The 119,088-nt window shown below is 52.2% G+C and overlaps 7 protein-coding genes across 16 annotated transcripts; 2 read left to right on the top strand and 5 right to left on the bottom strand.

Moving 5' to 3' along the window:
• Positions 1 to 3,767: 3,767 nt before the first annotated feature.
• Positions 3,768 to 15,761, top strand: B4GALT3 (beta-1,4-galactosyltransferase 3). The gene is made up of 7 exons (XM_053278279.1): positions 3,768 to 3,923; positions 6,339 to 6,610; positions 7,638 to 7,873; positions 8,805 to 8,995; positions 9,157 to 9,279; positions 12,170 to 12,274; positions 13,492 to 15,761. Exons 2-7 carry the CDS (start codon positions 6,364 to 6,366, stop codon positions 14,066 to 14,068), a joined length of 1,479 nt encoding a protein of 492 aa, XP_053134254.1. The 5' UTR covers positions 3,768 to 3,923; positions 6,339 to 6,363; the 3' UTR covers positions 14,069 to 15,761.
• Positions 15,762 to 15,898: 137 nt separating this feature from the next.
• Positions 15,899 to 31,451, bottom strand: PPOX (protoporphyrinogen oxidase). 4 transcript variants are annotated; one of them, XM_053278280.1, is made up of 13 exons: positions 31,166 to 31,451; positions 29,857 to 29,950; positions 27,843 to 27,977; positions 27,087 to 27,202; positions 26,832 to 26,964; positions 25,719 to 25,863; positions 23,666 to 23,856; positions 22,617 to 22,677; positions 22,180 to 22,298; positions 21,485 to 21,598; positions 19,248 to 19,397; positions 18,019 to 18,061; positions 15,899 to 16,714 (listed from the first exon to the last, which is right to left on the bottom strand). In XM_053278280.1, the coding sequence occupies exons 2-13, from the start codon at positions 29,941 to 29,943 to the stop codon at positions 16,578 to 16,580; spliced, it is 1,431 nt and encodes a 476-aa protein (XP_053134255.1). In that variant the 5' UTR covers positions 29,944 to 29,950; positions 31,166 to 31,451; the 3' UTR covers positions 15,899 to 16,577. The 4 variants fall into 4 exon arrangements, with proteins under 4 accessions (XP_053134255.1, XP_053134256.1, XP_053134257.1 ...); XM_053278281.1 differs by lacking the exon at positions 31,166 to 31,451 and adding an exon at positions 31,039 to 31,165; XM_053278282.1 differs by lacking the exon at positions 18,019 to 18,061.
• A 1,484-nt stretch (positions 31,452 to 32,935) lies between these two features.
• USP21 (ubiquitin specific peptidase 21) lies at positions 32,936 to 55,476 on the bottom strand. Of its 4 annotated transcripts, none has more exons than XM_053278940.1 (14): positions 55,245 to 55,476; positions 52,558 to 52,651; positions 51,602 to 52,397; positions 46,781 to 46,840; positions 44,100 to 44,223; positions 43,204 to 43,315; positions 42,469 to 42,606; positions 40,629 to 40,693; positions 39,906 to 40,009; positions 38,612 to 38,698; positions 38,283 to 38,361; positions 37,156 to 37,263; positions 35,671 to 35,785; positions 32,936 to 33,620 (listed from the first exon to the last, which is right to left on the bottom strand). In XM_053278940.1, the coding sequence occupies exons 1-14, from the start codon at positions 55,435 to 55,437 to the stop codon at positions 33,530 to 33,532; spliced, it is 2,166 nt and encodes a 721-aa protein (XP_053134915.1). In that variant the 5' UTR covers positions 55,438 to 55,476; the 3' UTR covers positions 32,936 to 33,529. The 4 variants fall into 4 exon arrangements, with proteins under 4 accessions (XP_053134915.1, XP_053134919.1, XP_053134918.1 ...); XM_053278944.1 differs by having other exon boundaries at positions 55,202 to 55,287; XM_053278943.1 differs by lacking the exon at positions 55,245 to 55,476 and adding an exon at positions 54,932 to 55,007.
• Positions 55,477 to 58,126: 2,650 nt separating this feature from the next.
• On the bottom strand, positions 58,127 to 62,832 carry UFC1 (ubiquitin-fold modifier conjugating enzyme 1). The gene is made up of 6 exons (XM_053278137.1): positions 62,658 to 62,832; positions 61,666 to 61,733; positions 60,518 to 60,581; positions 59,800 to 59,876; positions 59,590 to 59,680; positions 58,127 to 58,365 (listed from the first exon to the last, which is right to left on the bottom strand). The coding sequence occupies exons 1-6, from the start codon at positions 62,778 to 62,780 to the stop codon at positions 58,294 to 58,296; spliced, it is 495 nt and encodes a 164-aa protein (XP_053134112.1). The 5' UTR covers positions 62,781 to 62,832; the 3' UTR covers positions 58,127 to 58,293.
• On the top strand, positions 60,425 to 90,179 carry TOMM40L (translocase of outer mitochondrial membrane 40 like). Of its 3 annotated transcripts, none has more exons than XM_053278136.1 (9): positions 60,425 to 60,608; positions 79,053 to 79,120; positions 81,119 to 81,211; positions 82,601 to 82,702; positions 84,006 to 84,111; positions 85,865 to 85,987; positions 86,531 to 86,607; positions 87,323 to 87,425; positions 89,419 to 90,179. In XM_053278136.1, exons 2-9 carry the CDS (start codon positions 79,070 to 79,072, stop codon positions 89,556 to 89,558), a joined length of 795 nt encoding a protein of 264 aa, XP_053134111.1. In that variant the 5' UTR covers positions 60,425 to 60,608; positions 79,053 to 79,069; the 3' UTR covers positions 89,559 to 90,179. The 3 variants fall into 3 exon arrangements, with proteins under 3 accessions (XP_053134111.1, XP_053134109.1, XP_053134110.1); XM_053278134.1 differs by lacking the exon at positions 60,425 to 60,608 and adding an exon at positions 76,831 to 77,481; XM_053278135.1 differs by lacking the exons at positions 60,425 to 60,608; positions 79,053 to 79,120 and adding an exon at positions 76,831 to 77,481.
• On the bottom strand, positions 66,249 to 71,924 carry LOC128337315 (apolipoprotein A-II-like). The gene is made up of 4 exons (XM_053278138.1): positions 71,846 to 71,924; positions 69,739 to 69,817; positions 67,168 to 67,321; positions 66,249 to 66,495 (listed from the first exon to the last, which is right to left on the bottom strand). Exons 2-4 carry the CDS (start codon positions 69,788 to 69,790, stop codon positions 66,384 to 66,386), a joined length of 318 nt encoding a protein of 105 aa, XP_053134113.1. The 5' UTR covers positions 69,791 to 69,817; positions 71,846 to 71,924; the 3' UTR covers positions 66,249 to 66,383.
• Positions 90,180 to 93,583: 3,404 nt separating the features above from the next.
• NR1I3 (nuclear receptor subfamily 1 group I member 3) lies at positions 93,584 to 109,323 on the bottom strand. Of its 2 annotated transcripts, none has more exons than XM_053277241.1 (9): positions 109,247 to 109,323; positions 107,290 to 107,556; positions 106,351 to 106,481; positions 100,348 to 100,547; positions 99,491 to 99,669; positions 99,132 to 99,277; positions 97,543 to 97,659; positions 96,362 to 96,467; positions 93,584 to 94,920 (listed from the first exon to the last, which is right to left on the bottom strand). In XM_053277241.1, the coding sequence occupies exons 2-9, from the start codon at positions 107,463 to 107,465 to the stop codon at positions 94,782 to 94,784; spliced, it is 1,194 nt and encodes a 397-aa protein (XP_053133216.1). In that variant the 5' UTR covers positions 107,466 to 107,556; positions 109,247 to 109,323; the 3' UTR covers positions 93,584 to 94,781. The 2 variants fall into 2 exon arrangements, with proteins under 2 accessions (XP_053133216.1, XP_053133215.1); XM_053277240.1 differs by lacking the exon at positions 109,247 to 109,323 and adding an exon at positions 108,632 to 108,760.
• Between the last annotated feature and the right edge of the window lie 9,765 nt (positions 109,324 to 119,088).

A 119,088-nucleotide genomic window follows, 5' to 3' on the forward strand; every position in this document is an offset into this window, starting at 1 on the left:
GCATTAATTAAAGGTAAAGTGTGCTGTCAAGACAATTTCGACTCCTGGCGCCGTTCATCACCGTTATACCATCTTATTCTAATTTTATTTAATTATCATCCATGTAGCTTTCTAACATCTATATTTCAAACTTGCAAATATTTATGGTTTTTGTCCTTTCATCTGCCCTACAATTATTCCTATTTACAATTATTCCATTTAACACACGGGGAGATTGAGATTTTGGCACAACTCCTTATTCTCCCAACCATATTGATCCATACATGTATAAGAAAAACAGCTGGACAAGACCAGATGTACATGCAGGTAACTGGGTTCTGTTAATACATCTCCCCAACAACTTGCTGCATTTTGACATACAACTCTGCTTCTTTTTATCATGAATAAATTGCATTTTAGTCATAGCTGAAAAGAAAGAGAGAGATTGCCCACAGTTGCCCCACAACATGTTTGAAATATATATTAACAATAAAATGACACACTGCATCATACTGATGTGCAGTGTGGACAAGATGCATCCTCGAGGCTTTAATTTCTAGAGACTCTGGGATGGAAATTGCCCTGAAGAAGGCAACTCCAGAGTCTCACTCTAACAACGTTTCCTCCCACCCCGCAAGGGATCCTCCAAAGACAAAAGCAAAGGTTGTGATCTACCAAGGACAGCTCCCTTTTAGTTCCGAACTGTGTCTAGTCAATTGGAGAAGATGCTCAGTATCAACAGAACGTTTAAGATGGATCTGTTACATTTTAACTCTCCTAAAGGAGTAAAAGGGGTGAGAGGGATTTTCCTCATCCTTTCATATGTATTTTTGGGTGAAGCAAGGATGCTAGGGTTGCAGTCCTACGATATTTTTACCTGGGGGTAAGCCCCACTGAACTCAGCTGGTCTGCTGGTAGCAAACATGAGTTGTCCCCATTGCTAAGCAGGGTCTGCCCTGGTTTGTGTCTGAATGGGAGACTACATGTGTGAGCACTGTAAGATATTCTCCTTAGAGGATGGGGCTACTCTGGGAAAAGTATCTGAGGTCTCATGTTCCCTCCCTGGCAGCATCTCCAGATAGGGCTGAGAGAGACGCCTGCCTGAAACCTTGGAGAAGCTGCTGCCAGTCTGTGTAGACAGTACTGAGCTAAATAGACCAAGGGTCTGACTCAGTATAAGGCAGCTTCCTATGTACCGCTGAGTAAACATGCTTAGGCCTGCGCAATCAGAGTGTGGAAATAGTGTTTGACAAGCCAGTCATTCCAGATCAGGGTGTGCTCTTAGCCCCATTCACAAAGTATGTTGAATGCATGCACAATCGGTGCATAGCATATGTACCTACAGTTATTCACACATGACGTTCCATACATAAACAGTAGTATGGTTCCTTGCTACACCATGCATTTGCAGGGAGGGGGCTGTGCCCAGGTTCACTTTCAAAATGAACGCATGTACCCCTGCACACATTCAGTATAATGTCGAAATAGGATTAGGAGCATAAGAACAGCCCTGCTGGATCAGGCTCAAGGAAGCCCATCTAGTCCAGCATCCTGTTCCTGTTTCCCACAGTGGCCCAACAGATGCCTCTGGGGAGCCCACAGGCAAGAGGTACGTGCATGCCCTCTCTCCTGCTGTGGCTCCCCTGCAACTGGGATTGAGAGGCATCGTGCCTCTGAGGCCGGAGGTGGCCCACAGCCACCAGACTAGTAGCCATCGATAGACCTGTCCACCACGAATCTTTCTAAGCCCCTTTTAAAGCCATCCAAGCTGGTGGCCATCACCAGCAAAGGATTCCATCGATTAATTGTGCACTGTGTGAAAAAGTGCTTCCTCTTGTTGGTCCTAAATTTCCCAACAAGAGGGGGGGAAATCTAAATTTCTAGTAACCAGAATGTAGGCATGTCCTAAATACCAGCTTTCTGTCTGTCGTACATAGTGTCTGAAAGGGACTCTGGTTTTCAATAGTGGGGCCCAAGTCTTTCTCTCCACCCCACAAATAATTATTGTTGATAAGGGTACGACCTGCCTTTAGCTCAGGGAAAGGGGAAAGCACATGTCGGAAGAAATAAATAAATACACTTTAATTCTGCGGAACATTCACAGGGGCATTTCAAACGCTGGGACCAAATGCCCTGGCCTTGGCCCGCCCCCCCAGCCAAAGGAAAGCACAGAAACCTAATGCAAACCATGCATGATTATAAGGAGAGCTAAAATGGAGCGCTGCCAATGCAAAAGCTATCCTGATATTGCCTTTTGCCTTGCGAAAACAAATCAAGAACGGAACAAGCCCAGCTTTGCCAGCACAACCCATTGGCGGGAGTGGGGGGGAGACCCGGCAGAGACATCTGCAGACTTGAGCTTATGGGTCTGCAGTGCTGGCAGCCTGGGTCCCTGTGCCAATGGAGTGCTAACGCTACGTCCTGCCAGCCACTAAGAAACCAAAAAAAGAAGAAGAGCTGTACATTCCAGACAAGGCACCACACTGCTACACTGACAGATTCTCCTGCACCACAGCATCAACCCCACCCACCACAGAGGTGCTAACCTCTGCTAACTGAGCAAAGCCACCTTTTAGAAGTGGTGATTCTCTTACATTTAGCAGGGGGAGAGCAACTGGCCCTATCCATCCCCAACACAACATCCCTGCAGTGGCTGTTGCTGGGATCTGTCTCATGTTTTAGATGATGAGCCCTCTGGGGACAGGGGGCCATTTTATTGATGTACGGTTTATTATTCTGTGTAAACCGCTTGGTGAACTTTGGGTTGAAGAGTGGTATGTACATATTTGTAGTAATCATAAATATTCGTAGGAGTTGGGCAAAGATACCTACACCGGCCATGCATGGAAAGCACCAACCAGCGCATGGTGATGGCACAGATACCACAATGTCAACATCGTCACCTACTAACTTATTTATTTATTTAATTGTATTTAACATATTTTTATACCGCCCAAAACGTACGTCTCTGGGTGGTTTACAACAAAACCAGGGGGACTGATGCAGGGGGGTTAGGAACATAGGAAGCTACTATATACTGAGTCAGACCCTTGGTCCATCTAGTTCAATATTGTCTACACAGACTGGCAGCAGCTTCTCCAAAGTTACAGGCAGAAATCTCTCTTTCAGCCCTATCTTGGAGATGCTGCCAGGGAGGGGAACCTTCTGCTTTTCCCAGAGCGGCCCCATCCCCTAAAAGGAGAGAATGTCTTACAGTTTTCACACATCACATCTCCCATTCATATGCAACCAGGGTGGTCCCTGCTTAGTTAAGGGGACAAGTCATGCTTGCTACCACCAGACCAGCTCTCCTCTTGCTGATTGAGGGGCAACCCGATCTACACTCAGTTTTATAACTCCCATTAGTCACATCATACACAACAAGAGTGTAAGGGGCCCATCAACAAAGTTACACTTTAAAGAGAGAGAGAGAGAGAGAGAGGAGTAAATGACACAGTAGAGCTTTCTGAGGAAACCTGCCTAGGACAGAGCTGTTAGTTTCATGGGAGAGAGGCGCTCGCAAGTTACAGTCTGGCAAGACCTGCAAGCTTTCGGGTCCCACAGAACGCTTCAGCAGGCTTGGGCGCTCAGCCAAAGCGCCCCTTTCCCACGGGAGGCAGCCCAGCTTGCTCATCCCAGCGAGGTTACGCGGCCACTCGGGAGGGGACAGAAGTCCACTCTGAGTAAGCTCAGGGCCGCTCTCCTCTTTCAGACCTCAGACAGCACACCAAACCTCACCTCGCCGCCGCCGCCAAGGATGGGTCCCTTTAAGGAGGGGAGAAGCGGCAAGCCCTGCCCCCTGGCTGGGCGTCCCCACCCCACAGGCTCCCCGCCCCTAAATTGCATTTTCACCTTCCGAAGATGGCGGCGGCGGTGGCCCTGAGCCTGGGGTGGGGCTGAGAGAGGCATCCACTCCTGGACGCGGGAGGACTCCGAGCATCCAGGTAGCCGGGAGGGGGGCGCCCCCGGGCAGCAGCCCGGCTGGGCACCCCCTGCAAGAAGGGTGGCTGCCGGAGGCAAAGGGCACCTGGATCCAGGGTGCTGGGAAGGCGGCAAGAAGCGCCCTGGCAGGGGGCAGGATCGATCCCCTCTCCGCCGAGTCGGGCTCCCTTTCTGGATCCTCGCCCACTGCTGCTGGGGGCACAGCCGCCGGCCGGCTGGCATCGCTTCCCAGGGCGTGTGGATTCTTTCGTCTGTGCTGGGGCTTTTAAATATGGACTGGACTGGAGGCGGCTCGGGGAGGGGACCTTTCGAGGGGTGGGCGACCCATGGAGAACAGCCGGGCAGGCAAGGGCAGGGTCCGACGCTGGCTCGGAAACAAGGGTGCCAGCTTTGGAGTTACACAGGACCCTTTTTCTTTCTCCTGTTGCATGTTCAAGGGCGGGTGGGGGGGGGGGGGACGGGACTATGGGCCTTGGCAACGTGGAAAAACCCGATTGCCGCTGGCAAGAGCTAAAGCGCCCGATCTGGCACTTCTGCGGAGAGTCGGTTGTCCTCTCATAAGGGTTTTGGGCTGCAGTTTTATTTTTGGCAACCGAAATTTGTGCAGGCAAGCAAAAGGAAGAGCTCAGTGAAAGGTGGGGGGGGGATCAACTGCTGGGGGGGCTTGTGATTATGGCCCAGCTTTATTTCCTGCATTCATGAAATGAGACATTCTGAAAGCTAGCTTCCTCACTCCTTTCCCCCCTATTTGGGACTCCCTGGCAATTCACCTTCTCAGTGTGAATGAATTTCATGGTATCAAATTTTCGGGAACAGTCTTGTATCACATGTCCGATGTTTTGCTTCCTTGTAACTGGGTTATGGTTTCTTTCGGTACCTTTCATGAATGTCCCCGATTTAAAGGCATGTCTGCCCTGCTTTTCCTGCCAGAACACAGCCCAAGGCAACTTACAGCATAAAATAAAACAATCTGGAAAAAGAAAAGAAAAAATAATATAGGCAAATGGCAACCAAACGACGCCAGCACAGATACCACTGAACTACCAATTCCACGGTCAAGAAAACCGGCTGCCAAATAACTGCAACACAAAGTTACTTCCCAAAGCACAATGGAAAAGCAACTTTGTATTGATTGTGTGTGTGTGTATTATTTATTTCATATTGAGATTATTTTTCCAGCCTGTTTTCCTGGAGCAAAGGGTACTGACTGATGCAGGAGAAATTGGCATCTTTTCTCTTCGTTGCATTATGTATTCCGCAATGCGAATTAATTTTGACATGACTTCTTTCCCTTGCTAGGCATGGGAAAGAGAAACGGATGGTAGGTGGTCTAGCGAAGCCCTGCCCTCGGCCACCCCTCTGGCTACTGAGATGCTCACACCTGCTTTGCCAACAGTGCTTGGCTGCCATGAGGACTAGTAACTTGCTCTCTCTAAAACCAAACGAATGCAGATATTTTGGGGAAACTAAAAGCTGCATCTCACACCATGTTCTGTGCATGTGGTAGAATATTTGAAGCACATGCGCAGGCTAGTATGAAACATCTTAACCTCTGCAAGGGAGAGAGGAGAGGAAAACTTGGTGCAAGTGTGATTTTAGGGCAGGGGCAGACAATTTTGGCTCTCCAGTCATTGTTGAACAACTCCTCCCACCATCCCTTCTACAATTTATTTACCCCACTTACTAACCCTAACTCGGGGCTCTTGGGGACATCAGAGCTATTGGGGGAAAATCTTTCTCTGTGCAGAGCATCAATTCTGCTCTCTGGCAGAGGATTTTTGAGAGCTCTTGGGAAAAGCAGACACATTGTGGGGGTCCGTGCCTGCTTTTTTCAACCCGCCGTGGGATGAAGAGGTACTTTAAGCACTCGATGTTCGTTGGCCATGAGAAATGAAGCCTCTTGCTGCTGTCTGACATTGCCGTTCCAGACCTGAGCGAGAGGAACCCTAATAATTAAGGCTGTGGGCCTGCGCTTAATTTGCATTAATCCTTTTTAACTCTGCCTTGCACACAAGTTCCTAGTCCACAGCGTTCGTATTGCCTTGCGTCAGTGCACTGATGCTGCTGTATAAATAACGGAACAGGCCCCCACTGCAAGGTTTAAACCAGCTTGCGTCTGGTTTAACGGTCTTGGCTTTCCCCTCCAAGACTCCAGCTATCTTTAGTTCGGCAGATTATTCCCTGGTGCCTCTAAATAGTTTTCCCATTGATTTTCCAATTACTGCCACTGGTATGGCTGCCTGGTCCCAGAGACTCCTGGGAAAGATAGTTTTGCGCGATGGCTGGCGGGTGCCGGGCGGGGGAAGCTGTCACAGTTTCTGGCTTGGAGAACCAGTTGTCCTCTTCTCTCGGAGGGGGCCGGTTGTTAGGAATGCCTTGCCCCGTCGTTGACGCAGGTGAATGTTCTCTCTTTGCAGGTGGGCAATCCCGTCCCTCAGCACCATGCTCCGAAGGCTTCTGGACAGGCCCTGCACCTTGGCCCTCCTCATCGGCTTCCAGTTTGCCTTCATGGCTTACTTTTCCTTCGGGGGCTTCCGGAACCTGGCCTCCATCTTTGGGCACGATTCCAACCCGTCTTTTGACTACTCCCGGACCCACGACGTCTACACCAACTTCAGCCTCTTGCCTCAGCAGCATGGCAGCCCCGCCGGAGCCTTTCCCTACTGCCCCGAGCGGTCGCCGTACCTCAGTGAGTCATAGGAACATAGGAAGCTGCCATATACTGAGCCAGACCCTTGGTCTATCTATCTCAGGATTGTCTACCCAGGCTGGCAGCGGCTTCTCCCAGGTTGCAGGCCGGAATCTCTCTCAGCCCGATCTTGGAGATGCTGCCAGGGAGGGAACTTGGAACCTTCTTCTGCTCTTCCCAGAGTGGCTCCATCCCCTGAGGGGAAGATCTTGCAGTGCTCACACTTCTAGTCTCCCTTTCATATGCAACCAGGGCAGACCCTGCTTAGCTATGGGGACAAGTCATGCTGGCTACCACAAGACCAGCTCTCCTCTCCCTGACTTGTGGGTCCCCCGAGGGAGCGTCTGGTTGCGATTTCAGCCACACTGTAAAGCTGAAGTGCGATTGGAGAAGAGAGGAGAGCTGGTCTGGTGGGAGCAAGCAGGACTGGTCCCCTTCGCTAAGCAGGGTCCACCCTGGTTGCATATGAAAGGGAGACTAGAAGTGTGAGCACAGCCAGAATACGAGTGGATTGGGCCCCACTGCCCTGACATGCCACCTAAGAGGGTGTTTCTGCGTGTGTTGGTGGGATTATTCCTTGCTCCCGCTGGCTTGGGCGCTGGGACAGAGCAATATTGGCTCCCAACAGCTTTGTTATCCTTGCGTGAGCGCGCACTGGTCTCATTTTCCTGGAAAGCGGCTCCAAGCTTAAATGTCCGCGGCATTCTTGGCACGCACAGGGTCCCCTTGGGCACGGCAGGAAAATGGTTGATTTATTTTTGTGTGATTGACTGTTAAATTTATACCCCGCCTTTCATTAAGAAAATCCCAAGGCGGCTTTAGCTTCCTCCCCTCTGGCTTTTAAAGCTTTTAGCGGGCAAATGCTTCCTTTTGGGTCTGGTCTTCCTTGCATGGCACATGAGGACTAGAAACATTGAGGGTTTTTAAAAAGCTGTGTGGGCCGGCAAGAGCTGTAGTGCGGTCTTTCTGACTCTTTCCCTCCTCTCTCTCTCCCCCCATTGCTCCCCACCCCGCCAACCAACCCCAGTTGGCCCCCTGACAGTGAGCTTCGGCCACGTGCCAACGCTGGAGCAGATCCAGGAGAAGAACCCGGCAGTGGGTGTCGGGGGCCGGTACCGCCCTTCCGCCTGCGAACCGCACTCCCGCACGGCCGTCATCATCCCGCACCGCAACCGGGAGACTCACCTCCGCCACCTGCTCTACCACCTGCACCCCTTCCTCCAACGCCAGCAAATCCAGTATGGCATTTACGTGGTGCATCAGGTGGGTTTGGCCGGGGGGGGGGGGCTGGCGCCAGGGCTCCCGCGGACGGGGATTCCCAGAGGTCGCGGACTACAACTCCCATAACCCCCAGCCAAAGGCCGCTGCAGCGGGGGATGCTGGGAGTTGTAGTGAACGTCTGGGCATCCCTGTTAGGGGGAACAGCGGCTGGCCCACCCTGAACTGTCTCTGACCTGCGCTTGGTAAACAACATCGGGACCCCGGTTGAGAAGCGGTAGATGCAGCATATGAATAAGCTTTTCAGGCGCCAAGCTGAGCCCGTCCTGTTCACCTGAGTGCCTTTCAACTGCAGCTATTATGCTGCACATGCCGGTTACCTTAACAGCTTAATTGGCATCTCATTCTTAACAGCTTAATTGCCTTGTTGTTGGTACTTAAGATTGGGAACAGGGAGCCATCTTATTTATTTATTATTTCTCTGTGTAAACCGCCCTGAGCCATTTTTGGAAGAAGGGCGGTATAGAAATTGAATGAATGAATGACTAGAAACTGAATGAATGAATGAATGACTAGAAACTGAATGACTAGAAATTGAATGAATGAATGAATAATTAATTAATATGGGAAGGACTCGCTGTCTGGATAAAACAAACCAGTCAATAACACCAGTCTGACTGTGTAAATAAATAATAATAATAATAATAATAATAATAATAATAATAATATGTTACAGTGCTTGCATGTGGCCGCCCATCCAAATACAAACCAAGGTGGACCCTGCTTAGCAAAGGGGGGGCAGTCCATGCTCGCTGCCATGAGGCCCGCTCTCCATCCCACCTACTATTCACCGAGAACTTACCACACCCTTTAATGGCACCTCCGGGAGCACTTGGGGTTCGCTCCGGGATTGGGTTGGGCCGGGTCCCTGACCAATGGCTGATGTGGGCCTGTCGCTCGATGCTCTCTTCCGTAGGCCGGGAACGCCACTTTCAACCGGGCCAAGCTGCTGAACGTGGGCGTGAAGGAGGCCCTGAAGGACGAGGACTGGAACTGCCTCTTCCTCCACGACGTGGACCTCATCCCCGAGAACGACCACAACCTCTACGCCTGCGACCCCTGGAGCCCCAAACACGTGTCCATCGCCATGAATAAGTTCGGCTACAGGTGAGGGGCCTGGGGGTGCCCGAGAAACTCCGGTCCAGGCTGCCTAGGAACTGTAATGTCCCCAGAGCACTGTGCGTTGGCGCTCAATGTTGGATTTCCCTTGTCCCCGGGGAACGCACCTTGACCGAAGCAGGTAACGTTGCCGTTCTCGTTTCTGCCAGCTTGCCGTACTCTCAGTATTTCGGAGGCGTCTCTGCGCTCACCCCCGACCAGTATCTGAAAATCAACGGCTTCCCCAACGAGTATTGGGGCTGGGGAGGAGAGGACGACGACATCGCTACCCGGTGAGTTTCTCCCCCTTGTTTCCGGGGGTCCCCAGACTCCTCCTTGCCCTGCCTTCTCCATCTGATCTGGCTTAAGGGCCTGCAGTATTTTTTTCCAACGAGAGAGAAGCCTGCAGGAGTAAAGGCCCACTAGCTGCTTCCCGGGAACCCCCAAGCAGGAGGTGAAGGCTTGTCCCCTTTCCTGCTCTTGCTGGTATTCAGAGGCACCCTACCTCTTCACCTAGAGGCAACCTATAGCCATTGGGATTAGTGGTTCTCTGATAAGACTCATCCTCCGAATTTCTCGAATCCCTTTTCAAATTCATCTAAACTGATGGCCGTTATCCCATCTGGTGGCAGTGAATTCCACAGATCAGTTCTGCTCCGTGCAAAGAAGTCTTTTTCCTTTTGTCTGACCTAGATGTTCTATTTGGTGGCCCACAAAGTTCTAGTAGTATGAGACGGCGGGGAGAAAAATAAAATCTCCCCCCTTTCTCCACAACATGCATACATTTTTTAAATCCTCTGTCCTGTCCATCTTATCACCTGCTTTCTAAACGAATGAGACCCCAGCATCACAGCTCTTCCTGGTAAAGGTGCTCTGCCGCCCTGATTATTTCGCTCGCCTTTCTTGCAACTTGCTTTGCCGTCTTAGGAGAGGACAGTGTCCCTGGTCTCTAGCCCCAAGTTGCTGGTGGGGCAAGCACTGCCCGTCCGCTTTCAGACCTCTCTCTGCAACCATGAGGACTACAGACTTGCTTTAAAAAAATAAAACGCTCTGATTCCCGGGAAGCCGAATTGTGCCACATATCTTGCTGTTTCCGTCCTTGTGTGGAATTTATATCTATGTAAACCGCTTTGGGAACCCTTGTTGAAAAGCGGTATATAAATATTTGGCATCTTCGGAATAGTCTCCTATGGACCACTTGGTTTTTAGGCCAAAGATGAAGGTGGAAAGGTGCTTGAAATAGCTAGTTTTGGAGTCCTTTAGCGTGGTAGATTCCCTGACCCATTTCCTGTGGTGTCAACAATCTCTTGAGCTAGACTAGAAGCCGTTTGGGACCCTCCTCTTCCTCTCTCTGCCGTAGGCCCGAGTGCAACGCTTATTTCATTCCCCGCTAGCCGCTCTGCCCGTTGCCTTCACTCCCACCTCCATTGTTATCTTTTTCTTTCTCTCTCTTCGCTCCACCTTGTGCTCTCATGGGATTCTTGCATGCTCATTCCCCTCACGTAGGGCGGCAGTTAGGCTGCAGTCTCCAGGTAGGTGGAAAACCTCCAGGTCCCTGCACCGAGGAGCTTACAGTCAGCTCTGCCAGCAGGGGGATGGCCTCCATGGAAGGAGGAGGAAAGGAAGAGGACACGGGTCATGAGGGACAAAGAAAATGGAGGTCTGCTTCTGACAGACTTGCTCAGGGAACTGCCTGGCTCCTAAATTCATTCATCCACCCATCCATTCATTCATTCAAATGGGCCTCATAACTAACTGGGCTGGCCCAGTATCTTCCTGACCAGGGGTCCACACATGTTGGCATCCCATCACAGAGCCAGTGTGGTGTAGTGGTTAGAGTGCTGGACCAGGACCGGGGAGACCCGAGTTCAAATCCCCATTCAGCCATGAGACTAGCTGGGTGACTCTGGGCCAGTCGCTCTCTCAGCCTAGCCTACTTCACAGGGTTGTTGTGAAAGAGAAACTTAAGTATGTAGTACACTGCTCTGGGCTTCTTGGAGGAAGAGCGGGATATAAATAATGTAGTAGTAGTAGTAGTAGTAGTAGTAGTAATAATAACAACAACTTCCAGCCACAACAGCCTTTAGCTCAAGCCTGGCTAAAAGAGAATGGCTTAGTTGTCTCCTGCCACCAGTAACTCATTCAGCAGCACCAGACTGCATGGGGCAGGCTCAGAACAGCCCTCTTCCTCTAGACCAGGGTTTCTCAACGTGTGGGTCCCCAGATGTTATTGGACTTCAACTCCCATAATCCCCAGCCCCAGTGGCCTTTGGTTGGGAATTATGGGAGTTGAAGTCCAATTACATCTGGGGACCCACACGTTGAGAATCCCTGCTCTAGACAACAGCAGGAGGAGGGGGCAATTTTAGGTAGGATCCGGGGCAATTCCAAGGGTCACAGAATCACCAGCTATGTTACCACTTCCTCAACAGCCATAAGGAAATTTTCAAGTTGTTATAATAGGAGACTGGTGTGTGTGTGTATATATAAGTAGGCATGTGCACAAACCGGTTCGGTGGTCCATTCCCGGCCCCTGAACCGGTTCGAAAGACCAGTGTTTGAGCCGGTTCGAAGGTGTGTGTGGTGGGGATAGCTTTAAGGCATGAGGAGGGTGTTCTCTCCCCCACCCTGCTGCGTTTCCCCTGCTGGTGCTGTTTTTAAAATCGCTGGTGTGGCATGTGTACCAGCCACTTCTGGTATGGGGTGTGTGTAAGAGCACGCTCCCCGCACCTTAAAGCTATCCCTCCTTGCCGCTGCCAGTTCCCTGCACATCCCTAATTATAAGGCCATATTTTCCTACACCCATTCATATTATAGTGCCTGAAATGTGCAAAATCAGCAAATCAGAAATGATGTCGAAGACCTCTGATGCCGTGACAGTCTCATCTTGCATGCTTCAGACACTATAAAAAGGACTTTGTAAAAATAAAATAAAATATGGCTTTATAGTGGCGGTTCTTTTGCCAGTGGGTATCTATAGTATTAACCAGAAGACGGGCGTATGGCTTGAGTCTTGGCCAAAGAGGGCGACGCAGCTGATTCCGTTACCCTTGGGGCCGCCCCCAGGCAAAGTGCCTGTGCAGTATCACCTTTCAAGTTTTGGGAAAACAAGGCAGGCTGTAAAAACTTCACATTGAGTCACCTGGTCCTCTCGGATCCCCCGTCTTGCTTCTGCGTCTGCAGGGTGCGTCTGGCTGGGATGAAGATCGTCCGGCCTCCCGTCTCCATCGGCCACTACAAGATGGTGAAGCACAAGGGGGACCAAGGCAACGAGGAGAACCCACACAGGTGGGCTGCTTTTCCCATGGCGGAGGTGGTGGTCGGATTAAAGCCAGGGCAAGGCACACGAAGCACAGGATCTCTAGGGGACGTGCCAGGGAGGAGTCTGGCAACCTGACTTGTTTAACGGAAGCAAGAACTTAGAAAGCCTCTTTTAGTTTCTTCTTCTGAATTAAGGTGCTGAAATGCAGAGAGGGGTTTTGGGGGGGTGGAATCTGGGTGTGCTCAGGACCCAGAACTAGTTCCTGCTCAGAGGTGCCCTGTTCCTTAAGGAATTCACTCGTTTCCGTTACTACTTTGCACCTGGCTCTGGGTGGCCAGCCATGGAGGGGGGCTCTAGTAACAAGGAAATGGATGGTTCCGATCAGGGGTTCTCAAGGTTGGGTCCCCAGCTGTTTTTGGACTTCAGCTCCCATAATCCCCAGCCCCAGTGGCCTTCGGTTGGGGATTATAGGAGTTGAACGACATCTGGGGACCCAACGCTGAGAATCCCTGGTCCAGATTATAGGACGGGGGAAGCTGCTTCCTACTGAGTCAGACCCTTGGCCCCTTTTGCTCAGTTTTGCCTGCACGGACTGGCAGCAGCTCCCCGGGGCTATGGGCAGAATCTTTCTCTGCCCTATCTGGAGATCTGTCAGGGGCTGAAGTTTACCACTGAGCTTATGGGGGCTCCAGATGAACGTAGGAAGTTGCCTTATACCCCCGGTCTATCTACCAGGAAAGCTGGTCTTGTGGTAGCAAGCAGGACTTGTCCCCGTAGCTAAGCAGGGTCCGCCCTGGTTTCATATGAATGGGAGACTTGATGTGTGAGCACTGCGAGATATTCCCCTCAGGGGATGGAGCTGCTCTGTGAAGAGCAGAAAGTTCCCAGTTCCCTCCCTGGCAGCATCTCCAAGATAGGGCTCTGAGAGAGATTCCTGCCTGCAACCTTGGAGAAGCCGCTGCCAGTCTGTGAAGACAATACTGAGCTGGATAGACCAGTGGTCTGACTCAGTATATGGCAGCTTCCTATGCACCGATTCACCACACTGACTGGCAGCAGCTTTCCAGGGTTTGAGGCAGGGATCTGACCTTCGGTGTGCAAAGCAGGTTCTCTACCCCGAGTGCCTATCAAACAAACTAATTTGGCACAGAGTGGGCCACTAGCATTCCTGCCTGAAGAGAGAGTGAACTGGTTGTTCTCAGCTTCAGCCGATATTCTCTCTCTCTCTTTCTCCCTCTGGCAGATTTGACCTGCTGATCAGGACGCACCGGAGCTGGACTCAGGACGGCATGAACTCCCTGAGCTACAAGCTCCTGTCCAAGGAACTGCTGCCTCTCTACACCAACATCACGGCCGACATTGGCACGAATCCCAGAGCCAAGAAAGGCGGCAAAGGGGCCCTCCCTAGCCTCGGGGGGAGGAACTACCCCACCGGCAGCAACCATGACTTCCGGCAAGAGATGCTGCGCAAGACGCCCTTCGCCAAGCTCTCCCGGGCCATGGGTTGGGGGAAGGTGCCTTTTGGGAGCGTCCAGGGCCTGCTGGACTTCGGGAAGGAAGAACAGCCGGCTCGGAAGGCGGAGAAGCCCAAAGCGGCTCCGGCAGCAGGGAAGGAGGGGAACGGGTGGCCGAATCGGACCACCGATAGCGCCAGGCACACGATCCGAAGAACCCCCGGCCCGGAAGCGGCCAAGCACACGGCAGAAGAGGGGGGCAAAGAGAAGGCCGGGCGGCCGGGGCCGGGCCCAGGAGCCACCAGACTGGCCTCGACACCCCAGAAGCCTGTGAGCAACCGCACGGGGCTGGAAACCACTGACTGAGGAGAGCCTGGTGGGAACGCTGCTGGCGCAAGCAACGGCAGCCCCCTCCCGGCCGGGGTTCCGGCACTTTCCACGGGGGTCGAGAACCTGTTGTAGGAGTCGCACTACTGCTGCGGCCCAGAGGCCTTCGGGGTCCCCGCCCCCCGCCCTTGGGGCTGCTAGGGGGGCAGTCTGAGGGGAGGCCTGGCCGCCCCTGCTCGGACCACGGAGAGAGGGGTGGGTGTGGGTGGGAGGAGGCCTTCGCCAAGCTCCCGTCACCACTGGAGGCCGGGGAGCCTCGCCTTCCCAAGGGCAGGAACGCCTCCCGGAGGTCCTGCCCCACTCAGTGCAAGAGCACCCTCCCCCCAATCACTTTCCCCCATTCTGCTTGGGGGGGGGCACAGCCCACGGCCAAGTACTACTGGTGTCTGTATTCACTGTTAAGGATAATCACTTTGACTTGGAGGTGTGTGTGTGTGTGTGTGTACACTGAAACCAGCCAGCCTTGTATTCAGTGGGGCGCAGTGGTGGAAGAGAAGGCTGGCCCCACCACCTTGTGACGGTGGCGGGACCCACACACTCAGGCAGCCTCCACCAGAGCCCGGCCTCTGGCTTTCGCTGACCCGGGTTTGAATCTGCCGCTGCCGCCGTCTCGGACTGCTCCCTGCCCTATGTAAAAGTGGGGTGGGTGTATTCTGTCCTCCACCCTGCAGACCGGTGCTGCTGAGCGAGTTACTGGCTGGCAGGGGAAGAGGAGCCACTTTCTACCCCACTTCTCAGCCCGTGTCCCAGATCCTGCGTAGCAACGGCGCCTTCCTTCATCCCCGCCCCCCCCGTTTCGCTTCGGGCCGGGCCCGCTGGGGACCTTGCAGACAGAGATTCCCACTGTGAGCTCGGAAGAAGCGTCCGGGGAGGGGGGAAGCTTTGCCCCACCCCCACCCCCAAACCTGCAGGAAGAGAAGGCGTCGCGGCAATTCAACACCCGGCTGTGCTGCAACTTAGCCACGAGCCTTAGGATGATGTGGGTGGTGCCCCTCTTGCCGCGCCCCCCCCTCTCCTCGCTTCCACCTGAGCCCGGCGTGGCACGGGGAAGAAGGAATCCTTGCCCAGGAGGGAGCCCATCCTCTGGTTTGCATTGAGCCCCCACGCCTCCTCCTCCAAAGGGGGCCACTTGATGGCTCAGCGTCCCAGTGGCTCTCCCTCTCTCTCCCTCCAGCCCCACGGGCCAGGGACTTCTTCCCACCGAGGGGCGGGAAGCGGACTCCCCAGGCTCACAGAATGTCCGTCGCCACGACCTTTTGTAGCCCCACTTTTGTAGAGCTCCTCTCCCCCCCCCCCAAACTAAGCTGGAAGACGTGTGAACAGAACTTGCAGGCTATTCTGCCCCCCACCCGGACCCTGCACTCTCTCCCCCCTCCCCTCTCTCTCAGGGCTGGTCCCAGCCTACAATCTGCCCCCTCTTCCTACCTCCCCCCCCCGCCCCCAGCTCTCCGCCACTGGCCGAACCTCCTCTTCCTCCTCTCCTCGTGTGTGCGTCTCACAATCTCTCGCTGTCGCCAACCGAGTGTAGTAATTTATTCTATTTATGAAGTCTTCTCTCTGGTTGTAGCTACTGCGGTCGCCTTGTCCTCTTTCCCAACCTGCCCTCTGTTTTTGATAACATTGTGTTTTTTTTAAAAAAAACAACAAAATAAATATTGTCCAATTGACTTGAGAGAGAGAGAAATATGCTGTCTTTTGTGCTAATCTAATTACGACTTGTAACTTTTCCGACTAGGGAGGAAAGACGGACCCCACTCTGGAGAGGGTGAGAAGAGAGGGGGAGTGGTTGAGAAAGTCTGAACAACCCTACAGGAGGGATTTGTTTTAATGTCTTCTAAAGAGTTGCGTTCACCAGTCGGCAACCTTCACTTGCCCCAGTGGCAGTGCCGAAAATGCAAAATCCTCCCAACCAGCCCGAGTTGGGGGTTGAGGTGGTTTTTTAAAAGTGTGTATCTATGCATCCGTGAGTTAGTTGCAAAATTAAAGGCGAGGGGGAGATGGAATGGTTAGGGGCCAGTCCCTCCTGACCCCAGGCAACAGCAGTGCGAGTCTTGTATCTTCACACAAAATAGGAAAACTTAGCATTCCGAAAAGTCAGTGCTGGGAGAGGAGGCAAAGTAACAACCGAGGCCCTCTGAGCAGGACACAGAGTCTTCTGGTTGCTAGCAAAACAGCACCCCCAGGCTCATTTAACAGCCCCGCTGGTGTTTTGGCGCTTGTGAATCAGATGTCGCGAGGTGATCCGTCCCGGTTTCCAGCATTTGCCTTCTGCCCCTCAGGCCCCAGCTGCCCTCCCTAAATGAGAAAGGCCCTTCATTTCCAGCTCACCCAACGGAATCGCCTCTTCTCCTCTGAAACGCGAGCGTCCGGGGCCTAGCAATCAAAGCTTGTCGTCGCCACACTGCTCCGGGACGTTAAGAGTAGGAGCCAAGCCGCCAGCAGACAGGAGCCATCGGGCCCCAGAGTCTTGAGTGGAGGAGAGCCCTCCTCAAACGTTTTGGCCGAGAAGCTTGGCTACTGCGCTCTGGGCCCCGGAGATGCAGTCATTCACAGAGACGCCCTCGTAGGAGGCCCCAACCAAGCTCAGAGGCAGCTGCTTCTGCTCAAGGTAAGCGGTGGCATTCGCTAGAGAAAGGGAGAGGAGAGGCGATTAAAACCGAGTCCTGCAGGTCAGTGGGAGGCAGGTTCACATTAGCGCCACGAGACGTGCCTTTGAACCAGCTAGGCCAGGGGTCGGACCTGGGACCTTCCGAATGCAAAAGCAGGTCCTCCCTGTTCTTACAAACAGTTTGTAGTAGGGATTGGCAGAGTTCGGGTTTCCCCTCACCCACCCCCGAACCCTGGTGGTCTTCACCCACTGGGACCAGCTGCAAAACACCAGCTCAAGGGGGCAGAGCCAATTTCCAGCGGCATCCCATGAGCTGGACCCTGGGACAACCTCCATATCCAAGTACGAACCTACATCTGAATTACCAGGAACAGAGGAAGCTGCCCTATCCTGAGTCAGACCCTTGGTCCATCTAGCTACAGCATACAGACTGGCAGCGGCTTCTCCAAGGATGCAGGCAGGAATCTCTCTCAGCCCTATCTTGGAGATGCTGCCAGGGAGGGAACTTGGAACCTTCTGCATTCAAGAAGAGAGCAGCCCCATCTGGAAGATTCCGAGAGCAGTCCTATCGCCTATGGGGACTATTATTCTATCTATCTATCTATCTATCTATCTAACATTTGTACACTGCCAAAAATGCAAGTCACTCGGCGGTTTACAGCAAAACAATAAAAACAATAAAAAGGTTAACACACAACAATTTAAAAAGGTTAAAACTATTAAAAACCATCAAACTATTGAAACAGTATCTAATTAAAAGCCTGGGTGAACAAATGTGTGCCATGACCACCTTTTTAGAAGTTTTAAGAGATGAGGAGGCTCTTATTTCAGCAGGAAATCTGAATTTCAGCTGCGACTGCATTTCTTCCAGGGCTCACACATGTAGCCTCCCATCCAAATGCAAACCAATGCAGACCCTGCTTAGCAAAAGGGGCAATTCATGCTTGCTATCACAAGGCCAGCTCCTGCGGTAGCAAGCACAAGATTCCAGGGAGTCCAGAGCAGGGATTCCAGCACACAACTCTACGACTGACAAGCACAGCTTCAGAGGGGGTCCAAGGCAACCAACTAATATTCCTGATTTTACAGATGGACTCTGGAGGCGAGTGAAATTGGCACGAGATGGGCAGAACTCACCTCCCCCCACACACTTTTTTTTGGGCAGTTTTACTTGCTACCATTAAACTATCCAGAGCCTGAAAGCCTTGCCTATCTAAGGGTCGCTCAGATCTACCCGTGGTGTCTAGATTTTGCTTGTGTCCACCCCGGTTTAATCTGTGGGAGGCAGAAAGGGCCAAACCCCACCCCCATCAGGACTTACCGATGTGTTTCCAGTGGCCAAGTGTGTACTGAGGGATGCAGGCCTGTAGGGGAAGCAGAGACGGGAGGGGCTGAGGACGGGTATGGCCAAAATTCTCAAATCTTTACAGAAACTGGAGACGGAGGGGTTCTGCTTCATTCGCTCGAGCCCTTTCACCCTAACTGAGCAAAGAGGCACCTTTTTCAAGGGGCTTCTCTTGTCTCTAACACAGGGAGAACAACTGGCCCTATCCAACCCCAGCACAATACCCTTCTACGGGTTGTCGCTGGGGTCTACCAGCATGTTTTTGTTTTTAACCTTGGGAGCCCTTTGGGGACAGGGAACCATTTAATTTATGTGGTTCTCTCTGTGGCAGCCCTTCTTATTTGGAACACTCTCCCTGCACCCCCCGATTCATTCAGCTCCCTCCCTAGCTGCTTTTAAGGCCCTTCTTAAGACCTTACCTGTTTCACCAGGTGTTTGCCCTTTGTTTTTATTATTATTATTATTATTATTATATTTATATCCCGCTGTTCCTCCAAGGAGTCCAGAGCGGTGGACTACATACTTAAGTTTCTCCTCACAACAACCCTGTGAAGTAGGTTAGGCTGAGAGAGAAGTGACTGGCCCAGAGTCACCCAGCTAGTTTCATGGCTGAATGGGGATTTGAACTCGGGTCTCCCCGGTCCTAGTCCAGCACTCTAGCCACTACACCACGCTGGCTCCACTTTGTTTGTGATTGGTATTGTTGCTGTCCACTCCCTGGAGTCTTTGGAGGAGGTGGTATATAAGAACGTTTAAACAAACCAATTTGTTTGTTTTTCTGTGCAAACCGCTTTGAAACTTTGGTTGAAAAGTGGGATCTAAATATATATGTAAAGTAATGTCAAGAGAAGCCCTTTCCCCCCTCTTCTTCCATCCCAGCCTCACCTGACAATTTAATGTCTTTCCTCTTGCTCGTCCCACATCACCACTTTAAAAATAATCCCCCCCGCCAACACTGTGTCCGTTTCTTCCACCGTGATCCCCAGAACAGACCCCTGGGCGCCAGAACACCGCATCCCAATCGGCAAGAAACCCTAACCCTTGCAGGTGCCATGGGCCCCGTTTATTGATCTGACTTCTGTTTGGTTGCTTTTGGGACTTCACACGAGTTGGGTGTGCAGCCCCTAGGGGTGCTGGAGTAGGGCCAGGAGGCAGTCTGCAAAGCTAGCCCGGCTCGCACACTCTCCCAGCTCCGGCTCACGTACCTTGTGCACCTTGACAATGGTGCGAGAAGGCTCGGTGGACACACCAAGGTGCTCCTTCACAGCTGCCTGGGCCCGGCTCAGCAGGGCGGCGTGGGAGACGGTGTCCGGGTCCCCCAGGCCGGGCGTGAACCATGCGCCCCCCAACATCACCTGGAGGAGGAAAGCAGTCACTGAGGAGGGTGGGAGGAACAGGTCTGGCATTCGCCGCTGGATCAATCAAGCTTTAAACAGAGAGGAACATAAGAAACTGCCATAGACTGAGTCAGACCCTTGGTCTATCTAGCTCAGTATTGTCTTCACAGACTAGCAGCGGCTTCTCTAAGGTTGCAGGCAGGAGTCTTTCTCAGCCCTATCTTGGAGATGCTGCCAGGAAGGGAACTGGGAACCTTCTGCTCTTCCCAGAGCGGCTCCATCCCTTGAGAAGAAATATCTTGCAATGCTCACACATCAAGTCTCCCATTCAAATGCAACCAGGGCAGACCCTGCTTAGCTAAGGGGCCCAGTCATGCTTGCTACCACAAGACCAGCTCTCCTCTCCAATGGAGGATGGAGAGATCTCTGCTGATTGTTACCTGAAACCAGATCCTTCCCCCATATGTCCCTAACTGGATCTTCCTGTGAGTGTCCCCACCAATGGAGGTAAGTGCCTTCTAGGAAGAGGGCCTTTTTGGTGGTGGCACCGCATTTATGGAATTGCCTCGCCTGGCGCCCCCACTATCTTCTTTTAGATGTCCCCTGCTAACTGTGCAAAGAGGCATTTTTTAATGAACCTCTTATATTTAGCAGGAGGAGAGCAAGTGGCCCTGTCCACCCCCAGCACGGCATCCCTCCAGTGGCTGTTGCTGGTGTCTACGTTATGCTTCTTTTTTTTAGATTGTGAGTCCTTTGGGGGGCAGGGAGCCATTTTATTTATTTATAGCTACAAAAACCGCTTGCTGAATCAGAACAAGGTCAGCCTCCTTTCCCCCAGAGGCTAGTGCGATTTTCCACGAACACTACTATGATGAATATTTATATTCCGCTTTTCAACAAAAGTCCTCCTTTTGTTGAAAAGCGGAATATAAATATCCATCGTAGTCGTGTTCGTGGAACCATCGCACTAGCCTCTGGGGGGAAAAAGGAGGCTGACCTTGTTCTGTTTCAGCACAGCCCTTCTAGTGTTCTTATAAATAAGGAAGAACCACCCCCCAGAAAGTCTGCAAGCCAGGGGGAAGGCAGTAATTGGGGAGAGGGGTTAATCCTTCTAATCCCCCCCGCCACCTCCCGATCTAAATTGCTCTTCCCAGACTGCTATTAGCCCCACAGCAGGAAAGAACAAGCTATCAGTACCCGGCTTTTTTGCTACCAGCAGAGCCAAGAGCCGCTTCAGGGGTGCAGAGGTCAAGGTTTATTATCTTTATCCATTTATTTAGCTTATTTATAGACTGCTCCAAACTCACCCCTCTAGGCGGTTTACAACAAAACAAAACAGATCAAAAAAATCAACACATTAGAACCGTTTAAGAACGAGAAGTCGCATTAAAAGCCTGGATGAATAAGTTCTCACCTTGACAACCCTTTAAAAAGCTGCCGGAGATGGGGAGGCTCTGATTTCGGCCGGGAGCACATTCCAAAGCCTCGGGGTGGCAATGGAAAAGGTTTGTTCCTGAGCAGCCGCCAGGCACCAGATGAGCTGGTGGCAACTGTGGAAGGACCTCCCTGCATGACCTCAAGAGGTGGCGAGGCAAGAGGCAAGAGGTGGCGAGGCAAGAGGCAAGAGGTGGCGAGGGAAGGCGTTCAGACCCATTCCCACCCCCTAGATTGACAGCAATGCAGAGGGGGTTACATTTCCGGCCCCCACTCCCCCATTACTGCCTCTTCTTTCACAATCTAAGTCGCCCTGTGGCTGCTTTAAAGTCAGATCTCCCACCACACGCAAAACCTAGAAACCCGATCCCAGGGCAAGGAATCCCGATCCGGTTTCTTTCTCTAGAAACGCGGTCCCAGGTCCCTGGCTTCATGTGTGGTTTGTTCCAATTTAACTCCAGGACCGACTGAGCAGCAACAGCCGATGCACCCTCCTCCCATTCTCAGCCACGCAACGGGTGGCTTCAAATTGCAAACGAGGGTGCCTGAATTGTACCTCGGGTTCCTAAGTAAGCATGAAAGCAGCCTTGGGTGTGTCTACTACCCCTACCACAAATGGGGAGGGGGGGAAACACACCACAATCAAACCTCCTCCCCACGCCAGCTCTTACGGTCAAGCGAGTGGTAGGGCCGTCGGACCCGTCCTGCTCGGGAAAGGCGACCGAATCGTAAACGATGCCCAGCAAAGAGCTGTCCTCGGAGGAGGGTACCAAGTGTCCAAAGCCCTGGAGCAAAGGAGTCAGAAATTCATGTCAGGAACATAGGAAGCTGCCATATACTGAGTCCGATCACAGGTCCATCTAGCTCAGAATTGTCGACACAGATTGGCAGAGGCTTCTCCAAGGTTGCAGGCAGGAATCTTTCTCAGAGCCCTATCTTGGAGATGCTGCCAGGGAGGGAACTTGGAACCTTCTGCTCTTCCCAGAGCGGCTCCATCCCCTGAGGGGAATATCTTATGGTGCTCACACATCAAGTCTCCCATTCATATGCAAGCAGGGCAGACCCTGCTTAGTTAAGGGGACAAGTCATGCTTGCTACCACAAGGCCAGCTCTCTTCTGTCAGGCCAGCCACAGATTAATAGCACTTCAAGGGGTGACCCTTTTTCTGCTGCACCCTGAAACCCAATGTGAGACAGAAATTCAACAGGTAAAAGTCTCCCCCTTCGTTACATTCCCTCTCTGTGAGGATTTCTGCCTGCCCAACGACGGAGTCACAGAAGCCCAGTCAGAAGCAGAGAGCAAAACTCTGTCCATTTAAGTTCCTTGTTCTGCGACTCTGAGGAAGCCGTTCTAGGAGGTGTCTCACCGTGACAGGGAGCTGTATGTCTTTATACTGCAGGTTCACCACGCTGACAGAAACGGCGTGAATGGTGAGCAGCTCTCGGGAAAGCGGTTCGGCCCAGCCAGGGAGCGACGCCGCGAGAACTGAAAGTGGGGATGAGAAAACACGAATCGGCTTTCCGAAACGGGATATCGTAGCACTTGAGAAAGGATCGCTTTGCGATCGTATGAACGTAGTAAGCTGCCTTCGACTGAGTCAGATCCTTGGTTCATCTAGCACAGTTCTGTCTGCACTGGCCAGCAATGTCTCTCTGGGGTTTCAGGCAGGGGTCTCTCCCAGCCCTACCCTGGAGATGCTGCCATGGATTGAACCTGGGACCTTCTGCATGAACAGCAGAGGCTCTTCCACTGAGCTGCGGCCCCATCCCATTCTCCATTTCCAGGAGCGAACGTGCCTCCTACCTCGGGCTGGCAAAGCGCTGATCACGTGGTCAGCCTCCACACTGCCTTCCTCCAGGATTATCTGAGTGAGAAAAGCAAAGCCCAGCATTAAACCCTGCTCCTTCAGGGAGAGCGTCCTTGACACACCCAGAGGAGATTCCCACAGAAACTCAACAGGTAGTGCTCTTTGCTTCCCCAGGACGACACAGAATACAACCAACGATTAGACAACAATCAAAAATTTAAAACATTCAGAGATTACCAAAAGCCGGACTTAAAAAGTGGGTCTTAAGAGCTCTTTTCTTGATTAGCAAGGCAGAGGTTGCCGGTTCGAATCCCTGCTGGTATGTTTCCCAGACTATGGGAAACCCCTATATTGGGCAGCAGCGACATAGGAAGGTGTTGAAAAGCATCCTCTCATACTGCGCGGGAGGAGGCAATGGTCAGCCTCTCCTGTATTCTACCAAAAAAAACCACAGGACTCTGTGGTCACCACGAGTCGACACCGACTCGACGGCACACTTTACCTTTAAAGATGTTAAGCCACGGATATCTATCGGGAGTGCAATTCCACAGCCCGGGAGCAACCACAGGGAAGAACTGCTCCCAAGTCACCCCCGGACAAGCTGGTGGCATACAGAGATGGACCTCTCTTGACAATCTCAATGTGTGGTGGGGATCATGCAGAAGGAGGCACTCTCCCAGGTAACCCGGCCCTAAGCCATTTAGGGCTTCAAAGGAAATCAAAAAACTTTGTCTTTTGCCTGGAAACCTATTGGCAGCCAATGCGATTGCTTTCAAACAGGCGTAATATGGTCTCTCCGAGACACCCTGGCTGCTGCATTTTGTACCAACAGAAGTTTCTGGACCACATACAAAGGCAGCCCACCGTATGGCGCGTTGCAGAAGTCAAGCCTAGAAGTTACCAGAGAGTGCGCCACAGTTCTGAGATCACTACCTTCAAGGAAGGGACGTAGCTGTCGTCGAAACCGAAGTTGATAGAAAGACGACACGACTGTATACACATTCTGCCCGAACTGCGCTTCCCCCTCCCCCCGCCACCTTCCTACCCGCCAAGAACCAGACGCCGTTCTCTGCAGTTCCTTCACAGGAGCATCACAATGGATTTCCACCCCACGATGCTTCAGGTAGTCACCCAGGGCTCTGGGCAAGGTCTCCATGCTGTCCCGCAGCGACCACTGGCTCCAGCGTTCTTCCTGCGCCCTGCGGATGAGCGGAGATTCCACGGGGCCACTTTTTCCTAGGGGAAAAGGCAGTTCGCATAGAGAAGGCAGAATGTGTTGGAAGCTGCCTACTGAGTCAGACCCTGGGTCCATCTAGCTTAGCATTGCCTACACTGACTGACAGCGGCTCTCCAAGGTTGCAGGCAGGAGTCTTTCCCAGCCCTACCTGGAGATGCTGCCAGAGAGTGAACCTGGGACCTTCTGCATGCACAGCAGATGGTCCACCACTGAGCTACGGCCCTATCCTGTTCTGCATCCTCCCTTTCTAAGTGCTGTGGCCCATTCTTTAGACTTCCTGCTTGGTTTACAGCCTTTTGAAATGCTTCCTAAGTCAGTGTCAGTTTTCCCACTGGGACTGCTGAGCCAACAACAGCTGCCTGGCAGGCAGAAATTCAACAGGCTGTACTCCTTGCCTCTCCAACATGACTGGCATCATTAAAATGGCGCACATTTTGCTGAATTTGCATCCAATGAGAATTCAGTTTCTCTCAGGTTTGGATGTTTTCTCTTAAAGACAGGGGATAAATATATAAAACCAAACCTTAAGATAAATATTCTCATTCCACAAGTCTGATCTGGGAGAGGAGAGGTACTCAGCTCTGCTTGCGCCTTGCTGGATAATTAGTCTTCAGAGGTGATCAATCTGTATCTGGACAGTACTGCAGGGAGGGGCTTGCAGGATGAAAGGTTCCTCCAAACCAAAAAATACCCCACCCCAAAACTAGGGTGTCATGGAAATGAATTCACCTCCCTGGCCCACTAGTTTGGCATGCAGGAAGTTCCTCTTCCCACCCCCACTTCCCTTGCATTTTATTAAACCTTTCATTTATTTATTACATTTATATCCTGCTCTTCCTCCGAGGAGCTCAGTGCGGTGTACATGCTTATTTTTAGCCTCACAACCACCCTATGAGGTAGGTTAGACTGAGAGACACATGACTAGCCTATAGTCACCCAGTGAGTTTCATGGTTGAATGGGGATTCGAACTCGGGTCTTCCCGGTCCTAGTCCAACACTATACATGACGACAACAACATACAATATATTTAGGCCTCATTGAGGCATTAAAATTACATAGACTCTTCCAGGAAGTCAGAAACCTCAACTAGTGTGCTGTTATAACCCAATAGATTATGTAAACACCATCAGGATGGATAGGTGCATAATCTGTGGGTTGAGCTTCTGCCTTCAGCCGAAAGTGCTACAGTTCAGACACAGGTATTTAGATTGAGTCCCTTTAGGACAGGGAACCAACTTCTCATCTCTTTGCTACGTGGACTGCTTTGACAACTCATTTACACTGAAAAACAATATATAAACAACGAACCACCCCATGAGAACCAAGCCACACTCACCTCTATAGTTCTTCTTTTGAATTCTTTATTTACTACTACTATGAATATTTATATACCGCTCTTCAACCAAAGTCCTCAAAGCGGTTTCCATAGAAAAAGAAATACATAAATAAGATAGTCCCCTGTACCCAAAGGGCTCACCATCTAGAAAAGAAACGTAAGGCAGATACCAGCAACGGCCACTGGAGGGATGCTGTGTTGGGGCTGGCTAAGGCCAGTTGCTCTTTTCCTGCTAAATGTAAGAGAATCACCACTTTAAACAGGTGTCTCTTTGCTCAGCACATAGATAAATGTGTTTAACACATTTATATACCGTCCTATATAAAATCTCAGGGCAGTTTACAATTTAAACCAACAGCAACCTCAAGATCATATAAAACAGACTGAAATTACTGTACATAAAACTCTAAAACATCATAAACTAAAAGCCTGATGAAACAGGTATGATTCCCAAAGTCATTTTAAAAACCACCAGGGATGTTTTTAGCTGGACCAATGCTCACGGCTTTCCTTCCAGGCCTCACCTCCACCAAGGGCCATGCCCAAGATGACCGAACGGTGCGTCTGCTCGGCCTGAAACAGCGCGGGGAAGCAGGAGCGCACGCTCAGCGTCCGACAGTCTCCGGCAAACACGCCTCGGCACAGGCTGTCAATCGCAATATCGGCCAGCTATGGAGATCAAGAACATGGTTACTGTGGGCGCTTTGGGGGTCATTCATTCATTCATTCGATTTCTATACCGCCCTTCCAAAAATGGCTCAGGGCAGTTTAAACAGAGAAATAATAAATAAATAAGAGGGCTCCCTGTCCCCAAAGGGCTCACAATCTAAAAAGAAACATGAGATAGACACCAGCAACAGTCACTGGAAGTACTGTGCTGGGGGTGAAGAGGGCCAGTTACTCTCCCCCTGCTAAATAAAGAGAATCACCACTTTAAAAGGTGCCTCTTTGCCAAGTTAGCAGGGGTCACTGGCCGGGATACATGTTTTGCCATTTTTTAAATGGATAGTAGCCTTGTCCCTTTATGGAGGAGAAGGCATTCAGGAACGACTTATCCTGACCATGCGGGGACATTTTGATGAGAAAGCAGGGTGCGGTGGGAAGGACACCACTGCCCGCCCTTCTTCTGAGCCCTGTGGGGAGCTGATAAGGAAGCCAGCAACGCCCCTGCCCTCAGGTTGCTGCTTCTTCTCTTCTCTACTCCCCAGAAGAACAAAAGGGTAGCAAACCACCACCCCTTCCCCTGCCAATGGGAATTCTTCCTGCCACACTGAGGGCTACCACCCAGAAATTAAGCAGTGGGATTTAGGAAGCTGCCTCCTACTGAGTCAGACCATTCGTCCATCTAGCGCAGGACTGTCTACTCTGACTGGCAGCAGCTCTCCAAGGTTGCAGGCAGGAGTCTCTTCCAGCCCTACCTGGAGATGCTGCCAGGGACTGAACCCATCCCCTCAAGCTGGCAACTTGACTCCCAATTCTCTCTTCTCCCAACCTGCATGCTCTCCATGTTTCCCGGGGAATGAGCCTGGCCAGTATTGGAATAGCTGACTCATCTCCCACCCCCTTGCTTGACAGACCAGGATGCTTCCAGCAGGGCTCCTGGAACCAGCAGGGCATGCAATATATGGGACATGTACCTCTTGGCCAAAACGGCGTCTCACGAAGGAGTGGATGGTCTCGTCCGTCTCCGAACCTCGGGGGGCCATCAGGTCCTTCAGCCCACTCCAGACCAGAGGCCGAGTGAAAGGTGGGACAGTCTGGAGGACACCCCTGGAATCCCCCCAAAACAGAGGAGAGAATGACCTTCATTGCACGTTCCAAAAGTGGGCTTCTCTGACTGCTCTCGAGCCGATTCAAAGTCACCACTGGGGTTCGGGGGGCACTGAACATACCGAATGCTCGAAGGGAGTTTATGCAGAGCGCCACGAACGTAAAGGTAACGATTCTTGGAGGCCGAGTGGTCACCCAATACGGGAAGGATGTCTGCTTCAAGTCCAAGTTCAGAGACCTAGAGAAGAATCGTGTCAGGGACTGTAATAGAGGATGATGATGAAGAATTGAGGCTCTGGCACACAGTGTAATCCCAAAATCTTATTTGAATCTATCCTTATGAGGATAATAGGGTTACTATAGGGGCCACTTTAGATCCTGCAGCAACGCAGCTCCCAAACAATAGACTGCAGAGTTCATGGCACACACAGGGTTTTAATGGGAAGATGAAACACAGCTAAGTAACAGCGTAAAATTACCACCCATTGATCGGAGCAGCCAACGCCAACCCAGGCCGAAGTTTCTAGCAGGGAGTGAAGGGGGTGGGGAGGCACGTTTCTAGGAGCAGGTAGAGATATGAGGTGAGCTCTGTGACTCCAATGTACTCTGCTGGTTTGCTGAAGAGGCAAGCATTTTGATTGCTATAAGCCCTGAGCCACCCAACGTTGCTTCTATAAAGCAAAAAGAGTTGTTTGGGAATTCTCTAGGGCTGGATTAACATGTAGGCGACCAGGCTTAAAATGAGCAGAGACAAATAGTAGTAAAGACGCCATATTCCGCCCCCCGCCCCCAGTAAATATTGCTTGGTGCTTCAACAGTTGTGTATATCTCACTCCTATGCGTTGATTCCCCAACCTCTCTTCCTCACGACCGCTTACCATACGCAGGGTGTTTTTTCCAACAGCCCCAGCAGGACGGATTCCTCTGGGCCCATGCTCAAAAACCGCCCCATCCTCTGTGCGTGTGGAATGGATCCAGCCTCCAAGACGGCTGCTGCCCTCCAACAGGATGACCTGAGTGGAGAAGAAGGAAAAGGCAACCAAAGAGAAGCTGAGAGGCCCCTTCTTGGACAGGAGGCAAGCCTGTCTGTGTCCTAAAACACTGACTTTTAAAGAAACGGAGTGACAATCTATATATTTAATTCTCTAAGGTGTACCTGTGGCTAATCCCGTGTGTGGCAGCTCTCGCGAGAGTTCGCGAGCAGAAGCACCTGACTGGGCAGTGGGGATTCCATATGCAGATAGGGAGGAGGAGCCTGTGAGAGCAGAAGCACCATGGTGATTGGGTAGTGGGGGTTCCATATGCAGATAGGGAGGAGGAGTCTGCGATAGTTAAGGTCAGTTGGAATAAAACTGTTACTGGTCGGAAGATGTTCTTGATTGTAGAGGAGAGGAATCTATCTATCTAAGGATAGTGGGCAGGGGTCTGCAAAGAGAGGGGTCGTGAGGGAGGAAAGAGCCCTCTCAGGAAAAGAAGGCTGTCATTGTGTGAATTAGACGAGGAAACAAGATGAACAAGATCTGTTAACTCAGGAAGGGAGAGAGAAAGAGAGAAAGAAGGAAAGGCGAGGGACGAGACCGAGCCTGTCAGTGGCCTGAGGGTAAGGAGCGGCCATTGCGGTGCCTATTGGCAGCAAGGAAGGGCCCAGTCAACCACTGCTGCTGTTTGGGGCTACCGAGGCCATTGGCGGAGGGAGCCAGGGAAGCAAGGGATGGGCCCGGGTCTGTCAGCAGCCTGAGGGGAACAATGGCGGCGGCGGCAGAGAGGAAGGCCCCAGTCAACCACTGCTGCTCCTTTGGGGAGGAGCAGGAGCGGGGTTTGGGCTAGGGTGGGGAGGTCTCTGGAGATAGGGGGCTGCAGCTTGGCCAATAGGTGCCAGCAACGCTGCAGCCATGACCAAGAGGGATGAGGGGGGTGGAGGAGGAGGAGCAGGAGTGCGGCTCAGGTGAGGGTGGAGAGATCTCTGGGGTGAGGGGGGCTCTGGGGTGAGGGGAGCAATCAAGTCCTAGCGTGCAGATGCTCTGCACAGGTTAAGCTCGTGGCTATTATTTATATTGTCTTACCGATGTGCAACAGGCACCCTCCAACTTAAGAGAATGGAGAGGCCTTTAAGGAATCTAAAGCCTAAAACTTACGATACATAATTTGATACAGAGAAGACAAGAGATGAAGGACAGGAAAAAAGAAAGATATACTTGTTTCCATCACATATACTTAAATCTGCTACTCTGAAGGTTACCGTTAGTTGTAGAAGTTGCTCAGATCAGAGAAGATATTACAGATTTCAACCTCTTCAGTTTCAAGGGTGAGGAATGGGTCAGGTTTGGCACGGGCATACCTATATTGGGCAGCAGCGATATAGGAAGATGCTGAAAGGCATCATCTCATACTACGTGGGAGATGGCAATGGTCAACCCCTCCTGTATTCTACCCAAGACAACCACAGGGCTCTGTGGGCGCCACGGGTCGACGTCGACTCGATGGCACAACTGTACTTTTAAGCCCTTTACTCGGGCGGCTCACAACATTTATAAAACAGAATACAAAAATCAGACTCATAAAATTAACCAAATTAAACAAGCTAAAAATCCAAGCTAAAACCACAATCAAAATTAACTATTAAAATTCCAAATCAAAATCTTAAAGCTGAAAACTAAGCATTACAAGAACTTTAAACTGAAGAACCTACCCGATATACACAACAGGTGAGACATTAAAAAGCCTCTTTAAAACAATGTGTTTTTAGTTGTTCCTTAAAATATTGACTGGATCGTGCTTATAATGTCGCAATGGCTCTAGCAACACACAACAAGACTTGCTCCAGTGACCTAGTTACGGGCAGAGTTTTCTCTTGTTCCAGCAAGCAATGTTGCTCAGGGGGCAGGATCCTACCTTGGGCGCTTGGGAGCTCCTGGTGAGGTAGTAGCAGGCAGCTAGACCACTGACCCCACCGCCAAGAACAGCCACCCTCCGTTGCATTGGGAATCTGGGGAGAAAAACAGGGGGCTGAGACTCTAGATGTTGGAAATGGATCAATCTACAACTCTGCGTTCCTGGAAAAGGCAGCATAGACCCTACCCTGCTGCCATCCCCAAGATACACACATACCACACACACCCAGGAAGAGATTACATCCCAAGCCACTGCATTAGATGTGGTTTAATGGGGTATTTAGTCCTCACTACTCTGAGCCGCAGTGGGGAAATGCTTGACTAACAAGCAGAAGGTTGCCAGTTCGAATCCCCGCTGCTACTATATTGGGCAGCAGTGATCTAGGAAGATGCTGAAAGACATCTTTCTCATATTGCACAGAAGGCGGCAATAGAAAACACCTCCTATATTCTACCAAAGAAAACCACAGGGCTCTGTGGCCGCCAGGGGTCGAAATCGACTTGACAGGCACACTTTACCTTTTTACTCTGAGTCCCTGCTCCTTTGTAGGATCTCCCCACCGCAAACTCCAGACTGTACCAGATCATTCCGAACTAACGAATTCAGAATAAGCACGTGTCTGGCTCTGTGGCTTCAGTTACTAATATCCATCCAGGCTTTTTAAGCCAAACTGTGGTTTTCTCAACTGTTTTGATTCTTGTGTTTGTGCTCGATCACCCAGAGACACGAGTTTGGGGCAGTATATACAATAAACAAACAAATACAATACGATACAGATAATCATGCGTATTTTACCCCACAGCCTAAGAGAACAACAAAGGGGCAGCTTTAAAAGCAAAGACTTTGGCACCCCAATTAAGAGCACGGAGACACCTTTTTGGGCTCCAAGCACTTCACTGACTACTGACTTGATATTGTGAAAAACATGAGTTTGGGGGGAAGATAACCCGGGGGGGGGGAGATCCGGAAAGGGCTCATTCAGGACTGGCAACCCTCCATCCATCCCCACCACCCCGATCCCTTATTTCTGGAACGATCCTGTATTTACGTTGCCCGTGCAATGCACATGCACACACACTCCCCGGTTTCCTAACCCTGCAATTATTCCACCTTGCTCTCTGCCTCTCGCTTGTGCAACCAGACACACCACACATCCTCAGAATAACTCCCAAGAGCGCTCGCCTTGCAATGCCTCCTCCTGCACCCGTCTCCTCTACTCAATCCCAAAGGCTGCATTCACACTGCACACAAGTGCTAAAGCCTGTATTCCACCCGCCCTTGGCCCTGAAGGGGCCCCCCTTTGGCTTACTCCGATCCCTTCAGGCAGATCTAGCAGCTTCCCTCCTCCTGCCTCTTTCCCTGCCGCTGAGCTCAGAGCTCCGCCCCTCTGCCTGGGATTGGCCAAGGGAGACCATCACATAGGGTTCAGGGGGTGACGGCTCACATCCAATCCAAGGCCTCCTGGGCAAGGGGGCGTGGCTTCATGGGCAGCAAAGGCGGGGTGAATGGACTATTGGTTGTCTCACATGTCACACACACACACACACACCCACACACACACACCTCCCATGGGCGGGGTTTGTAGGGAAGTGGGTGGGGCTTTTGAAAGGTGTCATTTACAAACTTTAGAAATTCGAAGCAAATCTGTGAGCTCAGCAGTGACCCCTGCCTCAAGTTAATCAATCTCAATCTGTTAAGTTTTTTTCCGGTAAGCATTCCTAATTGCATTTATTTGCTGACTTTCTTCCAGGAGGGAATTAAAAGGATTTTCAACACCGGAAGCCACGGAGGCAGGGAGGGAGTAATATCCTAGCTTAAGAGTTCTGTGTAACCTGCAAACCTGCATATTCCTTTGCTTTGGAAATGCAGCCTTGGAGCATGTGGGATTTCCAGGCTGTCTCCCATCCAGGCTTAGATTTGTTTTTCTATCAAGAAGATGCTATCTTTGCTTAGAGGAGCTGTTACTCAGTGATAAAAGTGCCTGGGGAAGTCCCCGGGGGGTCCGTCCCTTGCAGTATCTTCAGACACGGGTGGGAAAGGCCTGTCTGAAACCCTGGAGAGTAGCTGCCAGTCAGTGCAGACAAACCTGCCCTAGATTGACTAAGCGCCTGAATCAGACGGCAGCAGCTTCATATGATCCACTGTCTTTAACCCCACCTGTGAACGTGCTCGCTCTCTCTCTCCCACTAAAGACAAGTATATATTTTGGCTCACAAAAGCCTCAAATAAGTCACCTGACACACCCTGGGCCTAAGAGAGGAGTACTTTTTATAAACACACCAGAGAGTTTGCACCTCAGGACTGGTGCCATCTTTCATCCCAAGTGAACTAAGGCACTAATTGGGCCCTGGTGAGATTCCCCCAGCAACCAACACCAACAGCTGATTTCTCTGTGCAGAACTCCCCAGGAATCAGCCAACTTCCATTCTGGTAGCTAACAAGAACCAAAGCTGCATCTTCCAAAGCGAAGAAAGACGCAGGCTTGCAGGTTACACAGAACTCTTAAGCTAGGATATCCCTCCTTCCTTCCCTCGGTGGCTTCCAGTGTTCAAAGACACAGTAAAACCCATGCTGGACTGGTCTGCCTTCTACCTTTAAAAGCCTTTAGAAAAATTACTTTTCTGTAAAGATGTATTTGAAAAAACATCAGTGACCAGCAGGTGGTTACTGAAGTTTGCTACATACCTGAGCAGCCACAGCGTGCATGCGTGGTCAGACTGCCCACTGCAGCGTGTTTGAAGTGGCCATGTGCATAGATGTGCCGACCTGTGCGCTAGAGACGAACGCACTCCATTCCCCACTGAGAAATGCAATTTGTAGGGTCACCCAGGGAGGGAGATAAAACTCTGATGCCTGGCAATGCGAATAACAAACACGAGAACAAGCCGCCTCCCAGAGGCAAATTAGGGAGAGCGATTTGCCAGGGTCACGACAAGAACAGAGTGTCCCTGGTTTAACTGACTGCCCCCGCCTCCGACGACTTACGTGTGAACAACCCGCCACAGAATTACCAAACACTCTTCTTTTGCACACACACCCCCCCCGCGCTTACACAGAAATGAGACAGATACTATACCCATAAGGTGTTTTGGTTTTTTAATAGTAAATTTATTCACAAAAAGAAGTTTCAAGCTCTTCATTTTCCTCTCGGCGTCTATGTACAAACCCATCATTATGTACAAAAGTCACACGTGGTCGCTAAAAATCAGTAGTGGCTCCCACCGTCAGCCTGAGGCGTGAAGCGGGCAGGACCTCCCCAAGGGATGGCGGTAGGAACCGGACGGAGGGACGGACAGACAAAGTCAGCCTTGCAGAGGCCACCCGTGGACAGCTCCTCACAGGCCCCCAAACGCGCGCTCTGGCCGGCCTTTCCCTTGCAACCCAGATCCGTCCACAGGGCAAGCATTTCTTCCCCCCTCCTGCCTTCAGACCTGCTGGCCTTAAGGAAAAGGTAAGCATAATCAAAGAAAACCTGGGTGTGTTCACAGTAGGAGGCGCAGATGACCCGGGTCGCTCTTAGAAACAGACCCCCCACACGGCGGCGTTCGTTTTTGCTTTTGGGGGGGGGGGCTGTCTTTTTTTAATGTTTTATTGGTGTTTTTTTTTAAAAAGGCCCAAGCACCAGTCTCTGAGGTAAGAGCGGCGGCAGGCCAAAGTGCTGGGTTCAATACTATTACTGTTTCTTCCAGTGTACGTCGTCCAGCTCGTAAAAGAGGACGTAACCCTCGCTTGACGGGACTTGGTTCTCGCTGATCGGAGACACCCTGCCAAGAAGAGGGAGAAAGAGTCAATCCAGACGCATTTCAGGCAGAGTAAGGTCACTCTCTAGAGCAGGTCTGCACAACGTAAGGGCCAGGGCCCAGATCCAGCCTGCGGGGACATTTTTGAGGGCCCAGGTAGCCAGCAACAGCAGGAGCCCCAAAAGCTGGCATTTGTGCGGGGCAGGAACGGTCAGGTGCCCACTGACTGAGCAAGGACGGGGCTTATTTTGGGGCCACTGTCCTTGGTTAAAACTGTGGGCCCCTGCGGGGAGGGGAAGGACCCACAACTAACTAGTGACTGCTTTCATATTTATCTTTACCATTAATTTTACTGCTATAATCAATGCACTGAAAATGGACTTCGCCCCCCCCCCCAAAATACATCATCATGGTTGTGTCTGGCCCACTGGGACATTCGAGTGGTGCCCCCCTGCTCTAGGGCTTGCACTGGGACTCAGAACCACGATTACAGCGATGGCCATTTCACCTGTGTGAAAATGTTTTAAAATTGCCTTTTAAAAAGCCTTTTTTAAACCCACAAAACGCACTGAACAGGACAAACAGGAAAAACACGGCATTAATAGCACCACTGAAAGCGGTGAAATGTCCTTTTCATGTCTGGCCTGAATCTGCTCGCTTGTCCTTTCCACCCACGAATATTTTCAACCAATAAAGAACAGTCCTGCCTTTAGGAGCAGAGAGCAAGCCTGCTCTTCCTCCTCCTCGTCCTCCCCCAAGACAGTCCTTCAAGTATCTGAAGAGGGTTATCATCTCCCTTCTCCAAGCTGGACATAGCCAGCTCCTTTAGCCATTCCTCACAGGACTTGGTCTCCAGACCCCTCACCATCTTGACTGCCCTCTTCTGAACTGGTCCTGGGACAGCGAGCATGAATTGTCCTCTCTGCTAAGCTGGGTCTGCCCTGGTTTGCATTTGAATGGGAGACCACCCGTAAGCACTGTGAGAGATCCCCCTGAGGCAACGGGGCCATTCTGGGAAGAGCATCTGCCTACTTGCATGCAGAAGGCCCCAAGTTTCCTCCGTGGCGGCATCTCCAAGGTAGGGCTGTGAGAGACTCCTGCCTGCAACCTTGGAGAAGCTGCTGCCAGTCTGTGTGGGTGACCTTGAGCTGGATGGACCAAGGGCCTGACTCAGCCGACGGCAGCTGCCAACGCTCCTCTGTAACTCAGCTCATCGCTATCCTCGCTGAAACGCGGTGGCCAGACCTCTCGATTCAGGGAAGCGGCAGAATCCAGCTTCTGATGTCTTCGGGTTGGGGAAGCCTTGGTCGAGACCTCCAACACGTTTGGAGTGCGGGGTGCCCTCGGCCCTGAGCAGGGGCAGGCCAGCGGTGTTGTAGTCCGCTGGGCGGCTGGATCAGTGGCCGGGTGCTCTGAGGCCTGGCCTGCTTCCATGCTCGCCCGCCCGCCCAAGAGGGACCGTGTTCTAAATAAGCGGTTAAGCTCCTTAGCCAGGAAGTGCTATTTGTGGCCACCGACTGCCAGCTCCAGGCAGGTCACAGCAGCACTGGGGCAGTGCATCCTGGGGAAGCAGGCCACGGGAGCGGGACGCCTCCGCTGCTCTGCTGAGGACGCGGTCGGAGCCCCTCCTCCTCGCATCGAAGGGCTCCTCACGCAGCCTTGGGATCACAGAACAAAGACACTGCCTTGCTAACGGACAGGGCTGCATACATTCCCGTCTTGGGGGGGGGGGCGGGGGCTGCTCCCCATCCAAATTCCGCAACTAGTACAAATTCTGCAACCTGAGCAACATGTGCCCCTATCCCCCGGCACTGCTAGTCATGGGGAGCAGCACCCAAGACCTGTCCTCGACCACTGGGAAGAGGACTTCACCAGAAATGGCCAACACACTCGTAAGCTGACCCTCATAACGGTGAGGACTAGCAACTTGCTCACCCCACCTCTCCCTGTTGCATTAAATGGCAATGGCAACCCCAAGGAAGCTGGACTTAGCACCCGTCACCACCTTCTTTTCTGTATTTCTGTACCGGTGAGGAATTGCAGAAGACACACACACTCCGCATCCGTTGCTTACCGGGAATCGTTGTAAACCCGCCAACCGGACTGGTCCTTGCAGAAGGCTGTGTAGTGGCCGTAGTGCACACTGCCAGAATGATTGCAGAGGGCATAGAGGTTGTACACTGGAGTGCCTGGAATGCGAGAGAGAGAGAGAGAAAGAGAGAGAGAGAGAATGCACAAAGCTCTGACCTCCCTCATCTGGGCAGCCTCAGGAAGACACAGTAACCATTGCTCCAGTCTTGAAGCACAACTCTTATTCTTATTAAAAGGGGCTTAGACAAATTTATTTATTTATTTATTTATATTTATTTAACACATTTGTATACCGCCCGAAATGCAAGTCTCTGGGCAGTTTACAACAAAGCACAACAACAATGGACAAAAAGATTAAAACATTACAACAATTTAAAATTTCAAATGTTAAAACTATTACACACACAATGAAAACAATATCTAATTAAAAGCCTGGGTGAACAAATGCATCTCGACTGCCTTTTTAAAAGTGGTCAGAGATGGGGAGGCTCTTATCTCAGCAGGGAGCGCGTTCCAAAACCTCGGGGCAGCAACGGAGAAGGCCCGTGTCTGAGTAGCTGCCAGGTGAGCCGGTAGCAAATGCAGACGGACCTCTCCGGATGATCTCAATGGGTGGTGAGGTTCATAGCGAAGATGACGTTCTCTTAAATACCCAGCATAGTTGCCAGACTGGCTTTCTTTAAGCCAAATTTTGGGTTACGGCCCATTTGACCCACAAGTATAAACCTTAGGTTCTGGCAACTATGCCCAGGGCCCAAGCTGTTTAGGGCTTTATAGGTTATAACCAAAACTTCATATTTTGCCCAGAAACTTATCGGCAGCCAGTGTAGATGTTTTAAGATAGGAGTGATATGGTCTCTCCAAGATGACCCAGAGATCAACCTGGTCGCCGCATTCTGGACTAACTACAGTTTCCAGACTATGTATAAAGGCAGCCCCACATAGAGCGCATTGCAGTAGTCAAGTCTAGAGATGACCAGCAGATGTACTACTGTTCTGAGGTCATTTATCTCAAAAAACGGACGCAGCTGGTATATCAGCCGAAGCTGATAAAAGGCACCTCTGGCCACTGCCTCAACCTGGGACACCAGGGAGAGTTTTGTGTCCAGAAGCACCCCCGGACTGCGTACCTGTTCCTTCTGGGGAAGTGTGACCCCATCCAGAACTGGCATATCAAAATCATCTCCTGAGTTCTGACCCTGCACAATCAGTACCTCCGTCTTATCTGGATTCAGACTCTCATCCAGTCTAACAATTCTACTTTTCTGGTGGCTGTGGGCCACCTCCAACCTCAGAGGCACGATGCCTCTCAATCCCAGTTGCAGGGGAGCCACAGCAGGAGAGAGGGCAGGCCCCTTCACCTCTTGCCTGTGGGCTCCGCAGAGGCATCTGGTGGGCCAGTGGGTGAAGCGGGATGCTAGACAGACCTTGGGCCTGATCCAGCAGGGCTGGTCTTCTGTTCACTCACCGCCCTTTTCGCTGGCAAACTCCTTCAGGTTGAGCTGCTGGAGGGGGAAGTCGACAAACACAGAGCACTTCTTGATGGAGTAGCGGGTGGTGGAAAACCGGTTGAGGTCTGGGGCGGCCAGAGTTAAGGAACGACTAACTGGCAGGGAGGCCGCTCGAAAGTCACCCCAGCGATGGCACTCCTGCTAGGAAGTGGAAGCCCGGATCCCAGAGGGGGAGCCCCTGGCCTCCGGAATACTTCGAGGAGCTAATACAGGGACATGGCATAAAAAAGGAGAGATCATGGCAGGTCCCTTCAGCTGCGGCTTCCTCTTGGTTTCGCACGCCGACTGACAGGTGGGCATAAAAGTAAACTGTTCACTGGTGTAGCCGCCGACCTTGCCCTTCCTACTGGCAGGCCTGCCTTTCTCCTTTTTGCCTTGCTTACTGGCCAACTTTGTTTTTTGTTTTTTTTAATAAACAACACTGCTCTAAGGACTGGGCAACTTCTTCGTGACATCACGGGCACCACCACTGCTACACACACACACACACACACACAGAGACAGAGGTTTCTCCTATCCCCACAAAAACAGCTGGCCCTGGAAAAGAAGGGTACGTTTGGACTGAATGCAGTGAGGATCCAGGCCAAATTGACCTTGCTGGTCTAGAAACATCACCTCCGTCTTCACCCGTAAGCCCAGCAAGGCCAGAAAGGCACTGGCCAGTGGGGCACGGCCACCACTCTCACCCCTGGCAACTTCAACATTTCCACCCACACCGGCCAGCATGGCCTTGGCTAAGGAACGCCCAGGAGCCCGCAATGGTCCGAGGCTAACCCAGAACCCTACGGTGCAATCTCATATCTACTCAGAAGTAAATCCCATGAAGTTCAAGAAGTCGGGACTCCCAGGTAAGTGTGTCCGGGACTGCAGGCCCAGAAGAGCAGAGCAGAGTCCTGACCCCCGGTTAGAGATCACTTTCCCGAAACGCTTCCACACTGACCCGCCGTGCCCTCCTGACCCTCGATTCCACAGCTGCGGTCCGAGGACTGCCTCACCACCAAGCTTCCGGCAACAGCCCCCAGACCGGCTCCAACACGCTCCCCATCCCTTGCCCCAACGTTAAAAGAAAAGAAAAGAAGGATACGCAAGACGAGGATGCGGGGGAAGCGCTGGATGGTCAGCTTCTTGGTGCTTCGGGTCCTTTGCCGGCACTTGTCACACACCTGCTCGGAGAGGGGGGAGGAGGAGACGGGCAGCCGGCTGAGCAGGAGTCCCGGCTTTGCAGACCCGCCTACCAAGAACTTGCTCAGCCCCGTCTCTGCAGCCCCGACAGCTTTCCCTGAGACGGCCCCCGGCACGGCTGTGCGTCTCTTTCGGCCTGTGACCCGCCTTCTCGCCCTGCGGCAGGCGGAGGGCACCCCAGCGGGCAAGGAGGACCCCCCGCCCACGTGGCGGGAACGGGCCCCGACTTACCGGGGCGTTCTCGGAATCTAGCTCCTCCTCCTTGGTGAAGAGGCTGAAGCAGTCGAGCAAGGAGACCTTCCCGCCAGCGAAGCCTTTCTGCGGAGCGAGAGGGTGGGGCGTGAGCCAACCGAGCGGAGGCAAGGGCTTCGGCCCGAGAGAGCTTCCCCCCACCTTCCCCCACTGAAGGCCAAGACTGACAAGACTCCCCCCAAAACACCAGGGAGCCCAAATCCCCACCTCTGCCGGTTCCACTCCCACGCCCCACCATTCAGCTGGACACATTTGTGCCAGCCTCCCCCACCCAGCCCAGGGACCCGGCCAATCACCCCTCTGTCTCCACCCGGCCCCCTGGACTACCAGCACCCCTCCAGGGCTCCCTTCCGGCACCTCTCTGCCATTATAGCCCCGCTGGGGGCTCCAATATCGCCACAACATTTTGGGAGCAGGGCAACCGATCCGTGCGGAGCGCATGCTCCTGGGTTCAGTCCCTGGCAACATTCCTAAGCGGGGCCGGGAAAGACCCCAATCAGGCTCCCATTCAGGACGAGGCACCTGCTCATGCTTATTTTGAGGGGGTAAAACCTATGCTTTGCATGTGACGAGTCCCACATTCAACCCCCAGCAGCTATGGTTAAAGGATACCAGGCGGCAGGGCTTGGAAGGGCCCTTCTTTGCCCAAATCCCTGGAGAGCTGCTGCCAGTCAGAGTAGACAGGAGAGGAGAGCTGGTCTTGTGGTAGCAAGCATGACTTGTCCCCATAGCTAAGCAGGGTCTGCCCTGGTTGCATCTGAATGGGAGACTAGAAGTGTGAGCACTGTGAGAGATTCCCCTCAGGGGATGAAGCCGCTCTGGGAAGAGCAGAAGGTTTCAAGTTCCCTCCCTGGCAGCATCTCCAAGGCAGGGCTAAGAGAGAGATTCCTGCCTGCAACCTTGGAGAAGCCGCTGCCAGTCTGTGAAGACAATACTGAGTTAGATAGACCAATGGTCTGACTCAGTATATGGCAGCTTCCTATGTTCCTATGTTCTGAGTGGGCGGGATTTATTTATTTATTTATTTTTAATTTTACATTTATATCCCGCTCTTCCTCCAGGGAGCCCTGAGTGGTGTACTACATACTTAGGTTTCCCTTCACAACAACCCTGTGAAGTAGGTGAGGCTGAGAGAGAAGTGACTGGCCCAGAGTCACCCAGCAGGTCTCATGGCTGAATGGGGATTTGAGAGGCTGGCCTGACTCTCCACAAGACAGCTCCATAAATCACCTCCCATCTTCCATCCCAGAGCCTGCCACTATACTGAGCCTACCTTTGGGATGGGGAGAGAGAGGTCGCAGAAAACTTCAAAGGTCGTGGACCGATAGCCGCACGCTTGACACTTGAGGCAACTTTTTAACTGGCCAACAAAGAGATCTGAGAGAGAGAGAGAGAGAGAGAGAGAGAGAGAGAGAGAGAGAGAGAGAGAGAGAGAGAGAGAAAGAAATTGGTTATTGCTGTGGGAGCTTGCCAATATGCAGAGTGTGACACTTCTGTCTTGGGACTTTTCGGAGGGTGTGTCTGCATGTGCACACGGGAGAGGAAAGCACACTCTTCTGTCACCCAATCCGTTTCTGCTCAAAGGGAAACCCTTCTGGACCTGACTCCAGACTAAAGAGGAGTCCAATACTGGTGTTTCCATCTATATTCAGCTGCCCAATAGGGCCGTAGCTCAGCGGCAGAGCATCTGCTGAGCACGCAGAAGGTCCCAGGTTTAAATCCCGGCATCTCCGGGTAGGGCTGGGGAGAAAAGACTGCCCGGAGAGCGGCTGTCTGCCTGAGTTCACAAGACTGAGCTAGATGGACCAATAGTAGGTGGCACTTTCCTGCCTTCCTAGGCAACTGGCAATCTCAAGTTGGAATGCACCAATGGAGAGAGAGGATACAGAAGGCAGGATGTGGAGGGACAGGAAGAGGGCCCAACAAGCCAGACGGCACAGGCCGCCGAGGTCCCAGCAGGCAGGCCTGGGGTCGCAAAGGACCAAGCACGGCTCACCTACGATCTTGCTGTCTTCTCTTTCCAGATAGCGCTTCCACATCTGGTTGGCTTGTTCGTCATCACTGAGGAGAAGAAAAAGAGCCCAAAGTAAAGAACGCTGGCAATATAGGAACATAGGAAACTGCCATATACTGAGTCAGACCCTTGGTCTATCTAGCTCAGTATTGTCTACCCAGACTGGCAGCAGCTTCTCCAAGGTTGCAGGCAGGAATCTCTCTCAGCCCTCTCTTGGAGACGCTGCCAGGGAGGAGACCTGGAACCTTCTGCTCTTCCCAGAGTGGCTCCATCCCTTAAGGGGAATCTCTGAATGTGCTCACACTTCTAGTCTCCCATTCAAATGCAACCAGGGCAGACCGACTTCTACAGACATCTCCTCAAAACAACTGCTTCTCAATGGAGGCCATTCAAAGAGAGAGAATCAAGCAACGTACATGCACCTATGACGTGTAGGGATGCGCATGAACCTGTTCGGAGGCCCTTTTACGGGCCTTCCAAACAGGTCTGAAAGACCGGTGGTTTGGCTGGTTCGAAGGCTGGGTGGGGTGGGGGGACCTTTAAGGGTGGGGGAGAGTGCTCTTACCCCTCTCGTCGCATTCCCCGCGCTGGCGCTGCACTTTAAAAGGGTCTGGCGGGGTGGCAGCGTCCCTCCCTGCTACCCTGTTGCCTCGTCGGACCGGAAGTGTGCATGCGCATTAGAGACTTCCGGTCACACGAGGCAACGGGGTAGCAGGGAGGGACGCTGCCACCCCGCCAGAACAGCGCCGGCGGGGGGGGGAACGGGACACACAGTGGGAGGAATAAGAGCACCCTCCCCTACCTTTAAAGGGTATCCCCCCCTTGAGCCACCCCCTGCTAGTTCCGTGCACATCCCTAACGACTTGGGCCTGCAGACCAGCCGAGGCTGCAATGCTCAAGGCAAGGACTAGGACTCTGGTCTCCGCTCCGGACATCGTCTCTCTCCGGCTCCACCTCCTCGCCCTCCGGAGATACCAACTGGAGGAGGCCAGGCCGCTGGCGGCAGGGAAAGGACCCGCTGAGCGGTGGCCTCTGCATGTCCAAGTGGCCAAAGGGCCAGCCTCGGTCAGCTCCCGTTCAAGAAGACTGCCGGGCCGGGCCTCTTCATTTCGTGTGTGTCGGGTTGCAATTTGCTTGGCGTGTTTTAGGGGCTTTTATTGGATGTGGTGAGCCACCCGGAGAACAGTTTGCTACGGGGTGGCTAACAAATAAAGTTCATTATTATTATTATGCTGGCCAAGAACGCAGAGAATGGCTGCCAGTCGGAGCAGACGGTGCTAGTATAGGTCTGACTCAGCACGTGGCACTCTACATGTAGTCAGACCCGATTTTATTGGTTTACATTGACATGCCCCTCTTCCTCCAAAGTGGGGGAGAGCTCGTCTTGTAGCAGCCAGCATGAGTTGTCCCCTTTGCTAAGCAGGGTCTGCCCTGGTTTGCATTTGGATGAGAGGCGGCTCCATATCTGAGCACTGTCAGAGATTCCCCCGAGGGGATGGGCCCACTCTGGGAAGAGCATCTGCCTGCCTGAGTGCAGAAGGTCCCAAGTCCCCTCCCTGGCAGCATCTCCAGGACAGGCCTGAGAGAGAGTCTTGCCTGCAACCTTGGAGAAGCCACTGCCAGTCTGTGAAGACAATCCTGAGCTAGATAGACCAAGGGCCTGACTCGGTATAAAGAAGCCTCCTGTGTTCCCAATGAGCCCAGAGATGTGTACCTGCATTTATCCCCCCAGTCACCATGTGAGGTAGGTGATTGGCCCAGAGTCACCCAGAGCGTGTCACGGCTGATTTGAACTCCGGCCTCCCCAGTTCTGCCCACTCACCTCAAACTGTGAGAGTCCTCCAGCACTGGGGGCCGCTTGGTGTCTGAGAGGATGCTGGGAGTCTTGCGTCCCTTCCTGTTGATCTCCACATGCAACCGATCCATGAGGAACTTCAAGAACTCCTGAGCGTCCTGCTGGCTAGAAAGGAAGAAGAGCCTTTGCTTAGGATGGGAGGCAAGACGCACCAGAGGCGTGGCTGGGGAGGACGACGAGGAGGCGGGTTCCATCTTCCCTCTCACAGGGACTCTCAGATGTTGATGACTACGACTCCCAGAATCCCCAGCTGCCATGGCTTTTGCTTGAGGATGCTGGGAGTTGTAGGCAACAACACTTGGGCGTCCATGTTGGATGGAACACTGGGGGAGTGTTGCAGGGCCAGAACTTCTGGGGAACCCAGGTGGGGAACCCCGGCCTGCAGCGACGGCAGCAACTCTCTGGGGTTTTTAGGCAGGAAAAGTTCCCAGCCCTCCCTGGAGAGGCGGCCAGAAACAGAAGCAGAGGCCTTGGACTGAGCTACAGCCCACCCCGCAAAAAAAAAAAAAAGTACTAGTTACTCCACCCCTCTTTGGTAAGTCAGGCTCAACGAGGTTTATGCCTCGTTCTGAACATCGGCGTTGGCGCTTCGGAATCTGGCTGAGGGGCTCCTCTGGGCTTGTGAAGGAGCAGCTGGGCGCGACGGAGAGGGGCGTGGGTAACTGAGGAGTAAGCTAGGAAAGGAACCCAGACTTCCCTCACCTGTATCCCGTGAAGGATGGCACGTATTTCTGAAAGACGGCTTTGAAGCGGCCAGGGTTGGCGGCCTCTGTGGAATCGGGGTGCCATAAGGCGGCAATGACATCTGCAAAGGCTGGGGGGTGGGGGGAGCGAGGGAGGGGAGAAACAAAACAGAACAAAAATAAACCCCATCTCTCGTCGTCCCTCTTCCCTTCTCCTCATTTATAGAACTCTGGGCTTGCAAAGGCACGCCGCTAATTCCACTCTGCGCGGCTCCCACCCCTTGCAGGGTCCACACTTTGCAAACACCAAACCGAGGCTGGGAGGTCAAGTGACTTGGCCAAGGCCACACAAGGAGGGCTGTGGCAGAGGTGAGGTGAATGCGAGCGGCGAATTAATAAGGAGGCTGCCCCTGGATCTGTGGGGGTGGGCAACTTGGTTCCATGAAGAGCTGCAACAGCAGGGGCAGAGCAAAGAACCGGGTCCCACCCACGCAAGTCCTCTTTCTCCCCACTGCAGCTTCCGAGAGTGACCTTAAAGGCCTCCTTCCTCACACCGGATTTCTAGCCCCCAGCCAGGACAGCTCACTCTGCATTTGCAGAACGCAGTCTATAAATACCCCACAGGTGAGAGGCGAACGGGGCAGTGCTGGAATTAGGCCTTCTAATTATATAACTCCCTGTTCGAGGCCAGGTACTTATATAATTGCGGTCAACTGGGCAGGGATTAAGGCCCTCTAGAGACAGATTGAGAAGCCCGGCTTGTGGCGAGGAGGATCCTGTGAGCTGAAGTCCGTTCAGACAGCCATCCGGTGACGTAACCTCTGCTGCACCCAGAGGGCTGGGGAGGGGCGACGAAGAGAGAAAAGCGCAGCCCGGGAGGAGAAAGGCCCCACTTTCGCAAGACACCCTCGCTACCTTCAGTCAGCTCCTGCTGGGCCCGGAGGGCGCCCGGTTGCTCCTGCCGGAATTCCCGACGCAGGCAGTAGTCTCGCAGGGGCCTGGTGCTGCTCAGGCACTGAAGCACAGCATTCATGAAGCACTGTGGGGTGGAAGAGCAACACACACACACACACACACAACAGGGTGTCACTGCGGCCTGTGCCGGCCCAGGCTTCCAAGAGAGGCCTCAAGGCCGCCTGTGCTGACGTCAGGTTCTCTGCGTCGCGTCACTGCCTGGACAAGAGGAGGCCTGCAAACTCCTCTGGTCATTTTTCCTCCACACAGGAAACTGCCACATACCGAGTCAGACCCTTGGCCTATCTAGCTCAGGATTGTCTTCACAGACTGGCAGCGGCTTCTCCAAGGAGGCAGGCAGGAGTCTCTCTCAGCCCCATCTTGGAGATGCTGCCAGGGAGGGAACTTGGAGCCTAGATGCTCTTCCCAGAGCAGCTCCATCCCCGAAGGGGAATCTCTTGCAGTGCTCACACTTCTAGTCTCCCACTCAAATGCAACCGGGGCTGACTCTGCTTAGCTAAGGGGACCAGTCAGCAAACAAAACCAAGTAATGCAAAGCAGCTGCCCAAGCCTAAACCCCTTAGTCTCCTTCCCCCCCCCGCCCCCCCAGAATGAGATCTGCCATCTTGGGATGGAGAAAGGAAGCATGGCATGGTTGCCTAGCAACTGGCACGCCTGCTCCCAAATATCCCTGATCTGACCCATCATGGCTATCCTGTTGCTAGACACCCCCCACTCACTCCCCCCCCAACACCCCCTAAACAAAACAATCACCTGGGTACAGAAGGGGGCTGTTGGGGGTGGGCATTAGAGCTGGCAGCATAAAGCAACCCCTAAAATTCTGGACAGGCACCCCACAAAGTCAATGGGCAGGCCAACCCCTAATTCCAGTCATTTGCCTGAAGAACAGCTGATGAAAATAGCTGTGTGTCTCTTCAACACGTTAGTCAAATTTACGTGTTTTTTTTTTAAGAGCAAGAACGCTACTCTCCTTTCCTCTATTCTTCGATTTCTAGTTCTTCCGTTCCCCATTTTTCTAAGGAAAAGGTAGTCTTAAGTCACTGGAAATGGAAAAAGGAGGAAGAGACTCTCAAAGGTGCTGATAAATTTCAATAGATTTATTCTTGCTTGCTTGCTTATTTGTTTATTTATTTATTTGCACACATTCTCTGGGTTGTTTTGTATTGCTTACACATTTTGAGCCCAGAATGTTCTTCCTCAAAGGCAACTCTTAGGTAAATGAAATTGATCACAATGACTTATGTTCCTCTTCCCCAGAAACAAACCTGGTAAAAGGGTACTAATATTTTGAAAACCATATACTAAATAGATGTAACATTTATCAGCATCAGAGGAGAGCTGGTCTTGTGGTAGCAGGCATGACTTGTCCCCATAGCTAAGCAGGGTCTGCCCTGGTTGCATCTGAATGGGAGACTACCAGTGTGAGCACTGTGAGATCTTTCCCTTAGGGGATGGGGCTGCTCTGGGAAGAGCATCGAGGTTCCAAGTCCCCTCCCTGGCAGCATCTCCAAGAGAGGGCTGAGAGAGACTCCTGCCTGCACCCTTGGAGAAGCTGCTGCCAGTCTGTGAAGACAATACTGAGCTAGATAGACCGATGGTCTAACTCAGTATATGGCAGCTTCCTAGGTTCCTATCTTTGGGAGTCTTTCCCACCTTTCCCCATCTCTGATTGCTGGTGCTGCATCCTTTTTCTCCCCCTGCCCCCTTTTGTTCCCAGTTTTAAGTCCTCCCCAAATCACTGATCCCGTCTCCTCCAAAGACTCTAGGTGGTGAACAACAACAACACCATGAACTAATAATAATAATACTAATACTACTACTACTACTACTACTACTACTACTAATAATAATAATAATGGGGACCTTCTGCATCAGTGTTCCCTCTAAGGTGTGCACATGTGCACGGCACACAAGTTTCTTTACGCCTGCTCAGTTACTTTTAGATCCCACTCACCTTGTATCAGGAAGGCCCCATTCTGAATGCACATGTGCATAAACTGCCTTGATGCTGCTGCCCAGAACAAAACTCATTCTGTGCACAGATGAAAAAAAAAAAAACTAGAGGGAAGACCGTTCTGCATCTAAAGTGACCGCGATTCAGGCACCAGCAGTGGCTGGAAGGAGCCGACGTGCAGAGGACAACCAGCACTCCCTTGTAACAGGGAATCCCCGATGTCGTCGACTACAACTCCCAACATCCCCAGCTTCAAGGGCATTTGGTTGGGGATGCTGGGAGTTGTGGTCAACAACATCTGGGATTCCCCGTTACAAGGAAAACCCTTAGATGCTGAACCGGTAGAAAGTGAAAGATGCGGCATTCTGTGCCACTCTGGACGCAGCATGACCCCAAACACCTGCCCCAGCACACAAAACCCTTGCAATGTGTAAGAGCAGCCCAGGGAGAGACACGAGGCATCCAGCTGCTCCCCGTCTGCAAGGGCGGCGGACACAGCGCCCTCCTATGGGTTCAGCCTTCCCGAGGCGACTGTTTTAAAGCCTCTTTTGAAAACTACACAGAGAATCTCGTCGGGCTTTGAAGACACCTTTGCCGCTGGCCCCTTGCGGGGGGGGGAGTCCTCTCTACCTGGGGAGGGGAGGGAGCTCGAGCGCCCGCCTCTTACCGTGTTGCCGAGGTTGCGGAGACCAATGTGCCCGGAACCCAGCAGGAGTGTGTGATGCGTCTGAAGGAAACACAAACACAAACAGAAGGGAGGGTGAATGCCCGGCAGTGGGACCGTCTCCTCGACGGCTTCAATAGTAACTTCCACTTGTCTCGTGTCTCCGCATGAGGACGGAGAGCTACATTCACAGGCAAGAGTGCGCATGCACACACACCCCCCCCGCAGCAATCCAACCCACCCACCAGCCCAGGTCCCTTTGCCACACTGCGGAAGCATTTCTCCGCACAGACGCCTGGCTGGCCGTCCTGGGGGCGGCTGCATCGTTGCTTCTTGCCCAACTGTGGCGTTTACGCTCTTAACGAACTCCGTCTCCGCTCCAGCCGTCGGAACGCAACCACTCCCTGCTCAGCCATTCTGAGAGGGATCTGGCGCAAACTGCACTTCTCCGAGGCCGGCTGGCTTAAGCAGCAGCCTCAAGGATCTTGTCATAGTGCAGCTCACCTTGGCGGGAACGATACCTAGCCCCAATCGAGAAGGGCCCCCGGTGGGCCAGCTGCCGATGCAGAAGCCCGACAGCCCAAACCCATCTCCCCGTGTCTCCCCGGATTGCTCGATGCCAACCACCCCACCCCTCAGCCCACTGATCTTCAGCTGGAAGCTCAGGACCCCCAAGCCGGCTGCACCCGGATCTACAGTGGGTCACCCCAGCGGTGCCACCCTTGTTTTCTCTCTCGGTTTGGTTCTCTGATGGAGAGGCAGGAAGCCGGAGCGAAAGAGCACCGTAAGACCTGACCCCTCAACTCTGAACCGTGGTGTTGTGCAGCAGAGGGTCCTTCGGCCAGCAGAGTTCCTCTCTGCTGCGCCTGTCTATCCAAGGCTCCTCTTCTAGAGAGCTGTTAAAAGACACAGGAGCCCCAGCCTCTTTTGCGGCTGGCCACCCTAGCGGGGCGAGAGGGGCAGAAACAGCAGCAGGCCCCGTGGTGCTAAAGGGGCGTGTGACTAAGCCAGAGGCCGCTGCCTTAGTCCTCCACGAAGCGGAAGGAGACCTCCCCGGTCCTGGCATTGCGGCCGGCGAGTGCAGCATCCCGGCAAGGGGCTTGCGCCTTCGCTCCCGCCCCGCCAGCAGCAACCCCAAGGCGAGGCCGGGAGTTACCTCACTGGTCATCAGCAGCAGCCCCATGACTGCCGTGTGCACCACGGACTCGGAGATGTCCGCCGCCCGGCCATGAAGCTCCCGCTTGGTGGCCAGGGTGCGGTGCAGCTTCTGCGGCAGCTCCACCAGGGTGGCCCCATAGAGCCCCGGCATGGCTCCGCCGGCCGGGCAGGAAGCGAGGCGGCCCGAGGCGCGGCGCTCTGTCCTCCGCGGCACCCAGTGGAGGAAAGGCTCCGGGGCTCTCCTGCCCGGCCCTATAAGCCATCAGCTCATTAGCTGATCCGATTCCCCCCGGCTATTCCTGGCTCCTCTCGAAGCTGGCTGCAGTGGGATTAATTAGAAGGAAGGGCTGACCCTGGGGACTGGCGGGTGTTGGAAGAGCCATGGAGCCAGAGCGAGAAGAAAACAACACCCCAAACACACACAAGACTGGAACTGCTTGGCGCCCAGGGTCGCCAGGACTGCCGCCTCCCCAGGAGACCGAGGCAACCCAGATGCACACAACGGCCAAGGGTCGCCCCAGGACTCAGCAGCTGCCGGCCGCCTGGACACACAGGACTCCTCGCCAAGCCAACGGGGGGCACTCCGCCCTCCCAGCACAGCTGGCTGCCGCCACAAGCCACACGAAGCTGGGCAGTGGTGGGTGTAGAAGGCGGCCCCTTCCCTGGGGGAAGGAATGAGCCCTTCAACCCCACGCAGGCCCCTGACGGGCCAGCACCTGTGCTGACAGCATCATCAGGGAGACGGCAAGGTGTGGGAAGGAGCTGGGGGGTGGCCCGGGGCACCAGAGAGGGAGGGCATGACCCCCCCCCCAGAAGAGCACAGACAGAGACACAGGCCAGCACTAGGGCCACCAAGGCCCGGTGGACCTGACGTCAACTCTGAGAAAGAAAGAAAGAAAGAAAGAAAAAGGCGTGTGAAGGCAAGGTGGTGCACGTGAGATGCCATTACGGTTCCTCTCTCAAGGCCCCCCCCCCGCAAAATAATGTTCTTTCTTGCAGTATAAGCATGGTGGGGGGAGACATCTGCTAGCTCGGCGTGCATGTCTTCACGCATCTTGTTTCTATAGGAACAAGGCAGGGCAGCCGCTTCCCCCTGCTTGCCATCTGCTTCCACACGGGACACTGACGCAAGAACATTGGGGTCCAGTGAGTCCCGGACCGTCCGCTCCGACTGGGGGTGGCTCTCGGGGGCTGGGGGAGACTCCTGTGTGGAACCCTGGAGAGCTGCTGGCCGTCCGTGTAGACCAGGCCTGCTCCACTTAGGCCCTGCCCCAGCTGCTTTTGGACTACATCTCCCATAATCCCCAGGCACAGGGGCCAAGAGCCAGCTGTAGGCCAACATCTGCAGGAGGGCCGAAGTTGAGCAGACCTGGTCTAGACACGAGGCTGCACCACTCTGGCCTGCCAGCTGCGTTGAGGCTACAGGTCCCATCATCCCTCAGCCACAGTGGCCAATAGTCAGGGGTGATGGGAGTTGTAGTCCAACATCTGCAGGGGGGACAAAGTGGAGGAGCCCTGGTGTAGACCACCCTGAGCTAGATGAAGCAAGGGTCTGCCTTGGGATACAGCAGCTTCCGATGTCCCTCGGTAATGGTGTGTGCATGCGTGTGTGTGTGTGTGTGTGTGTGTGTGTGTGCAATGGACAGGAAGAAGACAAAGGCGGGCTCTGCCGAAGACAACGGGAGAGAGAAAGCAGCCTCCCAGAGAGGATGCACTAGGGAGGAAAGCGGCAGCAGGATATGCAAACATGGATAAGGGATGCTCAGGGTCCCCCAACCAAAGCCCACAACGGTGGACTGGCTGGAAAGGGCTGTAACAGCCAGTCCGGGCCTCAGGTTGTGGCGACTGGACGCAGCGGGGAAATGCTTGACCAACAAGCAGAAGGTTGCTGGTTTGAATCCCCGCTGGTATGTTTCCGAGACTATGAGAAACACCTCTATTGGGCAGCAGTGACAGAGGAAGATGCTGAAACGCATCATCTCAGACTGCGCGGGAGGAGGCAATGGTCAACCCCTCCTGTATTCTACCCAAGACAACCACAGGGCTCTCTGGGCACCAGGAGTCGACACCGACTCAACAGTACACTTGACCTTACCTTTACTGGTAAGGTAAGCCAGTAATTGGGTAATTAAACCCAATGACCTGCTGCAACATAGAGTCATCCCTCACCAACCACAGGTTTCTCAATCGCGGTTTTAAATATCCACGACGGGGAAATTGTGGCACGTCTCGCCCACTGCAACCCGGATATCTGCGGTTTTGCCAGATTTTTTGGTAATCTGGGTTCCCCCCCACACCTACACAATTTCCAGGGCTCAGGGGAGCGATTATTTTTCTGTTTTTTAATTCTATTGTGCGGTCTTTTCACGACCACAGTTCACCTAACCCCATTTGCCACGGATTTCAATGGCTCACCAACCGCGAGGTATTCCCGGAACGGAACTCCAAAGAGCCCTGCAAACTGGGGCTGAGAATTTCCAGAGTGACAGACCGAGAGGGAGCACCACAGCTGACCTGCAGAATTACAATCCTCTAGGTTCCATAGCAGCTAAATCCGTTTCAGTGTGTATAATACAGCTCAGCCGCATAAAACCAGCTTAAATATTATGATGTTCTCTCTGCACTCATCCTAAAGGAATGCTGGGAACTGTAGTCTGGCAAGCACCGGGACCGTCTGCCAGGGAGGCCTAGCCTTCTGGACGCACAAGAATTCCCAAGATCCCTTTCTTCACGGGCACAGGGAGGGAGGCACACGAGGCAAGATAAACCTGCAACATCAGTACTAGACCTTCCACTATTCCATGGTAGAAACTAAGAAAAAACCCTGTGGGGTCAGACAAAAAGTCATAGGAACCTAAGAAGCTGCCTTCAACTGAGTCAGTCCCTCGGTCCATCTAGCTCTGTACTGTCTACACTGACTGGCAGCAGCTCTCTAAGGCTTCAGGCGGGTCTGTCCTAGCCCTACCTGGAGATGCTGCCAGGGATTGAACCTGGGATCTTCTGCATGCAAAGCACACTGCCTCTGAAACTAGAGGATCCCCGGAGCTGTTGTAACCAACAGCCACCAAAAGTTCTCTTCTTCTCCGGGTCAAATCCCTTTATAACACCACCTGGTTCCAAAGCTATCGTCACAGCTCACGGAAGCAACACGTTAAATTATGCACCATGTGAAAAAAAGGGGACCACAAACGCAGGATTAACTCGCCAGCCAGCCCTTCTTTGTGGTCACCACCAACCCCCTCTCTTCCCCCAGACCCTTTTCTGGCACAGGCCTTCTGCCGTTTGCACTGGGAGATGGTAAGCAACAGTGGAAACGGGGGGGGGGGGACCCTCTCCTACTGCTCCAAAGCGATTCCTGCCGTTCCTGACCTCCTCAGAAATGGAAACGAGAGCTCTGGGTTGGAGATCTGTGGAGTGCTGGGTGTCCCGCTTGGCAGAGGGCTGGGGGCACTCGCCGGGGTGAGCTGGCCAGTGAATTTGGGGCTGCCTGGTGAAGGAGGACTCTCATGTGGCTGTCTTGTATCTACCGCCAGTCCGGTTCGCAAGGCGATCCCATGAATTAAAAACCACCTTCTCAGACCACACCCCGTTTACCAACCCCAAGCCCGCCCCTCCCTGCAAAAGGAGGCTTCAGTCCGCGGCCACCCCCCCTGGCTGGGGCCTTACATTGGATGCCTTCTCTTCCAGTCTGCCGGGAGGAGGGGCCTTGCTCGGGGGCGAGCTCGCGGGCACCAGGGCGTCTGGCGAGTGGGCATAGTCCGTGGCCTGCGGATCCCTGGGGCGAGTCCTGGAGCAGCCCTCCGGGCGGACAGACAACGGCGTGGCAGAGAGCCTTCCGTCCAGGCCGGCCGCCACGTTGACTCTGCGGAGGGAAGAGCTCCTCTTCAGGGCCAGGGCCCCCAGGCCCAGCTTGTGGTTGCAGGAGGGGCTGCGGTCCCGGAGGGCCAGGCGGCTCAGGAGGGTGCTCAGCTGCTCCTCCCCGCGGCTGCCGGCCTGGCTCAGGTCGCTGACGCTGATCGACTTGGAGCGCGCCAGGTTGCTCCTGCGGCGCTCGGAGTCCGGCCCGCCGAGGAGGGCCCCGGGGGGCAGGGTGAAGGAGGTGCTGCTGGAGAGGGCGCCGTCCCGCGGGCAGCCGGGCACTTTGAGCGCATGGTCGGCCTTCACGGGGCCCCGCCGGGAGGCCGCGCTGCGCTTGGAGGCCCTGCCTCGTTCCAGCTCCAGCTTCTTGCCCCGGTCATCCAGCGGGCTCGGCCGGGGTGGCAGCGGCCGGAGCTTGGGGGTCACGGAGAGCCCGTTGGAGCCGCTGGAGGAGGTGCTGCGGTGCTCTTGGCTTGGGGCCCGGTGTCCATTGGGGAGCCTGGTGGTGGCTTTCGGCTGAGAAGTGATGACGGCCTGCTCTCTCGCCCGGCTCATGCGGTGCTCAGAGGCTTGGGGCATCGTGGAGAGAAGGGAGAGGAAGGCCCTGAGAACAGAGGAGGAGGAGGGAAAGGGAGAGCAGAGAGGGAAGTGGTCAGACCAGAGAGCCAGAGCCACCAAAGCAGGGGGCGCGGGGTGGGCGGGTTTGCGATCTCAAGAGCTGGCCAAGCTCAGCAAAGCCATCCCTCTCCCAAGTGGGTACGTACCTCTCACAAGCCAAGAGACTTTTGCCCCTGCCAGCCTGTGGCTCACACCTCACAGAGGTGGCTGGCCGCACGAGGGCTCCCTTTTGCTGCTGCCCTGCAAGGTGAAACACAAGAGGAGGAGTCACACAAAGCTCTGCCTTCATTCAGAGACGCTCCTCGCATGGCCTGCAAATACGATGCAGGACACGATCGGGCTGGCTTCCCAAGAACCTCCGCTTTCAGTCTCCCTTTCAGAAAAGCAAGTTTATGGTCCTCATGATTCCAGCAGGGGAGCAGGGAGGAGGCAGTGGTGACAGATGGGACTGATCAGAACAAACTGGAAGTGAACAGACTGGTGCTGAAGAATTCCACAAGAGCCAGGGTTATCTGGGCTGGGAAGAACTGCAGTGAAGGTGGAAGAGATTATCTGGGCTGTCTAGCCTGTTATGTTCAATTCACACACAACTGGGCACACATTTATCCTGCTTTAATTGTGAGAGATGGAGCACCACTTCCATTAATATCTAATCAAGAGTTTTTTTTAAAAAAAGAGTAGGAACATAGGAAGCTGCCTTATACCCCGTCAGACCATTGGTCCATCTAGCTCAGTACTGTCTACACAGACTGGCAGTGGCTTCTCCAGTGTTTCATACAGGAATCTCTCTCAGCCCTATCTTGGAAATACCAGGGAGGGAACTTGGAACCTTCTGCATGCAAGCATGCAGATACTTTTCCCAGAGCGGCTCCATCCCCTGAGGGGAAGATCTTCCAGTGCTCACACTTCTCGTCTCCCATTCAAATGCAACCAGGGTGGACCCTGCTCAGCAAAGGGGACAATTTATGCTTGCTATCACACACACACACACACACACACACACACACACACACACACACACACTCTACATTTGATCTTAGCCAAAAGGCAGAGAAGCGATGCTTGCTACCACAAGATCAGCTCTCCTCCAAGAATGTTGCCTTCCTAGATTAGACATGATTCATCTAGTCCGGCACCCTGAGTCCAACAATGTGCTAAACAGATCTTGTCAGAAGCTCCCAAGCAAGAAGCAACAGCCTTCCCCTGGCTTTAACCACCATCTGATATTCAGAGGTATGCTGCATCTGTACATGGAGGCTCAACATAGTTACCATAGCTGTTGATAGAGCACTCCTCTTCCATGGATTTGTCTAATCACTTTTAGAGGCATCTCAACCAGCAATTATCTACTCAATATTTTAAAAACACCACCATCACTATCTTGGCTAATTACAGGGATGGATCAAAGCTCAGGGGCAGGCCACAAACCTTGCATGCAGAAGGTGTCAGTTTCCACCCCTGATGTCAGTTCTAAGACCCATCTGAGACCAGTCATGCCAGTCAGCGTAGACCAGGGATTCTCAAACTTGGGTCCTCAGGTGTTATTGGACTTCAACTCCCATAATCCCCAGCCTCAGTGGCCTTTGGTTGGGGATTATGGAAGTTGAAGTCCAATAACACCTGAGGACCCAAGTTTGAGAATCACTGGTGTAGACAATATTTGAGCTGGACAGACCAATGGCTTGACTCAATAGGTAGCAAATTCAAAATATGAGAATATGTTTATTGACAGCTGTCGGGAGAGTTCTCCTCCTTCATGAAGGTATCCAATTCTTTGAAAATGCCATACACAGAGAATACTATCCTGACTGGTCAGTGGTGGGCAAGCTTTGGCCTTGTGGGATCCAGTGTTTGTGTGTGTGTCATTGCTAAACAACCAAGAGTCAGAAACTTGGCAATCCACTGAAAGCCATTCACCCAAAGAGATACACCAGTAGATCCCGATCAACCTTCCTCTCCCTGTCATGAGCAACTACATCAGGTCTTCAAAGCCAATCCACGGCTTCTCTGGGCGCAACTTGATCCATATCGACAGAGAGATACAGATCACATAACACATCCGTATACACACACACACTTACGGAGGGAGACGAAAACCGAAACATCCAGACAACATTCGCCCACACAGAAGTTTAGACTTTGCCTGTGTGTGGTCATTTTTATTTACCCGGTCGAAACTGGGAGCATAAGTTTTATGGAAACGGGGGAGGAAAAAAAGAAAGATAGGATTTCTCTTGAGACACACATACACTACTCTCCCCCCACCCCCACCCACAATCTGCCCAATGTCATGTCTACCCCATACTTTTAGAGCCACTTACCCCATAAAAAGGGGTGTCTTCCCCTGTCACCAAGTCTCCCCCCTACAAATTCCTCCGCAGTTTATTCAGATCTCCTCTGTTGGCCTAGAGGTCCCCCCTTACACCCCAAAGCCCCCATTACAAGCCCATTCCCACCCACCCACCCATTTAGGACCCTAGAGAAGAGGGAGAGTCCTCCTCCCATCTAGATAATACTCACCCAGGTATTATTAGGCATAGGGATTACATAACAATGGAAATCTTCACTCCCTCCCATTTTGTAATGATGTTAGGGACCCCCCCCCACCCTGCCGCCCCCGCCTTGGTCCGCAGAGAGGTCTCCCTTCTTCGCCCTAGACCCCCGCCCCGCAGGGAGACCAATGGCGCCCCCTCCCACCCCCAGCATCCTTCACCAAGCCCCGCTACCGGGGCCCCCACCTCCCGAGCCCTTCGCCGTCGCCCGCCCCAGGGGCCCCGCGGGCCCACCCACCTCCAGCCCCGCTCCTGCCCAGGCGACCCGGCGTAGGCCTCACCTCCTGCAGGACGCCATGGCAACAACAACTCCTGCAGCACCGGCCGCCATCTTTGTTCCTCCCCCGCTCGGGCTGCCCGGCCGAGGCCGGCTTCGCGCGGCCCCATAGCGCACGCGCCGGCACCTCCTCCCAGCCCGCGTACGGTGCTGGCGGTCACATACTGCTTGCGCAGGCGCAGCATGGCACTCCCCATGTTTTTCGGTGGCGGTGGTTGCTGGTGACAGCGTCTGACGCTCGGGGCCAGCTCCCCTTTTTCCCGCCCGCCGCGCTCCGCTCGCGTCGCCATGGCAGCGGGGAGGACGCGTCCCCAGGATTTAAAGGGGCAGTCACATCAGAATGAAGATGGCTGCCCTGCCGCCCGCGCGTTTCCTTGGCAATACATCCCAGCTGACTGCATGGGGCTTATTCCCAAGCAAGCCGCGCTTGCAGACGTGCAACCCGCGTGTGTGCACGCTTATTTAGTAGCAAATGCCCCTGAAGTAGGGATTGGGGCCGTAGGAAAGTGGTGGAGCAGCTGCTTTGCATTGCAGAAGGTGCCAGCCTCAAGACCCCTGAGCCTGAAAGCCTGGAGGGTTGCTGCCAGTCCCTGATCTAGAGGGTCTGACTTGTTAGAAAGCAGCTTTCTATGATAAATCCCACCTGATTAGACCTGCATAGGATTGCAAGGATTGATTGATTCAGTGCCAGCAAGTCGGTGTCATAGGCACCTAGGAAGCTGCCATATACTGAGTCAGACCCTTGGTCTACCTAGCTCAGTATTGTCTACCCAGACTGGCAGCAGCCTCTCCCAAGGTTGCAGGCAGGAATCGCTCTCAGCCCTATCTTGGAGATGCTGCCAGGCAGGGAACTTGGAACGTTTGATGCTCTTCCCAGAGTGGCTCCATCCCCTGAGGGGAATCTCTTACAGAGCCCACACTTCTAGCCTCCCATTCATAAGCAACCAGGGCAGACCCTGCTTAGCTAAGTCATGCTTGCTATCCCAAGACCAGCTCTCCTCTCTACATTTGAACCGGCAACCAAAGAAAACCCCAGGGCTCTGTGGTTGTCAGGAGCTGACACTGACCCAATGGCATACTTCACCTAAGGCAGGACGGATGCAGGTGGAATTTGGTTTTCGGTTTTAAAGTTGTTTATTAGTATTACATAGCGACACACAACTTTTCAACAAGAAGTTCTCAAAGTGCTTTACATAGCAAAAGGAAGAAGATGGTTCCCTGCCACCATCTAAAAAAAAAAGCCCGAGGGGAATGACAAGAGCTGCCAGAAGAGATGTTATGCTGAGCTGAGGAGGGATAGTCATTCTCCTCCTCCCAAGAGAGCCACCATTTTAAAAAGATGCCTCGGCTCTTGGCTCAGTTAGCAGTGGTTAAGGGCTAAGCTCTGAGGGAATGTTTCTTCCTCCTCCTCCAACTGCTCCTGCCCATGTTGGACTAGGACCGGGAAGACCCGAGTTCGAATCCCCATTCAACCATGAAGCCCACTGGTTGACTCTGGGCCAGTCATGTATCTCTCAGCCTAACCTACCTCACAGGGTTGTTGTGAGGATTAGAAAAATAACCATGCTCTGAGCTCCTCGGAGGAGGAGCGAGATATAAATGCAAAAGTAAATTAAATAAATAAATCTGAGGGGGCAGCCTAAGGAAGCTGCCCTTTGCCTCAAGGGACAGCTTAACAAAATCACTGCCTAACGAAGTCACCCTTTGTCTGAGGGGGGCAGCCTAAGCAAGCTAATAATTGCCTCAGGGAACAGCTTAACCAAGTCGCCCCCTAATAAAGTCACCCTTTGCCTGAGGGGGCACCCTAAGGAGGTCAAGGTTCACCTGAATTGGCCGCCTCATGAAGTTGCCACCCTTCTCCTGAATGGGCAGCCTAACGAAGCCACCATCGAACAAAGCCAACCTTTGCCTGAGGGGGCTGTTAACGAAGTTGCCCTTTGCTGCCGCCTAAAGGAATTTTGCCAGGGGGATTTTGGGTGGGCTACCTCAAACTACCTCAGTCCCACCTTGAAATATTGAGTGGTCCATATTGAGGGTGAGTGTCAGCCACTTTTTCCTCAGCCGCAATCTCCCTTAAACTGCAATTATGGCCTCTGCTACTATTATCTAGGAATAATGGATTCTGCTGGCACTGGAAGGGCCATTTTTTTCAACCTTTAAAAATAGGTATCTGGACAAAGAAGCTCTGAGCTGAAGCAGAAATTTTTGTCTTTGCTGCTACCTTCTTTGGAGTGGGGAGAAGGAGGACATATTACCTCCAGAGCCTGCATTCACATGTTGCTTAGTCGCCCCCTCAGTTCCTTAACCTATGGAATTCTCTGCCACAGGATGTGGTGATGGCCACTAGCTTGGAAGGCATTAAAAGGGGCTTAGACATATTCATGGAGGACAGGTCTGTCAATGGCTACTACTGTGGTGGCTGTGAGCCACTTCCCGCCTCAGAGGCACGATGCCTCTCAATAGCAGTTGCAGGGGAGCAACAGCAGGAGAGAAGGCATGTCCTCAGCTCTTGCCTGTGGGCTTCTTGGAGGCATCTGTTGGGTCACTGTGTGAAACAAGATGCTGGACTAGATAGGCCTTAATGGGCCTGATCCAGCAGGGCTGTTCTTATCCTTGCAATACATGCATTCATCTGAAAACCTACAGGGAGTCAACACAAGCACTCTTAACTTTGCTCAGCCCAAGCACACACTAAGGCCTTGTTGAACAACAGCTCATGTGAACACAGCTAGCCATGGGTGGTTTCTTTGGCGTCTGCACCGCTCCCCTCCTTAGCATTGGCAGTCAGGACCCCTGCAGCATTCGCTCCACCCTGAAATGTGACCCAAGGCCTTCTCAGTGGAGGCACACAGTGCTGAATGGACTCAGGCACTTTGGAGAGTGAGATAGGAAGGGGCACATTTTATTCTTGGCAAAATACATCCGATATACAGGTTGGCAGCACGCTGTCCAGAAATGATACACGGAGGTGCAAGTCAAGTCGCTGGCCTGGATATAGGCCTGTGGTCATCGACAAAAGAGGCCTGCTCTCCGTGCATAGGCCGTACGTACCCTCATTTCTCCTTGTGCTCGATCAGGCCTTTGGCTATCAGGTCTGGGATCTCCACAGCCAACCAGGGTCCCAGCTGCAAGACAGAAATTATCGCCAGGGTGCCATCAGAGCTGGTACTGTTCCAAAAGACAGCCCACACGGAGCGCCATTTTGAATGGGAAGGGCATCACCACTGCCTACGTTTCAGACCACACGCAGCGGTTTTATTGAGAGTATCCTTATCTCCAGCCAGCTCACTGGTTCTACAGACTGAGCAGCTGCCATCTTAAACCAGGGACGGCCAGCTGGGAGCGTGCAGCTCACATGTGGACCCCACCAAGGTGAGGGTTCCCAAGGGGGAGAAAAGGGCGGCCCTTGAGAATACAGAAGCAGACGATTCCTGTTATGAACAATGTACTACCTATGCATGCCCAAAGCACAGATGTATTTGCTTTCACGAAAAGCGTCTTCCAGAAGGGTAGAAATGAGACAAAGTTGCAGAAAAACACAACAGCAAGTCTGTTGATTTAGCTTAGCTATTTAGTTTAGAAAAAAGACAACTATGGGGAGACACAATAGAGGTCTATAAAATCATGCATGGTGTGGAGAAAGTGGATCGAGAGAAATTCTTCTCTCTCACGCATCACACTAGAACCAGGGGTCATCCCATGAAATTGATGGCCAGGAAATTTAGGACCAATGAACGGAAGGACTTTTTCACACAATGCATAATCAGCTTGTGGAATTCTCTGCCACAAGATGTGGTGACAGCCTACTACCTGGATGGCTTGAAGAGGGGTTTGGATCATTTCATGGAGGAGAGGTCTATCAAGGTCTACTAGTCAGAGGGCTATAGGCCACCTCCAGCCTCAAAGGCAGGATGCCTCTGAGTACCAGTTGCAGGGGAGTAACAGTAGGAGAGAGGGCAGGCCCTTAACGCCTGCCTGTAGGCTTCCAGCGGCATCTGGTGGGCCACTGTGTGAAACAGGATGCTGGATTAGATGGGCCTTCTTGGGCTGTTCTTATGGTGGCACCTTCAAGACTAACACCTTTAGGTTACCATAAGCTTTCACTAGGGCAAGGGGTTCCCAACCTGTGATGCTCCAGATGTTGCTGAACTACAAATCCCATCATCCCCAGCTACAATTTATCGCGGGTGGGGATTATGGAATTCAGCATGATCTGGAGAACCACAGGTTGGGAATCTCTGGATTTTAGGGCCTACCGTATCCCATGCATGGAGTGTTCTCCTCAGGTGGCATCACAGGTAGTGGTGCTCTGCAATCCGAGCTTCCCGCAGGCATGCCCAGAAACTCACCCCCAATGCCATAAGGTGGGCCAGTCCAAATTTGGGTACGTTCCGGGCCCACAAGGGCTTGAAGTGGTCCGTCAGACATATTTTGCCACCTCTGCAAGGAGAAGAGAAGAGAAAGAGGCCAGGCCTAAGACTGGAAGTCATCGGAATATGGGGGAAATGGTGGTCACAACGTACAAGGGAGGTGATAGATGGAGGAGGAGGGTACCCGACCTGTACATCTTTGCTGTCTTCCCATCCAGCTCTGGAATGGCGATTTCTGGAGCAGTGGATGGGTACGTGACTGGAATCTGCAAAAACAGAAACACGAATCTGATCATAGAAAGTTATAGCTGGAAGGGACCTTGGAGGTCTTTAGCCCAACTCCCCGCTCAGAATTTCAGATTTCTAGAAATCTGGCTCACGCCATCAAATCATGCTACCCGTATGGATAAAAATGCTTTACATCCTAGATCACAGATGTGGAGCAAGGAAGGCCTGTTTGTGTCCTGCCCTGCTGTACGTGTTTATCTAGGGATTCCCTCCGAGGGGGTCTTTATTATTGAAAGCCTAACACAGGCATGATTGATATATGTTTTCTGGCATTTTGTTAGGTTAACCAGGGGGTCGGGGAATGGACATACCATGAGCATGCTGCTTGCAGAGAGCAGAACACAACCTCTAACATGGAATAAGTGGAGTCATGCTTAGGTTTTTAAAATGCCCCCATTGTAAGGACAGCTGAAATGGCATTTCTCGTTTCTGCTAGACAGTATAATGCTGTGTTTTTGAAAGCTACTTTAAGTTGCCCTGAGAAGAAAGGTGGGACATAAATGGATTTTAATTATTCTTTTTAAAGGTCGCTTCCCGTCGTCTGCTATGTTCAACAGAGGAGACAGGAACCGAAAACAGACAGAAAAGCCCACTGCAAGCACCAGGCCGAAGGACTCACATCGAACTCAACAGCGAACTCGTACTTCAGCAGGTTGTGGATGTGCCAGCACTTCCCAAACCACCTGCAAGGAAAAAAGAAAGAAAAAGAGGTAAGGCAAGCCATTGTGGCAGGGGATGATGGGAGTTGTAGTCCAACAACATCTAGGGACCCCTGTTTGGGAACCCCTGTTGCACTATTCTATACCAATGCTGTCTCTACATCTGTTTCACACTTTCCCTTTTTATGTTTGCCAACCACTTGGAGTCCCACCCTCCCGCAGATGTTGGCTTACAACTCCCATAATCCCTGATTGTTGGCCACTGTGGCTGGGGATTATGGAAGTTGCAGTCCAAAAACAGCTGGGGGGGGGGCCTAAGCTGAGCAAGTCTGCTCTAGAAAAAGGCTGCTTAACTTTGCCCCTCCTGGTGATTTTTGGACTACACAACTCTCATCATCCCCAGCCACAGTGGCCAACAATCAGGGATTATGGGAACTGAAGTCCAACAGGCGTACTGAAGTTGTACAGCCTTGCTCTAGAACATGATGCAACTAATATTTATATGAATATGAGGGGTAGGATGCACAGAGGCTCCAAATATGAACACTGAAAGTTGGCTTGTATCACTGGTGATTCGTTAGTCGTGGTGGCTATGTGGAACCTCCATGCTCAGATACACTGTACCTCAGAATACCAGTTGTCAGGGGGCAACAGTTGGCTGCCCAGAGCCATGTTCCCTCTCACAGGGATTCCCAGCTGTTGTGGACTACAACTCCCAGAATCCCCAGCTGCAATGGCCTTTGCTTGGGGATTCTGGGAGTTGTAGTCCACAACATCTGGGAATTCCTGTGGAAGGGAACACTGGTCCACAGAGGCACCCTCTTGACCAATGTGGGAAACAGGATGTTTAACTTGATAGGCTTCTGGTCTGATCCAGCAGAATTGTTATGCCTTGGAAAGAGTTGGACCACCGGTCCCTCAAGACCTGATCTGTCTCCTCCAACTTGTGGTGGCTCCCATGATTCCTGGGCAGAGAGAGTCTTGCCTATCACCGCTCCCCACAATCCCTTATCCAGAGAGGCCAAGAATCGAAGCCGATACCTTCTGCACGCAAAGCGTCGTACTCTACCACTGATCTACGGGCCCTCCCAGAAAGGCCCTCCCTTACCTGGTACCCTCCTTGTTAGATTCTAGCCGGAACCAGTCATTATCTGCATTCTTGTTGTTTTCCACATACTGAGGAGGAAGAAGATGATGATCATGAGGAAGCTAAGCACACTTTGCACCAGTATGCTCCTATTTTACAATTAAACAGAAGCTGGGTGTGGCAGGAAGGTCATTTTCTACTGACATGTTAATGCATTAATTTTTTAATTGGCTTTTATGGTTTTGTAAACCGCCCAGAGAACTTGCGCTTTGGGAGGTATAAAAAGGTGATAGATAAATACATACATACATACATACATACATACCTACAGCCACACACCTCCCAACTGGAGAGCTGGTCTGGAGGTAGCAAGCATGACTTGTCCCCTTAGCTAAGCAGAGTCCACCCTGTTTGCATATGAAAGGGAGACTAGAAGTGTGAGCACTGGAAGATCTTCCCTGTAGTCTATCCCCTAAACACTAAGAATGTAGGAAGCTGCTGTCTGCTGAGTCAGACCATGGCTCCATCTAGCTCAGCACTGTCCACACGGCCTGGCAGCAGCTCTCCAAGGTTTCAGGCAGGAGCCTTTCCCGGATGCTGCCAATTGAACCCGGGACCTTCTGCGTGCCAAGCAGGGGCTTGGGCCCCATCCCTGTGGCAGCTTCCTGAGCTACTGGACGCTTCCTCCATGCAGGGAGCGTTCACCCGGGGTCCGTCTGATGCAATCCAACGCAAAATGTCTATCGAGGACAGCAGAATCACAGACTGCACCACCAGGGAGGCTTCCAGATGTCACAGGGCTCTGCGGCTGCTGTTTCAGCAGCAGACTAACGAGAGCGGCTTTTTTGGAGGAGCAGGATCTGAGAAAGCAGCGTTGCTCTGATAACACCCAGAAGCCTGCAGAAGGTTGGACCAGTGGAAAGGAAGGCGAGGGGAAGCAAAGAAGAGGTGACCCTCTCGAGCCACCGTAGGCAGGGCAGCATCCATCGCCTGGCAAGAGGCACAGCACTGACCTTAATGAGGGCTTGGTACTCTTCCTTCAGCCGCTGGACCCACAGCTCCCGCTCCCGCGGCCCCGCGTTGGTCTTCAGCAGCGGCAACTCGGCCACCACCCGCCGGGTTGCCTCGTCCGCCATCACGGTTGAGGGAGAGGGAAAGGAAGCGGAAGTGGCGTCCCCGGGCAGAAAAGCTGAAGGCGGGCGCCATCATGGTCAAGGGCGTTGGCCGCCATGGTGGCTAAGGGCGGAAGTGGTTGGAGAAGGAAAGCGTAGAACTATGGAGCGGCGGCGAGAGCTGCGGCGGCCCTCTGGGTTGCTGGCGGAAGTGAGGCATGGGACGGGTAAGTTGTGCTGCCATGCTTGTTGAGGGCAAGGAGGGAGGACTTGCCCATACGTTTGAGAATTCCTTCAGAACCCTTTCTGCGGCGTGTAATTAACTTATGGAACTCACCGCTACGAGGTATCTTGGGGGCCACACGCTTAAGATGATTTTTAAGGATGAAACAAATCCATGGGGTGAAAGGGGTCAGTCGATGGCCGTTAGACGTGATAATTAAGTGGGACCTCCACAAAGCCTTGATCTGAAAACCAATACCTTCACGCCTCATTTGTAACCAATACCTTCATGCCCCAGAGTCATTTGGCTGCCCGACTGCTGGAAACAGAACGCTGGGCTTGGGAGTATGGACATCTGCAGGGATTTCTCCAGGGTGGGGGCAAAGTATGTGTATACAATTTATATAAATAAAAGCAAATGCTACTCCACATTAATCTGGTTATGAATCTGGAGGGCAAACGCCCCCTTTGCCTCCCCTAGGGACTAGGGTTGCACATGTGTGATGCACGGGAGACGTTTGGTCATCTCTCGCCCTACCCTGCCCACAAAGAGGAACCCACAAGTTACATATTTTTGCTAGGAGACCAGCAATTTCACATCTGAGTTCTTTCAGAATTCTTGGGTGGATGCCATCTGGCCCTGGAGATTTGTTAATTTTTAGTTTTTCAAGACAGTGTAGAACATCCTCTCTCATCACTTCAAACTGGCCCAGTTCTTCAGTCTCCAAGCCTGAGAAGCTCAGTTCCAGATTGGTTATATACCCCCTGGCCATTTGGTCAGTATCGTCCACAGTGAAGACAGATACAAAGAACTCATGCAGCTTCTCTGCATTCTCCTTATCCTCCTTAATAATCCCTTTCACGCCCTCATCATTGAAGTGTCCAACTGCCTCCCTGGCAGGCTTTCTGCTTCTGATATATTTAATAAAGTTTTTGTCATTCCCCTTGACACTCCAGACTCTCTTTTTGCCAGTCCCTGGAAGCATCTCCAGGGCGGGCTGGGAAAGATGCCTGCCTGAAACCATGGAGAGGCTGCTGCCAGTCAATGTATAAAATACTGAACTAGACGGGCTAAGGGTCTGACTCGGTAGACAGCAGCTTACTATAGTCCCTACCCTAAGTCCTCCACTTGAGCTGTCCATGGTCCTGAAATTCTGGTCGGCTTTGCAAACTGGTTCAACTTCATGGATTTTGTGAAAGTGGCGGCCATTGTAGCCAATTTGCTGAAAGGACCAAGATCAGATCCCAGGCACGATTCACATGTTACATGTTAATGCATGAGAATTAGAGGTGTGTTTCTAATCTAAGGACAACCCTATTGGAACAGAACAAAGATGCCATGATCCCCAGCCTGAACAACAGCTCAGAGTCTGACCCTGGTGCGGGAGGATCAGTCAGGTCACAAGGGCCCACCTCAGCCCAGACAGGCCCAAGGACCACATAAGCAGTACCCTCTGAGCCCCTGGAAGAATTGGCCCCTTCCATGCCAAGAACCTTTTGCTGCTCAGGGCCTGCACACCAATGCCAGCAACAGAGCAGAAAGGATGTGATGTGGAGAGGAGAAGGAAGACCCAATTGTGAAATCCACAACAGATTGTGAGGAGCTCCAAAAGGATCTCTCCAAACTGGGTGACAAAATGGCAAAAGTGGTTCAATGTATGCAAGTGTAAAGTGATGCATATTGGGACAAAAAAAACCCTCATCTTCACATATACACTGGTGGGGTCTGAGCTATCAGTGACTGACCAGGAGAGAGATCTTGGGCTTGTGGTGGACAGCTCATTGAAAGTGTCGACTCAGTGTGTGGCAGCTGTGAAAAAGGCAAATTCCATGCTAGGGATCATTAGCAAGTGGGTTGAAGATAAAAATGGTAATATTATAATGCCCTCATACAATTAATGGTGCAGTCACGTTTGGAGTATTGCATACTGTTCTGTGCACTGTATCTTAAGAAGGACATTGTGGAACTGGAAAAGGTGCAGAAGAGGGTAACCAAGATGATCAGGGGCTGGAGCACCTTCCTTATGAGGCAAGGCTACAACACCTGGGGCCCTTTAGTTTGGAAAAGAGGCAACTAAGGGGAGACATGATCGAGGTGTATAAAATTATGCATGAAGTGGAGAGGGTGGACAGAGAGAAGTTTTTCTCCCTCTCTCACAACACGAGAACCAGTGGTAAACCCATTAAAGTGAAGGTCAGGAAATTTAGGACCGACAAAAAGAAGTACTTTTTCACACTTTTTCATAATTAATCTTTGGAATTCTCTGCCACAGGATGTGGTGATGGCTAGTTTGGATGGCTTTAAAAGGGGCTTCAACAAATTCATGGAGGTCAGGTCTATCGACGGCTACTAGTCTGGTGGCTGTGGGCTACCGCCAGCCTCAGAGGCACGATGCCTCTCAATCCCAGTTGCAGGGAAGCAACCACAGGAGAGAGGGCATGCACATACCTCTTGCCTGTGAGCTCCCAGAGGCATCTGATGGACCACTGTGGGAAACAAGATGCTGGGCTAGAGAGGCTTTGGGTTGGGCCTGATCCAGCAGGGCTGTTCGTATGTTCTTAAATGCCCCATGGTCCTCTGCAAGAGGCATGTATCTCCCTCCCATCCTTGTGTTTTTAACCTGAGGAGACCAACAGGCTCCTGATAACATTTGCTCAGGACATTAAACACAATGAGTGGGCCTAACGAAACTGCGTGTGGCTGCTGCCCCCACCTCCGGCTGCCGAAGCATGTAATTTGGGCCAGCTATACAAGTATCTGGGAAATGGGCATGACCTCTGAGTTGCTGGCTTGCCCTCTTTTGAAAGGAATCTTGTGTCTTGTGGTAGCAGGCATGACTTGTCCCCTTAGCTAAGCAGGGTCTGCCCTGGTTGCATATGAAAGGGAGACTAGAAGTGTGAGCACTGTGAGATATTCCCCCCTTAGGGGATAATGGAACCGCTCTGGGAAGAGCAGAAGGTTTCAAGTTCCCTCCCTGGCAGCCTCTCCAAGATGGGGCTGAGAGAGACTCCTGCCTGCAACCTGGGAGAAGCCGCTGCCAGTCTGTGTTGACAATACTGAGCGAGATGGACCAAGAGTCTGACTCAGTATACGGCAGCCGCCTATGAATCATGTAACACTGAGGGGTCCCATTTTAGTTCCTGCCCTATCGCCTAATACTAAGCAGGAAGTGCATCGGCGCTGTTTGGACGTGACTGGATTTGCAAAACCCGGGCCGCGCGGCATGCGTGCCCACAGGACCCCTCTACCAAAAACACCACAGAGACATGTTCGAGGACAAGGCCTGCTGTGCCTTTATTGCGAGGAGAGATCCTGATGGTCTTCATGTCACAAGCAGGGGCTGGGTAGGACTTCCGTGGCTTCGCCTTCATCCGGAGAGCTCTTTGGGGTTCCACCTCCGCTCACTAGATATGCTTCTTAGCGGTTTCGACCAGGCCAGAGAGCATCTGGGTCAGCCCTTCCCTCACCTGTGTGGCCAAAGGATCCACATGCGCCTGCATCTGCTGCATGTAAGTCCTGCAATTTAGAACAGAAACACTCCGGCATTCATTCCCCCGCTCAGCCAGGCCCGAGGCCCACCCAGGTGGGCGTTCCACCTTCCCTCAGAGGCCAGTCAGGTCACTCTGGGCGTGAAACTCTCCGCCACTGGAGAACTACGGTGACGGGAAGGCTGAATTTCTTTCTCCTGCCCTGAGAGCAGAAGTCAGAGCCGCCAACGCCAGAACCTAGGAAGCTGCCTTATACTGAGTCAGACCATTGGTCCGTCTAGCTCTCGGCTGTCTGCTCTGACTGGCAGCGGCTGTCCACGGTTTCCAGGTCGTCTACCTGGGGGACTCTCTGGCAGCAGCTCTCCAAGGTTTCAGGCAGGAGTCCTTCCCAGTGCTGCCTGGAGATGCTGCCAGGGGCATGACTAGGGGAGAGGGGCCCCGTGTTCACCCCTCTCCCTGGCAGCCCCTCGAAGAAAATGAAGAAAATAGGGAGGGTGGAGCTGGGGGCCCCTCAGGAGCTCAGCCCCGGTGGGGCCCAGCTGCCACGGCACCCGGTTTTCTGGGGCCACCATACAACACCAACCCATCCCTAGAAGGAGTCCCCACGATGGCAAGACAAGATGTAGAGGCGCCCTGTTCCCAGGCGGAGGCGGTAACCCCTGGGTCCCACCCGCCCTTTGCTTAGCAAAGCAGCTCTTACTGTGCTTGGGCCTTCAGCTGCTCGATCCTCTCCTGCGGGACCATTTCCCTGGTCACGTATGCGGACACGGTCGCGAAGAACTGTTGGACCGACTGCCCTAATTCAGCCAACTCGTCTCGGGCCGGGGTTTCCGCTTCCCGTTTCACGATAGCCCCTGGGAGGATAGGAACATAGGAACATCGGAAGCTGCCGTATCCTGAGTCCGACCCTTGGTCTATCTAGCTCAGTGTTGTCTTCACAGACTGGCAGCGGCTTCTCCAATATTGCAGGCAGGAGTCTCTCGCAGGCCCTATCTTGGAGATGCTGCCAGGGAGGGAACTTGGGACCTAGATGATCTTCCCAGAGCGGCTCCATCCCCGGAGGGGAATCTCTTGCAGTGCTCACACTTCTAGTCTCCCATTCAAATGCAACCAGGGTGGACCCTGCTTAGCTAAGGGAACAAGTCATGCTGGCTACCACAAGACCAGCTCTTCCTCTACAGGAAGTCATGTGAGGAGGAGGAGAAGGTGCCTCCACCGATGGGACAAATTAACCACTGAATACTGAGTCCAGTATTTTAGTGGATAAATGGTTTGTCTTTGCAGGGGCACAGGAATCCTAAGAGCCACACTGCTAGCTCAGACCAAGTTCAGCCCACCTAACCGGGAAGAGCTTCGTCATGCTCCCTCCCTCAGTGCTTTTAAAAAACATCTGAACACACACCTTCTTAAGGAGGCTTTTTACTGCTCCCTCATTATTTTGTTATATCTGGTAGGTTATTTAGCTTTTTCTAATTTTTAATTTGAATTCAATAATGATTGTGGTTTTTAATCTGACTTTTTAAAAAAGTCAATTTTATTACTTTTATTGTATCTGTGTCTATCTTATTGTTGTGAGCAGTAGGGCACTGGAGGGGTGGGGTATAAATATTTCAAATAGATAGATAGATAGATAGATAGATAAAATAATAAACCCACCATCCTGTTTCTGACAGCCGGTTAGGGCTAGGGGAGCCCACAAGCAGCATGAAAACAACTATCTCCTCCCATTCCTGCTTCCCAGCAACTATTATTCAGAGCTAGACTGCCTCTGTCTATGGAGGCTCTATACATCGAGTTGTAGTCCGACAACATCTCAGGATCCGAGGTTGAGGAAACCTGGGGTTAATAGATATATAGAGCCTCCATAGACGGGGCAGTCTAGGCCTGAATAACCTGCAGGACTGGGCCTTCTCTGTGGTTGCCCCCAGGCTGTGGAATTCCCTCCTGTGGGAGATCCCTCACCTGAGCCTTCCAGAAGCAACAGAAAGACTGTCTTATGCTTTGTTGTTTCCTGTAACTTGGGATGGCGGATTTCATAGATGATGATGATGATTGTTATTATTATTATTATTATTATTATTATTATTTTATTTTACATTTATATCCCGCTCTTCCTCCAAGGAGCCCAGAGCGATGTCCTACATACTTAAGTTTCTCTTTCACAACAACCCTGTGAAGTAGGTTAGGCTGAGAGAGAAGTGACTGGCCCAGAGTCACCCAGCTAGTTTCGTGGCTGAATGGGGATTTGAACTCGAGTCTCCCCGGTCCTGGTCCAGCACTCTAACCACTAGACCACACTGATTAGGGAAGCTTTGTGCAAAGAAATACTTCCTTTGGTCTGTCCCTGCATCTGCCTCCCTCTCTGCAGACAAGGGATGACTGATGGAGTTTGTGCCAGTCAATTGGACTACAAAACGGTCAAGGCAGAAAGTGTTTCAGGACCGTCTTCAGAAAAGCCTCCGGCGTTGACAGTTCTGGACTGGTGCAGGCCCCGGGCTCTGCCGACGGGTGGCGAGGGGTTGTGTCAGCCGCTCCGGGTCCTTTGACTTCATTTTTTTAAATAATTAACCTCAGCTGGTAGAACAATATTGAACCACTGGCACATGTCAGTGTTCAAATAACAGCAGGGTTTTCCTGTGGTTGGCTGGGGCTGGGGTGACGGTGGTGTCTCGTCATCCCAACTGATTGCAAGGTTTCTCCAGGGTGGAGGGCCGAGGTGGGGTCCTCTCTGTACAGGCGCATATGTCATCTAAAATCCTACCCGTGGTGCTTCCCAGGCTTCTAGGTCCTAGAGCAAAATATAGATCTCCCAGAAGCCGCCTTCTGCCAAGCCAGACCGTTGATCCATCTAGCTCAGGGCTGTCTACACTGACTGGCAGCGACTTCTCCAAGGTTGCAGGCAGGAGTCTCTCCCAGCCCTACCTGGAGATGCTGCCAGGGATTTATTTATTTATTATTTATTAGAAATATTTATACCCCGACTCTCCAGTGCAATACTGCTCGAGGCGGCTTACAACAATAACATAGACACCAATGCAAGTAATAAAACAATTTTTTTTTGCTGACTACAACTTCCATCATCCCCTGCCAAAGGCCAATGTGGCTGGGGTGATGCCAGTCCATCGACATCTGGGGACCCAAGACGGGGAACCCCACCGCTAAAGCTACATCTCAGCCGTGCCACAGGGGGCCCTAGTGTGGAAGGGAGCCGAGGACGGTGGCTCTCTGCCCAGGAGCCTCTGTCAGGAAGTGTGTTGGCAACCCACTGTACCTTCCAGGCAGTACACGCTGACCAGCAGGATCATCAGTGCAAAAACCTTCATTTTGGCACGCTCTGGGTTCTCGTGGACCTTGAGGAGAAAAGACAGGAGGAGGAGGAGGACTTGTGAAAAGGAGAGAGAAAACAAGCCTTCTGCAGCCCCTGGAGAGAGCTGGATCCTGGCTATTCCTGGGGACCAAACTGCATATTACTTTGCACACTTAGCTTTGCCTTTGGGGGGTGCTCTCTGTGTTATTTATTTATTTATGTATTTATTTCACATATTTTTATACTGCCCAAAACTTACGTCTCTGGGCAGTTTACAACAAAATAAAAACAGGAAGTAAAACATTAGTTAAAACAAAAACAAAAAAAAAGTTTAAAACGTTATAACAATTTAAAATTTTTAAAACAATATTTAAAAAGAGCATTAAAACCATTAAAACCGTATTCATTAAAAGCCTGGGTGAACAGATGCGTCTTTAAAGACTTTTAAAACTGGAAAATGCCAGTTCCTTGAGGGGGTGGTCAGAACCAGGACCACGACAGGCGAGGAAGGGGTACCTTTCCCCACCCCTTTCCCTTCACACTGCAAAAAACGCCCCCAAGACGGAACGTAGGAAGCTGCCATATGCTGAGTCAGACCATTGGTCCATCTAGCTCAGTATTGTCTAGAGACTGGCTGCTGCTCGCCCTTATGGGAAGGACCATATCTCCGTGGGAAAGATCCCAGGTTCACTCCCTGGCAGCATCTCCGGGTAGGGCTGGGAAAGACCCCTGAGCCTGAAACCTTGGAGAGACGCTGCCAACCAGAGCAGGCAGTACTGAGCTGGGTGGACCAATGCCTTGACTCAGTAGAAGGCAGCTTCCTATGTACCTATGGAAGCGATTTTCCTGGCAGCAGCTTCCCTTCTAGGGCCAATAGCCATTTGGGGGCAGGGGGGGATTTTGGGGTGTGTGTGTGTGAGAGAGAGAGAGAGGAGAAAGGATTCAATGCCCCACACGGCAGTCCTGAGTCGGATTCTGTCCCTCTTCCTGCTGCTGTTGCTAATTAAAATTTCACCAAAACACAAAGGCAGAGGCAAACTCCATGTTTAAAGTAATGCGTGGCGTGGCCCTCGCACTGGCAACATCTTAAGAGAGCATCCACAAAAGGCAAACACAGAGACAAATAAATCGCTGCAGCAACTCAGCAAGACCCTGGAAGCAGGTGACGGAGCCTGTCCCTGTCCCGAAGGACAGCCTTCAGCTTAAAAACCCTTCATTCAAGACCCCAAAGGAACCAAATCCATTCGCCCGTATTCTTGCCCTCATGCCTTTGCCTGGGTTTTTCCTTCCCACTTAATTGCTGCTCCCACTATAGTCACCTCTTTCCTCTAAAATTTAGAAGATTATAAGCTCCTGAGGGTGGAGAAAAGTTTATCTTTTTCACTTGTGTTACATGGTAAAGTGCCGTGCACACCCTCTTTGCGGGTTGATTGGCAGAAGTTTTCCAGGTAAAACCAATATATCCAGGGCACAGCTGAATAACCAACTGGGCAGCTTATCTGTTTCACACTGGCTAGCCCGTTTCTTTTTGACTGTCCTCCGAATCACCTTTCTGTTCTAGCCTTTCTGCCTTCCCCCCAACAGCAACTGATTCGTATCATCGTGAAAAAGAATCACGATGGTTCGTATCATCGTGATAAAGATACGAACCCAGCTGGTTCGTATCGTTGTGATCAAGCGGGACTTAATTTGTGCCAGAGATGAGTTTTGTCATCTGCGGCCGGTGTCAGATCTTCACTCTGGGACTCAGGAAGTAAGGTTAAATGACAGTGCCCCTGAGCAGCTGCAGAGTACATTTCTTTCACCACTGAATAACCATGGAGAGCCCCCATGCATCAAGGACTCAGGAGCGTGGCATAATTTATTTTTTAGACCTTAAATTCTGTGGGGCAGCGATGTGCGAAACGGCATCTGTTGGATTCCTACCTGCCAAAACAGCTAGCAGTCACAGATTTTTTGCCAGGAAAAAAAAAAGGTGGCAATAGTATTTATAGTATATCTAGTATAAAATAGTATAAACACAATAGTATTTCCTCCCCCCATTTTAGAATGTAAGTCGTTTCATTCTTACCTGAGGAATTGATTAAAAGGAGCCGGTCAAGACAGAAATGGGTTTTTGCAGGCGCTGCAGATTCTTATATATCGAACGGCAAAGCCAGCCTGCTTAACCTGGGCTGTTCTGCTTTTCCATTGGTGTGGATGCCATGCCCACCCACCCCTTGCTGCATTAATGTGCTGATTATGTGCTATAAAGCTGCCAACAGAGACAATTCCTGGGTAAACAGATTTGGAGTCTAAGGGTCAGGTACTCCACTGCAGTGATAACACTTAGCATGAGCAGGACAGATCATCACGGCCTCTCTCACAGACCCTGCAAAGTCTGGCAAGAAGGACGTGATAGAGGCTTCTAACAATCACTAGCCTGTGTGAATGAAGAGACAATTTTCTCTCATAGGAACATAGGAAGCTGCCACAAACTGAGTCAGACCCTTGGTCCATCTAGCTCAGTATTGTCTACACAGAGTGGCAGCGGCTTCTCCAAGGTTGCAGGCAGGTAGATATGATGTACAAACAACCACTTTGTATATAATTGTGCTTTGGTAATGTACTGTATGCTTTGGTAGTTTGTTGGTTCAATAAAAAAACTTGTCCTTTAAAAAAAATAAAAAATTCTTGTCCTATCTCGGAGATGCCAGGGAGGGAACTTGGAACTTTTCTGCATGCAAGCAGAAAGGGCAGATCCTCTTCCCAGAGTGGCCCCATCCCCTCAGGGGCGTATCTTCCAGTGCTCACAGATGTAGTCTCCCATTCAAATGCAAACCAGGGCAGACCCTCCTTAGCAAGGGAGATTATAAATATGACAAATATTTATATACCGCTTTTCAAACACAAGTTGCAAAGCAGTTTACACACACGCACACACACATGTTTATAAATAAATAAATAGGCTTCCTGTCCCCAAAGGGCTCTAAGTCTAAAAAAGAAACAAAAGACATACACCAGCAACAGCCACTGGAGGGATGTTGTGCTGGGGATGGGTAGGGCCAGTTGCTCTCTCCCTGCTAAATAAAGAAAGCCACCACTTTAAAAAGGTGCCTCTTTGGTCAGGTAGCAGGGGACAATTCATGTTTGCTCCCATCAGACCCCTTAGGAAGCTGCTTGGCAGCAGTTCAGGCCAGGAACAGAGCAGTGAAAGGATTCCTCATTACCTTGTGGAACTCACTGACACAAGATGTGGTGAGAGCTGCCAGTAAAGGCTTTAAAAAGGGATCTGACAAATTGCTGGAGGAGGAGAGGTCTACCTGGGGCATTTAGCCACGATAAATACAGTGGGTATAGGAAAGAATCACCCCCTTTGATAGACCTTAAATTCTGGTTCCCTTACATCCTGAAATGAAAACACAAAGAAAATTCCCTTCACCAGCTGTACTTATCCAATGCAACCTATAACATCCAACTGAAAAACATCACAATTACAGTCCAGAAAAAGTGTCAGAAATAAAAAACAAGAATTACTGACATTGAAAAAGGATCACACACCCCCCAATGTCAATATTTTGTTGAACCACCTTTTGCTTTAATAACAGCCTTGAGTCTGTTGGGATACTTCTCTATCAACCTTGCACATCTAGATGGAGCAATATTTGCCCGCTCCTCCATACAGAACTGTTCAAGTCTGTCAGTCTGTGAAGACAATCCTGAGCTAGATAGACCAATGGTCTGACTCAGTATATGGCAGCTTCCTGTGTTTCTATGTCAGTTGGCTAGGAATGATTGTTGTTTTCAAGGAATCCTAGAAGAGGGCAGATGGAATCCTCGAATCCTCACGAACTGTCCATTTTCCTGATTTTCCTGCTTCTCTTACAAAACAAAACGTTAGCCCTTTCCCCTGTGAAAAATGTGCAGAGACAATATTCTTCTCCGGCTGCTCTGTAGGATCTACCCAGTGGCTTCTGCCTTCCAGCACTTTGGCCCAAGAGTGTGAAGAAACTGAGTATGCCCGGTAAGTGCTTGGGCGCCTGGCATTCATGTTTGAGACAATCTGGCCTGCCTTGCAGGGTCAGCGTATGGGCATAGTGTAGGTGCAGTAATCGGGATGTTGCCTGCTCTTGTGAGCACTGAGTCATCTCTTGCGCCCTGAATTTCTGTCTCTGCAGAAGTCAGCAGGTGAAACTTGTCAACACAGAGATCCGCTCCGGCAGATCAAGCTGCAGCCAAAGCACAAAAGCAGGGGACATTTTAAAAAGTTGGCCACCTTAGTTCCAGAGTCCCGACCTCCCCTATCGACTTCCTCAAAAGTCCTGCCAGCTCACTGGCTTTATTATCAGTCAGGACAGGTGAAGGACAGTGTCCGCGTTTAATCTTATCACTGGACATTAACCTCCAACATGTCAGGTTGGCGAAGGAAGAAAGGGGCAACTGTGTCAGCAGAAAATCCAAGGAGGAAAGAAAGCCGTATAAGACTCTCCAGATCTGGCCAGTGAGGGAAAACATGTGAGGCAAACAACCTCTGTCCTCCCCCTTTAAAAAAAAATAAAAATCAACTATTTTGGCTTTTTCCCCCAGCACCTGCAAGAAAACCTTAGTTTTGTCTGGAGCTGCCAAGCGAGACTCTTTGCAGAAACAGGATGAGGAATTTGCTACGTTCAAAGCTCAGTTAGGGTGTAGAAATGGCAATTTATTTATTTTTGTGTTAAGGGATGTGTAGCCTATCTTTCAGCCCTCAAAAGGGTCTGACGGGCAGCTTAAAAATCAAACAAAGAAACCTCAACATCTCTATAATACAGTCTGAAATGTGTTTAAACTATTTCAGATAAAGCCTCAAACAAGTCAATAATTCAAACAGTTCAATAATGATTAAAAAAAACCCCAGAAAAACAAACCAAAACACTCCCTGAGAAATGGCAAGGAACTAAATCCTGTAGGGGGCAAATCAAATTCCAACGCTCAGTAAGATGAAAAACATCTTAAATAGAGGTTGAAAGCTCAACAATGAGGAAAGAATAGTGTCAGAAACAATCCACTGATGGTGAACATAGGAAGCTGCTGTCTACAGAGTCAGACCCTTGGTCTATCTAGCTCAGTATTGTCTGCTCTGACTGGCAGCATCCATTCAGGGTTTCTGCTGGGCCTTTTCCAGCCTTACCGGGACACGCCAGGGATGAAACTTGGGACCACCTTCTGCATGCCAAGCAAGTGCTCTGCCAGTGAACTTCCCCGCAATACTTTCAGTTCACGAATACTTGGGAGTGGCATTAATATTGGTTATGCATTTGAGAGGTAAAGCTGCGGTCATGCAACAGCGTAACCTCAGTGCCGCCCGTGCCTGTTTGCAGGATCCAAACACTCTTATCAACATGCACCAGGGGATCTTTCATTTTTGGAGTGTTTGTGGGGTGAGTGGGAGGAAAATCTCCTTTTGTCTCTATCCCGGAGTTCAGAAATTCTAGGAAACTGCCACCTGCAAGCCACTGGGTCAGCAGCCTTTAGAGCATAGTGGACATTCAGCCCATCTCCTCCGTCATCACAACTGCCCATCATGTGCCCCGGTGTTTGGAGAGTCACTAGGTGTTCCAGGTCCAAAGGGTCAGTTCGAGAAATGGACGCCCCCGCGGCCGCTAGACAAAACAGAGCACCCTGTTCTTCCCCTCACTCCTGCCTCCTGCCTGAAATAAAAGGGAAAAAACACACGGCGGTGAAAACTGGACTGCATGGATTCCAGGAAAAGGGGCCTTTTGGGGTCTAGGCTGCCACAAAGAGTCAAAACACGTGAGAGCAGACAGGCTTTCTGCGGTCATAGGCCATCTTTTGCCTAGAGATTTATATATCGGGTGGTATAAAAATATGACAAACAAATAAATGGGGGGGGGGCCTTCTTAGGGGCGGGGAGAGCTGGTCCTGCAGTGCAGGAGCAAGCATGAATCGTTTTCTTTGCTAAGCAGGGCCCACCTTGGTTTCAGTCTGGAGGGGTGACTATATGTAAGCACCGTTCCCTCTAAGGTGTGCGCCCGTGCAGGCACTCACAAGTTTTTGGATGTCCGCTCAACTGATTTTAGATCCCACTGCCGGATCTAAAGTCGATCCCGCTGCCGAATCTAGTCGATTTCTCTCCCACAACTCGCGGAGTTGCTGTATTGATTTGTTTGTTTGTTTGTTTTATTTAACACATTGCTATCCCGCCAGCTGCCGATAATTGGGACAACTTCTTTTCAGCGTCGTGTTTGGGGTAAAATACCGCCTAGCGATGTAGATATCAGGCAGTATATCAATATAAATAGCCAGACAGCCAGATAAATAAATACATTTCAATTACAAAGGGTCCCCTCCGCCCTCTGCTGTCTACAAAGTATCTTTCTTGACCACCATGTAAACAACGTGTGCATTTCATTCGAAAACAAACGCCACTGCCTTGGCTCAAGTTTAAACACAGTTACAAGTTAACGCAAGCAAACCAACGAGCACATTTCCGTCCACCCCCAGCAGAAACGGAACTGCATTTCCCTTTTGCCCGAAAAGTGGCTCCCTTTGCCACCAAAATAAAGACAGCAAGTTTGTTCCCGGCTTGCGTGGGGTGGATTCGCTTGGGCCCAGGCCGTGGACAGCCCCAGGCGGCAGAGGCTGGGTCCAGCTGCACCCTGAGGCCCCCCTGAGCATCTTTACGCCAAAAGAAGTCCCATTCGTCTCAGTGGAGTTTACTCCCATGCCAGTGCAGACTGCAGCCGCCCTCTGGTGGCCGAGATGACCCCTACAGGCCAAAGGAACACCTTGCAGCCAGAGCATCCTTGCCCTAGACACGGCCAGGCGGGTGCGGGATGTGGGGAGAGAGGAGAAGAGAAGCGGCAGGCAGCATTTTTCTGACCCAGGCCCAGAGCAGCTCCAGCCCGGCCCTCTCTCTGGAAGGAGGCTGCAAGGCTGTCCTCCAATTGCAACCCGGGTTTCTGCTCCCTCCTCGGGGAGGAAGGGGAGGGAAGAGGGCTGTGCCCATTTCAAAGATGGTTGCTGCAGGAGCAGAAGGAGGGTGTCCCCTGGCAAGCCACTTCCTGGAGGAGGAGGAGGAGGAGGGTGGGTGTGGGGTGAGGGGTCAGGGTGGGGGCAAGATGGCGGCCCCCATCAAGATCACAGAGGGAGGCTTTGCTAGAGTCCAGCCTTCTGGCTGGTGCCCCTCGTCCCCCGGCGGCCGCTTTGGCTGACGTGCCCAGCTGTGGCACCCTCTCCTGCATGAAACCCCCTGTGTAGCGCTTTAATTTGCTCCCCCCCCACCCCCGGGCATCCTTGGCAGCCATCCCAGTCCTGCAGCTGAGAACTCCCTGCCTCCTGCTCTGCCCAGAGAGGGCTTGTTTCTGCCAGTGGCGGCGGTGAGTGGCTTCTTCTGCCAGCCAAGTTAGGGGGCACGCCCAAAGAAGGGCTGTGGCTGGCCAGGTGGCTGTGGCCGGCGTGGGCCCCAGGGGGGGTCTGTTTGCCCTGCCGGCCATGCTCCAGGGCTTCAGCTAGAAGCTCCCCCTCCCCATTTAACTGAGGGAGAGGGGCAGGGGTTGGGCAGCCAGGAGGAATTGGCCCCCGATGGGCCGGAAGCTGGAGTGTGCTGCGTAGATTCAGGGGCCATGGGGAATATGTCCTCCGCCCTGCCTGCCCTGCGGAGAAGGCCCCGCCGAGAGGAACCGCGCACCAACCCAGGCAGCTTTGATGAGCTCCACAGGAAATGCAAAGGTAAAGCGGATCTGTTTGCTTCTGGGGGCGAAAGAATAGATGATACTGGCTTCCTGGCCAAGGACTAGCTCCAAAATGCGTTTTCTCTGGGCGTCCCAACTTCCAAGGCCCAGCTTCCTAGTTCTGGTATTCTGCTGCTGCCTGTAAACGAAACAAGAGCCTCTCCTTCGCGGATTTATCTCTACCTCTAATTCCCTCCTTCCCTCCCTCTGTTGCCTTGTGCCAGTTTAGGATTGTGAGCTCCTTGGGGCAAGGACCTTGCTTTTTAAATCTTCGCAACTTCCATGCACATCGGTGGCGTTGTATAAACCATCCTGGCAATTTGTCTCTTGGTCAGCAAAGGTGGGGCAGATTGTTAGGAACTTAGGAAGCTGCCATAGACTGAGTCAGACCCTTGGTCCATCTAGCTCAATATTGTCTACACAGACTGGCAGCAGCTTCTCCAAGGTTGCAGGCTGGAGTCTCTCTCAGCCCTATCTTGGAGATGCTGCCAGGGAGGGAACTTGGAACCTTCTGCTCTTCCCAGAGCGGCTCCATCCCCTATGGGGAAATCTCTTACAGTGCCTACACATCAAGTCTCCCATTCATATGCAACCAGGGCAGACCCTGCTTAGCTAAGGGGACCAGTCATGCTTGCTACTGCCAGACCAGCTCTCCTTCTTGTTTTGCTCCTCTGCCTTCAACAGCATTGTGACAGAATGGACTCCAGAGATGTGTTGTTCTGGTTGAACTCTCATTCAAATTGTCATCTTTTTTCAGACAGAGGGGCTTTGCCTTTGAAAAGCAGCATGGCGGGCAGGAATGCACCACCAGACACCGTTCCTTCACTGCTGCATCACCGCACTGGGTGGAAGCTTTTCCTGTTGAATTGCTGCTTTTTGGGCAGCTGTTCAAGGGTCAAGAATGCTGCCTCCCGCAAAGAAGCCGTGTATTCTGTGCCAGTACAGACTGTTTGCTCTTCCATGAGACACCCCTCAGGGGGGGAGCCTTCATTATTTATTTTATTTATCTATCAAATTTGTACACTGCCCCAAACCTTCATTTCTGGGCGCTTAACAATAACACACGGCAAGTTAAAACATTTATACATTTGCTTTAAACAAGCAAATACTCTAGTCCTCTGAGTTCCTGAGGAGTCACTTAGGAGTTGTCTTTTGCTCCCTTCAAACCCCTGTTTCCTTTTTTAAAAAAGGACATTGAACTTGCATAATAACAACAACCTGATTGTAGATTGTCGATTTTCTTGCAGGACGTTCATGCAGCAGCAGCAGCAACAACATTGTTAGCCACCCCTAAGAGATCAATCTTATTTATTTATTATTTCTCTGTGTAAACTGCCCTGAGCCATTTTTGGAAGGGCAGTATAGAAATTGAATGAATGAATGAATGAATGACAAGTTGTTCTCTGGGCAGTTCACAGTGAAGCAACGCTTGACTAAAACATGCAATTAAAAACACATACATGGAAGATTCTGTTCCAAATCAGATCAGAAGCCTGCTATTCTTGCTTTGTACAAATGCACACACTTAAGTGTTGCTTCTAACCCTTTCTCTCTCTGCTCCCCTTCTAGAAGTTTTCCCCCAGCAGATGGAAGGAGTCAAGCTTGTCATCAACAAACCCCTTAGCACCCATCTTCAGGTTGGTACTAATAGTTCTGGTGCATCATCCCGTTAGGTCCAGTGGAGGAATGGGGTTTCCCGGTCCTCCTTTCCCATGGCTCATACCCCATAAGCTTCGGTGCGACTTGATCATTGATTAGGAACGTGGGGCATGGATGACCATCTGGGCTGCCTCAAGCTCCTGGAATGCGCCTTGGGCCCTCCTGTCGGAAACTGGAAGCTAATTTACTCTTGTCCAGCCAAGAGGCACCTCTGGGGAAGAATTGTGCTCATTATCCAGGGCGCTGATGTTTGCTGGTGTTTTTAAAATAGATAGATTTGAAACATGTTATGCTCCATAGACTATCCCACGGCTATCTGCACCCTGGCTGCCCTCCCTTGGACGAGGCAGTGCATTCAACGCAGGGCTGTACTTGAAGAGCCCTTGGGGATTCCAGCTGGAAGTTTTTCACACGGGGCTTTTAAAGCCCTTTAACTCACATCTCCTCCGGAATGGAGGGGGTGCGTTCACATATCGGCCAGACTGACCCCGAAGTCCCTGCGAGTTATCGGGAAGCAGTTCACACACAATCCGGGTTTTTCATTGCATTTTGGAGTGGAGCCCGATTTATATCTGGGGTTAAAAAAAAATCCACTATTTGTGTTGTTTTGTGGAGACGACTTCAAGCTTGCAGTAAAGCCTCCCTGTAAATTCCCGGTGAAGCCTGCTGTGTGTAAAAGTCCTTGGAGTGTGCAGTGCGGTCCCAGTAGATGATTTATTCGGAAAGCTCAGATCCTGCTTGGGCAGCAGCTGGGTTATTTATTTATTTGAAAAGCTCACATCCGGTGGTTCCGTTCTTAGGGCAACGCCATCGAAATTAAACAACCCAGTGGGATGAAGAACAAACAACTGATAACAAACTAGAATTCCATGTGGAATTCCATCCCCTTGCTGTGCTGGGGAGACAGAGGGGGGCAAAACTCTGGCTTTTTCAGCAGGTTTCTACCCGTATTGACCCATATACAAGATGACTCTGAATTTAAGATGAGCCCCTTTAAAATAGAGGTTATTGATTTATTTTAAAGTTTCTTGTACATTGCCTCCTCCAAAGACTCTAGCTGGTAAAGAATAACAATAGCAAACACTTAAAATAAATAAATAAGAGATCAAAGGGCAAAAGCCTGGCGGGAAAGGTAGGTCTTGAGAAGGGCCTTGAAAGCCACTAAGGAAGGGGCTGAATGGATCTGGGGGTGAAGGGTGTTCCAAAAAAGAGGGCTGGCCACAGAGAAGGCCCTCCTCTGGGCCCAGGCACCATGCACTATGCACTACACCAGGGCCCAGGGCACTAAGGAGGGCCAGGAAGACTATATAGGTGTTCCTATATAGGTTATGGGTCACCTTAAGTGGCGCAGCGGGGAAATGCTTGACTAACAAGCAGAAGGTTGCCGGTTCGAATCCCCGCTGATACTATATCGGGCAGCAATGATACAGGAAGATGCTGAGAGGCATCATCTCAGACTGTGTGGGAGGAAGCAATGGTCAACCCCTCCTGTCTTCTACCAAAGACAACCACAGGGCTCTGTGGGCACCAGAAATCAACACCGACTCAACGGCACACTTCTACCTATATAGGTTATACCTATATTTACCTAAAAGGAAGAGGACTCTGAATTTAAGTGGACGACCTCATTTTTAACATCAAAGAACCTGGGGGGAAAAACCTAGTCTTGGATTCAGGTAAATACAGTAAGGCCACGTAATGGTTCTACTACTGCAAAGTTCTGACAATGGAGGATTCAAGGTTGGCAACCCCTGACCTACAACAACTGGCAGCAGCTTCTCCAAAGTTTCAGGCTCTTTCCCAGCCCTTCCTGGTGATGCTGCCAGGGATTGAACCTGAGACCTTCTGCATGCCAAGCAGGGACTCTTCCACTGAGCTATAGCCACGTTACCTTGACTTTTCTTAGCAAGGAGGGGTGTTGACTTCCGATCTTGTGCCCTGACCGCCTACAGCTGATGCTTCTTGTCTCCTCCCAGGTGACCCACACGATTCACATGAGCACAGTGGGCCCGTCCAACTACCACCTCAGTGGCACGTATGTGGGGGACCAGCAGCTGAGCCCCACAGAGGTGAGTAAGGCTTGTTTTCATTGGGATAGGGGGAAAGTCAACAGGCTTAGCCCTGCAGGCAGGAAATGGCTAGCCCGGAGTCTTGGCTTGAAATAGATTTCGGGGGAAAGGTCCCTGGAGATTTGAACAACACTTTAGCAGACAGTAACGGCAACTGCTCAACTTTGCAAAACCATGTCTGGAACATTCTAATCATGCAGAGTAAATTGGTCTGTTACTGTAACTTCCTTGTTTTAGTATACATGTGTCCAACTAACTGACTGAAAATGCTTAAGCAACTTGAATCTAATCATGTAACTTCCTTTTTTAGGAACATAGGAAGCTGCCATATACTGAGTCATACCATAGGTCCATCTAGCTCAGTATTGTCTACACAGACTGGCAGCGGCTTCTCCAAGGTTGCAGGCAGAGGTCTCACTCAGCCCTATCTTGGAGATGCTGCCAGGGAGGGAACCCTGATAAGACAGTGTGATGTACTTTGCAAGTGGTCTTTCAGGCCTGATCAGTTTTGTATAACCTGCACAGGGTCTCTCTGATTCATTTTCAGCTGAAACTATCTTTGTATCAATAAAGCAATTGCTTGGATGATCAAAACCACAGGGTGGAGAGGAAATGGGGGAGGTTGTGCCCATACAAAAATTGCCTTGTAATTGGAGAGTGGGTCAGTTTCCTCCAAACATCAATGGCTAGTCTAGGGTTTTGTGCAGAAAAAGACCTTTCCCAGCTCTGCTGTCTGAGATTCAGCTGGGGAACCTCCTGCCTGAACTGTAACTGAGAATGCCAGGGACTGAACTTGGAATCCTCTCCCTGCCAAGGAGCAGCCACTGAATTAGGAATCCTCCCAAAGGGCGGGTTATTTTCAGTGTGTGAGTAGCCCAGGGGCTTGCTCTCTTTAGAAACAGAGTGTGTCAGTTTGGGTTCTTGCTGCTTGCGATGCAAATAAGGTGTGCGGGCTGGTGTGGGTGAGGGTTTTATTTTATTTATTTATCGTATTTCTATACCACCTGATAGAGAATTCTCAGTGTAGAAACATAATATAAAAACAATGTGAAACAGTTACAATTCATAAAACAGATAAAGATCTCAAGAAAGATTTCAAGATAAAGATTTCAATTTCAATTAAAAGCCTGGGAAAACAGGTACGTCTTTAGGGTCCTCCTAAAAGCAAACAGAGAAGGAGAGGCTCTTATTTCAGCAAGGAATGAATTCCAAAGCTCTGGGGCAGCCACAGAGAAGGCCTGGTCCTGGGTCGCCACTAAATTAGTCGATAGCAACCGTAACCAGACCTCGCCAGATGATCTTAATAGGCGGCAGGGTTCACGCCAGAGAAGGTGCTCTCTTAAGCCGAGGTTTATTGTGGATCCATGATTTCCCCTGGTTCCCACACAGGCCTTCCCAACGCTCATCGGGGATATTGACAATGCCGGGAGCCTCAATGCTCAAGTGCTCCACCTGCTGGCAGAACAGATACGAACCAAGGCTGTGTTCCAGGTAATGCTGCATGGGGGCGGGGGGGGGGGGAAGAGGCGGCCGGGGGTGGTGGTGGGAGAGATGGCAAGGTATGATCTTTAAGACAGCCGTCCTCAGGCTTTGGTCTTCAGATGCTGCTGGACTGGGGATGATTGGAGTTATAGTCGAAAAGCACCTGGGCACCCATGACTGAGAACAGCTGCCTCAAATATTTTGGTATGGCTGAAGACCAGGCATCTACCAATCCACTTGCCACCTTGCCAGTGGTGAGCGCCCCCAGCCCTCTGACGAGCAGAACACCCAACACCACACAGATCTCCCCAGAAGTCGTCTCCTCCTCCTCCTCCTCCTCCTCCTCTTCTATTATTTCTTGTTTACACAGTCAGGCAGGTGTTATTGACTGGTTAGTTTTATCCAGACATCGAGTCCTTCCCAAGGACCTGGGATGGCTGAATTTTATTGTCAGTGTTGTTGCTGTTATAGATATCGTCGCAGAATATAGGCTGTTCCCAGTAAAGTTGCTCTTTGTAATTGGCTGGTGGTGGTTTCTGTGGCCCCGATGGTGTTGAGGTGCTCTTCAAGGTCTTTTGGAACTGCACCCAGGGCGCCAATTACCACTGGGATTATTTTAGTTTTCTTCTTCTTCTTCTTCTTCTTCTTCTTCTTCTTCTTCTTCTTCTTCTTCTTCTTCTTCTTCTTCTTCTTCTTCTTCTATTAATAATATTTATATACCACTCTTCAATCAAAGTTCTCAAAGCAGTTTACAAAGAAAAATCAATCAATCAAATGGTCCCCTGTCCCCAAAGGGCTCACAATCTAAAGGAAACATAAGGCAGATCCCAGCAATAGCCACTGGAGGGATGCTGTGCTTTCCCATCTCCATAGGAACCTAGGAAGCTGCCGTATACGGAGTCAGACCATTGGTCCATCTAGCTCAGGATTGTCTACCCAGGCTGGCAGCGGCTTCTCCAAGGCTGCAGCCAGGAGTGTCTCTCTCAGCCCAGTCTTGGAGATGCTGCCAGGGAAGGAACTTGGAACCTTCTGCTCTTCCGAGAGCAGCTCCATCTCCTAAGGGGAATCTCTTCCAGTGCTCACACTTCTAGTCTCCCATTCCGTCTCCCAGTACAAATGGCAGAAGACCCATTTCTCGCCTAAGCCTAAGCCCTCTGCCTGCGTGCCAGACAAGGATCTGAGGGAGGAGAGGGATGGGTGGTGGCCATGAAGAATGGCTAATAGCCAAATCTACCTTTTTGGTCCCTGCTGAAGAACTGCTTCTGGAGCCAGAGGCCTCTTCACTCCCGCACCCTTTTTCTCTCTGTTCCAGACTCAGCAGTCCAAGTTCGTGACTTGGCAGTTTGACACGGAATACCGTGGAGACGACTACACCGCAACCTTGACACTGGGCAACCCCGACCTAATCAGTGAATCAAGTGAGTGCTGCCACGTTGGCCCTCATTCGCAACCGCCGTAGATGTGGCTGAATCATGTGCTTGCGCACGTCGGCTCCTATGTGCCCCAGCTGCCAGGGCTGTGGGGCTGCGTGTTTGGGGTGGGGAGTGGGCGCCCTGCCCAGTTGCATACATGAGCTTCAGAACCTGGCCATGTTTGCTTGTTTTATCATATTTGGACACCGCTCCAAACTGGCATCTCTGAGCAGTTAACGACAAGAATTAAAACCGTTTAAACCACAATTCTCGTTAAAAAGCTTGGGTGAATAAATGTGTCTTTAAAGACTTTTAGAAAGCTGTCCGAGACGGCGAGGCTCTTATTTCAGCAGGGAGCACATTCCAGAGTCTCGGGGCAGCAACGTAGAAGGCCCGTCCCTGCATAGCCGCCGACAGGCTGATGCCAACTGCAGACCAGCCTCTCCAGATGATCTCAAAGGGATACGAAGAAGACGTTCTCTTAAATCCTCCGGGCCTAAGCTAGTTAAGGCTTTATAGGTTATAACCAGCAACTCGCCTTTTGCCCGGAAACTTACTGGTAGCCAGTGTAGTTCTTTTAACATAGGAGTAATATGGTTTCTCTGAGATGGTCCGGGAATCAACCTGGTGGCTGCATTTTGCACCAATTCCCCATTCTGGACTATGTACAAAGGCAGCCCCACATAGAGCGCATTGCAGTAGTCAAGTCTGGAGGTTACCAGCAGATGTACGACTGTTTTGAGGCTGTTTATCTCAAGAAACAGAGGCTGCTGGCATATTGGCCGAAGTTGAGAGAAAGCACTCCTGGCCTCTGCCACACCAGAAAGCATATTTATTTATTTGGAGGAGAAGCAGCAGCAGCAGCAGAAGGAACAAGGCGGCCAGTAGCTCCTCCTACACCAGCTGTACGATTTGGGTCCCCTCCGTCTTTCTATGCCTGTTGATGGCGGAGCCTTCGGAATCCCGAGCTTTCATGTGGCAAGTGCAAGGAGGAGCCAGCCGCTTGGTCCACAGTGCAAGTGGTGGGGTCGGCATCATGACCGACCTGCAGCTCAAGGGTAGCGCACCTGCTCTGCATACGGAAGGTCTCGGGTTCAATCCCGGGCAGCCTCTCCAGGTAGGCCTGGGACAGACTCCTGCCTGACACCTTGGAGAGCTGCTGCCGGTCAGAGTAGACCATTCTGAGCTAGGTGGACCAAGGGCCTGACTCAGTAGGTAGCAGCTTCCTACATAAGCTTCCCATCTTCTGGCTTTCCAAATCTGGGTGCCTAATTTGCATATTATGTCAATTGGCTTGAACATAATTTTTGAGCAGAAGAGTGACTGCCCGATTTGCTCCATAACTCCGCTTCTACAAGGGCTGGAGCTTAGCTTTTTAAAAAAATTTTTTAAATGAAAGCTGGAATCCGGGCGAATCTGGGTGGGCTAAGCCATCTGGGTGAGATGCTTAAAATCCAGGTGAAACCCAGAATTTCGGGGGGCATGGCCACTCTGTTCCTACGTCCCTATGTAATGTAGTCCAACAAGCTTTAGAGGACCTTTCCCCTACAGGAAGACAGACTCCAAGCCTTCTTAGCTGGCTCTGCAACCACTGGAATTGATTCCGTTTCCTCTGGAATTGATTCCGTTTCCTCTGGAATTGATTCCGTTTCCTCTGTGCAGTTGGACTGGAGTTGAGAGTTCTGAACGCCGCGTGCCTCAGCATGGGCATGGGAAAGGGCAGGTCTAGAGACTGGATCCTGTGTTTCCCTCCCTACAGTCATTGTCGTCGCCCACTTCCTGCAAAGCGTGACGTCACAGTTGGTTCTGGGGGGCGAAATGGTGTACCACCGGCGGCCAGGGGAAGAGGGCGCCATTGTCACACTTGCTGGGAAGTACACAGGTGAGTCCCTTGCCCTCCGGAGCAGTGGGCCAGAGATGGTGGGCATGTCGTCGGAGAGAAGCACCCCTCTCCACGCTTGCCCTTCCCATGTTTTCTCCGCTGTCTCTGTGGCTCTCGCGTTCCCTGCCAGCTCAGGCCCGCACGATGCTGGCCCTCCAGCTGTTCCTGGACTACAACTCCCATCACCCCTGGCTATTTGCCGCTGTGGGTGGGGGTGATGGGAGTTGTAGTCCCATAGCTGGAAGGCCAGCGTCGTGCAGGACTGTGCTGGTTTTTGCTTTGGCACCGGGTAAGATCAGCAGGGATGTGAAGAGCGGGTCCTAATGTTTTGAAAAGACGTGTGGATCTCTTTTTCTGGGACTGGAGCACTTCGGAATGCTGGTGGGGTGGGAATGTCTGAATGCTTTGGACATAAGTGTGTGTCAGGACCTCAAACGTGCAATTAGTCCGTCCCCCTCGTTTTACTCCCTTGGGGTGGGGGATAAATCGTCCCCCAGTTTCTCCGTGCCTGATTCTCTCTCTCTCTCTCTCTCTGCATTACAGCTCTCAAATGGATAGCCACCCTTAACTTGGGCTATGGAGGGGCTCACGCCAGCTATTACCATCGGGCCAATGACCAGGTGAATGGAAAAGGACCCCTCTCTATCTGCATCGAGAGGTTTTTAGCTGACAAGGCTTCCAAAGAACTTTATATAAAACAACAACAACAGATATTTGTATTCCGCTTTTGAACAAAAGTGTTCAAAGCGGTTCACATATAGAAATAATGAATAAGATGGCTCCCTGTCCCCAAAGGGCTCACAGTCTAAAAAGAAACATAAGATAGACACCGGCAACAGTCCCTGGAGGGATGCTGTGCTGGGGGTGGATAGGGCCAGTTGCTCTCCCCCTGCTAAACAAAAGAGAATCGCCATGTTAAAAAGGCGCCTCCTTGCTTAGTTATCAGGGGTTGAAAAAGAAACATTAGCAAATGTATTAAAGCAATTAAAGGCAGAGGGGTCCTGAGGGATTCTGTGCTGGGGTTGGCTAGGGCCAGTTGCTCTACTCCTGCTAAAAGAGAATCACCACTTTAAAAGGTGTCTCTTTGCTTGGTGAGCAGGGGTCTAGCTCAGTAGAGGAGCATCTGCTTTGCAGGGGGAACGTCCCAGGTTCAGTCCCTGGCAGGGATTCAGGTAGGGCTGGGCAAGACTCCTGCCTGAAACCTTGGCCGGCTGCTGCCGGTCAGTGTAGACAACACTGAGCTAGATGGACCGAGGGTCTGACTCAGTATAAGGCGGCTCCCTGTGTTCCTGGGCTCCGTGACCTCTTGCCTTGACCTCTTTCTCCCAATTGCAGATCCAGGTTGGGGTGGAATTTGAGGCCAATACCCGGCTGCAGGACACCAGCTTTGCCTTCGGTTACCAGCTCACGCTGCCTCAGGCCAACATGGTTTTCAAGGGTGAGTGAGCCACGGCCAGAGCCGACCCAGCTCTTGGAAACCAGACAGGCTCTGCTTCTCAGAAGGGCCCTCCCTGTATTGTCTGTGGGCCTCCAGTAGGAGGAAATGAACGTGGTTGGGAAGTGCATGGAACCGGGCAGCGGGGGTGGTGGTGGTAGGGTAACTTTAAGGGTGGGGGAGGGTGCAATTACCCCATCCCTCTGCTTCCCCCACCATTTGTGCTCCGTTAGTAAAGGCTCCGTCGGGGCGGTAGCACACCTCCCTGCTACTCTTGCTTCCTCTTTGGCAGGAAGTGGCCGGAAGTGCTAGGTGCGCGTATGCACACCGGGTGCATGTGCGTGCACGCACATGTGCCCGGCATGCGCCCGCGCACCTGGCACTTCCGGCTAAGGAGGGAACGGGGCGGCAGGGAGGTGTGCTACTGCCCCGACGGAGCCTTTACTAACGGAGCACAAGTGTGGGGGGGAAGCGGAGGGAGGGCGGTAAGTGCATCCTCCCCTGCCCTTAAAGTTATCCCCTCCCCTGCCTTTGAGACTCCGAACCGCCCGGGGTTTGAACCGGTTCGGAGGCCCGTAAAAGGGCCTCCGAACAGGTTCATGCACATCCCTAGAGCATGGGACTTGTTGAGCCCTGTTTTGTTCCCCCTCTGGATTTGCTTCAGCAGTTTCTAGCCTCTCCCATGGGAGGTGGCCACATCAACAGTAGGGAGGACTGTAGCTCAGTGCTGGAGCATCTGCTTAGCATGGTGAAGGCCCCAGGTTTAATTCCTGGCATCTCCAGGTGAGGAGGGTTCCTGCCTGAAGCTCTGGAGAGCAGCGGCCTGTCAGAGTAGACAAGAATGAGCTAGAAAGTTTGACTAAGTAGATGTCGGCTTCCGATGCCTCCAGTTTCTTTTCCGTTGAAGAACCTCTAAAGGAACCCTGTTTAATAGGAGGGGAGCTCCAATATTTTGTGATCCCCTCTGCCTGTGGGGTTTGGGTATCCCTTGGAAGTGTGGCAACTCTCCTGAGTCCAGCCTTGATGGCTTCAGGAACCTTCCAGAAAAACAGGCCAGGCGGTTCGCTGAATGGGAGAATGGATGTGTGAACATGGTAACGTAGGAAGCTGCCATATACTGAGTCCGACCGTTGGGCTATCTAGCTCAGTCTTATATTCACAGACTGGCAGTGGCTTCTCCAAGGGTGTAGGCAGGAGTCTCTCTCAGCCCTATCTTGGAGATGCTGCCAGGGAGGGAACTTGGAACCTTCTGCTCTTCCCAGAGTGGCTCCATCCCCTGAGGGGAATATCTCACAGTGCTCACACATCAAGTCTCCCATTCATATGCAACCAGGGCAGACCCTGCTTAGCTAAGGGGACAAGTCATGCTTGCTACCACCAGACCAGCTTTGCTCCATGTGAGGCAAGAGATTCCCCTCAGGGGATGGAGCCACTCTGGGAAGAGCATCTAGGTTCCAAGTCCCCTCCCTGGCAGCATCTCCAAGATAGGGCTGAGAGAGACTCCAGCCTGCAACCTTGGAGAAGCTGCTGCCAGTCTGTGTAGACAATATTGAGCTAGATGGACCAAGGGTCTGCCTCAGTATATGGCAGCTCCCTGTGTTCCTAAGGGCGCTTTCCAGATTAACCCTTACCGCAGGGTCACGACGGATCTACAAAGTGTGTTCCGTATTTCCTGTGTTGTGACACCGCAGTCCCTGCACTGTCAGCAAGGTGGCGTTCACATTTCCGATGCCTTACTTCGGATTGCATCTTTGCGATTGAGCGCTACAACGTCCGTTGCAGAAAAATAGCTGTAGGCGTTTTGAGATTCTAGGGATCCTCCATTGTAGGAGTGTGAGATTCTGGGGATCGTTTTCAATACGATCCGGCCAAGCCGAAGCATTTTTCTGCTGTTCTAGGGTGTAATCTGGAAAGCCCCAAGACCACAGCTGCTTTGGGATGTGGGGCAGCCCCCTTTTCCTGAGCTGCCCTAACTGCCCGCCTCCCTTTCCTTCAGGCTTCCTGGACAGTAACTGGTGCGTGGGGGCTGTTCTGGAGAAGAAGCTGCCTCCTCTGCCCGTCACCCTGGCCTTGGGCGCCTTCCTCAACCACTGGAAGAATCGGTTCCACTGTGGCTTCAGCATCATTGTGGGCTGAATATCCGGGCAGCTCCTTTGGGCTGCGAGAGAGGCAGCCGCCTTTAATTTTGCCCGCCTCCAGAGGACGAGGGGCCCAGCTGCGTCTTGCGAGTGTGTCCGTGGGGGGTAAGGTGGGGCAGCCCCACACAGACTTTGGGCGAGGGGGTGGTGGGGTTCGGGGTCTGCCGCCCTCTCTTCCGGAGGGTCTTTGCACGGCGGGTCTGCCACGATGGGGCCTTCAGACCTTCTGTCTTCCGAGAGACGTTGAGGCTAGGGGTGGGGCTGTCTCCTCCCGAAACGCCGCCTCGGATCTCCGTGCGGGGCATCGACTCCGAGGCGGCGGCTGCGACTAGGACCCGTGGACAGACAGACGGATGCCCTTCCTGCTTTAATCCGTCGGCACCTGGAGGGTGCTGACTTCAGCGTTCCCGCACGGAGTCCATGCCCCCTCGTGTTGGTTTGGTACCGGGGTTCCGGAGCTGGCAGGGGCCATAAACTCCAAGCTGGCGTACCAGGGTGGACGTGTCCACGCCGTAGCGGTCCTGGGCCTGGCGAGTGGCACAGCGGCCAAGTTTGCTCCTTCTGTGTATGACGACTCGGAGTCCAATTAAAAGTGTCCTGGGGGCCTCCCCTACCTGCACCCCCGATGTTCTGTCTGCCGTCATTTGTAGAAAATGAGTAGGCAGGTACCCCACAGGTGAAGAGCCGGAGGGAAGCGGGGTGGAGAATTTGCCTGCGAAAGCGTACTTGTCAAGTGCTACTTGGCTTGCAGGGACCTTCCCCTGCACCGCCCACCCTGTGTCCCAAAGAGGCATACCCTTTCTCCGAGGCAAAGGCACTCTGCACATGATCAGATGCCATGCTTTTGTTTCAACAACTGTCTCTCTGCCAGGGCTGAGCACAGCATTATTGGCAAGAGCTTTATGAGGTGTGTTCGACAAATCTTGGTTCAAATGAAGCTTCATTCAAAAGGCGGTGGGAACCTTCCGGAAGGAGCAAGGATGGCTCCGGCCGAGCTTACATGGGGTGGGGTGGGAGAGCAGAGGAAAAGTGCCAGTTGCCAGAGCTCCACAGGAGCCCCTCGGTGCCCACGGCTTCTCGGCCATGCAGGTGGGTCCTTGCTTCCGCTCGCAAGGCGCTGATCTACACCTGGCAGGGTGGGGTGGGGGGCTAACTGAGTGGGCCACCCCCTGACCCGTGATGAACAGAGGCAGTGATGTGGCCCCCATTTTTTCCCCCTTCAGGTTTTCTTAAAGAGGCAGAGAGCACCATCTGTTAAAGGAGCAGGAGAGGGAATCTCGGGAGGCCCAGCTTCTCGGACCTCTGCCTTCCAAGTTGCACCTACCCAAATCCTTTCCATGCAGCTGTTAAAGGTACAGGATCCCTAGCCTCCTTTATACCTAGTATAATGCTAGAAAGAGAAGCCGCAAAACGGGAGTGTGTGTGTGTGTGTGTGTAGAGAGAAAACTACATGCTGTGTCCAATCCAAGGTGGGCCCTAGGATTGCAGAAATTGGGGGAGCAGCAGAAGCTGCATTGCCTGTTCAGACATTTTGGGTAGCTAGAGAGAATGTTCACACGATGATCATTAGGGTAGGACAAGGGTCCTGCCCTGGTCTGGGAGCTGTCTGTGCTCCCATCTTGCGATTGGGTGCGAGGGTGCAAGGTTGGAGGGGGAAGAAGTGATCGCTTGGGAGAGAGGAGCTGGGTCGGATGGTGCTGTCCCACCCAGCCCTTTGCCAAGGTAGGAAGAATTGCTGCAGGTCCTGGGTCCTCTCTTGGATGATCACTCTCTTCTGCTCCCAGCCCTGCTGTTCCCCTTGCACGCGATCTCAAAACGGGAGCGCATTAATTATAACCATATAGGAACATAGGAAATTGCCATATACTGAGTCAGACCATTGGTCCATCTAGCTCAGTATTGTCTTCACAGACTGGCAGCAGCTTCTCCAAGGTTGCAGCCAGGAGTCTCTCTCAGCCCGATCTTGGAGATGCTGCCAGGGAGGGAACTTGAAACTTTCTGCTCTTCCCAGAGCAGCTCCATCCCCTGAGGGGAAGATTTTGCAGTGCTCACACATGTAGTCTCCCAGACAAATGCAAGCCACGGTGGACCCTGCTTAGCTAAGGGGACAAGTCATGCTTTCTACCAGAAGACCAGCTCTCCTCTCTTCTAATGAATCACTGTCTTAGTATCCTCAGCCACCCAGGCCCAAATATCCGGGGAGGCATGAGACTCTTTGCAGCCCTATCTTCAATTTTTCCTTGTTGTCTCGTTCTCCTTGTCTCGATGCTTGTGGGGCAGCAAAATCCGCTGTGCAGAAGCCAAACCTAAGTGTGACACTTCAGCTCAAGTGTGACACTGTGACAAGTCGTCACTGACAAATGTGACAAGTAGTCACTGTAAGGGTTTTGGGTTAGTTTTGCAAACCAGGGACACTTGTGGTTTGTGGTTCCAGCGGCATCTGGTGAGCCACTGTGTGAAACAGGATGCTGGACTAGATGAGCCTTGGGCCTGATCCAGCAGGGCTGTTCTTATGTTCTTGTGCAGCCAGACTCCTCTTGTGGTGGTCTAACAAAAGTTCCTTGGCAGTGAGGTGGTCATGACTGTGGAGCGTGCCCTGAGCCCACGAAACACGATCGATGGAATTGCTGCAGGCTCGAATGCTCTTCTTTGTGCTCTTGGGAACCATGTGCGTGTTCTCACCAGCGGTTGGCCCTGATGTGTAATTTCCCCCGCAGGCTCTGACAAATTCTCTTTGGGTCTAGGAGCCTCCAAATTTAGGAGCCAGGCTGTGGACTCTTGGCAAAATTCCTGGACTTTGGGGGACATTGCGGAAAGAGAGAGTAACGATCTTCCCTTGGTTCCCTTTACGAGTGATAGACTCGGAAGAGAATGACAGGGCTGCCTGGATGGCATTAAAAGGGGCTTGGACAAAGTCACAGAGGACAGGCCTATCAATGGCTACTAGTCTGGGGGCTATAGGCCACCTTCCAGCCTCAGAGGCAGGATGCCTTTCAATCCCAGTTGCAGGGGAGTAACATGCTGGAGGGAGGGCAGGTCCTCAACACTTGCCTGTGGGCTTCTCGGAGGCATCTGGTGGGCCACTGTGTGAAGCAGGATGCTGGACTAGATGGGCCTCCTTGGGCCTGATCCAGCAGGGTATTGATGTACACGGTTTTGTGAAATGACTCTACTTCTGAATAATTAGGAGCCATGGCTCCCTGGCGCCTGGGATTTGTCAAGCCCTGTTTTATCTTGATTTACCACCACAACGTTGCTGGTTGAGGAATCTGAGCTCTGGACTCTGAGCCCAGCTGGCCGTCCAAAAAACCAACCAACTTAACTCCACCATGAGGCTTTACACACAGGGGTTCGACCCTGAATCTACTTCAGAAGGGAGCGTGTGTGTTCACACACCAGCCAAACTTACCCGGAAGTCCCTTCGAGATTCCCACTCCACACACAAATCGGGCTTTGTGATGCGAATTCTAGCTTATCTTGACGTATTTCTGGATTTTTAAAATGCTGGTTTTAAAAAGCTACTTTTTCTGGAGAAGCCAGAGCAAATAGGGAGAGCACTGACGTAGAATCATAAGAGGGATGTTCTCCTTAGAAATGCAGATATCGCTCTTTAGGAAGCTCTCCCCACCCCTTGGCTAGAAGGAAAACATGGAGCATGCCATGTGAACTTGTTTCAAAACAAAATCCGAGAGCAGAAGGGAGGGGTTGCTACCCTCAATGCCGCAAGTGTGAGTCGAAGTAGCTTCGCTCAACATTTACCCCGAAGCATAAAGCCACGTGCAAATAACTCCCATGCTGCAGCCTGCCCAGTAGGGCTTACCTCGGCCAGTGAGGATCGTGTGTCATTGCTGTGCCCTGTATGGCCTGGTTTTGGAAGAGGTGCAAAGAATAAGTTCTCCTCCTCCTGCACTCTGGGGTGGAGAAGATGCCGATGTGATCTCCAAGCACAAAGGTACTGATTTAGGAGAGGGGAGAGTTGGTGTGAGAAAGATGGGCAGAAGTTAAAAAACAAACAAACAAACAAACCCAAACCAGTCCTTTAATTTGCTTTTAAAGTGCTATGAACCGGGAAGGGTGTGTGTACCCATTTCCTCTCATTCCTGTGCAACAACTTGCATCAAGCAGATCTCCAACCTGTCCAGTGCACACAGAAGATGCCGTCTTGTACAGAAGGTGATGGGAAATCCTTGTGATTCCAACCCTCAGAAATCCCGTGCCTATCTATCTATTGGTCCATCTAGCTCAGTATTGTCTTCACAGACTGGCAGCAGCTTCTCCAAGGTTGCAGGCAGGGATCTCTCTCTGCCCTCTCTTGGAGATGCTGCCAGGGAGGGAACTTGGAGCCTAGATGCTCTTCCCAGAGCAGCTCCATCCCCCTGAGGGGAATATCTTGCATTTCTAGTCTCCCATTCGTATGCAACCAGGGCGGGCCCTTTTAGCTACGGGGACAAGTCCTGCTTGCTACCACAAGACATATCGATTCCTGAAAAGCTGCTGGTTCGGTTTTGCTGGCTTTGTTTTCACCATCGCTTTCCTTTTGGTCCGTTCCTCCAACGGCGAATCCGCCTCCTCCTCCTCCTCCACTGGCCAAATCACTTGGTGGTTGTTTCCAAAGACAGCTCAGCTCTCCCGGTTTCTTCCTGCTCCAGCAAACCAGGGCAGTGCAAAGAGTACCCTGAATTTCTCACCACCTGAAGTGGGGTGGGGTGGGGTGGGACGTGGGGAGAGAGAAAGAGGCAGGGCCCCCCCGGGGGCTTTGCCTTCATGATCTCAGCAGCCTAAATGGGGCTTAGAGGGCAGGACTGGGGAGCTTAGGAAAGATCAGTGGATCAGGCAGAGCTGGCCACGGGGAGGATCAGACAGCAGTGGCTAAGCCAGGATCAGCTTTTGAGTGGGGGGGTGGGTGGGAGGGAGGAAGCCCCTAGACAGGACAGGGCTGCTACTAGCTGGGATGTGCAGAAGGAGGAGGATTAGAAAAGGCGGGCTCAGAGCAGATGGAGGGGGGGGGGAAGTCTTTGCAGTTCAGCGAAGGCCGCCCCATTTCGCAGGAGATCCCCTCCTCCTCCTCCTCCCAGCTCCTGGGGTTCAAGATAAAGGCGACTCCTCCCACCCGAGGTCCCCGAACCGGCTTCTAGTTGCATTGCAGGCTTGCAACGCAGACAGTCAGGATGGAAGCGGAGGGGTGGGGGGGAAGAAGAAGGCAGCCTCCCAACTCCGGCTCTCAGCTGATGATCTCGGAGAGTAAGGGCGTCATGGTGCTGAGGTCCTGGAAGTGGTGGATGTGCAGGATCTGGCGGGTGTTTTCGACTTTCAGCGTCCGCAGCTCCGTCAGCAGCAAGAGCAGCTTGGCGTAGAGGAACCTGGAGAGGCAGGGCAGAGAGGGAGGCCCAAGGTCAGCCCTTTTGCCCCCCCTTGTGTTCCCCTCCGCTGAGGGGCAGCGTGACGGATCTCACCCACCTGCTCCCCCCCCCCCGTGGCCTCTTCCAGAAAGGAAGGGCGGCCCGCGGAGGCCGCTCCACAGAGCACAGTGTGGGGAGCTCCTGGCCGCATCCAGCCCTCTGCTACTTCTACCTTCAGAGGTGCTGCATTATGATTTTAAAGTCTTTTTTAAAAAAATGCCTAATCTTGGGGCGGTGTATGGTTATCGGCTTAATGATCAGGAAAGGGGCTAGGGTGTTGTTGGGCCTCGGATCTTTTAAGCCTCGAGCAACGCCCCTGCCTGGTCTCGGGTCCCTTTCTTCTTTGCCTGCCTCATGTTCTTAGATTTGGTGTTTTTTAAAAAAATCTTTAAAAACTGGGATTGCATCCCCCAGGCACTGAAGTCTCTGTGTCGGTCTTAGAAATATTGTGCTTGCTCTTTCCTAGTTGAGAGGGTTTTGGAAAATATTTTCATTCTCTTGCTCTACTGACACTCTTAATCCCATCTCTTGCCACATCCGTAAAACAGCCCTTCAACGGGTTTCTTGGCCAGCCTCTTCCTTAGAGAGCTCTGGGATTTGTGCTTTGTGAGGTGGAGGGGAATTCTGAACAGATAATTCTCAGACTCTACTCTCATATTATTATTATTATTTCTTGTTTACACAGTCAGACAGGTGTTATTGACTGGTTTGTTTTATCCAGATATCGAGTCCTTCCCAAGGACCTGGGATGCCAGAATTTTATCATCAGTACTGTTGGTTATTATAGATATCGTCGCAAAATATAGGCTGTTCCCAGTAAAGCTGCATCATCATCATCATCATTATTATTATTATTACATTTAGATCCCGCTCTTCCTCCAAGGAGCCCAGAGCGGTGTACTACATACTTAAGTTTCTCTTTCACAACAACCCTGTGAAGTAGGCTAGGCTGAGAGAGAAGTGACTGGCCCAGAGTCACCCAGCTAGTTTCATGGCTGAATGGGGATTTGAACTCGGGTCTCCCCGCTCCTAGTCCAGCACTCTAGCCACTACGCCACGCTAGTCAGGCCTTTGGTCCATCTAACGCAGAATTGCCAACGCTGGCTGGAAGCAACTCTCCCAGGTTTCAGGCAGGAGTCTTTCCCAGCCCTACCTGGAGATGCTGCCAGGGGTTGAATCTGGGACCTTCTCTGTACAAAGCAGAAGCTAACTGTACGTGCCAATTGCAGCAGAACCCAGGAGGAAGAGGAGAAAAGGCAAATGCTGAAGAATGTCAGTGCTAGCAACTCACACTCAACATCCCTCCCTCCCTCCCAAAGTCACAACAAGGATAAAGTTTGGACAGTGGCTTTCCAGGGAACTGTAGCAGGAGATCAGGAGAGCCAGAATCTCTGCTGCTCACCTGCCGCCGGGCAAAGGGTGTCGCTGGTCGATGTAGCTTTTCAGAGTGAGGGCGATTTTCTCTTGGGTCTCGTCAATCGCCTCTCGCTGAGTGACATTCACGTGGTCTGCAAGATGACAGGCAGTGAGAGATGAGGCACAGAAGGAGTGGGATGTAGAGGAGGGACCCCCCCCGGCCGTGGGGGAGAGAGCCCCCTGGGCCTGTAAGGCCAAGGAGGAGTCCCGCTCAGAGCCGCAGATGTGGGAGGGCTTACGATAGTCTTTGAAAGAGCATTTAAAAGATGGCACCTGGGGAAAAAGCACTTGGCACATGCTCAGGAGCACTTTGTCTGGAGGTCAGTGTTTAAAAACCTTGCTCTCGTAGGAACATAGGAAGCTGCCATATGCTGAGTCAGACCATATGTCCATCTTGCTCAGTATTGTCTTCACAGACTGGCAGCGGCTTCTCCAAGGTTGCAGGCAGGAGTCTCTCTAAGCCCTCTCTTGGAGATGCTGCCAGGGAGGGAACCTGGGACCTAGATGCTCTCCCCAGAGTGGCTCCATCCCCTGAGGGGAAGATCTTGCAGTGCTCACACTTCTAGTCTCCCATTCATAGGCAACCAGGGCAGACGCTGCTTAGCTAAGGGGACCAGTCATGCTTGCTACCCCAAGACCAGCTCTCCCCTCCTCTGCTGCACCCGCTCAGAGGCACCGCTCCTGGGTTTTTTGAAATCAGGAAATCTAGGACCGACAAACAGAAGGACTTTTGCACACAACGCATAATCAACTTGTGGAATTCTCTGCCACAAAATGTGGTGACAGCCATCAACCTGGATGGCTTCAGGAGGGGTTTGGATAACTTCATGGAGGAGAAGGCTATCAAGGACTACTAGTCAGAGGGCTATAGACCACCTCCAGTCTCAGAGCAGGATGACTCTGAGTCCCAGTTGCAGGGGAGTAACAGTAGGAGAGAGGGCCTGCCTTCACCTCTTGCCTGTGGACTTCTTAGGGGCATCTGGTGGGCCACTGTGCGAAACAGGATGCTGGACTAGATGGGCCTTCTTGGGCCTGATCCAGCAGGGCTGTTCTTGTGTTCTTTCGAAATCGGCACCTGGCAACTGTGCCCGTCCGGGGCTGTGTGGTTGTGGCATGCAGCAGGTCTCCTGCCCTTGGAGAGAAGGGTGAAACCTGTGACCGGCTTACCTGGGGAGAAGAGCACCAGCGCTTGTAGCAGGACGTATTCGGCCTCATGCAGACGCAGCTTCCTCAGGCTGATGTGGAACTTGAGGAGCGGCTCCAGGTAGATGTGCTGGAACCCGGCTGGAAGAGAGAGGGGCAAGTGACCACCAGGTGTATGGGGAGGGGGCTGCACTGCCTGTGGACCCAGAGAGGGGTGCTCAGGGGAGATTCGAGGCCAACTCCACACTATGCTGTGGAGCGGGATCAATTCTCCTCTCCAACCACACGGGGGCACTTTCACACAACCATTCCAGGAACAAGGCTTTTGACAACAGGTGGTGTGCAGTGTGCACCCTCAGAGCAGCGTGGTCCCAGAAGGGCGACACGATCAGGCTTCTGTAGGGGGCCGGTAGACCATCACGGAGCCCTCCGCCCCAACACAGCCCCTTCCCCATCTAGCAGGGGCCACCCAGGATGTGCACACCTGGCTGTTTCTTGGGTAAGGTTGCCTGGCCGGAGGGCCCCTCATTTCTGCAGCAAAATCGTCACAGTTGTAAAGTGTGACGATCTGGAGCACAGTGTGCCAGCCGCCCTCAAGGCGGCCAAATTCTAAACCGCACACTACTGGCTTCGTAAAATATCATTTTCCTAGCCGTGGCAGGAATGCGAATAACTTGGCTAATGCAGATCAGGTTGCCCTTCTTGCAAGCAAAAAAACCGAGGTTCTTGCATAAACAAAGAGAAGCTTCTTGATTCCCTGTCAAGCCTTAGATTGTAAGATATCCTTTTGGGTGCCCTTGCCTGATGATCACCCATCATCGTGTCTCTTCTCCTTACAGTGCAGCAGGCTATGAAACGGAGTACAATGGTGGAGAATCCTATCCACTATCCTATCCTATTTCCACTAAGTGCTGTCTGGGAAAATCCAGCAATAAGAGGTCTTCCAATAGAGGTCTTTGGAAGTATCTAATGTTTGTTAGCAGGAAGTTTTCCACACCCAGCTTTTAGTTCGTATCTCCTCCGGAACGGAGGGGGTGCGTTCCCGTATCGGCCAAAGGCCAAATTTATGCCGAGGTCCCGGGAGCAGTTCACACACAATTTGGGGTTTTTTTTGCAGTGCGTAAGAGTTTCGCCTGATTGATACCTGGGGTTAAAAGAAAATCCACTTTTTGCTTTGGTTTTTTGGGGGACAACTTGGAACTCGCAGTAAAGTCTTAGTAAACCTGCGGTGAAGCCACTTAACGGCACAGCGGGGAAATGATTTGACTAGCAAGCCAGAGGTTGCCGGTTCGAATCCCCACTGGTATGTTCCCCAGACTATGGGAAACACCTCTATTGGGCAGCAGCGATCTAGGAAGATGCTGAAAGGCATCGTCTCATGCTGTGCGGGAGGAGGAAATGGTCAGCCCCTCCTGTATTTTACCAAAGAGAACCACAGGGCTCTATGGTCACCACGAGTCAACACTGACTTGACAGCACACTTTAAGCCTGCAGCAAAGTCTGCTATTTGGGAAAGCTCCAGGTGTATGAATAACAGTTCCCAAGAGAGCAAGAGGATTGTGTCCTTGTTCCCACACAAGCGGTGCTGGGCACCCAGGCTTCCGGCAGCTTACCCAGGGCGCCATCTTGGATGGTGTAGCAGTGCTGGCCGCATTCCCAGGCACTGGTTTCTTCATTGAAGACGGTGTTGAACTGGATCTGGCAGATCTCAAGGGTGGCCCCTTTGAGGAGGGAGATCTGATCGTCAATGGGCAGACTTCTGGTTGGGGGACAGAAGAAAGCTATTCAGCATTTGAAGCAAATCAAGATGGCAAACGGAACCAATTTTTAGTACTTCTCCTACCACAACATTTCTGGTGATGGGCTAAAGCAGACGGTCCCAGAATGCACGGGCACGAATGCTTCATGCCCCCGAATGCACGGGCACGGCTCAGAACCCGCCCCCCCCGGACGGGCCGTGTGCCCCACCCACCTGAAGGATGGGATGGCCTTGGCAAACTGGATCACTTGCTGGATCATGAAGGTGCTGAGGTCGGCGAAGAGCGGCAGCATGGAGAACACGTCCGGCAAGACCTCCTCCGGGTAGCTCTCCATGTGATCCAGGGGGGGACTCCGGGATCTCGGACTGCGGATGTACAGGCGCACGGGAGCCTGGAGGGAGACGCTGGCTGAGAAGGGAGAGAAGCAGCGGCTCCCGCTAAACCCAAACCTAGGGTGGCCCTCTGCTGGCTTTCCAAATCCGGGTGCCTAATTTGCATACGATGTAAATTGGCCTGGAAATAATTTCTGAGCCGAGTCGCGATGGCACGTTTTGCTCCGTAACTGCGCTTCGACAAGGGCTGGAGCTCAGCTTTTTTTTTTTTTTAATGAAAGCTGAAATCTGGGCGAATCTGGGTGGGCAAAGCCATCCAGGTGAGATGCTTAAAATCCATGTGAAACCCGGAATATCAGGGGGCGGGGCATGGCCACTCTACCCAAGCCCCCATTTTTTTCCGGGCTTGGCTACGATGACCTCACGTTTCTTTTGTTTTTAAGTGTTTAAATCTATGGGTCTTCCTCTCCCCAACAGGCATATTTGAATAAGAAATTAGAAAATGATGAAGGGTTGGGTCAATGCATACATTTGCCAACTCTGGCTGAGGCTGTTTCTGGCTATTCCCGCCCCCCACCCCCCGGCCAGTATTTCCCACAACACCAAACCTTTCAAACCCCCAAGGTGGCTTCCAAGAGTCACCCGGAGATGGGTGCCAATTCCGGCCAACTCCAGGCTCGTCCCGGAGCCCCGGCTGCCCGATCAATGCACCCTCCAGGGACCGCCCTGAAGCTCACTTGGTAATGGCTGAACTGGGAGAAGCTGGAATCGAAGTTTTTCTTGTGGGCCTCGGTGAGGATCTCGATCAGCTGCTCCTGCTCCGCGCTGAGGCTGTGATCCGCCAGAGGCTCCCACGCCACCACGGGGCTCGTATCCCCCTGCTGCTTCTGCTGCCGCTGCTTCCGACGCAGCCGCAAGGCCTCCTCCGACATGATCACTGCCGAAGAACCAAGAGGCGTCTCTCAGAGACAGGTCTGCTCAACCGGCGGCCCACCGAGCCGAGCACAGAGCTGCAGCTGTGTTCAAGGAACCCACTGGGGCCTCCAGCCTCCCTCCCACGTTTGGCTAAAACGGGGCCAGTTGTGGTGCTTCTGACATGGGTGGTGGGCTGCTTGCATCTTGTGACCCGCCAAATGCTCAGAGGGCCTGAGGTGGGGCCGTATTCACGGGATGGGGCCGTAGCTCAGTGGAAGAGGATCTGCTTGGCATGCAGAAGGTCCCGGGTTCAATCCCTGGCAGCATCTCCACGTCGGCCTGGGAAAGCCCCCTGAGCTTGAAACCTTGGAGAAGCTGCTGCCAGTCAGTGCGGACGATGCTGCACTAGATGGACCAAGGGTCTGACTCAGTACAAGGCAGCTTCCTGTGTTTCCGTTCAGATGAGCTTCAGACCAGATGGGCTTGGATCTGATCTGGAATGGGTCTGTGAGGACCGCCTTCCTCCATATGAAGCTGCCTGTTCATGGAGGTCATCTTCAGGGACCCAGTTCTGGGTTCTGCTGCTCACTGAAGGTAGCTGGTGGTATCCAGCCCAGGGCCTCCTCTGTTGCTGCCCCCAGGGGATGACCCGCTACAACCGCGGTAAAATGCTTCGGCTTGGGCAGACTGAAAACATAAATAAAGGATTGAGGCTGGTTGTTGCGCAGAGCCACCAGCAGGGGGAGTAGCCTTTTCTAGCTTGTGCAAAACTCTACAGCGGGGAAAAGACAGGTATTTCTTTGCGCTGTACATGCGATGTTATGGGACTGTAGCGCAGCAATAAAAGCCGAAAGAAGGCATTAGAAATGTGAAAGGCACCTTGCTGACAGCGCAGGGACTGCACGGTCGAAACACGGGCAGTTCGGAAGCACACTCGTGACACTGCTGTAGGGTGCAGTCTGGAAAGCACCCTGGCCATGGAATCTCCTTCTGGGATAAACCTGGCCGGCCTCTTCCGTCACCACCTGTAGCTGAATTGTGAACACCGCCCCTTTTCCACAGGCTTAGGACCTGGTTCTGAATGTCCTGGGCTTGGTTCTACGCAGAGTCTTTTTTTTTATTGTGTCTGCCTCTTCGCAGTGGTTCTGTGTTGTTGTTTTAAATTGCATTTTCCTTGTTTGTTTAAGCCCTGCTCGGGCTGGATGTCCTTTGACTGTTTCTCTCTGCCTGTGCACCGCCTTGCAGGCATGATTGCAGAAAGGCAGTCTATGCGTGCACACTGTGAAAGCCAACGCAGTGACCTGTGAGCACCGTCATGCTATTATACAAGCCCTGCGTCTCAGCCGGATCTACCTGTACCCAAAGGTGCTTCTGGAGCAACGCTGGCCCTGAAGACCAGATTGGGGCACCTTAAACCCCAGGGCGCCCCTGGGCCCAGGCACGGTCTGTCCACGGCAGGCTCTGGATAACCGAAAAGTGTCGCGGCTGCTTCTAACACTGATCTTTTTTTCCGCCCGGTGTGTGTCTGCTTTCCCCCTTCCTTTCCGCCTGCCTCTCTGCTAGGGCCCAGCAGAACTGCTTAGGATTCTGCAGGGAGAGCCTCCGAATGGATTCGGACCTCCCCTTCTCCTCCTACACGGTGCCGGCCCGTAGAAGAAGCACCTCTAACACCATTCTGTCCCGGGTCGGGTGCCAGTTGTTGCTGCCACCAGAGCTAGTGCATGGCCCAGATCCAGGCTGTATTTCCTTTCTTCCGATGACACATATGCCCCCGGCGGTTACATCGCAGGCAAGCTGCAGCACAGTACAAGGGGACTGCAATGCATCACTGGTCCCCCCCCTCCCTTTGCCCAGTGCTGCTGCTGCTTCTTTCTCTACATCTCTCTCCACTGCCAGGGGGTGCAGGATAAATCTTCACCCCCATCACGTCCCGCACCTCGCCCCCATTAATGATTCTGCACCCGGGCCTTTCCCCCACTCTTGGCTGTGCGGCTAACCTGCTCTCTGTTCTCCTGGGGCGGGAGAGAAATCTTAAGTGTCTTTTTCTGCAATCGGAGGAGGAGATGAATCTATCCCTGTTCCCTTAGGTTGTGTTGTGTTTTCTTTCTTTCTTTAATGGAACCTGACCCTTTGGGCCGATCGATGCAGAGGGAAGCCAGCTGGGCGGCCTCATCCATCTAGCCCGGTGTGTGGCTCCCTGGGGAGTTGATGCAGCTTTGCTGACAGCCTCCTCCTCCTCCCCCCCCACTCCCTGCCTTGCAGCTGCTGCCTCTGCCTCCCTCCTCGCAAAAGCTTTGCAGAAGCAAACAAGCTGAAGGCTCTTCCGCGCATGACACGGAAAGCCTGTGCTGTGGAGTGCATCCGTGGTGCAGTTTGCCGGTTTGCATGTGGAGACGGTCACTGTGGGACCAACCCCCACCCCATCCCAGGCCCTCTTGAAACCCAAATGGGCCTTCTAGTTGGCACTGGGGGCAGGGATGCAAGGGAGGGGTTCGGAGGAGAGGCCAAGGAGATCTGAGGACTAGCTCTGTAGAAAAGGGCAGCCCAAATGATCAGGGGGGCTGGAGCGACTCCCCTGGGAGGGAAGACTACAAGATTGGGCTTTTTTAGTTTAGCAAGGAGGCAGATCAGGGGGAATTGATTGATGCATATAAATCATGCACGGTGCGGATCAAGTGGATAAAAATCAGTTTTTCTCCCTTTCTCATAATATTAGAAGCTGGGCCCATAGGAACATAGGAAGCTGCCATAGACTGAGTCAGACCCTTGATCTATCTAGCTCAGTATTGTCTTCACAGACTGGCAGCGGCTTCTCCCAGGTTGCAGGCAGGAATCTCTCTCAACACGATCCTGGAGAAGCCGCCAGGGATGGAACATGGAACCTTCTGCTCTCCCTAGAGCGGCTCCATCCCTTAAGGGGACTCTCTTCCAGTGCTCACACTTCTAGTCTCCCATTCATATGCAACCCGGGCAGACCCTGCTTAGCTAAGGGGACCAGTCAGGCTTGCCGCCACAAGACCAACTCTCCTCTGGTCATTTGTTGAAGCTCAATGCTGGGGGATTCAGGAAAGACAAAAGGAAGCACAGAATTTGCCGCCGCCAGATGTGGTGATGATGGCCCCAATCTAGACCATTTAAAAAAGGGATTCAGCAGATTCATGGAGCACAGGGCTATCAATCACTACTAGTCATTCATGGAGGACTATCAATGACTACTAGTCTTGGGTGCTGCTTTTTTCTGTCGGGATCCTGCTGTCCAGTTTGAAAGAAATGGTTCCTGTCGGTGTGGCCGAGTTCTGTCCTGTTATTTGTAAGTTCCGAAAAGTTTTTATCACTCAATCTCATGTTATTGTGAACTGTTGATTTTATGCTGGTCTGTGACCGAAATAAAGTCTGTTCTGTTCCATCGGGATCGGTGCGAGGGACGCCCCGAACACCAGCTGCTAGTTGTCCTCTTTCCCCCGCTTGTGGGCTCCCCAGAGGCCTCTGGTGGGCCGCTGTGTGAAACAGGATGCTGGACAAGGTGGGCCTCCTTGGGCCTGATCCAGCTGGGCTGCTCTTGCGTTCTTACGCCCTAGGTGTTCTGAAACTTCTGAAAGAGAACTCATCTCTTTCAAAAACGTGTATCTTTAACACATTCCCCCCGCTAAAGAGAGCCCTATTGATTTGGGCGGAGTTAACTTTCCGACAAGCATCTTTAGGATGGCAGGCTTACTTTCGTTCCCAGTTTATGGGTTCAGCCTTCAGCAGTGGGTCCAGGAGTAGGAGGAGGCAGCTGTGGATGGGGGTGAGGGTGAGTGACTTGCTTGTCTTTTGACGCCGCCCGTGCTAGCCTGGTGTTTTTCAAACTGTGTTCCTGTGGGGGGCTCAGGGTTTATTTGGAAGCTTAGCAGATGCCCCCTGATATTTCTCACAGGTGAAATGACCGAAGAAGGACCTTCTTGTAACATGGGTAAAGGTGTTAAGCCCATGCAGGAAGGATTCTTGGCGTATAGGAAGTCTGAAAGCAGACTGCTAGCAGGAGACTGCTTCTATTCCACCACTCCAAGTGTCTGTTTATGCCCCTGATAACAAGTTAATATCAGCACAACGCCACAAAAAAGGAAGAGAATCCAGCAGAGGCCGGAGGCACATTTTAGAAAGAGAATCCACTCACACTCCCAATGCCTTTGGAGCATGCATTCTGTACTGTCGACATGCCCATTAACCGTTTCTTACAAAGCCCCAACAGGCTTCCTGGTGTGAAGTCCTGACTCTTTCTCAGGGTTTTTGTGCCCGAGTGAGGCTTGTTGATAGCTACTTCTGCCTCTGTCTAGTTGTTGTTGTTTTTATACCCTGCTGCTGGTGTTGTCATTTCCTATTGTTTGCTTTTGTTCTTTGCAATTCCTATTTGTTTGTTTTTAAATTTTCAGATGTATTATTTTTTCGTTTAAAATGGTAAACAGCTTCATGCTGCAGTTTGCATAACAAATGGGATGCACATTTTTCAACAAAACACACGCACACACACATATCAATCAATCAATAGGTCTAGAAACTGATTGATTGATTAAATAAATGAAATCTGGTGCCAGCTATTCTTAGGGGACATGGTCGCTTTTCTTGGGGCACTGTAAGAAACTACACAATATTTTCTGCCCCCAGTGAAGAACTTGGGCTTGAAATGCATTGGGATGAATTGCTTTGATTCTTCTTGATACAATTTCACCCTGCCACCTGGATTCTCTTGTATGTCCCTGATGACCTCTGACCTCTCTGCGCTGCATTGCACAGCCTGGGTGCTTTCCAGATTACCCGCTGCAACCGTGCCACGACAGGTCTGTTAAGTGTGCTTCTGTACTGCCTGTGTTTCGACACTGCAATCCCTGCGCTGTCAGCAAAGTGCCGGTCACATTTCCGATGCCTCCTTTCGGGTTTTATCCTTGCATTTTAGTCCTACAGCGTTGCATGTGCGTCGCGAAAATTGTCTTCCCCCGTTGTAGGAGGGTTGCGCAAGCTATTTGCATTTTCAAAATGATCCTGCCTATCTGAAGCATTTTACTGCTGAACAGCGTGTAATCCAGGGGCGTAGCAAGGTTGGAGTGGGCCTAGAGACAAGATTTTAAAATGCCCCCCCCTTCACTGAAGCTCAGCTCCTGAATTAAAGAAATCTTAAATGAGGCTGAATAGTGGTTTAAAAAAAAAAAAAGCATAGTAAAATTTATAACCTGTGTGCCACAATAGAACATCATCCTAAATTATTTTTTTAAAGGTTTTGTAAATTGTGGACGATGCAAGTCATTTAATGCTACTAGAGAAAGACCTGCTGTTCTGGCAGCTCCAGGTCTGAACACTCACATCAGTTCTGGAGAATGAATACAACTGAAAGAAGCCCGGGCGGGTGCGCGGCTGGGGGAGTCAGTCATGCGACTTGCCTCTGGGGGGCACCTCAAGGCAGGGGGCCCCCAGACAACTGTCTCCCCTTGCCCTATGATAGTTACGCCCCTGGTGTAATCTGGAAAGCGCCTGGCGCTTTCCTGGACAGCAGGCTTTACTGAGAGGCTTTACTACGAATTTGAAGTTGCCCCCCCCCCAAAAAAAAAACGATACAAAAAGTGGATTTTTTTAAAACCCTGGAAGATACAAATCAGGCTACACTCTTAACATGCAATTTAAAATAACCCCCGAATTGTGTCTGCCGTGCTCCACCATAGCTCTCAGGGACTTGGGGGTAGATTTGGCCGATATGTGACCGCCGCACCCTCTCCATTCCGGAGGAGATGTGAACTAAAAGCCGGGTGCGCAAAGCATCCTGGCAAGAGCAAAGCATCCTGGCACTGACTTACTGTCTTTCCGCATGCCCACGGACAGGCATTTCTGGTAGCGACAGGCCTGGCATTGGCGTCGCTTGGCTTTGGTGATGGTGCAGCTGCAGGTGAAAGGGCAGGTGAACTGGACTCCTTTGATGACCGTCCGCCTGCGAGGAAGAGGAGGAGATGGATGTGGCTTCGTCAATGTAAGGGCTGCCCTCGCGGCCGGAACTCGGGCATGAGAAGAAGCCTCCTCCCTACGCTCCTGATGTGAACCGCCCCGAGCCATGTTTGGAAGGGCAGTATATAAATAAAATAAAATAAAATAAAAGCATGGCCGGAGACGAGGAGCTGGCTCGTCTGCTTTAAAAGGGAGGCCATGTGATGGAGTGGCCCTGCTCAGATTCTGTCCCCAGCTTTGTCCCACCCAGCTGGGACTTGACAGACGGGCCGGCTCCCTGCCTCCGACTCGGCTTTTATCCGACGCACGATCCAATATCAGGACTGTGTGCACGCATCTCAAACTAAGATCGGAGGCTTCCCCTACCCGCATCGTGATTGTGAGGACAGCCCTGTGATGTATCAGTGCCTTTGCTAGCACTTCAACAACCACCACCACCTCCACGCACAACTCTGTGTTATGTACAAAACTAACGACAAAGCCAGAGTTTGTTCAACCAGAGTTTGATGTCCCGGTTTAAACCAGGGTTTGTGCAAGCTCATTGTAACTTGCCCGGCTCTGGTTGGTGGGTGGTAAGGTTCTGTTGCAGGGGTGGGCGGACCGGGCCTTCCAACTGCTGTTGAACGACAACTCTCATCCTCCCCAGCCAGCATTTCTTGTGGCTGAGGATGCTGGGAGATGTAGTCCAACGAGAGCTGGAGGGCCAGGTTTGCCCATAGGAGAAATCAAAAGTAGACACAGTCTGCCCGCTGTGCTGTTGCAGGGGGAGCCTGAGGGTCCGGGTGGGAGCGTACCGAAAGAAGCCCTTGCAGCCCTCGCAGGTCATGACGTGGAAGTGGTAGCCAGTGGCCCGGTCCCCGCACACGGAGCAGGTTTTCTCCTCCCCGTCGAGGTCCGTGTCCCCGTGGCTCGAGGCAGTGGTGGTGGGGCTGCTCCTGCAGCTGCTCTCGCTATCGGAGGGACACAGCATGGCCGGCTTCGCCACCCCTAGGCCCCTCGCAGAGCGCGGCCCTCCGGTGGCAACGGGGAACGAGTCGGCGAGAGGCGTGTCGGGCTCCGGCCTGCAGCAAACCAGTGGAAACCGAAATGCACATTAACCGATAAGGCTTGCTGTGATGTTGTTGTTGTTGTTATTACATTTATACCCCGCTCTTCCTCCAAGGAGCCCAGAGCGGTGTACTACATACTTGAGTTTCAATTTCACAACAACCCTGTGAAGTAGGCTAGGCTGAGCGAGAAGGGGCTGGCCCAGAGTCACCCAGCTAGTCTCATGGCCGAATGGGGATTTGAACTCGGGTCTCCCCGGTCTTAGTCCAGCACGCTGACCACGACACCACGCTGGCTCTCATGGCTTGTGATGTGGCTTGTTCAGTTTCGTTTCATTCCAAGAGAGGGGGCCTGTTGCATTTCTAAGGGGGGCTAGGACCCCAAGATCCCCCATGGCTACACTCCTGGGGGCTATCTAATTCTCCTGCTCTGAGCTGGCTGCGTTGTGTGTGTGTGTGTTTGTGATGGTGTGTGTCTGCCTGCATCCCTCCTTTAAGGGTTTCCGCATTCCCCGCTTTCCTTTCTGCATAAAGGCAGGCCAAGGGGCTTCAGGGAGCCGGGCTGGTGGCCCTGGCTAGCCCAGACGCCGTTGCCACTAGCCCCTGGAGCCTGGCGGTGATTTCCCCTCCGGCATTTCCCGGAGCAAGCCCAGCCTCTCTTGAGCGCTGTGTCACGGGAGCAGAAGGGCAATCTTATGTAACTCGAGAAGAAGTGAAGGTCACCGGGGGACTGGGGGTGGGTGGGGGAAAGTGGCACTGCTGAGTGTCGGGATCTGGCCGGGAGGAAGGGGGAGCCGAGCGAGGAGGCCAATCTGGGCCGCCTTCTGGGCTCCACCGCCGACCCAGCTTCCCCAGACGGGCTCTTTCTCCACTTTTGAAACAGCTGCGCACCACCTATCTGTAACCACAGAGAAATGGCGAGGGAGAGTGGAGACCTGGCCGGGTTGGGGCATCAGTCCTCTTGCCTTTCCTGGTCACCAAGACACCTCCGAAGTCCTCGTCCTCTCCCCTCCATTGGCCCCTCCACCCTCTATGCAGCCCCAAAGGGATCCCACCCCCTCACTTGGCCCCACACCTGGGCATTGCTTACCAGCTGAGTGCCCCGTGATGTGTGGGCGTGGGGGGGGTCAAAGCTGTGCAAACAAGGGCAGCGAGGCGGCAGGCGAGGAAGGGTCTCCTCAAGGCCCCCGGGACCCTGGTTCCCTCTCCGGCGGTGGTGTCCAGGTCCCCAGAACGGGATCCGGATTGATTTTGTTTGATATGGCTGGGTGAAATTTGTACTTTGTCCTTGGGAACACAAAGGAGTGGACAGGAGCAGCTAGCGTGTTTCTGTGTGGGAGTGCGAGGCGGGGGCAGGAGAGGCCAGGAGTACGAATCGGAGCGGGGGGGGAGCACCAAAGGAGTTTAGGAGCAGGTAGGATGCAAAATGAAGGGCAGGGGCGGTCATGGAGGGGTGTGAGCAGGCTTAGGGTGTGGGAAGCAGGACTGGCACCTGATATCCTGGCAGAGTTCCTCCTGTGAATTGTGTGGCGGGTGGCAGCAACGCAGATACCCAGATACCGTTTCCCCCCCATCAAAGGCCATAGAAGCTGCCACCTACTGAGTCAGACCCCTGGTCCATCTAGCTCAGTATTGTCTGCTCCGACTGGCAGCATCTCCCCCCCCCCCCGCCCGGGTTTCAAACAAGAGTCTTTCCCAGCCCTACCTGGAGATGTTGCCGGGGGATTGACGCTGAGACCTTCTGCATGCAAAGCAGATACTCTGCCTCTGAGCTATAGCCTTGTCTCCTGTCTGTGGCAGCACTGCCAGAGGACAAGGTGCAACCGTTGAGCTTCTGCCTGTCACACAGCTGCGCCACAGTTTGGCCTAATGTGTGGATAGGATTCAGAAGGGCTCTGTCGCAGGGGCAGTTTCACACATGCAGCGTACCGGACGTCATGACTCAGAGCTGATTCGGGATGTGTACAAATTGAATTTTCAGATTCGATTCAAATTCAAATCGAGACTGGCCGATTCGAATCCGAATTGAGTTGGCCCCAAACAGGCCGTTCCAGTCCGATTTGGATTCGAATTAAATTACCCTTTTATCGGGTGATTCGATTCGGATTCGGATTCGGATTGGCCCGATTCGATTTAAATCAATTCAAATCAACCCACACATCCCTTGTGCTGAATCAGTGACTCCACATGCATGGCCTGCCCAGGTAGCCCTGCTCCTTAAGGCGTGGAAGCAGTCTCACTCGATTCAACCAAACCTGCTTTGATTGATTGATGAATTAATTAAATTGACGAAAGCCTGCCTGAATTTGCAGGACACTAAAACCACCTCAGCAGAGGTGGCTGGACATAAAAAGGAAGGAAAGAGCCATCCCTAGTCAAAAACGATCCCCAGTTCTAGGGCGGGAGGAGATGTCCCCCCGCAGTGGGCCTCCACCTCTTTGGGTCTGCCAAGCTGACCGCAGCTCACTGGCCGTGAATCGGGGCCGGCCAAGGCCTTGACAACCCTTCTGGCTGGCAGTCAGCAATGGAAAGGTCATCTAGCTTTTGGTGTCTCTATTTTTTATCTTTGTGGGCAAGCCTCGTTACCAGGTTGTGGCAGCGGCTAGAACCGCCATCCTTCAACAGAATAAGGAGCAGGGGCATCTCATAGGAACATAGGAAGCTGCCGTATACTGACTCAGACCATTGTTCCATCTCGCTCAGTATTGTCTACCCAGACTGGCAGCAGCTTCTCCAAGGCTGCAGGCAGGAGTCTCTCTCGGCCCTGTCTCGGAGATGCTGCCAGGGAGGGAACTGGGAACCTTCTGCTCTTCCCAGAGCGGCTCCGTCCCCTAAGAAGGGGAATCACTGACAGTGCTCGCTCATCAAGTCTCCCTTTCATCTGCAACCAGGGCGGACCCTGCTTAGCTGGGGGAAGAGGTCCAGCTCGCTACCGCCAGACCAGCTCTCCTCTCTGTTACCACCTCTTATCAGAGGCCCTCTTGCCCCTGGACTTTGGATCCCCACCCTTTGGCCCAAACCCACCCATCCCCAAATCCTCTTTCGTCTGTCCTGGGCGGTCCGGTCACTGCCCCAGGCGACTGAGGGTGACCTCGGCTTTGGAGACCTAGAGGTCAGCGGGGGGAAAGAAAAAGGCGGGGATGGGAATCTACGTAACCTTGCCTGTGTCGGAATGTCTCTGCGGATGCGTATTTGCATAGGTAACACCTGTTTTATAGCCTTGCATTCTTGTGAGTCCTGTTGCTGTTTGTGTGCCCTCAAGAACCCACGTGTTTAAAATACTGCCTGCGTCACTCTGTGTGTGTGTGTGTAGGGGGATGATGCTTTACTTGCAGCGAGGCGGTGGTGGTGGGGGGGCTCCAAAGGCATTTAGGAGGGGCCAGGCTCCAAAATTACCTCCTTCCCCTGCTGCAGATGATAGCTAGTGGAGGAGAGCCTTAGGCTCAGGGATCTCCCCCCACACCTGCCCCCCCTGCCAGGCCCCACACCCACGCAGCGTGTGATGGCCCTTGGGGTGAAAGCCAGGCATGTTTTCGTCTGTGATGGGTCTGCACAGGGACGCTCTACCTGGGCGATCAGGACGGCTCCTGCTCCCCGGCGGCTCGACCTGGAGGGGAAAGCAAGGAGTTCCTCAGCTCTGGCTGCCTGGGAGAGGCTGCTGGATTCCCCATCTCCCCGAGGGAGGGCCCTCATCCACCCCCCTGCCCCCCGTGTGGCACTGCTCCGGCACCCGCAGCCTCCCAGGGGGTCTGCGGGCGAGTGGGAGGCGGAGGAGAAGGAGGCGGCGGCTGCCGGTGATGGAGCTGTCATGGGGAAATGAAGACATCCTGTTCAAATATAATCATCCTCTCTGTGCCTGAACCACCGCTGGTGGGGGGGGACCAGGGGAGAATGGATCCGCCGGGCCTGGCTCAGTGCAGATTAATCAAGCTTTTCAAAGTTCCATTAGCAGGAAATTGGTCTTCATTGCCAGGGGATTGGGGTATTAATCAGACACGGGGGGGGGGGGAACCAGAGGGAGGGTGGGAGCCGGTTGGTTACAGTCAGCCCTTCGGTTTTCAGAGGACCATGCGTCAGCGATCCTGACTTCCAGGCGCCTAGGACTCTGACATGCCGAGTCAGCGCCTCGGTCTCTCTAGTTCAGTATTACCAGCACTGGCTGGCAGCTGCTCTCCAAGGTTCCAGGCTCAGGGGTCTTCCCCTGCCCTGGCCAAGGCCTGAACCTGGAACCACCTGCATGCAAAGGTGGCGGACGACCCCCTCCACACTGTTTCCCCGGCTTCCCTTCCAAGGTTGCCACTCCCATTCCCCCCAGCTGCTTCTGCGCTTTTAACAAGAGCCCCCTGAGGCCCAGGAAGGAAAAACGTCACCTTCTTTGTGCCAGGGAAAAGAGAGGCACGTTACATTCCTCTTCAAGGCCCTTGAGCAAGGCTGGTTAAAAAGGTGGCAACCGCGAGACTGCAGCCAGAAAGATGCCTCTGATGCTGGGGTGGAGGGCAAAAGGAGAGGTGCTGGCAGCAGCCATGCAGTGCTCTTTATTAGAAAAGCACGGCCTGTCCCGCGCAGTTATGCAGCTCAGCTCTCGAGGATGCCTGCTTGCAGGGTCTCTATCTGTGTGGAAATGCGTTTCCTGTTAGCATCCTCGCCCGTCGTAAAAATTTGCATCCCAATATCACCTGTGCTGCAGTGGCATGGGGAATTCTTGAACCCGCCGCACCTCTCGACAAACTGTTGTGTCTGTGAACAGCTGCCCAACAAGCAGACACACACTACGGTGGTGGCTGGGCAGCTCCCCCTGCTGGATTTCAGCCTGCCAACGTAACCCGGTGACCCTCCACCCCACTGAAACCAAGAATGGGTGAGCTGTATTTGTGCAGGTGGAGCCCCTCGTGTCCTTGCCTCACTTTCCCTTCCCTCTTCTTGTCTTCCTGTTCGAAACGTTTACCTATAGATTGTAAGGGCTTTGGGGCAGAGACCCGGCTTTTGCTTAGGTTAATCTGTAGAGGGCAGTCTCGCTGCCAGATCTGAACCCCTGTTCAGGGGAACAAGAATCCTGCCAGAGGAGAACCCACCGGTGGGAATCTGGCTTCTCCACACTCCCCTTGGCTCCTGGCAGCCTGAGAAATGCGTGCCCCCCTTAGAAGCCAGTTCACTGGGTGCTGTCTCCTGGGTTGGGCCAGCCGTCCCTTCCTTTAGCAGCCGTGGGCCTCGGGCCTTGAGGCGACTAGCCCTAGGAAGGACCGACCTCTGGAGGGTCCTCAGTGGTCCCCAGACCCCACAGACCCATCGGCCCCACGCCTCTGGGACTGCAGGCTCTCACACCTCCTAAAAGGTAAAGTTGTGCCGTTGAGTCGGTGTCGACTCCTGGCGCCCACAGAGCCCCGGGGTTGTCTTTGGGTAGAATACAGGAGGGGTTGACCATGGCCTCCTCCCGCCCAGTATGAGATGATGCCTTCCAGCATCTTCCTGTATCGGTGCTGCCCGATAGAGGTGTTTTAGGGATTCGAACCGGCAACCTCTGGTTTGCTAGTCAAGTCATTTCCTGGGGCCCCCCAAATCCTCTTTAATCTGTCCTGGGTGGTGTGGTCTCCGCTGGCCTACCCTGTGCCAGCCGGCTGAGTGTGATTGTGACCTATGTCGGGTGCTTTAGAGACAGAGCGGGGAGTGGGGAAAGAAAGATGTGGGATGGGAATATGTTGCGTTGCGTGTTGAAACGTTTCTGCTCATGCATATTGGCACAAATATATCTGTTTTATCGTCTTACATTCTTGGGAGTTCAGTTGCTGTCTGTGCCCTCAAGAACCCACGGGTTGAAAATACTGCATACGTCAGTGTGTGTGTGTGTGTATGTGTGTGTGTGTGTAGGGGGATGATGCTTAACTTACGGGGGGGGGGGTGTCCTCCAGCTGGGTGGGGGGCTTTCAAAGGCCTTTAGGTCCAGGCTCCAAAATTACTTAGGTGCACCAGGAGGGTGCTGAAAGGCATCATTTCATATTGCATGGGAGGAGGCAATGGTCAACCCCTCCTGTATTCTTCCAGAGACAGCCACAGGGCTCTGTGGGTGCCAGGAGTCGACACCGACCCGACGGCACAACTTGACTATACTTTACCTCTGGCTGGACCAACATACGGACTCAGTATATGGCAGCTTCCTATGTTCCTATGTAACCCCCAAGTTTGGGAGTTTGGCGTCCTCCCATCTTCTGATTGTGTGTGGGTTAAAAACCACGATGGAGGCAGGAACCTTAATGGTTTGCGCCGCCCCACCTGGGTAGGGTGGTTTCCCTTCCCACCCCACTCCGAAGCTGAGGATGCAATCGGGGCAGGGCCACATGGCCGTCCTACCCAGCGGGGGCTTCTCAAAGGAACAAGCTTCCTGCCTTTGAGCTTGTTTTTCATCCCCACAGAGTGCCCCCACCCTCAGCTCCCAAACGAAGAAGCTTCCCTTCATGAGGACTAGCTGACTGACTGACAGGTAGTCCTCAGCACTACCAGCAGCTTTCCCAGACACCAGGCTTTACCGCGAATGTGAAGTTGCCCCCAAAGACCGATGCAAAAAGTGGATTTTTTTTTTTTTTTACCCCAGATATAAATCAGGCTACACTCTCATGTGGGATGAAAAATCTGAATGGTGGGTGATGTGCTCCCTGATAGCTCACAGGGACCTTGGGGGTGAATCTGGCCGATATATGAACGCACACGCCCTCCATTCTGGAGGAGATGCGAACTGAAAGCCGGGTGTGAAAAACTTTCTGGACATGCAGAGGAATACGGAGACGGAAAATATTTATATACCGCTTTTCGGCAAAAGTCCACAAAGCGGTTTACATAGATAAAAATAAATAAATAAATAAATAGATACAATGGCTCCCAGTCCCCAAAGGCCTCACCATCTAAAAGAGACACATAAGATAGACCCCAAGAACAGCCACTGGAGGGATGCTGTGCTGGGGACGGATAGGGCCAGTTGCTCTCCCCCTGCTCAATAAGGAGAATGGCCACTTTTAAGAGGTGCCTCTCTGGTCCAGTTTGCAGGAGTCGAACCAGGTCCTTCCGCAGGCAAAGCAGAGATGCTCTTCCACTGAGTGATGCTCCTTCTCCTGCAGGGCGCTGCTTGTGAGCTCCTCAAAGGCAAAAGTGTGCGCAGGTGACTCAACCCCAGGTAGGGATGGTTCAGCTGTGGAGAGGCCTCGAGTTTGCTTGCTTGCTTTTTTGCATTTAAAATCCAGTGGACGTTGGTGTGTGTGTGTGTGTGTGTGTGTGTGTGTGTGTGTGTGAGTGTGTGCCTGCCCTCTGCTGCCTACATGTGGACTGGGTCTCTCTCTGTGCCTCTCCGTGAGTCAAGGATGATGAGAGAGAAAGAGGGAGAGAGAAAGCAAGCGGGCGTGTGTTTACTGGCTGCGGGTGCGTGCGTACGGGGTGCACACAGGCCTGCGTCTCTTTCTCGGTGTGCTCGAACAAGGTCTGCCTCTCTGGGGGTGTGAGTGCATCACTGCAGGCCCGCCAGTGGGTGTATAATTGAAGCCGCTGATGCACAGCACCAGCTGGGGGTGCTGGAAGAGGATTCGGGCGTGGAGATTTGCACGGCTTCGTCTGCCTTGGGTCTCGGGGCTCCGAACCGTGCAGCGAAGCGAGAAAGGAGGAGCTGTTCCGGTGAGGCGAACGGAGGCGGCGCACAAGAGATGGGTGTTTGCTTTCTGGTGCTGACACAGGGAGCTGCTTCCTACTGAGTCAGACCGCTGGTCCATCTAGCACAGTGTTGTCAACACTGACTGGCAGCATGTCTCCAGGGTTTCAGATGGGGGTCTTTCTTTCCGGGCCCTATTCTAGCATGTGCTAATCAGAGATATACTGCTTCTAAATATGGAAGTTCTATTCTTAGCTATGATGTCTTGTAGTTGTTAATGGTCCTGGCTTACCTCCCTCCCTCCCTCCCTCCCTCCCTCCCTTCCTTCCTTCCTTCCTTCCTTCCTTCCTTCCTTCTTTCTTTCTTTCTTTCTTTCTTTCTTTCTTTCTTTCTTTCTTTCTTTCTTTCTTCTTAAGGGCTCCCGCAAAATGCTTTAGGACAAGTACTGTAGGTATGTATGTCGAATCTACGAATATGATGAATATTTACGTCTTTAGCAGTTTTCACCCAAAGTTCCCAAAGCAGTTTGCATAGATATAAATCAATAAAATAGCTCCCTGTCCCCAAAGGGCTCACCATCTAAATGTAAATATCCACAGTGTAGAATATTTACGTATTCTCACAGGCAGAGCACGCAGAAGGCCCCAGGTTCCATTCCTGGCAGCCCCTCCAGGTCGGGCTGGGAAAAACTCCTGAGCCTGCAACCTTGGAGAAGCTGCTGCCGGTCTGTGCAGACAATCCATCCAGGTCCATCCAGTGCAGAGCCGGGTGGACCAAGGGCCTGACTGAAGCCTGCCCCCCCCCACACACCTCTGAGAGGTGACCAGGTCTCCATTGGCAGGCACCCGGCACAGCACCAGAGGCAGGTCTGCGGAGCGCGTCTGGCACAGGCTGTCAGCTGCAGGGGGCCCAGGACTCCTCTAGCGCAGGGCTGCACAACTTGGGCCCAGAGGTGCACCTAGGTAGTTTTGGAGCCTGGGCCTAAAGGCCTTTTCACCCCCCCCCCGCTGCCCCCCCCAAGTTATCTGCAATGCACTATTTTTTTTCCACCAGAACATGCTCAGGGAAACATGTTCTGGTGGGAAAAAAAAATAGTCCCACCAGAACATGCTCAGGGAAACATGTTCTGGTGGAAAAAAAATAGTTTTTTTTTTTAAAAAAAACAAACTATTTTTTCCCCACCAGAACATGCTCAGGGAAACCTGGAAACACTTTCTTTTTTTGGGGGGGGGTATTTTTTTTAGAAGAGATTCTGAACAAGATACTTCCCACTGACTTGCAGAGAGAGACCACATTTTGCATGGGCAATCCTGCCATTTAGATTAGGGGAGCAAAGCCTTTGGAAGCCCCCCACCCACCGGCCAGCATTTGGAGCGTCCCCCCCCCCCGGCCAGGCCTGCAGGGGACTGGACCTGCACCCGGAAGGCCAGTCCAAAGAGTGCCCCTGCTTGGGCCTTCCTGCAGATGGTGGCCTACAACTCCCATCATCCCTGACTATGGGCCACCAAGAGCTGGGGGTGATGGGATCTGTAGTCCACCAACAGCTGCAGGGCTGGCATTGTTGAAGCAACCCTGTGGTTTACACAGCAGGCCAGAGAACTCCTCGCGAAGGGGGCGAGCACACTGGTGTGTGTTGTGGGGTGAGAAACGGGGGTGCTGGGAGCAAGGCACTGCTGGAGGTGGTCAGAAGCAGAGATGCCCCTTATCAGCTACAGCCTCGTCTCCAGGATCCCCCCCCCTTACAAATACGACAATATTTCTAGACTGCTTTTCAATCAAAGTTCCCAAAGCAGTTTACACTGATATAAATAAATAAATAAGACGGCTCCCTGTCCGCAAAGGGCTCGCCATCTAAAAAGAAACGAAACGAAACATAAAGATAGACACCGCCAGCAATAGCCACTGGAGGGATGGTGTGCTGGGGATGGATAGGGCCAGTTGCTCTCCCGCTGTTAAATACAAGAGCACCACCACTTTTAAGAGGTGCTGCTTCGCTCAGTGAGCAGGGGGCTCTGATGACTCCAAGAGGGGGTGCACCACGCCGACAGAGAACCGTCACTTCATTTCTTTTGCAAGAGTTCTTGGATGTTTCTTGAAATGGCAAAGCAATGCACACCTCTTCTAAATAAGAATGAGACTATTGGTTCTCACCACACGACTTGCAACAACTTCCCTAGGTTCTGCGTACCAACGGGGAAGATCCGCAGTGAATTTTGGAACCTGGCAGTGGCCCAGTTTTGCTCCCGTTTGGAGCCAGCGATGGCCACCCACTCTGGAGAGCAGCTCCTCGACCACGGCCAAAATCGGAGGCCCACAGACGGGCGGAGATGCCTTTTGCCAGGTGGGAAGCCCCAAGGAGCCAGATATCCCCACCTCGGTCTGCTCCCTGCCTCTCCCCAGGTCTGGCTGAGCCACATTAATTTTTTATCGCCTGCTTCTTGGGCTGTAAATTAAACATGAGCAGAAAACAGAGGGGAAAGCTACCAAAAATAAAGGCCTTTAATCAGCTCTAAATGGGCCATGGTGCTTGACAGGTGCAGGCTGCTTCTCTTTGACATCTTAAGTGCAGAAAACGCAACACAGGCAGCTGTGGGGTGTCACGAAGGGCTGAGAACCCCTACATGTCAGTTGGGTCCCGCTCCATCCCATTTAAAGCTAATCTCCTGACTCACTATTCTTAACATTTATAAACTGCATTCAGTGCACACTCTATCCCGAGTCCTTACTATGACCTTGTAAGGCAAGCCGGTATTCTTAAATTAGATTAATTAATTTTATTTGATTTATATCCCACTCCATCCCCTGGGCTCAGGCTGGCTTACGGGGTTTTTATTTTCCTTCCGAGTCTTTCTCGCCCTGTCCCCAAGGGACTCACAAGCCTCAAAATCAAAATTTTAAAAAACCAATGCTTTGGGAGAGTGAAATAAATAAATAGAAAATTATATTCCTCATGGGAAGCTCAGCAAGTTTCTGCTTGGTTAATGCCACGCAGCACATAATTATTCATTCTTTATTGCTGTTGTTTATGTAGCCCATCAGTGTCAGTTTTTGCTATTCATGTTTTATTGAATTCCACAAGAGAGGAACAAATGTTTCAATAGGACAGGCAAGGGAGGGTGATAGTTTTGACATCTCCTACTTTATGGAGTCCATCTCCTCCCCACTCATTCCCTTAGACATCCACCTTCTCCAACAAATTATACTCAGTTTTGATAAGGATAAAATAAGATTTATCATAATGAGAAAACACTAATTTGAAAGGAGAAGGAAAAGGAAAAAGAACACACACAGACTGTTTTGAAACCCTAAAGGTAAGGTAAAGTTGTGCTGTCGAGTCGGTGTTGACTCCTGGCGACCACAGAGCCCTGTTGTTTTCTTTGGTAGGATACAGGAGGGGTTGACCATTGCCTCCTCCCGCTGAGTATGAGATAATGCCTTTCTTTCTATATCACTGCTGCCCAATATAGTACCAGCAGGGATTCGAACCGGCAACCTCCTGCTTGTTAGTCAAGCATTTCCCCGCTGCACCACTTTACCACTAATAAAAAGAGGTATTTTTGAATCTCAGATTTTAGTAGAGGTGCACATTAGGGCGCTCAACACTTTAAAAAATAACATATGCAAGAGAGATCATCCCCTGCCCAAAAGACCTTACAATCTATGTGTTGGCAATGGGGGAGGCAACAGAGGAAGAGGAAAGGAAGAATACGAATACAAATATGATGAATATTTATATACTGCTTTTCAACAAAAGTCCCCAAAGCGGTTTACATAGCTATAAATAAGTAAGTAAAAAATGGCTCCCTGTCCCCAAAGGGCTCACAATCTAAAAAGGAAATCTAAGGTAGACACCAGCAACAGCCCCTGGAGGGATGCTGTGCTGGGGTTGGATAGGGCCAGTTGCTTTCCTCCTGTGAAAG

Source organism: Hemicordylus capensis, chromosome 14, assembly GCF_027244095.1.
Source record: "Hemicordylus capensis ecotype Gifberg chromosome 14, rHemCap1.1.pri, whole genome shotgun sequence".
NCBI lineage: Eukaryota > Metazoa > Chordata > Lepidosauria > Squamata > Cordylidae > Hemicordylus > Hemicordylus capensis.

Coding starts and splice junctions, on each gene's coding strand:
- TOMM40L (XM_053278134.1), top strand. CDS start 77,376: ATGGGGAATATGTCCTCCGCCCTGCCTGCCCTGCGGAGAAGGCCCCGC. Junction 77,482..79,052: donor GCTCCACAGGAAATGCAAAG/GTAAAGCGGATC, acceptor CTCCCCTTCTAG/AAGTTTTCCCCCAGCAGATG. Junction 85,988..86,530: donor ACTTGCTGGGAAGTACACAG/GTGAGTCCCTTG, acceptor TCTGCATTACAG/CTCTCAAATGGATAGCCACC.
- NR1I3 (XM_053277241.1), bottom strand. CDS start 107,465: ATGCTGTGTCCCTCCGATAGCGAGAGCAGCTGCAGGAGCAGCCCCACC. Junction 99,278..99,490: donor AAGGCCATCCCATCCTTCAG/GTGGGTGGGGCA, acceptor TCCCCCAACCAG/AAGTCTGCCCATTGACGATC. Junction 94,921..96,361: donor CACCCTTTGCCCGGCGGCAG/GTGAGCAGCAGA, acceptor CTGCCTCTCCAG/GTTCCTCTACGCCAAGCTGC.
- USP21 (XM_053278940.1), bottom strand. CDS start 55,437: ATGGGGAGTGCCATGCTGCGCCTGCGCAAGCAGTATGTGACCGCCAGC. Junction 52,398..52,557: donor AGTCTCTTGGCTTGTGAGAG/GTACGTACCCAC, acceptor CTCTGTTCTCAG/GGCCTTCCTCTCCCTTCTCT. Junction 33,621..35,670: donor CGGGTTTACAACGATTCCCG/GTAAGCAACGGA, acceptor TCTTCTTGGCAG/GGTGTCTCCGATCAGCGAGA.
- PPOX (XM_053278280.1), bottom strand. CDS start 29,943: ATGCAACGGAGGGTGGCTGTTCTTGGCGGTGGGGTCAGTGGTCTAGCT. Junction 23,857..25,718: donor GGGCATGGCCCTTGGTGGAG/GTGAGGCCTGGA, acceptor CTTTTCCCCTAG/GAAAAAGTGGCCCCGTGGAA. Junction 16,715..18,018: donor TGGCCACTGGAAACACATCG/GTAAGTCCTGAT, acceptor CCCTTTCTCTAG/CGAATGCCACCGCTTACCTT.
- LOC128337315 (XM_053278138.1), bottom strand. CDS start 69,790: ATGAAGGTTTTTGCACTGATGATCCTGCTGGTCAGCGTGTACTGCCTG. Junction 67,322..69,738: donor CAGCGTGTACTGCCTGGAAG/GTACAGTGGGTT, acceptor CTATCCTCCCAG/GGGCTATCGTGAAACGGGAA. Junction 66,496..67,167: donor CAGCTGAAGGCCCAAGCACA/GTAAGAGCTGCT, acceptor TCTAAATTGCAG/GACTTACATGCAGCAGATGC.
- UFC1 (XM_053278137.1), bottom strand. CDS start 62,780: ATGGCGGACGAGGCAACCCGGCGGGTGGTGGCCGAGTTGCCGCTGCTG. Junction 60,582..61,665: donor TCTAACAAGGAGGGTACCAG/GTAAGGGAGGGC, acceptor TTTTCCTTGCAG/GTGGTTTGGGAAGTGCTGGC. Junction 58,366..59,589: donor CCCACCTTATGGCATTGGGG/GTGAGTTTCTGG, acceptor TCTGTCTTGCAG/CTGGGACCCTGGTTGGCTGT.
- B4GALT3 (XM_053278279.1), top strand. CDS start 6,364: ATGCTCCGAAGGCTTCTGGACAGGCCCTGCACCTTGGCCCTCCTCATC. Junction 6,611..7,637: donor CGAGCGGTCGCCGTACCTCA/GTGAGTCATAGG, acceptor AACCAACCCCAG/TTGGCCCCCTGACAGTGAGC. Junction 9,280..12,169: donor GACGACGACATCGCTACCCG/GTGAGTTTCTCC, acceptor CTGCGTCTGCAG/GGTGCGTCTGGCTGGGATGA.